We start from the raw sequence: 109911 nt of genomic DNA, 5'->3' as shown, positions 1-109911 counted from the left end.
TATATATATATATATATATACATACATATATATATACTGTGAGGGTGTTCACCACGCAGTAAATAGGGACAGCAAGCAACGATTTTCCAAGTGAAAACACACGTGCAGTTTATTTACACTATTTACAAACAAAATCAGCAAAATAAAAGAAAAACATGACAATAAATCCTTGCCTCTTGGCAATTTCCCTAACTATCCTTGTGATGCTTCAGCACCTAACTCCCTACTTAACAAGCTGCCACACAGGCTGCATCTCACCACACTAATTGGGTTTTTCACCACACAGGCAGGTTCAAAGCTCCCTGGTCCACTCCGGCACAGAAACTGGTTCCTGGGTGGAGAATGTCACTAAGCCGGCTAGGAGCTCTTATAGAGGCCCTAATGAGCCAGCTTACTTCAGCTGGGCTCATTACCTCTAAACTCCAGCACTCCCAGCACCTTCCTCTAGTGGAAGAAATCCGTATACAGCCTGAACCTGGGACACACATATTTGCCATCCTGGATACACCCAGACAATTTTACCTCTCTGCTGTCACAATATATATATATATATATATATTGTAAGAAGGACACTGGATTGTAGTCAGGAAATGCAAGTAAAATGCAGTTAATGCATTAAGGACAAATACAAGAAGTCTCTTTCCACCAACGGGGTACACTTCCCCTTTTAAACAAGACAGCTTACTTGAGCAACAGAAAGGACAGTCCTTTGTTCACAAAAAGGCCAATAATCCATGCACTTTACATGATAATTTACTTTTTTTAAGCATAACAAAATAAAACAGTTCATTTGACTTTTATCAGAACATCGAGATTCTGTTGCACCGACATCTGACTATCTCATACACTCCCAGTGTGTGTCTCAGGGCATTACTGTATTTCTCCACAAATACAGTCCTCAGTATGGCTCTGTAGCTTTCCTTAGTTCTAAGCCTCTCAGCACACACCTGTGTGATACTTCACACTGCTCACCCCTCGTGTGCCACTAACTCTCTCTCAGCAGTCTGTCCAACAGGTCCCTTGGGCCACCGACCCTCTCAACCTCTCCCAGCCTTCCCCGACTGTTCCACATGTGCCTTGAGCATGCAACGAGTCTGCCTGTGGTCATGTGCCACCTACACAATCACAACTACCTTGAGCTCTGGTCTACACTCCTAATAAGGCTGATCTCAGCCACTTGATCCTCCTAGACTGATCATTGGCAGTGAATACCTTTGTTACTTTGGCGGTTCAGTGTGCATACCTTTGTTACATTGCTGGTCAGTGTGAATACCTTTGTTACTTTGGGGGTCAGTGTGAATACCTTTTTTACATTGGAGGTCAGTGTGAATACTTTTGTTACATCGGCGGTCAGTGTGCATACCTTTGTTACATTGGTGGTCAGTGTGAATACCTTTGTTACATTGGCGGTCAGTGTGAATACCTTTGTTACATTGGAGGTCAGTGTGAATACCTTTTGTTACATTGGTGGTCAGTGTGAATACCTTTGTTACATTGGCGGTCATTGTAAACACTTTAGTTACATTGGTGCTGTGCTGTTAGTTATGCTATCTTTAGTGAAGATCTATGGGGGGTTGTCCTTGTATTAGGGTGCTCCATGGTAATATACATGGGGTGTCAATGCCTGTGGCTTTACATATAGGGCTTCAGAATATGATGGTCATTCTTTTCCGAAATTCTGGATATGTTTAGTGTGAGCTGCTTCATTATGCTTTCTGGACTGGTACACATTGGGGTGCTCCACAGTAAACTATTTGGCGTGTCATTGCTTGCGGGTTCACATATACAGCACTAGTAGCTGATGGTCTTCCTTTTTCTAAATGCTTCTGAGATAATTGGTTTGACATGTAACACAGATCTTCTATTAGTTTTGGAGTGCTGCTTTATGGGATGTCTTTGCAGGGCTAGCACTACCATAAGACTGCCTGAGGGTGCCGGGGGGGATGGATGCACCTTCACCTGTGTAGGCAAAAATCCTTGCATCGGCCCTGGTTGCATTTGAATGAGTGGTAATATGCAATAAGATTTTGCTGTTGTGGTCAACATGGTTATTCTTCGAAGTAGATCTCTAAAGAGTGTCCTTGGGCCCTAAGGGTATTGGTTAGTACAAGTGGTCTGTGATTGTGGTCTGTCCTTTAGTCTTCTGTACTGGCAAGGTATTGTCTTAACATGGGGTGTAGTAAATTTTATCCCTTTGCAGCTTTTTACATTTTTTGTGATAGTTGTCTTTCTCAGACTTGTGAAGTCTATTTGAAACGTGATGATCAAGGTCCTTAAGGACTGTGGTATGTGTACATGTTAACAGTTTCTCTTGATAGTGATGATCTTAAGTTCCAACTTATCTAAAATACTGCTTCTCTAGAAAATAATATCCATGACTTGTTCCAGTTGTTGGCATATTCAGAATCTTCTAATTGGAGCTCTCAGACCACTGGGGATGATTCTTTCAGACAGATACCAATTCAGAAGTTTAAAATCTAGTGTGTGTTTAATATCCGCCTCAATATTCTGTTCTGAGGTTCTGAGAAGCTGTATTATCTAATTTATTATGCTTTGAGTTTTTGGAGTAAAATACAGTATTTGCTCCTTGTTATCGAGCCATATGTAAGAGGTCAGTAAAGCTAACATGAATCATCTGTATATATTGATAATTGTTCTGCACTTTCATTTTATTTATTCACATGCTGTTTTTTTTTTAAATATGGCGGGATTTGACGTCATTATGACATCATGGGGTGGTTCTGGGTGTATCCTGTGTGTTCTCACCATATGAAAGTTGAATGTTTGTGGTTGTCACTAAGTCGCCTTGAAGAAGGGTCACTGTGTGGCCCCGAAATGTTGGCTGTATGATGCATGTGACAATTCAATAAAAAAGTGCTTTACTTCTCGCACGTATCATCGAGTGCTGGTGACTTCTATTATGGATTGTTATCGAGTCGTGACACACTAAAGCTCTGTAAGGGGGATTTATCAAAACTGGGGCAGACAAAATCTGGAGCAGATTTCCACTGCAACCATTCTGTAACCTCAGCTCTCTTTCACCACTGTCCTCCCTGCAGTAAGATTCTAATACATCTTGATCCTGCTTGCAGCTCTGATGCTATCATTTCTCCCAATAATTGGATTCTAGAGTGCTCACTGCTCTTGGCCCTGTTTGTGAGTCTAGTGTAGACTTGCTACCTTTATCAATTCTCATATTGCTGGACTACGCTTTCGAAAAACCTACTATTCATTCATCAAATGCAATTAATTCTTAATCCTCTACTCAAGTTTTAGTCTTATTATTATATTATTTACTTCTTTTTCCACCAAGGTCTGTTTTTTCTTCACAAGTAGGGTCCAGTATACTGTATTTGTGAGTTTTTTTATCAACATAATATATACAGAGCACTGTTACACATTTCTATTATACATTTAGTCATCCTGACATTGCTACTAGAAGAGATGAGTGTGCTGTACATGCACCTTTTTTGGAATAGTTTTGGATACCTCTGCTAGTGCCCTGAAGAGTATATGACAATTGCCCCATTGCACTGCCAAATCGGAATCTCATAATTAATATAATGGAGGGTGCTGAATGACATGCAGATGGTGCTGTATAAATCCAAATGTAGAAGAAGTAGTCACCTGCAAACCTAGGTCCAGTCATCAATCCACCCTTTTAATGAAATCAGATACACATGGCATCACAAGTACAAAGCAATGTTTTGGAACATAGCATGGTTCCTTCATCAGGCAAGAGGCACAGTGACAAAGGTCAGTCACTGTGTGTTACGTACCTTCTGGGAGACCGGATGTGAGAGGAGGCTTCCCTTGCACCTTGTGTCCTGGGAGACTCTGAGGATGGGAACAGAGCCCAGCGGGACAACAAGTGGCAGGAGTGCCAGTGGTGTTGAGCACCGTGCAAGCCGTAATCCCAATGAGATGAGCCAAGGTCAGGATCCAAGCGGGCAATTCCAGTACAAAAGGGGTCAGGCAGAAGAATGGTCAAATAACAGTTCCGTGGTCTAGGCAGGCAGAATTCAAGGTTTGTCGAGGAAGTCCGGGTCACAAGGATCAAGCAAGATATCACAAAAACTGAAACAAGGATTAGCTGACGATAAACCAGCAACATGGTGGTACTGCTGCTGGGTTTATATAGGGCCAGTGATGTCATTTCCTGTGCGCCGCTATGGCGCATTTTCGTGCTCGTAAGTTACTGCTTCTGCGCATGCGCGGGATGGCGCATTCCTGAGCAGTGCGGGAACGTGCAGGTTGCACATGCGCAGATGGCGGAGATCCGTTACACTGTGCTTCTTGGCTGATGAAGGGACCATGCTAGGTTCCGAAATGTTGCTATGTATTTGTGATGCCATGTGTATCTGATGTCAATAAAAGGACGGATTGATGCATTCAACCTAGGTGTGCGGGTGTCTACTTCTTGTACATCTGAACAGAATATATGAACACTTGTCACTATCAATATGTATCCTGGAATGTTAACACCAGTGATGTTACACCATGGTCCGCTTATCTGTACAATCCTTACAATATTTCTGCAGCAGAAAATTGAGACATTCTAGTAATAGTTGCAGTGGTGGGGTGGTGTCATTAAAGTGCGAAGTGGAGATGAGCATGCCACAGTCCCAACATGTTAAAAGAAGCGAGTGCAATTAACTGCCAAGTGCCACAGTAATTTGTGGCACAGTGACCCCCCTAACTGAACATAAAGATCTTCAAGCATGCTTGGAAATATCTTAAAATAACTTAACAGACTCCAGTTGTATCTGTATCATCACTTGTGTATAATCATTATCATTAGTCATCATTCTCAAACTTAGTCACAGTGCCAGTGAAGCTCAGGAAATGTTGGACCTGTTTACTTTGAAAAAAGTAAAAGAAGCCTTCCAGTCTCTCTATGTCTGTTCCTCTGTTCTCACATTTTACAGTTATTGTAGTTGCAAAACTTCTATAGTAATAAATGAGAAAACAGATGGAACAAAATGTGTTAATACCTAATAGATGTTCAGTTCAAGTCTTCTCCCGATGGTGGTGAAGTTTGCCTTCCATCCTGCTGATCTCTTGTGCCTCTTTAAATCACTTTTAGTGTCTGTTCATGTTTCAGCTCTTTCATTCTTAAATTCTCTTTAGATTGTTGAGCCAATGTGGAACAACAGAGTAAAGAATATGTGACCCTGCTGCTCTGTTTAGGAAAGAAAGAAGTCTTGTCTTTTATGAAAGCATGCTACACAAAGTCATTTATAAAACATTCATTAGATAAATGTTCAGCAGAGCTCCTGAGAGCAGAAATGAAAGTGACAATGGAAGGGACTTATTAAAAGAAAGTTAAAAGGGAAAAATAGAGGCACAACAGGAGAAAGAAATGACATGAATCCAAAGATGGAATTCCATATTAACAACAGCATTTTTGGAAAAGGGAAAGCGTATTTTAATAAACTGTATCATACAGTATGGTTTTTAAAAATAATTATGTATTTTTGTCTCTTAAGGATATTTATATGAGGTTAAAAAATACATAGAAATCAGTGATGTTGTGTCTGGAGACCCATTGGCTTTACACTGTCGTTTTCACACCCCTTGGCTTTTGGCTGCCCTATGCTCATCTCTATGAGAGAAAAAAGCAAGCGTAAGAGCTGTTACTTCATGGGCGGATATTACTCCCATGTATCCCTGTCCTGTAGTGTCCAAACAAAAACATTTCAGTCATTTCCCTATGAGCACTCAAAGGTAAAAGCACTCAGAGAGGTTCTCTCATACTGTAAGATAGCTCCTAATGGTTCAGAACTCCCTAAGAGATAAGCATAAATTGAGATAGATGGTGTGGGAAGGTAGTAGAACATGTAACTACGTGGCTGTAAAAGGCAGAGTAAAAGTAGGCTGAAGCCTGTAATTCTGGAGCAGTCGAAGGTTGCAAAACACAAGATTATAGTAAAAAATATATATATATATATAAGCAGTTGCCTGTAATTCTGGAGCAGTCGAAGGTTGCAAAACACAAGATTATAATAAAAAATATATATATATATATAAGCAGTGACTGGCAGGATTGTGGACAGTGTCACATAAGGTTTTCTCTAACACATGGTAAAGGGCTCCAGGGACTATTCTGGGGCTTTGTCAAGCTTTGGTTGGGAATAACCCTAAATTCCTGGGTCTATTTCATACCTGGTTGCCAGATCTCATTCGCTAAGTAATCTCCTAGCCTAAAATGTGCATTGAAACCGCTAGGGAACCAAGAAATCAGACAGAAACTTAAAGTGCAGGTTAAAAATAAAAGTTTATTGAAAATAACAATACACACAAATGGCAAAAAACAATGGAGAAAGTCCTGGACGTCGTCGGTACCAAGCCAGAGGTCAGATACCAAAGAGGGTAGGCAGCTGAACCAGGTCAGGGGACACTGAGATCAGAATGAATAGAAACAATAGCTGGAGTCAGGAAGCAGGAGGTCAATCAGCCAGAGACAGGGTCACACACGGAGAACCGGAACCACAACAGAGCACTTGGTAGAGCTGAACACACACAAGGGCGGAGAATAAATTAACAGGCTGATGATTAAATAGTGCACTGGTGTTGCACCATCACTCTGAGACAGGTAGTTGTCAGAAGTTTGTTAGTAGTTGCAGAATGATAATGTCTACGGGTTTAATCATAGGAGGGGGAAGAGGAACAAACAGCGAAAGACACACTGCAACAGAAGACAGGCTGCAGCTCAACTGGATAAGGAAGGGTAAAAAACGCTGACATAAACATGTGCAAAAAAATGCCGAAAATGGCTTTGGCAGCAAAGAAGTTAAATGCCATCAATGTTCCAGCCACCAGGCATGCATAGCCTGATGGTTTAGCTAGTTAGATCAGTGCTGTGTTGAGAATATGGGTAAACAGGATTTGTTTTTAGTCTGTGGGGTGAATAACTGATTTTTTTCTGTTGTGTGGGCATATCCTACAGCCATTGCTGGATACTAGAACATACAGGCAATACCTGCCAGGCAGTGACTAGAACTGTATAGCAGTGTTGCAAACCATTCTTACTGCTCATCACTTTGTGCTGTGGGGCTTATTCTTCTACAACTGTAATTTCAACATAATAGACCAAGCATTGAGCACCAGTGTTGCTTGTCTTAAAAGTATTGCCTTAATCTACCATAAACTGTTCATTGTTATTGCTTTGTGTTGTGAGCCTTATTCCACTTCATTTACAATTGCAGCTTTTAAACCTGGAATTAGGCACCAATGTTGCTTGTCTGAACAGTACAGGTGACACTCGAATAATTAGAATATTGTGCAAATGAGGCTAGTAAGGGATAGGGTATGGGGTAAGGTTAGAAGAAATGAGAGAGAGGGGGAAGGGGAGGGGATCGGTCGAGCATCCAGAACGGGGTGCTAGCTTGGCAAGTCACGGTTCAGAGCTTTGACGCAGGGCCTCATATTCCGGGGAGAGGATAAACTCATTCCAATAAAACCAGGTCTTCCTGAATTAATCGGGGGCATTACGGAGGGAACTGGTAAGATCCTGCATAGGGTAAATGTCGTGAATCCTATCAAGCCATTGGGATACGGTGGGGGGTTCAGGAGTTTTCCACAGGGCTGGGATACATGCTCGGGCCGCGTTAACCAGGTGTCGCACTACAGAGCGTTTGTAGGTTTTGGTCGAGAAGTCATTATGATGCAGGAGGAAGAAGGCCGGGTCCCGAGGTACTGAGTGGTCAGTGAACGTTTGGGTGCTGGCGTGGACCTGGTCCTAAAATGCACTGAGTGAAGGGCATGACCAGAAAATATGGATGATATCTGCTGATGGGGCTCCACAACGCCAGCATATGTCAGGCGTCTGAGGGTACATGGAGTGTAGAATTTGCGGTGTCCTGTACCACCTGGTGACCAGTTTGTATCCGGACTCCTGGTATTTATTGCTAATAGAGGATTGGTAGGACAATGAGAGCAACTTTGTGCGTTCTTCGGGGGTGAACCAGACTCCGAGGTCCTCCTTCCACCTCGAGAGGAACCATGGAGCGTCTGGCGCGCAGGCGTTCAACAGGAGCTTATAGCAGAAAGATAAGACATGGCGCGCTGGACACTCCCGGGTGCACTCAGATTCAAATGGGGTCAAGGTCCTGGAAAGCTGAGTCAGGGAGGGGAGAGATCTCAGAAAATGGAGCAATTGCATAGTACGCCAAGGGTCCAGGGGTGGAGCGTCTGTGCTAGCGGTAGAGGCGAACGTTGTGGGCACGGATGCACCGCTCAGGAAGTGTAGCGCTCTCGATTTCCCAGGGGCGCCAGGTCTATGAAACCTATTGTCGTCAATGCTCGGGGGAAAGGCCGGGTTGCCTAGGATTGGGACCAGCGGAGAAGGGTAAGGCGAGATGGAATAGTGTGAGAAGGCAGATCGGGCCACTGTCAATGTAGGCATTATGGTGGGGTGAGAACGAATGGCAGGGATTAGGGGAGAAGAGCACCACGGCAATCCCGACAGTGTCGTCGTAGAGAGGGCTTGCTCAAGACCGGGCCAGACCTTTGAGGTGGGATGGCGACACCAATCCAGTACCCGGGTCAGGTGGGTGGCAATGTAATAGAGGTGTACATCAGGCAGGCTCATCCCACCGGAGTGTTTCGGTAGTCGGAGTATGTTGTATTTGAGTCAGGGGGCTTTCCCGCCCAAACAAATTTTGTGAATAGAGTTCTAAGCGTTCGGAAGAATGACGAGGGTATCCGTATCGGGAGAGCCTGGAGGGGATAAAGGAGCCGGGGAAGGATAGTTTGCTTTAAGATGTTGCAGCGGACCATCCACGAAAAGGTGCCCTTGGACCATTGCTTGAGGTCCAAGCTGATGGCAGTCAATAGGGGGGGAAAGTTAAGGGAGAAGGTCAGGGACGGGTTTTTGGGGAGTTGAATGCCCAGGTATTTCAGGGACGAGGGGGACCACTTAAAGGGGAAGTTGGCTAGTACCCTCCGCAGGCGTGGGCCTGTAACGAATCCTACCTGGTCTAGGTGAATCAGGTCACCCAAATGTGGGGCTAAGCGGTGGGCAAGGATCTTGGCAAATAGTTTTGTGTCAACATTGAGGAGGGAAATGGGTCTATTACTGGGGCATAGGGAGGGGTCCTTGCCCTCCTTTGGTATAACCAAAATATGGGCTAGAAGTGATTCAGGAGGCAAGTTAGCACCGGTACGCAGTGAGTTGAGAGCTAACAGGAAGTGAGGGGAGAGATGAGGGAGAAAGTGTTTGTAGTAGGCTAGGGTATATCCATCTGGTCCCGGGGCTTGCCTGAGTGGGAGGTTTTGATGGCAAATTCTAATTCTGCAGAGGTGATCGGTGACTCTAGGAGGGAACAAATGGAGGGGTCAAGGGAGGGCATGGCGGAGTCGGCGATATAAGCGGTTATGCGCGTCGAACGAGTCTGGGAGGAGGCGGTAGCGGATTGAGGAGAAAGATTATAGAGGGACAAGTAATAGTCACTGAACGCGGTGGCTTTGTCTGACGGCGCCGTGTATTTGGTGCCATGGGCGTTGACTATGTGTGGTATATAGGTCCGAGCGTGTCGTGTACGCAGGGCACACGCCCGGTATTTGCCACATTGGTTGCCATACTCGTAAAATAACCGCCTGCATTTAATTAGGGAGGACTTGACTTTGGTGAGGCAGAGCGCCCAAAGTTGTTCCCTAACGGAGCACAGCTGTGACCCCACTGTGTGGTCTACTGAGGTGTTATGGCCGGATTCAAGAAGGCGTATCTGCGTCAGGAGGTCGGTAATACTAGCGAGGCGTTGCTTCTTGAGTCTGGCACCATGAGCAATAAGGGAACCCCGTATGGTCGCCTTGTGTGCTTCCCACACGGTGTAGGGGGATACGTCAGGGGTATTGTTTTCCTGGAAGAAGAATCGTAGCTCCTGACCTATGTTCTCTGAGATGGTAGGGTCATGAAGTAGGGATTCGTTCAATCTCCACTGCCAAGGGCCAGGAGGGGGGCCGTCCAGGAAGAGGTCAAGTAGGACGGGAGCGTGGTCAGAGAAAGTGATGTTACCAATGTTAGATGAAGTGACTCGGGGGAGCTGACTGTGGTGAACGAAAAATAAATTGATGCGGGTATAACGGCGGTGGAGGTGTGAAAAAAAGGTGTAATCCCTCGTGGAGGGGTGTTGGATGTGCCAGACATCTGCCAACTGGTGGTCAAAGAGACACTTCTTTATGCGGTTCAACTTAGCGAATGAGAGGTGGGAGGAGGACGTGGAAGAGTCTAAACTCGGGTCCAGCACAAAGTTAAAGTCGCCCCCTAACACCAGCAGACCTTCCCGAAAGTCCGCCAGAAGGTCCAGGACACGTATCAAGAAGGAGATTTGGTCATGGTTAGGCAGGTATAGATTCGCGAAGGTGACCATCTGGGTCCCAACGGTCCCCTTCACGAATAGCACCCGGCCCTCTTCCCTAGCATATTGGTCAGTCATGGTCCAATGAAGTGAGCGGGACAGTACGTTACTACCCCCTCTAGAGCGTTTGTCAGGCGAGCCACTGTGGTAGACCGTAGGATAACGGTGGTCGCTCAAGCGGGGGATTTGTTCAATTCGGAAGTGAGTTTCTTGAAGGAGCGCTGCGTCAATGCCCTGACGATGAAGATCACGAAGGATCATGGTACGTTTTTCCGGGGTATTGAGGCCCTTAGAGTTCAAGGACAGGATCCAAAGGCGGGACATCACCGCAGTGCGAGAGTGATACCAAACAAGGAGGGAGGGGTAGGGCAGGTGGGATAAAGTGGGTGGTAGGGGAGAAGGGTGTGGAGGCGTAGGGGAAAAAGGATGGGAATGAGAGTGGGTTGGGTGTCCACAGAGAGCTGGGGAAGGGGAGGGGGAGGGTAAAAGCGAAGTAGTGGGAGGGGAAGGTGGGCAATGCCCAAAGTAGGCAAGAGATGTAGGGGTAAGTGGAAGGGACACAGGTGGGGGGGACAAAACAGCTAGTGAGCTGGATCACCAGCTAATTGGTCCTCCACAAACCCCAGGGGAGATATCAGGATCTCCGGGGGTCTGGGCAGAGCCAAGTGCCTATGTGGGGGAAAGTGGTGGGCAACGGCTAGCAAGTGGGGGAACACTGCGGGCGAAGGGTCTTCAAGTGGGTGAGATGCTATCTCTCGGGGGTTAATAACTGTATAAGGGGGGCACTTAAACTGGGCCACTCCCTTATCTAAAGGGACATCCTTAGTGTGCAATCACAACAACAGAGCAGGTGGATCAATAAAAAAAAAGGGGGGGAACAAAAAATATATATATCAACATTAGCAACAACAGATTACCATGCAGCAGTGTCGAAGAGGCCCGGAATACTACAGAGTCGTCCAGGAGGGCCTGAGGCAGGGGACCACTCGGACAGGACGCGACCCGGCAATACGTCAGGCTCGAGGGGGAGGGGGTTACCTCATACATCCTGGAGAGTGGCCCACTGCACCATTGATGGCCATCCCGGAGAACCTCCGCGAAGCCGGGGCTCCTCCACACCGCCCACCGGCACTACTGTATAAAAGAGAAACATAAACATCACAGTCATGGCAGTTAAAAAAAAGAAGAAAACCACAAAGCACATGGCGGCAAACTCCGTAGACATCAATATGGGGTACACCGCAGTACAGAACCCATACCCGTCCAGAGGGGTCCCGGACTGTAGACCCGTGCTGCCTGGTGGCAAGGGGCAAAGGATAGGGGGGAATGGGGGCAGGAAAGGTCGAGACGCCCACCGAGTCTGGAGGGGTGTTGTCATCCGAGTAGGGGGGCCACCCCCATGGACGGGGCATGGAGAATGGGGGTGTCGTGAGGCCCGGTCATGGCAGTCCCAGGTTAGCCGGGCATACAGAGCATGAGGTGAAGACGCAGTTCAGCGGCACAAGCTTCCCCTGGGGCATCTCAGGAAGGGGGGAATACAGCACCAGGGACAGTCTATGCCGGGAGCGATGGGTTGGGTACGGTGGGGTATCAGGGGAATGGTTTCCTCACCAGTGTCTCAGAAGCAAGGAGGTGGTCCATGGTAGCGTAGGCTTTGTGTCGTGGTGGTGCCAGATACCGGAGTCTCCCTCAGCGGCCGGTGGGGTAGGTAGCAATGGGTATTCCAGTGTATGAGCCATCTGGTCCTGGCTCAGCAGGGGAGTTCACCTCCAGGCTCCATAAAGTCAGGGTTCACTAGATGTGGGTGCAGGGCGGGATGCCCTGGGCCTGTTCCAAGATGAGCTACGGCGACGTCTGCGCTGGGGAAGAGGACGGTGTTCAGCGTCTATGTCTGAGCCAGTCGGGGATCTCCACAGGCGCCACTTCCAGGAAGGAGAAGAGATCTTTCAGCTGGGCCGGGTGACGAAGGATGAAGGACAGGCCGTTCCGGCGCACATTCAAGCTGAAGGGGTAACCCCATGTGTATAGGCCTCCAGCCCGTCGGATTTCGGCAAGCAGGGGTTGTAGGAGTCGGCGCATGTGGAGCGTACGGCGAGACAAGTCCAGGAGGATAGCTATGTCAACCCCTTCAAATGGGACAGGGCCCCTCTGCCACGCTTTGCGCATCACGGTTTCTTTCACAGCGAAAAAATGGATGCGGCATAGTACGTCCCTAGGCCGAGAATCTCCATCTGGTCTGGGTCCTCCCACGTGGTGCACCCGGTCTATCTCCAGGGGGGAGTCCGGGGCCTTGTCTAATATGGAGTTGAGGATGGCTGACACAGTGGGGCGGAGGTCTGCAGCACCCGTGGCTTCCGGGAGCCCCCGGAGCTTCACGTTGTTCCTCCGGGACCTGTTCTCCAGGTCGTCTTGGGCCAGGAACAGGGTGGTGAGGTGGCGATCATGGGTCGCCCTGTCCGACTCCAGGCGATTCAGCCGGCGAGACAAGTTCGTCTGTTCGTCAGACAGGGTGGAAACTTTCGTTTCCAGATGGGAGACCGTCTTGTGGATGCCCGCTATGTCTCTCTTCATCGCGGCCTCCATTTTAGTGACCAGGGCGGCCATATCCTGCCGCGTGGGTAGGGATAGGAGAATGGCGGAGACCTCGTTGGTGGAGAGGGAGGTCAACACCTCTGGTGTTTGTTTCAGTGCTGGGGTGAGGCGGATAACCGGGTCCTCTATAAGGCTGGGGCCGGGTGGCGAGTCGGCTGTCTGCTGCGGAGTGAGTGCTCCTGGAACTGGAGAAGATGGTGAGGTCGGGGTGCCACGAGTCGGGCGCGGGGGTGTAGGCCCCTGGGTCTTACCCTGCGTCTCAGGAGCCATGGCCGTCCTAGGCGTGTTGCGGGTCGACGGCGCCTGGGTGGAGAGGTAGCGCTGGAGCGATGTCAGGGAGCGTTTGCTGTTGTTAGACCTGGATTTCCTCTTCTGAGACATCAAGAACCAGGTCGTAGGATGCTGTGGTCACCTGAACTATCCCCGGAGATAGCAGAGCTCAGGCAATGTTCTTCCTCACGCCGCCATAGCCAAGCCACGCCCCATAATCATCACAATTATGACAAATCACGGCTTGAACTATCTTGCTTTGCATGTATGAGTCTATCTCATATATTAGTTTCACCCTTTAAGTTGCATTAGTGAAATAACTGCACAATATTCTAATTATTCTAATTATTATTCATTTCACCTGTATAGCCATAAAATACCTACCAACTATGTTAATCATTGTTTTGTGCTGTGGGTCTATTTTACTACATTTGCAGCATATAAGACCATGCATTTAGTGCTGCATGGTCAGCATAGTATAGCCATGTTGTAAGCTGCTGCCTCTGTTTATCGCTGTGTGTTCTTGGACTTATCTTTCAGCAGTTATACCATATTAGAACAGGCAGGCAGTTGGACTGCTAAATTGTAAAGAGTTAGCTTTTGCCTGCTATTACAAATTTGTGTTACCATTGTTAAAAGAATATAAATTAGCTTAGTGTGCACTCATTTGTAGTCACACAATCTGTCCAGTTATAAAGGGAGTTGGTCATATTTTTAGTGTCTGTCTTGTAATAGCAAATTAGTGATAACATTGTAAATAAAAACAAATGAGAACACAACCTAATGTTTGTATATTTGTAGTTGCCCACTCTATCCATGTTAACATAGAGAAACTTCACAGCTCCATCCAGTCTCCATCATCCGGGTGCAGGCAGATGCTGGCTAGTAGCTGTCCACGCTCCATGACAATACTATTTAAAGAAAAGCTGCACACCACCTGTTCACCATCCACATAGTGTCCAACTTTAAACTTACAACATTGTGAAAATCCTTGTCCTTGTGAAATCCTTGTGAAAAGCCACCCACCTCTACTGTGTTTTACCCTTACGGGCTTAGTCATACAGCTAAAAAGAAAGTTAAAGCACACAACTTGGTGTGTTTACACTATAAATCACACACTTCATCCAGTTATGAGATAGGTCTGTCATCTCTTTTGTGTCTGACTTTGTGTCTCACAACAATTTAGCATCATGGCTGTAAAAAAAATTAAAGCACACAACTTAGTGTTCATCCAGTTATATAAGGGGTCAATCATATCTGTTGTTGATATATCCATATACAGTAAACTCAAGGGCTGACACTCTTGTTTTTTGTTACCAAGACAGCTATTTGTGCTTTGCAAAGCCATGTCATTCAAATGGGGTGTCATGTGGTATTTTTTTATTAATATTATTATTATTATTATTTAACCTTCAAACTCAGAGGGCTGAAGCTTTTTGCCCACTGACAATATGGCAATAAGGATAATATGGGGAGCAGACCAATGTATGGCTAATACATTTACCAAACTGACACCAGGTTCATAACACAAGAGAAAAGCCTTTTAATACCTTTAAAATGTTTAGGTGTACGTTTAATAAACTGTGAAAGAGTGTGATAAGCAGTGAGAAGGCTTTTCTCACCTTAGCAAAGTGAAAAGTCTAGAAAATGCTGTTTAATAACCCGTGATAAGTCAGGTAGGAACTGAAATATCTCCCCTCTTCTCATCCTGGTGATAAGTACACAGAAAGTAATGGGAATGTACCTGTTTAATAAAGGTAGAGAAGTAGAGAACAGCTTTATCACTGGATAAGTATTGTGCAAAGTACCCTTGATTTAGCACCCTGTCAGACCTGGTGATAAAGGCCTTTTTCTCGAGAAGCACTGAGCAAAGATACAAGAACCTCCTCCTCTGTCACTCAGTTCTTCTCTGTTTCCAGTCCTGAGGAGAGGTTTGAGTGGTATGTTCTATTCAAAGCCTAGTGCTATTCTATCCAGCTGTTACCGGTATCTGACTTTTTAAAGAAATAAATACATATACTATAATATATATATATTATATATAATATATGCATAATATATGTGTGTACATAAATAATATTTAATGAAATATTAATTATTTCAATATTGAAATAATAATAATTAATTTAAAATAATAGAACTAGATTTCATAATCAACAAAGAATATTTATGAATTAAATAATTAACCACCTGCTGTCCGGCCGTTGTAATTAAGCGGACGGAATGCAGGTGGGCGTTTTTAAATGCGCTAACCCACCCCGCTCGTGGCCGCCGCTAGGCCGCACACACGGGAAATCAGCTTTGAATGTAAACAGCCAGCGATGGCTGTTCACATACAAGCGTTCAGACGTCTGTAGAGACGCCCGATCGCTTGTAATATGCGTGCGTTTGTGCGGCCCCCCCTCCATTGCCGCCGCTGCTGGCGATCCCGAGCTCCGCTGTGCCCGGACAAACTACAGTGTAGACAAGCTGCGGTGCGAAGTGGAAGGTTCTTTTTTTTCCGCATCGCTTCGCCTGCAGTGTGTCACAGCCTTGAGAGGGAAAAGGAGGGAAGTCTGTCTTAATGCCACCCTTCCCTCATGAGAGTGACAGTGGCAGTTTCAAGTCCCCTCACTGTATCTGTGTAGTGTGAGGTAAAGTTCAGTAAGGTCATGTGACCTTAGGGCTTGTTGTTGAAGGCTCAGTCTCCCTCAGAAACAGGCCCACCAAATTAAGCTTGAAGGATGTCTGGGGAGCATGTTTTACAGGCAGATGCAGTGAACATTGCACTCCACACATAACAGTCTGTAAGACCATTTCGCCACCATGGTCCGCCGTTTATAATGCATTAATACCTGCTGCTAGTGTGTTTGCACACACACAGTGCTGATGCACCTATCTCGGGACAGCAGGCTTTTTTCAGGGACACCAAACATTCTAATTTCCAACATGTGTCAGAGTGCCCACTTACATTGCTTGGCTCCATCAGAGTGCCCCTTTAGAATGTTTAACCCCATCACTGCCTCGCATTGTGGCCGCCTCTGGTAGTTTGATTCATGTTTTTGTACTAGTACATGCTGAACAAATCGGAACATGTAAATCCTGCTTTTTAGCAATTTTCATCATTTTAACAGAGAAATAACTGTTGCACTTTGCTATAGAGGTGCTTTTTAATATTGTTATTGGGTGGTTTGGCAGAGTAAACTATGATCCTGTCAGGAGGATTGTAGATTATCACAAAGGATGTCATTGTGCAGCTCAGAATACATTCCCCACATTGCTTTCTCTACTGATCACCTTGACGACTTATCTCAGCCTTTCACAGCTGTTACGTGTGATAAGTTTTCTTTTCGCAGGTTATTAAACAGCCTCTGTGCAGCCGAGAAAAACAAAGAGATCTGCTGAGTGAAGTTAACTCGTGATAAAGCTAGTTTTATCATGGTTTATTAAACGTACACCTTAGTATGCTGCTGATGGTGTATACAATAATATATATTTAAAAAAAGGTTGACAGCACAGTATACAACAAAAAAATGCAGTTTAAATATTTCACTGTAAAAAAAGGAAGCAATACTGTACAGACTGCATTGATAGTATTTTAACAATCTCTTGTAGAAGGCATTTACAAAATCATACATATCACACAGCTTTTGAAGACAAAAAAAAAACATAAAATATATATTTTCAATGCAAAAACCTGTAAAAAAGAAACTGCAGTCGCATTTGAAAAATCACATACTTCATGCAGCTTTTGAGGACAAAAGTGCACTATAAAGTGTATATTTTTCTCAGTGAAAAGATGAAATATTGTACAGCTACCATCCAGTGTATATATTTCACTGTAAAAATTAAGGACATTTCAACAATTTGACAGTATTTTAGCAATCGGCTGTAGGCAGCTTTCACAAAATCAGATACCTTTTTTAGGCCAACAAAATATAAATGGTATACCTTTCACTGTAAAAAATTAAGAAATATTGTAGAGACTCCATAAACAATATTTAAACAATATGTTTTAGGCAGCATTTTGGTAGGGTGCAATTACACACTGCATGCAAAAGATCCACATTTAAGTGTAAATATTTATCAGAGAAAAGAAGACATATTGTACTGATTCCATAGACAGTATTTCAAGTATATTTCCTCTTTTGCAGTCAAATTTAGGGAAAGTACTACATGTGTTCATTATGTGTTCCTATTCACACAGTATACTAAAATAACTTTTTTTTAAATGTTAACTTTTAGATGTTTTGTTAAATCAGGCAAGATGGCTGATTCCAGTTTTTCTTGGCCCTTTCACAGTTGTCTAATGGTAAGTCTTGGGACAAAAATGTAAAGATTGTGTTTATCTGATAAGCTTAATTAATGCACAATCAGCCTCCTCTAAATGGACATGCCCCCTTCACAATTCACAACCCCTCATAACATTTAAAAGAAATAGAAGCTAGAAGAAAGTTTAACCCTTAAAACCCTAACCTAAGTAAAAGCTATTTAGACTACAAGAAGCATTTTCTTTAGCTTATGCTATGTGAAAGGGAACATGTAACAAATATAAAATAGGTGTTATCCCAATTTGGCTGTGAAAGTGGAAATACACTTTAAGTACTTTTTTTAAGCTGCAATTTGAACAGGAGAGACAACATCAAACAACAAAATAGTGTTCTTACTCCAGACACAGTATGTATGCGCTTTTACTAAGCTGTACTTTAACAGGGAGAAACCATACAGGTTTTAATTAAACAATCCCAATTAGCTACAATATTTGAGATAGAAAATAGTAAAAAACATTCTTGATTGTTGGAGCAGTGGAGCATTAACATTAGACTGTATTTATTTCACAGAATAAGAACACAGAATAGTATTTAAGCACTGGTAGTAGGCAGCATTTTGAACAAAAACAACAGCAACATTTTAAACCCAAAATTATCATTAGAGTGTATAAATGCAAAGAATGACTTCATAAGGTGTATTAAATTCTGTGTCCTGTGCACTCTGAAGTGTTATCTCAAGCAGTCTTATCACACTTACACTTGCAAACTAGAGACCACCCCTCCTTATGGTATGTAGAAGAGGAAAGGGAGAGGGGTTCTGTCATTTTAACACAATTCCTGGCCTGGGGGAAATATTGCTTTGCCATAAATAGAATAAAGTGAGTGAGCAACATCACCACAGGAAAGGAAGCATGTTACTGGCAGGATCACAGGTGGAAAAGAAAAAAAATGAAAAAAATAAAACTAATGCGACCACCACATTTAGGAACTGCTAATCTGATTTGTTTTGGGGTTTAGATAGTACACATCAAGTAGAATGCACACTTTAGGGCTCTGTGACTATTATTGTTATAAATACTTAGGCAAATGGCCTGATTTATTGTAAGAAAATGCACAAGAGCAATGTAACGCACTATGAAAATAAGAGGCATGATACTATTGCTAGACTTGTAAATTTTTTGGGGTCTGTAAAGGGTTGCATTACAGGCACGGTAATGTGACTTTCTGTTGTGGATCCTTCTATCCGCTGAACGGTATATTTATTTATTGCTTGACAGATGTTTCTCATGGCTTCCCATGCCTTTTTTTAAATAGCATGCCAATATGCCATAAAAATGAACAAACAGGTTTCCCCCACCACCATAGACTTTAATGGGATTTTCCACTAAAATTGGCTCAATCCCTGTTTGGCTGATTTTTTGTCCAGCTGATTCCTTTGAATTTTTTCTTTTCGATTTCATTTTTAAGCAAAAACCCTGTATGGCCAGCTTGAATTTGGGCTCACCAAATTGCTGACAGGATTAGCTAGATTTACGCATCCTGAAATGTTAAAGGAGAACTATGGGGTCAGTGTTTTTCACTGTAACTTCATTTTTAAGCAAAAACCCTGTATGGCCAGCTTGAATTTGGGCTCACCAAATTGCTGACAGGATTAGCTAGATTTACGCATCCTGAAATGTTAAAGGAGAACTATGGGGTCAGTGTTTTTCACTGTAACGAACACAAACTAGCGTCCTCCCGTTACCCTAAGCTCAGTATACCGCAAGCTACAGCTCGCGGTATACTGAGGCGCCGCAGCCGGAGCGGATCCCGACGTAGATGACGGGATCCGCCCAGCTCCGTGAGTGACATCTGGCTCTGCCTATCTAGAGGCAGAGCCAGCTGTACCCGCCCCCTCCCGTTCCGCCAGTCAGCGCTGGCAGATCGGAGAGGGGAATCCAGCCCTCCCCCTGTCACGGCAGAGAGCCGTGACAGGATCGAGAGGTGAGCAAACCTGGTATGTGTTCGCTCACCTCCCGATCTACTGAGCCGACCTGTGACAGCCTCATTGTCACAGGTTGGCTAGAACTATGAGGTGAGTGGAAATCACTCATCTCATAGTTCTCCTTTAAAAATACATGTTACATAGTTACATAGTATTTGAGGTTGAAAAAAGACAAGGGTCCATCAAGTCCAACCTATAGCATGCATGCATGTGAATCTACATGTGTATGAGTCCATGTGTCATCTTCTTCCTAAGTGTACCTGTACCCCTGTATGTTGCGGTCTCTGAGGAAATCGTACAAATGCTTTTTGAATATTTCAACACACAGCTGAGATCACTGCTTGTGGCAACGAGTTTCATACCCTGACCGCTCTTACTGAAGAAGCCCTTACGCCCCTTGTGATAAAAGATGGTTGCCTCTAGTCTTTGTTATGGAGGTTGCTGTAAAGAGTTTATTGTTGATGTTGCTATTTCCATTGAACATCTCCCACCAAATTAAGCTTGAAGGATGTCTGGGGAGCATGTTTTAGAGGCAGATGCAGTGAACATTGCACTCCACACATAACAGTCTGTAACACCATTTCGCCACCATGGTCCGCCGTTTATGATGCATTAATACCTGCTGCTAGTGTGTTTGCACACACACAGTGCTGATGCACCTATCTCGGGACAGCAGGCTTTTTTCAGGGACACCAAACATTCTAATTTCCAACATGTGTCAGAGTGCCCACTTACATTGCTTGGCTCCATCAGAGTGCCCCTTTAGAATGTTTAACCCCATCACTGCCTCGCATTGTGGCCGCCTCTGGTAGTTTGATTCATGTTTTTGTACTAGTACATGCTGAACAAATCGGAACATGTAAATCCTGCTTTTTAGCAATTTTCATCATTTTAACAGAGAAATAACTGTTGCACTTTGCTATAGAGGTGCTTTTTAATATTGTTATTGGGTGGTTTGGCAGAGTAAACTATGATCCTGTCAGGAGGATTGTAGATTATCACAAAGGATGTCATTGTGCAGCTCAGAATACATTCCCCACATTGCTTTCTCTACTGATCACCTTGACGACTTATCTCAGCCTTTCACAGCTGTTACGTGTGATAAGTTTTCTTTTCGCAGGTTATTAAACAGCCTCTGTGCAGCCGAGAAAAACAAAGAGATCTGCTGAGTGAAGTTAACTCGTGATAAAGCTAGTTTTATCATGGTTTATTAAACGTACACCTTAGTATGCTGCTGATGGTGTATACAATAATATATATTTAAAAAAAGGTTGACAGCACAGTATACAACAAAAAAATGCAGTTTAAATATTTCACTGTAAAAAAAGGAAGCAATACTGTACAGACTGCATTGATAGTATTTTAACAATCTCTTGTAGAAGGCATTTACAAAATCATACATATCACACAGCTTTTGAAGACAAAAAAAAAACATAAAATATATATTTTCAATGCAAAAACCTGTAAAAAAGAAACTGCAGTCGCATTTGAAAAATCACATACTTCATGCAGCTTTTGAGGACAAAAGTGCACTATAAAGTGTATATTTTTCTCAGTGAAAAGATGAAATATTGTACAGCTACCATCCAGTGTATATATTTCACTGTAAAAATTAAGGACATTTCAACAATTTGACAGTATTTTAGCAATCGGCTGTAGGCAGCTTTCACAAAATCAGATACCTTTTTTAGGCCAACAAAATATAAATGGTATACCTTTCACTGTAAAAAATTAAGAAATATTGTAGAGACTCCATAAACAATATTTAAACAATATGTTTTAGGCAGCATTTTGGTAGGGTGCAATTACACACTGCATGCAAAAGATCCACATTTAAGTGTAAATATTTATCAGAGAAAAGAAGACATATTGTACTGATTCCATAGACAGTATTTCAAGTATATTTCCTCTTTTGCAGTCAAATTTAGGGAAAGTACTACATGTGTTCATTATGTGTTCCTATTCACACAGTATACTAAAATAACTTTTTTTTAAATGTTAACTTTTAGATGTTTTGTTAAATCAGGCAAGATGGCTGATTCCAGTTTTTCTTGGCCCTTTCACAGTTGTCTAATGGTAAGTCTTGGGACAAAAATGTAAAGATTGTGTTTATCTGATAAGCTTAATTAATGCACAATCAGCCTCCTCTAAATGGACATGCCCCCTTCACAATTCACAACCCCTCATAACATTTAAAAGAAATAGAAGCTAGAAGAAAGTTTAACCCTTAAAACCCTAACCTAAGTAAAAGCTATTTAGACTACAAGAAGCATTTTCTTTAGCTTATGCTATGTGAAAGGGAACATGTAACAAATATAAAATAGGTGTTATCCCAATTTGGCTGTGAAAGTGGAAATACACTTTAAGTACTTTTTTTAAGCTGCAATTTGAACAGGAGAGACAACATCAAACAACAAAATAGTGTTCTTACTCCAGACACAGTATGTATGCGCTTTTACTAAGCTGTACTTTAACAGGGAGAAACCATACAGGTTTTAATTAAACAATCCCAATTAGCTACAATATTTGAGATAGAAAATAGTAAAAAACATTCTTGATTGTTGGAGCAGTGGAGCATTAACATTAGACTGTATTTATTTCACAGAATAAGAACACAGAATAGTATTTAAGCACTGGTAGTAGGCAGCATTTTGAACAAAAACAACAGCAACATTTTAAACCCAAAATTATCATTAGAGTGTATAAATGCAAAGAATGACTTCATAAGGTGTATTAAATTCTGTGTCCTGTGCACTCTGAAGTGTTATCTCAAGCAGTCTTATCACACTTACACTTGCAAACTAGAGACCACCCCTCCTTATGGTATGTAGAAGAGGAAAGGGAGAGGGGTTCTGTCATTTTAACACAATTCCTGGCCTGGGGGAAATATTGCTTTGCCATAAATAGAATAAAGTGAGTGAGCAACATCACCACAGGAAAGGAAGCATGTTACTGGCAGGATCACAGGTGGAAAAGAAAAAAAATGAAAAAAATAAAACTAATGCGACCACCACATTTAGGAACTGCTAATCTGATTTGTTTTGGGGTTTAGATAGTACACATCAAGTAGAATGCACACTTTAGGGCTCTGTGACTATTATTGTTATAAATACTTAGGCAAATGGCCTGATTTATTGTAAGAAAATGCACAAGAGCAATGTAACGCACTATGAAAATAAGAGGCATGATACTATTGCTAGACTTGTAAATTTTTTGGGGTCTGTAAAGGGTTGCATTACAGGCACGGTAATGTGACTTTCTGTTGTGGATCCTTCTATCCGCTGAACGGTATATTTATTTATTGCTTGACAGATGTTTCTCATGGCTTCCCATGCCTTTTTTTAAATAGCATGCCAATATGCCATAAAAATGAACAAACAGGTTTCCCCCACCACCATAGACTTTAATGGGATTTTCCACTAAAATTGGCTCAATCCCTGTTTGGCTGATTTTTTGTCCAGCTGATTCCTTTGAATTTTTTCTTTTCGATTTCATTTTTAAGCAAAAACCCTGTATGGCCAGCTTGAATTTGGGCTCACCAAATTGCTGACAGGATTAGCTAGATTTACGCATCCTGAAATGTTAAAGGAGAACTATGGGGTCAGTGTTTTTCACTGTAACGAACACAAACTAGCGTCCTCCCGTTACCCTAAGCTCAGTATACCGCAAGCTACAGCTCGCGGTATACTGAGGCGCCGCAGCCGGAGCGGATCCCGACGTAGATGACGGGATCCGCCCAGCTCCGTGAGTGACATCTGGCTCTGCCTATCTAGAGGCAGAGCCAGCTGTACCCGCCCCCTCCCGTTCCGCCAGTCAGCGCTGGCAGATCGGAGAGGGGAATCCAGCCCTCCCCCTGTCACGGCAGAGAGCCGTGACAGGATCGAGAGGTGAGCAAACCTGGTATGTGTTCGCTCACCTCCCGATCTACTGAGCCGACCTGTGACAGCCTCATTGTCACAGGTTGGCTAGAACTATGAGGTGAGTGGAAATCACTCATCTCATAGTTCTCCTTTAAAAATACATGTTACATAGTTACATAGTATTTGAGGTTGAAAAAAGACAAGGGTCCATCAAGTCCAACCTATAGCATGCATGCATGTGAATCTACATGTGTATGAGTCCATGTGTCATCTTCTTCCTAAGTGTACCTGTACCCCTGTATGTTGCGGTCTCTGAGGAAATCGTACAAATGCTTTTTGAATATTTCAACACACAGCTGAGATCACTGCTTGTGGCAACGAGTTTCATACCCTGACCGCTCTTACTGAAGAAGCCCTTACGCCCCTTGTGATAAAAGATGGTTGCCTCTAGTCTTTGTTATGGAGGTTGCTGTAAAGAGTTTATTGTTGATGTTGCTATTTCCATTGAACATCTTGTACAAGAAAATCATATCCCCCTTAATCTCCTCATTTCAAGCTTTTAAATTTAGTAACCTTGTCTCATAGCTTTGGTCCTCTATCCCCTTAATTAGTTTGGTTGCCCTTCTCTGGACTCTCTCCAGTTCAAGGACATCCTTTCTGTGCATTGGTGACCAAGACTGGACCGCATATTCCAGATGAGTTCAAACCAGCGATCTATAAAATGGCAAAATTATAGCCTTGTCTCTGCAGTACATTCCCTTTTTAATACAAGATAGTAGTCTGCTCGCTTTGTTTACGGCGGCCTGGCATTGCAAGCTATTATTCAACCTGTGGTCTACAACGACCCCCAGATCTTTTTCCATTTGTGACTTCCCTAGTGGAGTTTCCATTTATGTGTAATCCGCTTGCCTATTTTTAACTCCAAAGTGCATAGCTTTACATTTATCAACATTGAACCTCATCTGCCATATATTTTCCCACTCCCCAACTTTATCCGTGTCTATTACCCTCCCGATTTTGGTGTCATTAGCAAACACGGAAACATGACTATTTACTCCCTCCCTGATATCATTAATAAACAGGTTAGCATACAAAAATAGCATACAACAATAGCATGGGGCCCAGCACTAATCCCTGGGGCACGCTGCTCATGACCCTAGACCAATCTGAAAAGGAGCCATTTGTCGATACTCTCTGGACACGTTCCTGTAGCCAGTTCTCTATCCATATACACACCATTTCATCTATGCCCATCAATCTCAGCTTGTGTAGTAAGCGTTTATGTGGTACCGTGTCAACTGCTTTAGAAAAATCCAGATATACTACATCCACCAGCCTCTCTCTATCCAGATCTCTACTCAACTCTTCGTAGAATGTAAGTACGTTGGTCTGGCAGGAACAGTCTTTCCTAAATCCGTGCTGATTATCATTTACTATGCCATTATCCTGAACAAAGTCTACTAAGTAGTCCTTAATCATTCCCTCCAACAGTTTGCATACTATGGATGTAAGACTGACTGGCCTGTAGTTCCCAGGTTGGCATTTTGACCCCTTTTTGAATATCGGTACTACCGTAGCCCTCCGCCAGTCACACGGTACTCCACCAGTCATTATGGAGTCCTTAAAAATGAGGAATAACGGTTTTGCTATAACCTGGCTGAGTTCCTTAAGTACCTTGGGGTGCAGGTTATCTTGTCCTAATGCTTTATTTGCATTAAGTTTTTCAAGTCTATGTTGAACCCCGGCTTCCGTCAACCACTGTGGTGTATTTTACGATGGGCTAAGTGGATTCTTATCTATATTAAACCCTTCTTTTTCCTGAGTGTATACTGAGGAGATAAAAATAATTCAACACCTCGGCCCTCTCCCTGTCGTTTGTGATTAGATTCCCATTAACGTCCTTTATAGGGCCTATCTGCTCCTTTCTTACCTTTTTACTGTTTATGTATTGGTAGAATTTTGGGGGTTCCTCTTACTGGCTGTGGCGATATGTTTTTCGCACTCTATTTTAGCTCTCCAAATTACATGTTTACATTTTTTATTACATTCTTTGTATTTCTGGAAAGCTAATGCCGTCCCCTCCGTCTTATATTTTCTAAATGCCCCTCTCTTGCCCTTGATGTGTTGCTTTTCAGTTGTATCTAGCCATGCAGGCTTATAGCATTATGTAGCCATGCTGGTAATAGCATTATGTAATGTAGTCTTGAAACACTCCCACTTCTGGTCAGTGTTCAGAGTGTGGAATAAATTGCCCCATTCGATGTTGCGTACTATCTGGCGCAGCTTATCGAAGTTTGCCTTTCTGAAGTTTAGAGTTCTTGTCCGACCAGACCACTTTTCTTTCCTGTACCCAACATTGAAAGTAATCACATTGTGATCACTATTACCGAGTGTCTCCCCAATTGCAATATCTTCAACTAACTCCGCATTATTGGAAATTATTAAATCTAAGATGGCATTTTACCTAGTTGGAACCTCAACCATGATCCATGAAGTTGTCCCACCATAGGTTCAGAAAATGTCCCGCCTTTGCCGAATTGGAGGTTCCATTAGCCCAATTGATGCCCGCATAATTGAAGTTGCCCATCACGACAACATTACCCTGCTTCCCAGCTATTTCTAATTGGGAGTGTAGGTGACCCTCTTCCTCCTCCCCTGTATTCGGAGGTCTGTAGCAAATACCCACAATTAATTTACGACAATCATCCGTCCTATCTATCACAAGGATTCCACTTCATCGCCACCCACTGCAGTGATATCGTCCCGGATATGCATATTTAGATTATTTTTAACATACATGCAAACCCCCCTTCTCCCAAGCCTGTCCCTCCTGAACAGGTTGTACCCTTCTATATTGGTAGCCCAGTCATGCGTGCTGTCTAACCAAGTTTCAGCTATTCCCACTATGTCGAAGTCCTCTTCGAGTAGCATAACTTCAAGCTCCAATACTTTATTTGCTAGACTTCTAGCATTGGTGTACATACATCTGATTTTTGTACTACTATGGGTATTTTGTTTACCCCTTTCTAGCGCCCCACTACTTTTTTTGCTCATACAGCTACCTTTAGCGCTTTGTTTCTTTTGATCATACTTTTTTATATGACCTTGGTATCGGTGGATCCTTATGAATTTGATTAACTTGTGCAATTGGATTCACTATATTGACTTTGTTGACTGGAGTGAGCCCTCTGCATCCCCTTGTGTTACTGCCCTCTGTATTAATTGTATCTGTGTTTACTTGTTCTAGCTTGGTTTTATTTTTATTTATTTTTATTCCCTCCCCCCATTATCTAGTTTAAAAGCTCCTCCAGTCTTCTAATCATTTTTCCCCCCAAAAGTGCTGCACCTTCCCCATTAAGATGCAGCCCGTCTCAGCTGAAGAGCCGGTAACCGACTGAGAAGTCAGCCCAGTTCTCCAGGAAACCACATGTATTATCCACTACATACTCTGTGTGTGTGTGTGTGTGTGTGTGTGTGTGTGTGTGTGTATATATATATATAAATATTTTTCATGATAGTGTCCCTTCACCCTCAAAGTGTAAAATATTTCAGGTATGCGTAAAAGACAAAAAGTTCTCTACATTTATCAAGAAGAAAATCACCATAAAACACAAAAGGAAATTGTTCACATAGAAACAAAACTTAGCAATGACATTTTAAATTACAGGGCAGAGACTTTATGGTAAAGTAATGGTAATTTAAGAACCTGTTTGAGAATACAGAATTCAGCACATTTCTAAAACGTGCTTGAATTTTCAGCAGGAACATTTTCAAAAGAGCTGAAATGCTTTTTACTCAAACTATCACACATTTATTGACTGGAACTAGATTTCAAGTAGAAGGACATACTAACATACGAGAATCATTTGTCAATGCTCTTTTAGATTGTTTTTTAAAACACATAAGGAAATTAAATAAGGATAATTAACAGCTGTGTTGCAGTAAGCATTTATTTATAAACACATGATAATCATTAACATTTACAAGTAAAAAAAGTAAGAAAAAAAGTTGCAAAAACTATGGTTATTGTGAAAAAATAACAAGCTGGAGGCAACAAAGGGCAGCTGGTAATTGGTGCATAACTAAAGCAGTTCATCTTAATAACACTTACAAGCTTTGTATCAAATATGATACAGGGGAGCGTCACTCATAAGTGACCTTGATAAAAGAGGATTCTTTTCTGATGTGCTGAATGCATTCAATTCAAAACATGTATAAAGGTTACACAGAGTTCTTCAATAAGCTATTATTTTTAAGTTTGAAACCTTTGTAAATACAATAGATCTCTGATTAAGGGAATATATGCTTTAGAATAAGAAGCTGTTGTTTGGATTGAATGTCTTATCACTATGTTATTAGTTAAATTATTTTGTCAATATACATTTTTTTAAAAGCAAAACACACCACAAAGGCAATGACTTTCATTAAACAAAGAAAAATATCCAATGTACAGGTTATGTTTTACTTTTCCTTATAAAACAATCATCTGCTTTTCTTTAGTGTTCAATGTTTAGTAAAGTGCATTTGTGCCCAGGCTATGGACAATCAACTATTTACATATTCTTAACAAACAGTAAAGAGCTTTAAAATAAACCCTTACTCACCTCTATAGTTGTTATAAAAATAATAAAAAACAAATTTCTTCAGTCTGGTAACTACTTACAGTTCATGCTAATTAACATCTGTTTAAAGTAAAAAAAGTTTTCACAAACCACTTTGGTCATGTTATGGAGGAATTTACTTTGACTGTCAAAGAACAGGATCAGAGTTTTGGCTATAAGTAGAACTAATTCCTGTATCAGAATCTGTATCACTAGTAAGCTCTTCACTGTTGCCAGTACTTACAGACTGGTTGTATGATTGTGGAGATTCATAAGTCACTAAATGATTTGATTCATTTAATAATTTTAGCTCTTGTTTTAAAACATCATATTCTCTTTTCTGTCTAAGTAGAACAGAATCATGATAGCAGATTTCCTTTTGCATGCAGCAAAGGAGAGAATGTAATTTCACTTCCACTTGAAGGCTTTCTTCAACCGCTTGTCTAAGAGTTTGCAACATACACATGTCCCAAGTTTGGTTTAAGTTTTCCTCACCAGCACACAAGTCTTCCCATTGATATTTTGGCATTGTATCGGTCTCTTCTTTAATTTCATTGGATAATATCTCAGTATGCATGAAAGGGCTATTTGTTTCATCTTTAATATATAATAGTTCTCCAAGACTATCTTTGTCTAGTAAAAATTTGCATCTCTGCTGTTTAAATGTACCTTCTTTCAAGTGGCACTGCCTGCAGTGAGCTGAATGTTCATCCTCGTCTTCTTTGTCCAGATGTAGGTATGGCATGTACTTCTCAATCTGTTCATCCAACTCTAGAATTCTGTGAATTTGTTTTTTAATTGTGAGATTCTGAGAAGTGATTACTGGAGCAAATTTTTTTATGCTGTGTTTTTCTTGAAGATCCATGCCCTTTTTTATTTCTTCTAATTTTCTAAATGCCCTCCTTACAATGTTTTTCTGTTTATGCAATGGAAAAGATTTAATAACAGATGCTGTACTCTGATGGGGACAGTTTGTGTGCGTGTGATATTCAGCAGTATTCCACATTAAGCAAGGCTGCTTAAGCTCTGATTTCTCTAGAAAAAAGCTTACGTTAACTTGTTCTGCACCCCATGCCTTCCAAAGCTTTAACATTTTTGTGGTAGGTGGCAATGTACATTGGAATCCTCTCCATTTTCCAGTGATATAATACTGTTTAGGATTACCCAGTTGCACATGCTTGTTACCCATTACAGTTTGTTGTTCCTCAAGAACAGCTTGCACAACATCTGCACTGATTGTATGCTTTGTTAATCCACAAACAATTTTTTCTTCTTGGCCAACCCATACTACAATGTAGCCAGCTCTAGGTTCCATGTTTTCATTTGATTATCTAGAAAAGGAAAAAAAGAGTTAGGTCTGCTCAAATATTTACAAAAATGTAAACTATGTTATGTTGTCTCAGCTTTCTAAGCTCCAAAAGATCCAGCAACACAGGTTAAAAATAATTTCTTAGTCACACTGTACAATGGACCCCTAAAGACAAGTGGGCTGTTCATTTTGCAAGAGAACTTGCACATTGCAGAGGAGGTTTACCTTAGCTTGGTAAATCTGGTAAAATTTCTCTTTGCATGGAATACCCAAAAGTGCAAATAAAAAAAACAGTATTTTTGCTTGCACATGATTGGGTGATGGAAGTCAGAAGAGCTTCACCTCATTCATTAAACGAAAGAAAAATGTCCCCTTCAAAGTGCAAATTTCCTTGCAAAGTGAACAGCCTATTTGCCATTAGTAAAATCAACCACCATGTAGGAGTGCCCACTGGTCTAATCACATTTTGAAATGATGATAAAAATACCATGAACAGAATATGTAAATGCACTATTATCTATAGTTTACAGAAATAGCGCTGTGTCAATTCAAATGGTGAGTACAACCAAGTCTTAAGGGGGTTATTCACTACGTTTGGCTAATCCTTTGGTTCGCTTCAGCTGCAGGAACCCTTTGGTTCAGCCAAAGTGAAGTGTAGCTATACCTGCTATTCACAATCTGAGGTACCGAAGAGAATGACTGAGTCGAATGCTGAGCCTACAGTTCAACTATTCACTCTCTGCTGTTCAGTCTCTATAAGAATAAGAGTGAACAGCAGGGAATAAACTGCCAAACTGCTGAATGTTCGCCACAGCCCATCCAGATGTTGCATCGGCTGAGGCGAACAGATTCTTCCCTTTGGTTCAGCCAAACGTGCTGAGGCTGTACAGGTGAACCAAAGGGAAGTGAAGTGAGCCAAATGCAGCCTACGTATAGCTAAAAATAGATGTATAGAGGTACTGTGAATGGCCAAACAGGCTTTGCCTCAGTTATTAGTTTGGTTGCCTTCAGCAGCTTAGTGAATAACCCCCATGTAAGCAACAATTGTCAATCAATATGGCAGTCTAAGAATATGCACCTTAGTTAGCAACTGAAACTCCTGCATGTTTCTCCTCATGGATGTCATAGTGAGAACTAAGAAGTACATATTTTGAAAACATATTTTTGGTTCTGTATCTTCTCACTTTTTCTTTCTGTCTCTCAGCCTTTGAAGTACATATTTGTTTGCACTACAATTTGTAGTTAGTTTTTTTTTTCAAATTCTCTATTTATAAAGGCAAAGCAGGATAGACCATTATACATATAAGGCAAAAGAAGCAAATTACAAAAGTTATACAAACAAAGTTGGTTATGTAGAACCCCCAGTCCTCACAGAATATTTATCACAAACAAGCTGCATAACTGAGCTACTGTAATAGAAGGGAGAGGCAACTCCCGCTTCGTGCCATGAATTTTTAAGGTTATCTTTTCAATAACCAGCAGAAATAGATTGAATTCAAAAAAGTGTGTAAAAACCAAAGAACACTTTTAACTAGGCTAGATAACAAAATGAATAAATGAAGTAAATATAGATGAAGGGCAGAAAGGAGAGACAGGTAATGTGAAAGGGATAGAAAAAAGCAGAAAAGCCAGAGCAAGTACATTTCTGAGCTGGATAGAGCAGAAGGATCCCAGTCATAAGCAATAAACTACAAACAAACATCATTAAGCCCCTAAAAGGTACATCATTTTGGGAGCTACTCTCTTATGGCATTAGCTAACAACTTGCCTGGCTTGTTGCCATACTCATCCTATCCAAAAGGAGAGAGTTCAGGGCACTTCTTACTCTGGTCAGTTCAGCCCAGGTCTCTCTGTCCAAAGTCGTCTTGTGACCCACCTCCAGAGATCACAGTTCCACATACAGCTCTTCCACCCATCTGGGATGTTCACGTTTACAAAGCACTCCTATTTTGGTGCACACTCCCCAAATCACACATTTATGAGCCTCCAATAAGGTAAGGAGGTTTTGGCCCTGGTAGTCATTCGCATTTCAGGGGCATACCACCTTCCTCAGAAACACAATTTGGTGATTCTGAGGAAGGGGGTATGCCCCTTAAACGCGTAAATCCAGCCTAAGAGCATTGTATGGTGATGTGACCAGAGGCAGCTTTTTATACGCAGTCGGAGTGGAACATTCCTTAGACACTTATCTTGTGGTCTTTTATTGACAAGCGTGACTGAAATTTTATAATTGTGAGTATTTATAACCATTTTTATTATTCAAATAAAACAAGATTTCACACAAGGAGATGGTGCTTTGTTGCTTTTGTCTTCTAGGTAAAAGTAATGTTTACAAGCACAAATACATCACAAACATGCAAGAATTGTTTTGTTTTGTGTATGGTATTTATTTTGTATTTTTATGAATAGTGATGGATTCAATTACATAAACAGCAAAATAAATAGATTGCAAAATATTAGATTGCTAAAACTGTACAAACATGGTATTACACTACATTAATGTATGCTTTGAAACACATAGGGGAGTGAAAGCCAAAAGGATACTCCTTTATTGATGCATGCTCAGTATCACATAACACAATGTTTTTGCAGCTATGCAGTTTGCCTGATGAAGGGGACCCTGTGTGGTCCCGAAACTTCATGTTATGTGATACTGAGCATGTGTCAAGGCATATCGATCAGCATACTGGAGTGCCAGTGACCCCTTATTTTTTATATTGAGTGGCGCCATCCACTTGTCACTACAGCACTCAACTATTTCAAAAGGGACTTACCAGTCAGGAGTGCGATGGGACTTGGACATTAATCTACTCTATCATCTGCCCCCCTCAACACTCACAGTCAGTGCAGTGTAATTCAGTGAAACTCCTGTTTTCTTCCAGATGGTGATGGAGGTGGCAATATTAAGGAATGTGGCAGCGGCATGACATCACAGGAGGAGTTGAGTAAGTTCAGCATCTGTTATGTGATACATGGCTACTGGAAAGCTTTTGAAGCCCACTACCTGGAAAATAAATTTTTATGAGTAATATTTCATTTTTACCAACTTCAAATAGTCAAGAAAAAAATACTATGCATTCTTTTTAAGATGGAAGAAGGTGGGGATGAGGGTAGGTTCTATGTGTAAAGCTTACATACTACTAGAGGTAGGGTTTGATATCAACACTTCCCAAATACACTAAGGGGTCTATTCATGAAGCTGCCGATCCTTTGGCCGATCCTTTTGGCTTCGGCCGATCCTTTGGCTAGCTTCGGCCCCAGGACCCCTTCGGTTCAGTAGAACCGAAGGGGTGCTGTACGGGCTATTCACAATAGCCCGTACAGCTCCTGAACGTGGCCGAGCGGCTCAGTCGAGTCGAATGCATATGCATTGGCTCGGCTGAGGCGCACTGAAAGCCGAAGCTGGCCGAGCGGCCGGCCATTGGCCGAGCGGCCGGCCATTTCAGCTCGCTGCTGTTCGGCATCTATAAGAATAGGCCGAACAGCAGTGAGTAGCCTGCCGGAGGTTCGGCTCAGCCGATCCAGATGTTGGATCGGCTGAGTCGAACTCCTTCTGCACTTCGGGTCGACCCGAAGCCATGTGAAGCAAGCCGATGTATGGCTGAAATCAGCCGTACCAGCCTGAAGTGAATAGCCGAACAGTGTTCACTTCACTTGGGGTCGGTTGTTCACTCGGCTGCCCTCGGCAGCTTAGTGAATAGACCCGTAAGACCTTCAGAACTGGAAAAGCAATTATGGCAACATTCCTTGCTACTATTCTTTCCTTTTTGCAGGATACTGGTTTCTTGAAAACGACAGATTCATTTTAACTTTCTAGGAAACTTAGAGAAATATGTAGGCTGCCTTTACTGATCTCTCTCTGACAATGCCATCTTCAATGGCTGCCATGCTGATGGATGCCCATCTGTTCCAATGACTACAGTACATTCCAGATCTGATCCATATTTTCTCACTATGGAATTCCTTTAGCTAGATGTATATATTCTTCAAATATAAAATTACATAAGTGGCCATTTTATTTTGTAACATGCACCATACTGTAAGTGTTGCATAAAATCCAGGAGTATTTCATTTAAAGATCAACTCCAGCCAAAACATTTTATTTAATTATGGATGGATTAGGGGAGGTTTAGAGATGGTTTCAAATTTTCTTGCCCTCTTTGCCCCCTTGACCATGCAGAGGGTGGTAATATTGTCTGCCTAAACACAAGTCTGCTATTTGTCAGCACCCAAATGTCTTGCTCTGTGATTGGCTTAAGTACTGAAAGGAAACCACAACTGCTGACAGGTAAGTGTGGCACAACAGTATAGATTATAGACAGAAGTATAAAATAGTTTAGGTTTATAACACTATAGAGGTGTCCTTTAAGATATATTTGACCTGTACATATTTTCACTTTACATTTGTAAACACTTAAAGTGTTTTTTATGCTCCATTTTCCTTGTTCTACAAATGTATTAGTGTATTATTGATATATCCATGCCCTACAAAAGCACAGAGTGCAAAGTATATATTTAAATCTGACAACTACGGACATGTTTTGGGTGTGAGAAAAAATATTCAACTGAAATGCTGAATGAGCTACTAGTGCCAATGTTTGTCTTGTATTCAACTCTAACAGAACTTTTACTAATGAATGTGCTGGATATAGCAATCTGATAACAATACATTTTTCTAGTTTTTGAGCCGCTGATTATTCAATTAAATCAGTCAGTTATTTGTTTCAAATACAGTTAAAAGTAAAGCAATGACATGGCAAATAGGAGTATGAAGTCTTTAAACATTGCAACCATCAAATTTGACAAACACTTACTCCATGTTAGTTATGTGTTCCCATTTGCATTGCACACCAAAAAATAATTGAACAAATATGTTTTGCCTTTCTAGTTGTTTTTTGAAGCAGGATAATATGCAGAACTTTACAGACAGTCTGAACTTGTCAGAATAACTGTCTGAATAATACACTATTGGAACACATATGGAAATTTTTTTTATTGTTTACCACCCAGGCCTTGAAATCTTTAACCTTTTGTTAGGCCAGACAGTGTGTACATCTCTGTGAATAAAATCCGCCAGCACAGTACAGACAGGGTTAATTATGCTTAATATGACTCCCCAGCCCCCACCTATAAAAAAGGATAGCTGAGTAAAAATGTTATAGGATTTGTCAGCAAATAAAAGAGGTAAGCTGCAGTTTTTAAACAATTATGTTTAACATTTAGTTTATGCTACGTTAATGGGAACACCTAACAAATCAAAGTATGTGTTACTCTAAGTCTGGATGAAAAAGTAGAAATACAGTTTAAGGTTTCTATATACATGAAAGGGCATGCACAATGCAGGTATAGCCAGACTTCTTTTTACTGCATATAGGCGAATAATATAGGCCATCGAGGAGATGATAATTAGGTGTTATGGGTTACTGTTTTTGATAATTACAGTTTGGCTTACAAGCATAGTAGTAAAAGTTAAGTAGCACGTTTACATTTGCCATATTTTGCCTATGTCTGCTATGCAATAGATCTAGTAATATATTTTTGTAAATTACAACAACAATAAATATAAGAACTGCTAAATGAGCATCAACAACATCAGTACAAACACACCTGACATTTGCAATGGGTCAGTCTTGAGAGTAATACATTGTTAAAAAGTCACTAAAATACCAAATTTATCTATAACACTGTCCCATAGAGCTGCCATTTTTCTTTCAGACCTGAATGGACATTCTTTTACAGAATGGAATAGGCAATTCCATTTCCAGAGGGCTGGTTAGCTAATATTACAGATAACCTGCCAGCTTAGAGGTTATCTGTAAAGTACACAGATCTGTTCTTGGAATGATACCTCTTAGTGCCTATATCTATGGAATGGCAATGTAGTCACTGTTGGACAGTAGAATTGTCAATTTGTTGGTGAGAGAAGTGTTAGAATGACCACCAGATTTAGGTGAACTTTACATAAATGACAACATTAAACATTAAACATCAAAGCCTTACTCAGCTAACACTTTTAAGTAGTTTCAGAAATAGTATTTTTCCTTTTGGGATAAAGGTTTCAATTAAATGTATAAAAGCTGACCATTGTGAGCACCCCTGGTGCTTAGTACTGGTAGGATCAACAGGTAATAAAACTATGTCATGGGAGGGGTGGGCTCAGTAAAACAAAGACAGTTTTATTTTGCTTATAGTCCTACTTCAACTTGAACTATGTATAAAATTCTGGACTTTTTAAATTATGATAATGCATTGTGACTCTTTTAATACCATTAGACACTTTGCTTTTTCATTAAATCGATTTACTGCATAGAAAAATATTCGATCCACAGAAGAAAAGAAACTGAATAAATTTGCTTAAGGCAGAAACCAATTTTTCAAACTGCATGGTGATGCCTTATCTATGAAAACTATGAATAAATCATTTTTATTTTGTGTATTTTAAGTTTAGAGGAAAGTCTGCAAAGGAATTGAAGTTTATTTACTGTCTTCATTTATTTTTGTACTTCCTCATACTTTCATAATGCCTATCCCTTTGTTGCCAGGATCACTAAGCATGTTCAGCTCTGTATGAAAGGCATATAATTTTCTTACTAGCTATCACTTTAGTAGTGTTACATTTTAAACAGGCATCACAAACTCCTGATGTCTTTTTCCGTAACACCATGATAAGAAAAATCAGTTATTCTCTTTTTTACCCAGAAATTGTTTCTTGAGAAGGTGTCGTTATTTAAAGAACGTGAAGTTCACAGGCCAGCTGTAACATTTGGAAAAGAAACTGATTCTACAGTACTTGAATGTATATTGCTAGTCTTAGAAAATATAATCCTAGATGTTTATTTTGAATTAAATTTAGATAGGTCAAAGAGAAAAATACCTGATCTATTTTCAAGAAGAACTCCACTATAATGCAAAAGAAGAATATTGTTTAAAAGTGAGAAGCTATAGAAATCCCTAAATATAACCAGTTATAAATTTGATCTATTTTACTATGGGGGTTATTCACAAAGCTTCCGAAGGCAGCTGTGTAAATAACTGACCTGAAGTGAAGTGAGCCGAACGCTGATCGGCTATTCACTTCAGGCTTGTACGGTTGATTTCAGCTGTACACCGACTGAAATCAGCCGTACATCGGCTTGCTGCGGCTGGGTTTGGGTCGGTTGAACATGTTCAGCACGTTAGGCCAACCCGAGGTGCAGAAGGAGTTTGACTCAGCCGATCCAACATCTGGATCAGCTGAGCCGAACCTCCGGCAGACTACTCACTGCTGTTCGGCCTCTTCTCATAGGGGCCAAACAGCAGTGAGTGAATAGCCAAATGACGCTTGGCTATTCTGCTCGGTACCTCTGTGGTACCAAGCAGAATAGAAAACCAGTTCAAAAAGTAGCAAAAAAAATAGAAAACGATTGGGCGAAGCTAGCAGTGACTAGCTCTGCCCAACTGTTTTTTATTGGCGGGGACCAGCTGTCATTACAATGAGAGCTGAGCAGACCGGGCGGTGATATCCAAGCCGGCTCCACTAAGCTCTCATTATAATGACCAGTGACGTGCAGTACTTCTTGATCGGGTGAGGCATTCCCCAGCCCCGCCAGCCGAAGCCACACCCCCTCGACGAAGACGAAGCTCCACTGCCGCTGGGAGAAGCCCCGAACCAAACATGTCCTCGAGCTAGTGTAAAGGACGGGTTGCCTCCCCTGACCGCATGTCCCTGGTAATGACAGTTCAACATCCCCTAGTTACCTGGTAACCAGGGGATGCTGAACTGTTATAACACACTGAGAACTGGGCGGAGCCACCTGCTGATTCCCTGCTATGTTTTTTTCTCTATTAATCTGACAGCTGCCGCAGGCTGCCGTCAGAGTAAAGAAATAAAAAAACAACAAATAGCATAGGAATGAATAGATAGGATGCTATTGGCCATTTCAAATTGGAATAGCCAATAGTAGGCTGGCTACTGCACCCGCCTACTGCTGCTGTCAATCAGCAGAGGAGGACCTGAAGTTCTCCATCAGATCCACCTCTGCTGATTGACAGGCACAATAGCCAGCCTACAAATTGGCTATTCCAATTTGAAATGGCCAACAGCAGCCTAGCTATTATGCTATTTGTTGTGTTTTTATTTCTTTACTCTGACGGCACCATGCGGCAGCTGTCAAAATAATAGAGAAAAAAACATAGCAGGGGAATCAGCAGATAACAGGGAGCTAATGCTTCCCCTGTTATCTAATACTTTTTTTTCCCTTTGTATTCAGACAGCAGCCACAAAAAAAAAAACCGAGAATCAGCCGATATCAGGGGGGAGACTAGGCTAGGATTAGTCAGGACATTTGTTTTATTTTTAAATGGGGGCCCCTCTTAACATTTCTAACGTTTGGGAGGAGGACCCCACACTGTGTTTATTTATTTGTTTACACATTGCAGAGAGAACAGTCTGCTTCAGGCTGTGTGTTAAACTCAGTCGAGCCGAGGGCATATGCCTTTGGCTGGACTGAGCCACTCGGCCAACTTCGGGAGCTGTACGGTCTATTCACTATACTCTACTGAAACGAAGGGGTCCTAGGGCCGAAGCTAGCCAAAGAATCAGCCGAAGCTATGGCTAGATCCTTCGGCAGTTTTGTGAATAACCCTTTATATGTTTAACCTATAGAAGCCAATATATAGTCCAAAACCCAACAACCAGCAAAAAGCTGTATGCATCCATGCTCCCAGTTAATTATGTTGATTTACAGCACAGCTATAAAGGATACTTGTATCCAGGGATGTTCCCTACACTATTCAACGCCTGAGACTGGGGAAGGCATGGATGTTGGTGGATGCTTGTTACTGGCAGGAGGGTATAAGTTGCTGACAGTGGATGGTCGTTTCTGAGGGTGGGGGTTTCTGGTGGTGACTGCTTGTTTTCAGGGAGAAGGGCTGGTGATACTTCTGGGTCCGGGCAACCAGTGATATCAGCGAGCTGAGCAGTATGCCGACCAGATCATCACAGGTAGCTAAGAGCTCTTAGCAACCTTAGATTATCAGGTTGGCTCGGGAGCAGCAGGAACACATGCCGCCCCCCACATGGCCAAATAAGATGCCGCCTAAGACAACCGTCTCAGGCTAACTCATTGTAGAGATGGCCCCACTTCATGATAGCCTAGATATGTTTTATTGGTTGAAACCTGTTAATTTATGATATGCAGAGGAATAGATGTGATCACAAACAGGTCCTCATATATACTTAGCAAACAAAGGTACCTTATATTTTACACAGATAGGGCTGGTCTTTTTTTTTTTAATTTGCTTTGACATTATGGTAAATGACCAGTACAGATGGAAACAGAGTTCAATAGCTTGTTTAGAGGGGAACTGTATACTTTTAAAAAAGGTGTTTTTAGATGTATATGTTAAATTAACAAGTTTAAAGCATAAGTCAAGTAAAAAAATCGTATGCAGTACATCTCTGCAATACAAGCACATTTCTAGGGATAAGCTCATATTTGGACTGAATGGTGTCTCAAACTGTGCTCCTCTGAAAAGAGAATGACGCTCCTTCCATATTGTCCAATAAGTTGACGTTAGCTGCTTGAAATAAGCAAAGAGGTCAGATGCAGTGATGTCATTGACCTTATAGGGCTACATGTCTATATTTGGTAAATGACATCAGCACAAGCATCCCACACCTTTTTTTACATGCAGCTGCGGTGTGGGGAATGCCCGGCCTGCAGCTAATTGGTTGGAGGTCCCTATAGCACTTTCTTGTTTAGAGAAGCTCAGGTTCAGACCAGGTCGGTCTGAACATCAGCTAATTCATACACAGTTCCCCATGTTTTGTCCATTTAAAGACCCTGCAAATATAAAAAAATCCTGTTAATCTGCCAGAATTGCACTTAGCTTTTAATTTTCTTTTGTAGAATGACCAAAATGGAAAGATTGTTTGCAAGTTGTCTATTTTTAAGCTACTGAATCCTGCCCATTCTCATAATCTCCACAGCATGGAAGATAATTGGCCTGTAGCACAAGATAAGAACTGGGAGAACTCGGCATGATTATACACCAAGTCTTGTTTTTTTTTTCCTTATTAAACAGATTTAACAAAACACTTTTAATGGTATATTTAACAGATCAACAAAGAGCAAATAAGAGAAGTTCATTGTTATGGTTTACATACACTAAAAGGTCATCTCCAGACAAAAACTTGCTTTGTTTATTTTTGGAAACAGTCAGGTAAAGATAGACTCTCTGTCAAGATTTTATTTGCAATCTGTGTCCTTATTGGGGAAATTTCCCCTTCTTGTTGGACCAGGAAATTACAGAAAATCTCCCCTTTTGGATTGCAGACTGCAAAAAAACAATGTATTTTATAAAATAGAGAAGAATTAGAACTTCTTATATGTTATTATTATTGTTGGTGTCTTCCTGTCTTATTGTCAACCACTCCTTTTATTTCTTGTCTTGAGTGGAAATATGAACAATGGGACCACAAAACACAAAAAACTTGGCAGAATTTTTTGCTCTATCCGAGTCTTAAAAAAAGCTTTGCCTGAGGTTGAGCTTTTTAGTAATGAATCTTATTTTTGAAAATGATTGTCTTAAAATATTTGATTCTAAGTATTAGACATGTGCACCAGCAAAAAAATTTGTTTAGTTTAGTTTCGTTTTGAAAAAAAAACAAAAAATTTGTTTAGTTTCGTTTCGTTTTGAAACAAAAAAATATTTTAGTTTAGTTTTGTTTTTCGGGTCTGAAATCAAATTAGTTTCGGACGAAATTCGTTAGCGGTAGTCCTGCCGAAATTCGTTTATGGAAAAAAACAAAAAACTTTACTCTCCCATGCCATGATTTGAACCATAAAAAAAAATGGCATTTAGTCATTTAGGTCAATAGGAGAATGCCAATTCAAAAGCAAAGAAAAAAAAATCTTTATCCATTACTCCCCCATGCCTGGATTTGAACCAGCGACCTTGACAATGGCAATCCTGTGCTCTAACCTCTACATTATTGCTTCTGTACTTTAACCATAGAAATGTTGTAGAAGGTAAATGTTGTAATTTTTTTTTTCCTAATGTCGTTTTGCTGAAAGGAAATCCGTACAATAACGAATTTCGGGAAATCGGGAATTTGGGATTCCTTTGCATTCATCTTAGCTTTAATTCGGATGCATCCGAATCTCCGAATTTCTGAAAATTCGTCCAAAGCGAATTTCGGAACGAACCGAATCGCACATGTCTACTAAGTATACAGTAGTTTGTGTGTAATCTGTATATTGACATGGGAGCCATGAGTTTTGTTCATTACACAGCTTTGCTTTCTGCTTAGTACTGCTGCATTATTTTGCTTAAATGCACCTTTATGTGTCTCTCTCTCTTACTACACCAGTTTTACATAAAGAAATAAAGAAAGTGTTAGTTTAAGTCTTAAAAAAGAGGCAAAAATAAAGACACATTTCTTATAATTATAAAGTAATGTGAATACAAGTGTTCTTAAAATGCAGACTTTGGTTTTTAATAGCTATCCATTAAAGTAGTTTTTGTATGATTCTAATTTTATAAACTTATGCTTTCATATTTTATTTTGATGAAATATAAAGATCTCTACATTAACCAACATAGGGAGGTTCCAATGTCAGGATTTACCACAATCATTCTGTCTTTCTCAAGCAACTTCTGAGATAAAATATTGGTCACACAAGGAGTGCATTGTTTTTAATGCCTTGGCCCTGCTGTATTGTGAGAAGGACCAGTAAAGCAGAACCATTGTATAGAAGTGCTAAGCAGAAAGCAGGACTCGTGTAATGGGCACATATGGCTACCATCATATTGTTGCACATTGTTGCATTGAATAACAGAGGACTCATATTAATGTAAATTGATGAACAGCAATAATAGCACACTGCATGGTTTAACTGTTGCCCAGAATTTCTCTCTTTGTGTAAATCTGTATTCTTTTGGTTCTGTTTTCTCTTTGTTTATTTTGTATTACATTTTCACTTCTTATGTTCACACATTCAGTACTTGTTTTCCCATTTGTCAATAGTCAGTCGGTATATGTAACTTTTTAAAGAGTTTTGTGTGCAATTGAAGTGCTTGTTTTTGTGAAAAGCACGTTTATTTGATTTAGGTGATCCCATTCGTATACACTCTTTATTTTGTACAATAGTGTTTTCTTTCTTTCCTTTAGAAAATGCTGTCCTTACTGGTTGGACAAGTTTGAGCAACAGTGATATTTATCACGTTGCAAGTCTAAATGCCTCAACAGACTTTAAAAACTGACAGGCAGTACAGTTAAGTTCTTAAATTAATATTTAACAAAACAACACTTAACAAAGTATGTGTTTGATATATTTAGGAAAACCGCCATCTTAGCTCTAGTTAGAGATATATTCAACACCTTAGTAAAATCTCCTGCTTTAGCTCAACCTTTCTAGCATAGTATATATAATCCATTCATAAGACAAGGCAGATATCTGTTGCCAGGGACATGAATGTCCATATAGACTTCGATGGGTGTAAGCAACGTATGATTTTACTGAAGCCTGAAAATCTGCCAAAAAAAGTGCGTACCAACACCATACAACAGCACCATGTTCCTGTCACTGCTGTCTCTCATTACTTCTTATTCATAGATACCATCCACTGCTCAACAACACCATGTCCCTGTTACTGTTGTCTCTCATTAATTTCTATATATATGTAGCATTTACTGTTTCCATGCACTGTGTCTCTTTCAATACTGTACTATGTCCTGTTGCTTCTGTCTCTTATTACTTCCTAATCATATGTACCACCCACTGCTCAAAAGCACTATGTCTCTTTCAGTGCTCACTATATTTTTACCCCTGCTGTTTCTCATAATTTCCAATTTAGATGCACAACTCACTGTTCAGCAGCACCATGTCCCTGTCACAGCTGCCTCTTATTACTTTCTGTTTATATGACTCAACCACTATTTAGCAGTACCTTTCTCTTTTACTGCTGTCTCTCATCACTTATTTATATGTACTATCCAATGCTGAACAGTACCATTTCACTTTCATTGCTGTCTCTCATCGCTTTTTATTCATACGAACCACTCACTGCTCAGTAGTACTGTTTATGATTGCTTCTTGTCTATATTTCTACCATGCATTGATTTGTCCCTATTACTGCTGGCTCTCATCCCTTCCAATGGATATATAACGTGCACTGCTGTCTTCATTTCTATATATTTACTCTCGTAGCAGATCTTAAAGTGGACCTGTGCCCAAACTATGGACATTAAAGTATTTATACATTCTTTACAAGCAGTGAAAAGCTAAATCTTTGAAATAAGCCAAACCTGCCCTCCCTAGCTGTTTGTAACGTAAAGCAATTCAGTCTCAAAGATCCTCAAAGATCATAACAAAGACTCTAAAATATGTTCCATTCAGTTTACAACTGCTTAGACACATTTGATTTTTGTTTACATAAGAGGGGTATTAGCCTGATAGGATTCTGGTGCAATAGAAAGCAATAGGAAAAAACTAACAGGGTTATTCACAAAAGGGTGAAGGGTTTAGAGAAGGCAGGAGAAGTGAACAATCTAGGTTAAAATAGCTGATTTGGAAAAATTCTCCAATTCAGCTCACTTTCCAGTTCAGCTATGTTGTCCTAGATTGTTCACTTCTCCTGCCTTCTCCAAACTCTTCACCCTTTTTTGAATAACCCTGTTAGATTTGAGTGCCTCTTTTGGGAATTTTTTTTCACAATGCATATAAAGTAGCTGCCAGAGTAATTTAGCGCTTGTTTTAAGTTCCTTTTACTGATTGCTCAGACTATGTAAATACTTTATTGTGTATTGTCTGGGTACAGGTTCACTTTAATTTAAATAATGCATAAGGCATTAATAAAAATAGCAGTTAGACTTACTTAATACTTATTTATCTCCTGTAGCAAGATCCATCCAGGCCTGACAAGCTGCTGCCTCATTGACACGTTCCCTTCTTGGAGTTCAAGATGTTAATGCCAACAGCAACGATGAGCAATGGACCTAAAGGTCATCTTTTTTACTTTAGGTCCATTTTAACCTGAATAATAATAATACGGTCCTTTGTGGCTGATATGAAAGTGTTGTGGCTGATATGAAAGTGTTGTGGCTGATATGCAGTGCTCTCTATATAGCACTGCACACTACTTAAATGTATCTTAAAGATAACAATAATTTAGCAATAACAATGTGGAATGTGGGAATGTTACATAAATCTTTATTCCCAGAGCATCTACTGCAAATTCAACCAAAAACCCCAGCTGTACAGTTAACCAACCACTAAGCCAGCACGCTATCTATTTTGGACAAGGGAAGAAAGCACTATTAGTACAGTTCATTAGACTAGGTTGGGCAACATTGTAAATGAACCCTCTCAGGAGTGCAAGCCAGCTCAAACATTTCTGCCGTTCAGCAAGCGGGCACACTTATGCTAATATACATAAGCTATATTAAAACAGCTATGCGGTAGGGGGCTCCTTACTATGTACATAATCAATGTTATACCATTTCATTTTTTGGAAAGTAATGTCCTTATAAATTCACTGCACAGAGCAATAACTATGTGTATCTATTATGAGTTTTCTAGTGCAATGTATGTTTTCAATTTATGCACTGTGTACAATGAAAATAAATTTTGCATATATATTGCTACTAGTGACACAGGTTGTTCTAACAATTGTAATAATCTTTCATATTTGTTTAACTGATGTATAACGCTTACCTTTCCTTCAATGCATGAGCAGAGAGTTGGTTACTGTGAAGCAGAACAGTCACTGATTACTTTTCTACTGTGACAAAGATCTAATAAAACGTTTCACTCATTAAAAGAAGCGTGAATTTCATTACATAGTAGTAGGTCTTGTCCATCCATGTCAAAAGTTGCTTGTTACCAAGATCCATAATGAGCTGAACAGAATTAGAGCACAATGCCGTAACTTGCTGAGTGAAGTTAAGGTAATCACTGTCCCTGTTACAAAGTTAACTAAGCAGAATAGGAGGAAGTTAAGCAACTTCAGCTGCTTTGAACTAGTGTTCCTGTTACACCTTTGGAAATCTGCCCAGCTTCAGAGTCAAGGAGTCATTAGCCTGTGAATCTGCACAGTGGCTGTACTTTCTCTTCAATGTTCTCATCTGCGATTTATAAGTACCAAGTAGTCATTTTGTATTCAGCTCTTCTGGTACTACCAACTAGAAAGCTGAACAATATCATGGAATGCAAAATAAGGTAATAGCTACAGTAGTATGCAATTTATATATGCATATATATATATATATATATATATATATATATATATATATATATATATATATATATATATATATATATATATATATATATATATATATATATATATATATATATATATATATATATATATATATATATATATATATATATATATATATATATATATATATATATATATATATATATATATATATATATATATATATATATATATATATATATATATATATATATATATATATATATATATATATATATATATATATATATATATATATATATATATATATATATATATATATATATATATATATATATATATATATATATATATATATATATATATATATATATATATATATATATATATATATATATATATATATATATATATATATATATATGAATATGATAGTCAAAGATAAACTCTAGGCAGATATAAAAGATACATATTAATGCAGATCTGTATTAATCAATGCAATCTTGAATGTACTTTTTAAACAAAAGCTTTACAGCAGAGCTCAAACTGGGGAAGGCAAAAGCAGCACAAGGAGTCAGTCAATTGCACTGCAGTGCAAGACTCATGCTCATAGAAGAAGAGGGCAGAGTGACTTAAATATGAGCTCATCAGTCTGCTGCTTGTCATTTTACAGTCTAGTCAAAAGCTGAAGGAAGGACCTAACTGCAGCAAAATTAGGCATCCTCTGATGTCAAACAAAGCTGTGTGGTAGACATGCAAACATTTCGGCTCGAATGGAAATTTGGATGAATTTTATTAAATGTGGAAATTCGGATGCATCTGAATTTCCGAATTCGAACACATCCACGTTTCAATGAATTCACATTTTTATTCCGAATTTCATCCAAATGTAAAAAAGTCAGAATCTACATAACATAACGATTGATGCAAAGATCTTTTGTTGTGTTATTTTAGGTTATGTAATGTTTATCTCCAATGGTTCTGAAACGAATATGTTTAACACTCAAAGAAATGAATAAAGAAAAATATGAATCAAAATGAAATGAAACAATTTCTTTTGTCATCATGTCTAATGACCACTATGGGCTAAAATGACCAGTGCAGACTGAAATGACAAGTATGGACCAAGATGACCAGTGTGGAGTAAAATGACCAGTACAGGCTAAGAAGACCAGTACGGAGTAAGAGACTAGTACAGACTAAGATGACTAGTACAGAACTAAAATGATAAAAAAAAGCCCCAAATAATGAATGAAGTTCATTTTTAATTAAAGGAGACCTATGAGATGAGTGATTTCCACTCACCTCATAGTTCTAGCCAACCTGTGACAATGAGACTGTCACAGGTCGGCTCAGTAGATCGGGAGGTGAGCGAACACATACCGGGTTCCATCACCTCTCGATCCTGTCACGGCTCTCTGCCGTGACAGGGGGAGGGGCTGGATTCCCTTCTCCCCGCTCTGATCTGCCAGTGCTGACTGGCGGAACGGACGGGGGAGGGGGCGGGTACAGCTGGCTCTGCCTCTAGATAGGCAGAGCCAGCTGTCACTCACGCAGCTGGGCGGATCCCGTCATCTACGTCGGGATCCGCTCCAGGTGCGCCGTCTCAGTATACCGCGAGCTGTGGCTCGCGGTATACTGAGCTTAGGGTAACGGGAGGACGCTAGTTTGTGTCCTCCCGTTACCCTAAGGAGAACTATGGGGAAAAACACTGACCCCATAGTTCTCCTTTAAAGAACCCCATCTGAATAGATACAAATAGTTGTGATGCCTTATAAAACTATCCCCGTATTTGGCTGTTGCTTGCAAAAGCTATATCATTTTGGGTGGAGTAAATAAAAATTAAAATCTATATCCATGATCCTGTTTTTTAATGCAGCACAGCAAAATTCCCAGCATGTGGGTGTCTTGCCTACTTTTGTAATACTGCATTGGGGTGCTGCAATACACCACACTGATGTATGCGGGTTTTTGCATCTGTAAAGAATGGTAAACTGTGCATTGTTCTGCGAGTTACTGCAAAGTATAGATGTAAATGTGTCCAAAGCTAAAATGCGCGCTTGTTTTAAGTACATCAGTTTTTGCTATGTTCAGAGGGGAAAATCTTACAGCAACACGAGATATAGAAATAGTAGAAAAATGCATATGTTGTATTTTTTATGCTGCTAACCCGCTGGAAGGTAGTTGACCTCTTGAGTTTGTTAAGAATAACTGGAAGCAGACCCTTCTAAAGGTCAGGATTATACATTTTCTTCTTACTAAGCGCTTGAGCTAGTTTACATTATTATGTTATTTTCTTTTGTTTTATTTTTTTCATGTCCTGTTCTACATTTTAGCCATAACACAGAAACATTCTCATAGAAACATTACTGAATGTCAGTAAAGCATAATTACATTTTTATTAAAATATTCACAATCAGCAAATTTGTCCTGTTCAGACTTAAAGTGTATTTCCACTTTTGCAGTCAAATTTGAAAAAAACCTCTATATGTTCATTACATGATCCTATTCACACAGCGTAAAGAAAAAAAATGTAAAAATATATATATTTCTTACCTGTTAGATGCTTTGTTAAAAGCAGGCAAGATTGCTGATTCCAGATTTTTCTCAGCACCTTCATGGTAATCTGTCGTAATAAAAAGGCTTATGACTGAAATGTGAGGATTTTTGTTTCTCTCATTCACTCAATTAATATACAATGGACATAACACCTCAGACCCCTCACCTCTCACAGCCTCTCCTAACAGTGTAAAGAAAGATAAGTAAGTAGAAATGTTAACCCTTAAAACACTAACCCAAGTAAAAGCAGTTGAAACTGCATGGTCTTTTTTTTAAATTATTTTTAAAATTATTTAAAATTATTTTTATTATTTATAGGTAAATTATATCTTATATATTTGTTTTATTGTTTAGCAAAGTCTATGGGAATGGGAACATGTAACAAATATAAAATAGGTGTTATCCCAATCTGGCTGCAAAAGTTGAAATATACTTTCAATAGAATTTACAGTGGTTTGTATTTTGTTTATAAAATATATGTCAAGAATATAATTTAAAACATTTGTTTTTGTTAAATACAAAGTATTGCATATACATATTTAATATTTACTATTTTGCAGCAAGTGTCAGTCTGGTATTCTAGGGTTTCAGGTAACTGATTTGTTTCCAAAATGTGATTACAGACAAAATAGCACTATGTCAGGTTTTTACACACACACACACACACACACACAGCCAACTGAGTCCACTAAATAACACAGATGAGGCACATGCAGGCCCGTCTTTAATATTGATCGGACCCTGGGCAAACATTTTCCCCCGGGCCCACCACCAAGAAAAAAAAATGTAAAAAATGACATCATAATTGTATATCTCCCTGAAAATCTCACTCCATTTCTGTTCTGTCCTTCAATATATGTGAATAACATGATTGATAGAATTACAATGCATGATAGTAGAAAGCCATGATTAGACATAATTAACAGATAGTAGAAAGCCATGATTAGACATGATTGTTGGTAATTTGACATGATACAGCGTTATTGAAGGTTTAACAGAGGAGGAGCCTAGTTTTCTCTCAACGTTTCGCGCTTAGGGGCGCTTCTTCAGGAGAGGGAGGTTGTCATTCAAATGTGCAGCCCGGAGCGACTGTGCAACATGCTGGGGGCTCCACAGTGTGAGGAGGATGGACACCCCTTGGTTCTATGCAATTTTCTGCGGGCAGCGGGCTCAAGGGGCAGATGCTTCGGGCCCCACAACCTTTATTGAGCCCGGGGCAAGTGCCCTCTTTGCCCTGCGTTAAAGACGGCCCTGGGCACACGGTCCCCTCCTCCTCTCCAAGTAAATACAGACTGACTAGATCTTCATTCTATTGGAGTATTGAAGTGCAGAGCTACTGCTGGGCTTTCTTATTAGACAGCCCAGGATGCATATACACACAGAAGCATGATAGGACCCTGGGGAAATATTATTTGTAATAATACAGATGTTATATATATAGTTCATCAGTGCCATGATGCTGGGAAGACGTAACCCTTCATGTAGGTGCATTTTTAAAGCAAATAATAATAGAAACTCTTCTATTTTGCTCTAGACAAGCTCTGTATCACAATATTATGTAGTTGCGCACACAAATACAACCAGGATCAAGGAAACCAATTTACCTAAATCCAAATACACAGTGAATCAAGGTGACCCACAGTAAATAGATGTCCTGCAATAATCACTAATTTTCCCCACTGAATGAACAAATGTACCCTGTGGACTGGTAAAGAAGGTGGAAGTGCTGAGTTTAATGTGTGTTTCATGATGCATAAATAATAAAGTTTTAACATTCTTCTGATGGAAAAGGTATTGCAGTTTATGCTCTCTTAATTCCTGATAGCCAATAGAACATAGTGTGGTGCCATTTCTTGCATTTGGGTTTTTGCAGTACTGTACTTCATTTTTAGGGCAATACATAAGGCATTCCATCCATATATGGTAAGTTACATAATGGTGGGGAATGATGTAGCATACTATATATTGCTATTTACTGCTATGATAGATAGATAGATAGTCTACGGTAGTAAGAGGCTTGATGGGCAAATGTACTAATTCACTGCTTGCTGAGTTTGATTGTGAATATCCATCTGGTGCATCCCACCAAAGAAATCAAAAGATAAATGGTTGTACTTTGTGATGGCATCTACTTCTCTTCTTTAATGTGAACTTCTGTAATCGTAAAACAAAGTGAAACAAAGGTACCTACATGCAGGTATGACTTCACAATTCCCACCACACTAAGGGGTCTATTCACGAAGCAGCCGAAGGATCTATCTGAAGCTTCGGCTAGCTTCAGCCCCAGGACTCCTTCGGTTCAGTAGAACCAAAGGGCTGCTGTACGGCTATTCACTATAGCCCGTACAGCTCCCGAACAGCCGAGAGGCTCAGTCGAGCCGAACGCATATGCCTCGGCTTGGCTGAGCCGCGCTGAAAGCCGAAGCTGGCCGAGCGGCCCGCAGCCTGCTTCTGACAGCTGGGCGGAGGGAGCCGTGATCTTACGGCTGGCTCCGGCCACTTGCAGAGAGATCAGCGTCCCTGGTTACCAGCTAACCAGGGACACTGATCTCCAGACAGCAAACTCTCCCGGGGCACTCTGGGAGTCTCCCGCTCCCGGCCGCCAAGGAGAGAAACACTGCTTTTTCTTTATTCTGACACGGTGTCAGAATAGAAAAAAAAAAATTGGCCATATGAATGCATTGCTAGATTCCTATTGGTTATTTCAATTTGCAATAGTCAATAGCAAACTAGCATTGCACCCGCCCTCTGCTGCAGTTCTCCATCAGGTCCACCACTGTAAGGGACGTGCCCTGGTGGGATCCGGTGCCGCTGTCCGTCGCGGGCCTGCGCGGGCATGCCGAGTCCCTCCTTCCTCTGGTCGTCGACGTAAGGTGGTGACCTCTGGTGGCAGTGTCCGTCGTCGCCCTGCTCAGGCGCGTTGCGGATCGCCGTCACCTCTCTCTCTGGCGGGTTCTACATCCTGCGCAGGCACGCCCCATAGCTCCGCCCCTCCAGAGCGAGCGCTCGTTAGTTGATCGGCGTCCCACTATTGATGTAGCAGGACGCTGATCAACTCAGCCTCCCACTTGCTCTTCTGGCCCCCGGCAAATCGGTTTCCAAAAGCATCTCAGGATTGACAGCACCAGCAACACGCAAGTACCCTGGGCTATAGAAGGCTATAGCACCAGGTCTCCACACTGGCTATATAGGGAAGCTAGTGGGCGCTCCTCAGTTGGGCATGGTGGCCTAAGCAACAACCTCACTGAAAGTGTATAGAAGGCTATAGTTATCCTCATTTGCTGTGCTTAACCCTCATTTCTGTGATTAATCCTCATTGCTGCGCATAATCCTCATTGCTGTGCTTAATCCTAATTGCTGTGCATAATCCTCTTTGCTGTGATTAATCCACATTGCTGTGCCTAATCCTCATAGCTGTGCTTAATCCTCATTGCTGTGCACAATCCTCATTGCTGTGCTTGAGATCGTTACACACCTGGTTCAAATTAACACTACTACCAGAGATCAGTTGTATGGCAGGGAAGTAAACGATACTTACCAACTTTCCCATACGTTACCCACCTACTCGGTATTAACTGAGCATTCTTCCACTCTTGCGGGGAATGATGTGAAGCAGCTCCCTCTTAGCCTTTTCCAAACACGGGGCAAGTGAGGTATAGCTGCTACTCTGATACCAATACCCCTAAACCGCAGTTGAGATCCATAGAGCATTATAACCGAGTCCTGGGGCGAATCTTACAACCACTACTGATTGACAGCAGCAGAGGGCGGGTACAATAGCTAGTTTGCTATTGGCTATTGCAAATTGAAATAGTCAATAGGAATCTAGTAATGCATTCCTATGGCCAAAATTTTTTTTTTCTATTCTGACACGGCTCCGTGTCTGCATAAAGAAAAAAAAGAAAAAGCAGTGTTTCTCTCCTGGGCGTCCCGGGTGCGGGAGACTGCCGGAGCGCCCGGGGGAGTTTTTTTTTTTTTTTTTTTTACGGCAGCAGAACTGCTGGCCGATAGAAAACAGTTGGGTGGAGCTAGCTGTCACTGCTAGCTCCACACAATCATTTTCTATTTGTTTTTTTTCTACTTTTTAAACTATTTTTCTGTTCTGCTCGGTCCCACAGAGGGACCGAGCAGAACAGCTGAGCCAAATGCCGCTCACTGCTATTCACTCACAGTTATTCACTCACTGCTGTTCGGCATCTATAAGAATAGACCGAACAGCAGCGAGTAGCCTGCCGGAGGTTCGGCTTAGCCGATCCAGATGTTGGATCAGCTGAGTCGAACTCCTTCTGCACTTCGGGTCGGCCTGAGCATGTTCGGCCGACCCGAAGCCACACGAAGCAAGCCGATGTATGGCTGATTTCAGCCGATGCCGAACAGTGTTCGACTCACTTCGCTTTAGGTCGGTCATTCATTTGGCTGCCTACGGCAGCTTAGTGAATAGACCCCTAAGTCCCCATTCACACCTAGGCATTTTGTAGCTCAAATCTTGGAGCAACAAAATGCTCAACACGAGCAACTCCATTGTTTTATATGGCCCTTGTTCACAACTGAGAGTTTTGTTGCCTGCAAAAAAAGTCTGTCACTGGAAAACAAAATTACAATTTCTGCAGATTTCTATGTTTTTGGCCCCATAGTCTTGCATGGAAATGCCTGGAAATGTGCGACACAAGTGCTTTTGTCGTTTTACATTAATGTGTCACAATCTGCCAGCTTAAAAGCGCAACTTAACATACACATGTCAGACACATGCAAAAACATGCAAAAAACATGCAAAAATGCTAGACTAAAACAAGGGATAATATGCATGAAAACGCAGTTGTCTAGGTGTGACTTAGGACTTAGACCTAATTCACACAGCATGCAGATTTGTTTGGCCTACACGCCCATGCAGAGACCTGCTCCTAGCAGAAATAGGTGCAGCCTGTAATTGCGTGTGGTCACCTGTACATTCCTGTGACAGGACATGGCTGCAAGTGGCTACACGCCGGCCTGAAGCTGCACATGCAATTTCAGGTGTGTGCAGTTGGATGCAGACAGTCTGTGCACAAGTACATGCACCAGGACCTATACAAATGTGCAGGTTCGGGTCAGCGTGTAGCTACATGCAGCCGCGTCCTGTCATAGGAATGTATAGGTGGCTGAAAGCAATTACAGCCTGCACCCGTCCCTCCCGGAAGCAAGCCTATGCATAGACATGCACACCTTACGGGTTTGCCCATCCATGTGAATAAGGCCTTATAAATAAAGACTTCCTTTCTTGGAAATTCACAAAATTATATATATATATATATATACAGTACATATACAAATATCAGTGTAATATGATATATAGCTCTTCCCAATCAACTCCGTATCTGCACAAAGGTCAAGTGATTTCTGCATGCAGAGAGCACCAGAGCAGAGTCTGTGTAGTAAAATGCACCACCAGTGTGGTGGCAGGGGAAAACGGAGGTGCCCGCTGCAGTACTTCACTCCATGAGAGCCACAGTCTGTTATTTAGGATAATTTCCAGGTGAAATTACTGGGTAGACATTAACTGAAAAACTGCAAGGGCTGAATTGACTCGAGGTTTGCTATAAACTTCAACACTTTTTACTACATAAATAATCTTGATGGAAATCAATCTGCTAGCATTTGTTTACTTAGAGCATCTGGAACGATGTCAGTAATTATCCAAAGCTATATTCATTTACTATACAAATTCAACATGCCTTGAAAATTGCCTAGCCTATTTAGTCATGTCTCTAGATACATATTTTATCAGAAGAAAGTAAACAGCTTTATAAACATGTTTTACTTGCTAATCACTCTTATGCCTTGTTATTTAATTGATGCTTCATTCCAGAATAATACTAGAACTTTAAGGTAATTAATTTAGCTGTGAAAAGGGAAGAATAATCTTTAAGTATTCTGTGTTGGTCTTATTCATTTGCTTTTGTATAGGCTCACCAAAACAATTCATTTAAGAGGCAGAGTGGGGGCTATTAACCATTTCAGATTGTTAATCATATTTCATAAATACATAATGATAGCTGCTATGTTTCCCTTTCTCAAGGGACAGTCACAGCAATTACATAACTGTGATACACAGTATTAGCTTACTATGACATTCATGGTTACAATTATGTTTAACCTATATATTTTAGGCAAATCACATAGCTGTCTGGTTTAGAAAGACAACCAGATCTGTAGTTATATTGTGTATTACAGCATTGTTGGTTCAGAGAATGGTAAATCACAGAGGGTGGATATATAAGCAAAAGTAACGTAAACTGAAGCGTAGCTTGCTTCAAACATCCCGTAATGTGCAGGACAATTTACAGTTTTTTTAATTGCCCACATTCCTATTTCCAGAGGCAAACACTGTATGTCAAGAATCCATCAAAGACATAAAAAGAACACCAATTCTCAGAATATCAATGAGAAGACTAAGCGGTCTATTCACTAAGCTGCCGTAGGCAGCCGAGTGAAAGACCGACCTGAAGTGAAGTGAGCCGAACAGAAAAATAGTTTAAAACGTTTTTTTTTTTTAAATGGAAAACGATTGTGCGGAGCTAGCAATGACAGCTAGCTCCGCCCAGTAGTTTTCTATTGGCTGATTCTGCTGCCGTAAAAAAAAAACGAAAAAAAAAACTCTCCCGTGCGCTCTGGGAGTCTCCCGCTCCCGGCTGCCAAGGAGAGAAACACTGCTTTTTCTTTTTTTTCTTTATTCTGACATGGAGCCGGTTCTATTGAACTGAAGGGGTCCTGGGGCCGAAGCTAGCCGATGGATCGGCCGAAGCTACGGCTAGATCCTTCGGCTGCTTCGTGACAAGCACCTGAGTCATAAAAGGATAACTGAATGTTTGATTCAAAAAGGAAGGATACACTAGGCAAACCATGGGCTGTCATGCTAACAAGAAATCACTACCTCGCAATGCTAGCAATTTATCCTGTACACTCCTCAGCCAGCTTGCTGCAAAGCAGTGTTCATTGCCTCCAATACCACTGTTCCTATAACAAGTGATACACAGCATCCCCAAGACAGGGTCTGTCTCACACTACCGATTTTTTTTTTTATGAGCAAGCCTGAGGCACATCCTGCCCACTCAGCTCCAGGCTGCAAACTCTGGCCAAAAGCACTTTATGGCACTGATATAAACAGGCCAGGCAGTGTACTGAGGGAATTGCAAGGATGGCTGGTTTTCTAGCATGCTCCTTAGACAAAAGACGTGCGACCGTACAGTAGAAACGGCCGCACGTCTTCGTTCACACTGCTCGAGTCTCATACGATCGCGGGATTTCCCGCGATTCTCATACGAGAATTGGGCAGTGTATGGGCACCTTTAGTCTCATCAAGGATCCAGGTGACTTTGTAGAGGGAGATGTTGATGGGAGGCAAGGTGCCACTGTACATCCATACAGAGGTGATGGGTAGCTTTATTGGAACCTGGCTCACTACCAGGCTAAAGAGAAATTCTGGCAGATAAAATACAAAACAAGCTATTACAGCTGTGAGTTTGTTTTAAGTCTTTCATTACCCTATGTAGTAGTTTTCACAATGAAAGGATATGAAAGGGTCATTTAATTAAAGCCATAAACAGTGTAAAGTTAACTTTTAGATTTAGGGATGGCAGCGATGGTTGGGCTTTGTACAGCCTTTTTTTCTTCAATATTTAAAATATTTAAGATTTTGTGGATTTAATAGCTCATGAGGCTGTTTTGAAATCCACACAATCGATATTCTGCAAAGCAATGTGCTTTCTATGTGTTTAGCATTGCTATCAGCCTATTTGCATGGCATTATTGGAAATCCCCTCTTAAAAATGTATAAGCATAGAAACCACCTGCAAATAGAAGAACGTGATTCTGTGACCCCAAGTTTGTGTGATAGGTTAAAAACATTCCCTATTAATGAAAGGATAATACTGTAGAGTGTTGCTCATTATGTGGCACATAAAATATATTGTCCTATTTAGGACTGCACTCATTATCCACAAGGCCCAATTAGGAGAAGGCAGTGGTGTTTAATAGATATATTGTTCTGTTATCGAAAAAAAGTGGAGGCTCTGCTCAATCACATCACAACAAAAAAGAGTTTTACTGAGCTAGCTGTCATTGCTAGCTCCGCACAATTGTTTTCTATTTTTATTTTTCTACTTTTTTAACTGTTTTTCTGTTCTGCTCGATCCCACAGAGAGAACGAGCAGAACAGCCGTGCCGGCTATTCACTCACTGCTGTTCGGCATCTATGAGAATAGACCGAACAGCAGCGAGTAGCCTGCCGGAGGTTCGGCTCAGCCGATCCAGATGTTGGATCGGCTGAGTCGAACTCCTTCTGCACTTCAGGTTGGCCGAACATGCTGAGCATGTTCGGCCGACTCGAAGCCACCTGATGTACGGCTGATTTCAGTCGATATACGGCTGAAATCAGCCGTACCAGCCTGAAGTGAATAGCCGAACAGCGTTCGGCTCACTTCGCTTTAGGTCGGTCATTCACTCAGCTGCCTATGGCAGCTGAGTGAATAGACCCCATAGAGATAAACAATCGTATCTTAATTGGTAGATAGAAGTCGTCTTGTGATTGTAATGTAGCTGCTAAGTTAATTGTTCTGGATGGAACCAACAGATAAAATATGGGTATAATCGTAAGCAACCATAGCTAGCACGTGGTAAAACCCATATAATTAATAAATCACTCAATTTTTATTAGAGACAAAGTACAGACATTAAACTTTGGAAGAGAAGTTACATTTTTTTTTATTTGCTGTCACCCTAACCAAGAATTAGGATGCAAATTAATAAGTATTAGTAATTCCCAACCTATCTAAATGCATGACTGCCTGACAAGAGATAATAAAAAGGTGGAGTTAGTAAGACTGCAGCATTGGTACACTCCTCGAAAGAAATCTAAATAGCATATTGTACTGATGTTTTCTCGGTCCTGCAATTTTTTGATGACAAGACTTTTGTTTTTAATTAGAATTGTATTCAGTGTTTTCTCTTTATGTACAATTAGATTAATTGCGTGGTGTAGAAAGGAGATTCAAGAAAAGACAACTTGAAAAAAACTGCTTTTAAACGAGAAACATGACATGCAGATGTAATTAAGCAACAGCAATCAGCTATTTGCAGTAAATGCCCTTTAAAAAGATTTTGAAACAATGCTAAAAGTTTATTTAGTATCTCAGCATGGGGTACAGTCAAAGGAAAAAAATAATTGCTATCTCTTGTTATTTATTATTCATTTCATGTATTTTAGCTGCAAATACATAATGCTGCTAGGCACACAGTTATCCTTGGGAAAATTGGGGTAATATAAAGAACTGATAATGTCCTTAATATATAAAGTTCAGCATTTTAAAATGTTTTAGTACTGGTATTAGGTGTTTAAAGGAAGGCGACCATTAAAGGTGTTGTTTAATATATTATACACAATTACACTTTATCACCTTTATTTTCATATTAAACAAATTGCCAAAATTGCACTATTTGCTTATTTTTTGCTCTGCTAGAGTTACAAGAGACTGACAGCAGTAGAGAATTTTGGCCATACTATAAAAAGGGTGTAATAAACGGATTAACTTCAGGCTATGCCAAAAACCGCTGATATGTGATTTATGCACATTCAGTTTAAAACATTTTGACATGTTTGTAGTAATACAAGAGAGAGTCGTGGGAATAGTTCTTTAGTCTTCCACTGCTGCTTTACTGTCCAAGAGGGGGACTGGAATGTGTATTTTCATGTGCAGTAGAGAAAAGTCAGGTCTCCACCCTGGCTGTGCTGTCTGGCACGACTAACTAGACAGAAATACAAATCTTATGGCAGATAAAATTTCTCCTATATAGGTATTTCAACTGTGTACATAGCTGAGTGCCTGGAGTTCAGCTTCATTGCAAACTATTTTATATGAATTACTGTTTGGAATATTGATGCAGAAGATTTAAAGTGAACCTTTACCCCCTTTCACTAAAAATCACCTCTGCATGCTGATATGAGTTCATCTTACATTAGTTAAACAAACATATTTTTCTTGTACTTACCATTATTGTTTTTCCATTACCTGGTCCTCTTTGGCATTTGTGATGTAATGTGCCCAAACATTGCATTCTGGGAAGGTAACATGAGCAGTGCATTGCTGGGAATTCTCATTTGTAATCTCACAAGATCTCAGGGAAAGGCATTTTCCTTGCCTGAAATTATGTGTGTGGTCCAGGAAGTAAAAGAAGATATTTTAATTTGTCCTTAGGTAAAATTGTCACTGTGAGAAGAATGGGGAGAAAAAGAAAAATAAGGTATGCAAAGAAAAAAAAGCCGGAAATTATCTAGAAGTATGTGTTTGTAGGCTTTTACTAAACATTCATAAAAGTGCCTTTGCTACCATTTTAAAGATATAGGTAAAGTGCCTCTTTAATATGAATTAGTGTTTTGAAACACTGTGTGATAAAGTGATGATAGTAAGGTTTAACAAACCCCAAACTGTGTGGAGAAAATGGGGAAGTTGCTCGAAACACAGTGCCACCCCCGTTTCAACATTTTCCAAGTGGGTAACAAAAAATGGTCAGATTTAAAACGCATGTCTGTTGTTGACAGTATGGATTAATTCAGGTCCGGTCCCAACTTGAAGTTTTCCGAACCTGGAAAGGGATTCCCCAATCCACAGCTACACGTAAACAAAGGGTTTTGATTCTGGTGATAACATTCACCTTATATGGTCCCATTCCCAGATAGCAAGGATAACTTGCTACAAACTTGTGGCAGGGTGAAATTGTAATTTTGTTAACTTGCTGCACACATTCCTGGCAAGTTGTAGACTTGCAGAACACCTGCAGCACAAGTTCTAGTTGACACTTTTTGAATTTGTAGCAAATTTGCTCGGCAAGTCTACAGCAAGAGTCCTGCGGGTCTTAGAAAGAGCTCTGCAAGCTCGCTGGTCTGGAGACTTGCAATGCAGATTTGCTGTAATTGTGCAACAAAATTGTGAAGCTTGGCAAGTCTGCAATAGTTTAACAAGTCATTTTCAAACTTCCAGCTCAATTGCTTGCTATCTGGGTTGCCATATTTGGACAATGGAATTTACTAAGATGGCCATGTGCCTATATAAGTTCTAAAATGTCAACAGCTTCCCACCTCTTTGTTTATATGCAGCTGTGGGTCAGGAAATGTCCTGACCACAGCTGAATGGGTTGGCACTGACAGCAAGGGCCGGCACAAGTGTAAAGCAGCCCAATCAGCCACCTGAGGGCCCCAGGGTGGTGGGGAGATAAAATTATGTCACTGGCCTTGCAGATAAACAGCCTGTCATAGATGTATACAGCGGATTGATGCTGCTGCTGCTATAGTGTGATCTAAGCCCCGCCCCTGCTCCCTGCTCTCTTCTGCGTGCGCTGGCTGTACCTGTCACCTGTGGCATGTGCCGCACAGTAAGTTGCCCCAGCCAGTGTGTGGAGTCTAGGAGGAGCATTTGTAAGCTGTCCCCACCCCTGTTGTCTGCTGTGTGCTGGACATACATGTCAGCCGTCACATGCCATGTGCCTCACAGTAAGTCCTCTTGGCCAGTGTGTGGACTGCAAGAGGAGTATTTGTGAAGTGGCCCGACCCCTGTTCTCTGTAGTGTGTGCTGGCCATACCTGTCAGCCGTTATGTGCCGTTTGTGTGCGTTTGTGTGTCTCTCAGTCATCTGCTCATCAGATAAAGCAACCAGGATGAACACTGATCACACACACATAATGAAGCCTATCACTAATAAATATGCTGCGCAACAAGCCCCTGACACCGCCTTCACAAATGCTCCCCACCCAACACCACTTCCTTCACCCCTTACACACTGCCTGCCTCCTCCACCCCCACACACTGAGCCTGGCCACAAGATGTCAGTGGCAGCAGCACCTGTAGCTCAGTGTGAGCACTAACAGCCTGCAAAGTTTTCCCGGACAGCAGTGAGCTGCAGGTCCCTTGTGCAGAGTGTGTGGGCACTCACATCTGCAGTGCTCATCTTCCAATGGCCAATCTACCTGCCTCTGGTGCAGCCCTTAAATACTTCATATAACAGAGCAAAAAGGAACCCTCCTTAGACCCCCGACAGCCCTCCTGATACCCTCCATTGCCCACCTGAGAACTTGTACAGCTCTCTTGAGACCCCACACAGCCCTACTGACACCCTGCACAGCCCTCCTGAGATCCTCTACAGTTCTCCTCCTGTGCATGCATGACATGGCTGTGTGGGGGCCACACACAGCCACGCAACGATACAAAAAAAAAGAACCAGCAGCCTACAGGAGAAGGACCCCACGATTAAGGTAAGTGGGGGGTTGCAATCTGGCCATGTGTCATGTTATACCCTGAACATGGGTGTAACATGAAACATGGTCAGAAAGGTGAATTTAGCTTTTGAAGTGTGATCTGCTTCTAGCTGTGAATTTTGATCTGCTCCTCCTTACTTTATATATCTGAAATTGACACGACTGTGCATGTGAACCCCACACAGCCTCATCATCTATTCCCAGATCCTATGGCAAGATCTGTGAATGGTGAGACTACTGTGGCAGAGGGACTGAGTTCTGAATGGAGTACAAGCGTGGTGACATTACTGCAATTGTGATGCATCGACAGACCCTCCCGTCCCTATAACTGAAAGTCCGTACCTTAGTATGGACAGGGGCTGTAGGAATAGTCTGCTGAGTCAGAGCATTGCACCCATTCACTGACCACAGGTTCAATGATTTGTAGTCTCCAAAGCAAAAAAAAATCAATACATTTACATTTTTCTCTTTTATTAATGTGCGTGCATTTATAATTTTTTTTGTAAAAGGTGGGCTTTGCCTTTAATGTTTTTGGTTAGACACTAAAATGTATCACTGTGACAATACGTTTTGTTTCTCTATCTTTGCTGCTAATTTAAAACAAAGGGAGATTATAGCAAATCAACCACCATGGTCACCTAACCAAAGCAGAACTGTAAAGCGTGTATTTTATCCAGGCAAGATGAACCAAGTCATGTCCTTCATGGATTCTTGCACCGGGGCCGTAAAGGTTCTAGTTACGCCACTGTCCACACTATTACCTTGTAAAATAATAGTTAACACTTTACTGTCACCAATAAAAGTAATACTATTTACAATAGATAACAGCGCACATTTACTGACAGATGTTCTTTATCATTGCCTTGAATGTTCCAGACTGATTAACTGCAACACTGGCAATCATAAATCATTAGCAAACTTGTAGACATAAATATAGAATAGGGGAATATGAAAATAATTTTGTGAAATTTTGATGGTCCATTGCTTTTAACAGAAATGAGGATCTCTCCCTTTTGGTCTAGCTCATAGTGTATGTCATGAAAATTATTCAGTGGCAATAACACCATAAATATTACAATGTACAATGACATATCAACAGCAACCTCCCAAGCTGACACTTTTTCACACTCAATAATTTATAAGGGTGCATGCACAACGGCATACTGAATTTACAATGTACAAGACAGAATCCTGCTGGTAGCAAGATTCAGCATTGTTGTCCAAATGCCATTGGCATCTAACGTTTGTGTAACATTTTATGCATACAATCGCAATGGCCGCCTGCATCCTAGCAATGAAGGATGTCAGGCAGCAATAGCCACCTATGTCCTAGCAAGGAAGGATGCTAGGTGTCAATACCCCTCTGCATTCTAGCAACAGAAGAACAAGAGGCAGTAATGGCCTGAAAGAAGACATGTCTGATAGAAAAAGTGTCTGTGCACCCATAAAAAACGATATACGGCTGAAATCAGCCGTACCAGCCTGAAGTGAATAGCCGAACTCACTTCACTTTGGGTCGGTCATTCACTTGGCTACCTATGACCCTTTTGTGTTAGTTCTGCATGAACATCTGCAAATGGCAAAGTTAGCACCCAATTCTCCATTGCTGGCTCTGTTTAATAAAAGCTGGACATATTCCATGTATTGTAAAGGTTTTTAGTGGATTGCTAAAGACATGACCAAAGGCCCTTCCTCTTCCTCTGTTCTACCTGACCTGTTGCAGAGTCTAGCTGATATAGAGGAGATCACATATGCATGAGGTAACATAGAACACTTCATTCTTGACAGCAGTGTTGGTGATGCCCTGATTAAATTGTCAAGGCACTTTCATGCATAATGGACATAGCAAAAACACCAAAAATGTGACATGACCTATAGATTAATTGTGACAGACTCTCTTATGTTACTCTATAATTTCAAACTAAAGAAAATACATTGATTTCCTTCACTTTATGGAATAACTAAAAGACAGTTTGTGCTTTTTGAATGTTTGAAATATTTTTTGCTGAGGATGGAAATTAACTGCAGGTCTGAGTTGTAATAGACATCAGTGTACACGGAGGGGCTCTAATTGGCTGAATAGGCAACCAGTGAAGCTAATTTACTAAAGTATTTAAGAATTCTGGCACAATAAAATGTGTAAAGATTCATATTTGGTAAATCAGTCACAGTGCCTCTACATCTGCACACAGATATTGACTTTAGGTGTAGATCAGACCTATAGTAGTGATATACTGGTAAGTGTAAATAGTATGGATGTTCAGATACCAGTTCAGATACCAGTGCAGATACTTGGCATTTTCATGAGAACTACCAGAGTTACAGTGGTTGCAGCTGGGACCTGGCTCTGGTGCTCCACCACTGTCCTGAAATCATTAGTCTGTATTGTTTTAGAAAAACTGTCACATGACAACAAACAAAAATGTATCAGTACTAGTATCTGTGAGTACTTGGACAAGTATCAGTACTAAAAAAGTAGTAAAAAATGGTATCGGTGCATCCCTTATATATATTTATAGAAAAAAAATCATACATTAATACAGGGATGCACAAATCCAAGGAGCTCCGTATGCTCCTTATAAATAACAGCTGCCTCCTAACGTTTGAATTTTTCTCCAGCCTAGTCTTGCAGCTGGAAAAGTATCTGTACATATACTTGTACCGAGTACGGTACTTGGTATCTGAACATCCCCAGTAAATAGATTGAAACCCCTGAAAAGTAAATATTTCTGCTAGCTTGGGATAGGTTTTAGCAGGTCTTAAAACACGACTTTCTCATCTCATGTCCAGTGTTTTTCTGTGACACCAAACTACTCCAAGGAATGGCTGAACAGGTAAAGAAATTCTTTAGAAAAGAGTAGAGATCAGTGTGGGTCAGTTTCAGTCAGTTTCTGACCCAATGATTTTTATTTAGTAAGGCTAGGTTCACACCTAGGCGTTTGCAGCTTTTTTTTTTGGTGTGAATATGTGTGTTTTTTATTTTAAAAATTGTAAACAGTTAATGTGCATTTCTCCTTGCATAGAGATGTACAGATGGCCAATGAGAAGCAGAAACAGCCATGACCTAAGTTCCTGTTTTTGAGCAGAGCATTTCTTACAAGATCGTGTTGCATTGTTGAGTATGAATCCCTCTATTCAGTATGCCGTGGCAACCGTAGTCACAACTATGCAGATTCTCAGAAACAAGAAACATGAAACAAGAATTGACAAGCACACATTACCTTTGGCATCTTTAACCCCTTCGTGACTGATTGCACGCAATTTGTAAACTGGGCATGTTGGATATCGTTTTACTCGTTGTAACCTCATCTTTTATATTTTATTTAAAAAATTGGTATTTTGTTGTGTTTTGGTTAATAAGAGTAATATTGCGCAACATAAAAATTTGCAACTACCACCATTATATTGTATAGGGTCTTGGCATTCAGAAAATATATAATGTGTGGGGGTTTTAAGTAATTTTCAGGCCTAAAATGTGGAATATAACATGGGTGCAAAAAAAAATGAAAAAAAGGCCTCAGTCATGAAGGGGTTAATTGATGGGGAAAAAATGTCCCAGCCGCTCCATATTTGTGCACCAATGCTCCACCAGGCACTCCTGTGACTACCCTTGCTCTTTTAGTTTGCAGCATGCCTCTGATCATAGAGACAGACCTGGACTAGTCTGAAGTTCTCAGTAGACATGGGGTTCAGTGTTGAGTCCTCCATCTTGATCCCAGTGTCCTGTGTGACAGGGAATGGTTCTCTCTCCATGCTGCATAAATCACACGGTTATCGTTAATAAAAACACGTAAAAACACGCATGCACATGTACACATGCAGTTTCAATACAATTCTATGGGACCAAAACCGCACGGGATCCGCCTCAAAATAGTTCCTGCATCTTTTTGCATTTTTCTATGCACTGTGGAATGCTAAGGTGTGAACAGTTGCCATTAACTTGAATGGAAATTTGTGTATTATGCGTTTTCGCACTCATAGATCCGCACGTAAAAACACTCAGGTGTAAACCAGGCCTAAAAGGTAGAAAGTTCACAAAGCCCAGTGAAAATGTGTTCACTTCAATCATCGAGTCATGGTCAAAGAAAAATTCCTGCTTTTTAACCAACTCCTTCCCAGCACATGAGTGGACATTTGAAGTATTATATATGAAACATGCTCTAAACTGAGAACATGTTTGAGAACTACCAGCGGTTGCAGCTGGGACCTGGCTCTGGCACTACACAACTGTCCTGAAATCATTAGTCTGCATTGTTTTAGAAAAACTGTTACATGACAATAAATAAAAAGGTATCAGTAATTGGCATCTGTGAGGACAAGTATCTATACTTGTACTTGGTCTGGAAAAAATTATATCAGTGCATTCCTTATATGTGTGTATATATATATATATATCCTTTGTAATGCCGCAAAAAAAAACTAAATAAAACTGTTAATTGAATTCTGCTCTCAGCTGTCCCACCAAGTAATTTATTTCCAAACATGTTTAGGATATTATTTGCTAAAGCATTACTGTGACTAAACAATATTAAAAACAGGCTGTCTCATTAATACAAGCCTGGATAAAAAATGATTTAAGAAGACATGTATGTGTTTGATTCCCTGACTAACATAACACATGAATGTATCACTGCACATATCACCTCATATCAGTTCTAATGAAATAACAAAATGTTTCTAATAATTTCAAATTATTATTATTATTTCTGCCCACTGTATCTATTTATGTAATAATTATTATACAAGGTTTATCCAAAATCTATACATTTTATAGATATTGCAATTTCCATTCCACCAATGAATTTCCACAATATTCCCCACTACGGTCTGTGTATTTCCATAACAACCTATTTTTACCCTAAATAGAATTGAGGGAAAGGGTCCAGTTTAATTTCTAATACTGAGCATATTAATTGCTAACTCTAAAACCCTCTACTTTGGTCTAATCAACACAAAACCATAGGAATGATTCTATAAAGCTTTTAAGCATTCAATTTACAATACTTTTTTTAGTGTTATACATATTTCTTTGCTCTCTTCTTTTCATTTTGCTGTAGCACCAGGCAGACAATTCATTACAGTCATGGATTAGACCTAAAAAGAAGCCATGGCATATACAGAGAACCAGCAATGTTTGATATTTGACCAACGTTTACTAAGTTCAGTAGAGCAATCTCTGCTAACTGCAGACCCAGCAACATATGTCTAACATATAATATCTACAGACTAGAATTAATTAACTTTGAATCAAAGTAGGACTGAAACCGGCTCCACTGACAGCCAGCAAATCATTCACACTTACCAATGAGCTGGTTCAAGTGAGATGCATTTCATCTTATATGTGTTACATTCTTCAGTTTCAGCAATCAGCACAAAAAAATGACAAATTTAATACATAGATGTTTTCTCTGTTTACATTAAATTTATTTTCTTCCAGTAAAAGATACCATTAGCACTCTGCTATATTTTATTTATTCTCCCCCCCACCTTGTTAATGTGAACGCATCTCTAGTCACAAATGTAATAAACCAGGTAGAATGAATGTTACATTATTGTGTTCTATTTCTTTATTCAGTTTTGGAATTTATAAGACCTCAATGTAGTTTTTTTTTCCTTTACTGTTATTCATCATTCACAAAATGTAAGGCATTTAAAATAAATGCATTTTCTTTGATTCATTGATTGCAATTGTAACATGTAGTAAACAGAAAAGTTTTATATCTACAACTGCATTGTTACTAAATTCTATTTTACTGTTGTGGTCAAACAGTCTCACATTTAAATGAATCCATGAACACATTTTTTACTATTGCCCTCTAGTGGATTTACACAATTTAACATCTTTAAATAACAACGTTCATTGTTCAGTTCCACATTATAACTGTTAATCCTTCCATTAAAAATATTAAATCTGGATACTCTCTACTGGAAATATTATACTTAAAGCTTTTAGAATGTACTCATCATTTTTTTGTATCAATTGAGACAGACTACTATGATGCAATACACTTAAGGTTTAGTTTACCTTTGTAGCAAACATTATTGTACATCACATGTACCAAAGTAGTTTCTGAATCATTGTGCTATTTAGAATTTTTTTTAGCATTCAAACCACCTTCCTGTAGGCAAGCAATGCCTTTCCCTAAAAGTTGTTGTCACCTGCGCCATGTAATTAATTCAGGATGGGCCGAACGTTGAGAAGTTAAACAAATGAACTAATCTGGTGACACATCTAGGCCATCAACTTCCAGCATGCAATGCACTGCCTCTCCTTTTCCCATGTGAGGATGCACTATGATATTTTAGCCCACCCACTGGAACACGTGAATGATCACAGGAGGGAGGAGCAATTAATGCCTCTTATTTTGCTTACAGAGTGAGAGAAGCTCATTGCAGGACTCTGAGGGTAGATCATGTCAGCCTAATCTGGTTGAATTTTTTGACTATGTCACACATATTTTAGATTAGTTTGCTACTGTGGACATAGCCTATCTTGACTTCAGCAAAGTATTTGACATAGAGGGTTACTCACTAAGCTGACGAAGGCAGCCGAGTGAATAACTGAGCCGAAGTGAACTGAGCCAAGTGACGTTCGGCTATTCACTTCAGCTCAGTCAATATGGCTGATTTCAACCATACATCGGCTAAAATCAGCCACATATCATCTGGCTTTGGCTGCCTTTAGGCAGCTGAACATGCTCAGCATGTGGCTCGGGTATTCTGCTTGCTACCTCCAAGGTAGCGAGCAGAATAGAGAAAATGTAAACAAATTAAAAAAAGTTTAAAACTTATTTAAATAAATGTAAAAAAATAAAAATAAAAAAGTTAAGAAAATAATAAAAAAATGTAAGGAAAAGGAAAAAAACCCAACGTGGGGTCCCCCTCATAAACATAAAAAATGTGTGAAGTCCCCCCCCCCCCAAAAGTCATACCAGGCCCTTCAGGTCTGGTAGGAATTTTAGGAGGGACCCCAAGTTAAAACTAAAAAAAAAAAAGTGTGTGGGGGTTCCCCCTCAAAGTCATACCAGGCCCTTAAGGTCTGGTAGGAATTTTAAGGAGGAACCCCACCCCCAAAAATGTGGGGGGGGAAATGTGGAGTCCCCCCTTAAATTCCCCACCAGATCCTTGATCTTAACATACAAGGCCACATGCCCTCAGCACTGGGAGGGTGCTTGTCCAGGGTCGTGGTTGTGGGGATGCGAGCAGGGGGGCTTATTTACATCAAGGTACCCCTTAATAAAGGGGCACCCAGATGTGCTCCCCCTTGTGAATGAGTAAGGGGTACTTGTACCCCTACCCATTCACTAAATGGTTAAAGTAAAAGTTAAATAAAAAGTCCAGACTTTTGAAAAAATCATTTAATTAAAAAAACAGCAACAAAGGATTTTTGACAAGTCCTTTATTGTAAAAAAAAATCCCAAAAATTGATCCACTGACGTAATCCAGGGTAAATCACGACATCCAGCGTTGCTCATGACGACAATGGCTCGGCAAAATAAAAAATAATGAAAAGAACCCGATGCCCTCCGTGGTACCAAGCAGAATAGGAAATAAGTGCAAAGAATGTAAAAAAAAATGCAAAATGATTTACAAAATGATAAAAAAAATAGGAAGATTAAAAATATATATATATTAAAGAAAAGAAAAAGAAATAAAAAAAAGAAAAAAACCCCAATCACTGCTAGCTCTGCCCAACTGTTTCATATTGGCAGTCACCTGCCAGAGTCTTCTAGCAGGTCCCGGCCAATGAATAAGAACTGGGCGGAGCTGGCCGAGACATCACGGCTGGCTCTGGGGCTCTGCCCAGTTGTTATTGTTTAATGACAGATCAGTGTATCCACGTCATTTGGGAACACTGACCTGTCATTACAACTGGGCGGAGTGAGCTGTGAGATCATGGCTGGCTCTGCCCAGCTGTCATTTGTGGGGCAAACGGGCGGCCTTTCACAGGCCACCCCGCTTCGGCTGTCACTTTGGCTCAGTCAAGCCAAAGTATATGCGTTTGGCTCAGCTGAGCTATAGTGAATAGCCCATACAGCGGTCCTTCGGTTTGACTGAACAGAATGGCTCCGGCGGCCAAACCAAGCCGAAGGATAAACTGAAGCTATGGCTAGATCCTTCAGCAGGTAAGTGAATAACCCTCATAGTTCCACACAGTGAGCTCATCCATGATAAAAAAAGTTGCACAAGCTAGGACTTAACTCTTGGGTTCCTCAGTGGATACACAGTTAGCTTAAAGTGATTTTCAACTTTCAACGCCAAATTGGGATAACACCTATTTTATATTTGTAAGATGCTCCCATTCACATAGCATAAGCTAAAAAAAAATCATAAAATGCATCTTGCAGTTTAAATTGCTTTTACTTTGGTTAGGATTTCTTGGCTGCTTAAGGGTTAAACATTCTACTTGCTTCTCCTTCTTTGTAATGTTAGGAGGGGTTGAGGGGTTTGTTCATTATAATTTGTAAATTAGATCTGAACACTGCTTGTCCTAACAAAGCGTTAAATGATTACAACCCTGGCTTGTGCATTGTATGTTAATGAAGTTAAAGAGAGAAACACAATCCTCAAATCTCAGTCCTAAATCTTTCTATATGGACAGATCACTGTGAAGGTGTGCAGAAAAAAAACCTGGATTCAGTAATCCAAATACAATTCATTGTCTTTTTCAGAGAGTTGGATTTTATAAACATTTCAAGAATGGGGTAGCATGAACATACTTGATTGGGGGTCCTAAGAACCAGCATGGTCACAATTTGCTTGTTGAAAGGCATTACCTTAATGTTGCCACTGTCCACCACACCTCCCAGCAGCAAATTAGCAAGTATGCAGCAAAGGAAGAAGGTAAAACTCCTGCATGCTGTCTACAAAGTAATACTTGTTTGACATTAACAATAAAATGCAAAATAATATTATTAACAGCAAAACATAAATTGCCACAGCATAAAACCCCAAACAATAAGCTGGAGATGCAATATGAAGAAACATGCTTTTTAAGACCATATTGCTATGTCTAACATGTATTTTTTACTGTAGCTGTTGGTCATGTTGACATATTCTACTGTCTTGCAAAAACTGACATTAAGGGGAGGATTTTTTCAAACAATTCCACCTAGCTATACACTGGCCAAATGCCATTCCCATGGCATTCTCACCACTGTTATGGGGCCAAGCAGCATAGTAAATACTATGGGGTCTATTCACAAAGCTGCCGAAGGATCTGGCCGTAGCTTCGGCCGATCCTTCGGCTGGCTTCGGCCCCAGGACCCCTTCGGTTCAGGAGAACCGAGGGGGTGCTGTACGGGCTATTCACATAGTTACATAGTTACATAGTATTTGAGGTTGAATAAAGACATTAGTCCATCAAGTCCAACCTATTAGGATCTCATTCTACTCTTTTTCTGTTCTGCTCGGTGCCTCTGAGGGACCGAGCAGAACAGCCGAGCCAAATGCCGCTCGGCGGCATTCGGCTATTCTCTCACTGCTGTTCGGGATCTTTCAGAATAGCCCGAACAGCAGTGAGAAGCCTGCCGGAGGTTCGGCTCAGCCGATCCAGATGTTGGATCGGCTGAGTCGAACTCCTTCTGCACTTTGGGTCAGCCGAACATGCTGAGCATGTTCGGCTGATCCGAATCCACACGAAGCAAGCCGATGTACGGCTGATTTCAGCCGATATACGGCTGAAATCAGCCGTACCAGCCTGAAGTGAATAGCCGAACAGTGTTCGGCTCACTTCACTTCAGATCGGTCATTCACTCGGCTGCCCTCGGCAGCTTTGTGAATAGACCCCTATGTTTCTCAGCTCCATCTAGTGGTGAGAACGTTGTGCAAGGTGGATTATTTATAAAGCATCCCTTAAGGCACAGTGTAACTGTTTAATATATATCCACTTCTGTGGAACTTATGTCCCGGTGTACATGTTGGGACTTGAAGTTCCATAGAGTTGGTGGACAAAGGTTTGCATATTGGTGGTTCAGTGGTACTCTGAAAAGTCTAATATCCTCTTTCAGACCTCATAACATTGGTGGTTAAGTGGTACTTTACAAAGCATAGCCCAATGTCCTCTTTCAGTCTTCATAACATTGGGGGTTAAGTGGTGTAATAAATTGTGTAGAATATCCTCCCACTCAGACCACTGATTTTGCAGCAGCCAGCCAGGACTAGAGAAGTGCTCCAAAACAATTACTGTCAAAGTGGTAGCTACTGCTACTCCTGCACTGTGGAGCACTTCCCCTCTAGCTCCAACAGGGTGCTTTACCATTAGGGTTTGTGTGTGTGTGTTTGGGGATTTATAAAGCTAATACCACTATCCCCACTGCCCTGTCAGGAGATGCCATCTGCAGAAGAAATATGACAAAATATGAGTACCATATACAATCAATAGTAACGCACAATTAAACCTCATCTCTGCTCTATTTCTTCACTGGGATGGCAATGTAGATATATAACACCATTGAATGACTATTAATCAAACACTAATAGTCTGAAAATGTCAAATTTGGCATGATATAGCACCTACTGGCAATCAACAAACATATGAAAATCTAAGAAATGCAACTGTAGATACCATCGGAATAGTAAAGAAGTTAAAATAAGCAAGTTTTGGATTCCCTATGCATTGTATAAGAATAGTTTATTTTAATCTGCCAGATCACAAAACAGTGTTGTGCCAGTGTTATCAGTGTTAGCAGCACTAGTTAACTGTTCACAAAGGTCACTACTATTGAGTCAGATACAAACTAATAGTAAAAATACTTAGCAAATTTGCCAACTCTGCAACATGACTAATAAAAAATGACAGGAGATCCATTTTAACTACTTTTGTCCTAGATTAGAATCCCAGGACGTCATTGTGTTTACGTCCACAGACAGAAATCACCATTACCAATGTGCGTCATATTGTTCGCAATCAGGGGATGCTATATGAAGCAGCAAGGGCTGACAGAGATGGGCTGGGGTATATTCAAAATGCTCTCCTGTAGACTTGTGACATCATCTCACTGCTTAAATACTTAGGGAGGATCCAGCACTCTCATTATGGTACGGAGCACTGAGAAAGAGAAGATCTGTCAGTCTCAACTGCATTTTTCTTTTTGAATGGACTAAAGTTCCCTCAGTAATCCATGATGACTGGACTTAGAATTCAGATGGTGTGTCTGATGCTCCTTGCTTTCAGCTGCTGCGGGATGTGCACAGGTAGTGTATAGGATTACTATCCTCAACTGTTACTATGTTTGTGTGAAGCTATTGCTTGCTACATGATATATAGATGTGCAGCAAAATAGTGCAAGCTGGTATATTTGTTAGTTTTGGTTTTACCGGTTTCTGTCCTTTGTTATACAAATGTCAAATCATGAATGAGTGCTTTTATGCTGGGTGTCAGTAACTTGTCTTGTAAGAGCTTGAGTATTCTTACATACTAAAACATTCCTAATTTTCAGCTAGCTGCTTGTCATGAGAGAAATGAGAAATGTGTATCTCGCAACAGCTTGCATGAAAGCATCATGGAATTACAGCTGGTTAGGAACAGAAATAGATAAGAAAGAAGTGCTGTGAGTTATTGTGAGCTTGCATTAGAACTTTTACCCCCTTGCTATACATAGAGGAATGAAATATATTGTACAGGAAAGTAAAGATAATCCAAAAAACCACCTATTTTCTCTTTTGTTAAGCATACGAAAATCACTTCTGACATGCCTGCAGCCCATGGTAATTTAGAACAAGGGCTGAATATAATTGGCAACCATGGACAGTTCTGTTCAGTTATTTCAACCTGTTTTGTCATGGGTTCATAGATCCAAAGTGACAGAAGGTGAAATTTGTACAATGTACAGGAAAACGTTATTCTCATCTACTTGATTTATCCAGGAGATCCATAATTCAATTCTACCTATATACATACATCCTTTATACATTCTATTTCATTTATACCATGGACAATGCAACAGGAGGAGTGAGACTTCAAATCAGGGAAAGCAGTGCTGGGACATACACTGTAAAGATTTCATCACCTCAATAACCAAAGGAATAAAGAGCTAGTAGGTGACTTAACATTCCACTATCTACTAAAAATATGAGTTTTGGACTGAAGTACTAAACCTTTAACAATTATAATAAATTGACTGACTGATTGATGTATATATATGCCAGCAGCAGTAGTCATGATTGGATGATTTTAATTGTCTGCAGTCTAACATGTTAAGGTAAAGTAACATCATGTTGCTCTCATCAGCATATTTTGGAGGCTGTGTCTAGTGAAAATGTGTCATTTAACATACATTTGTTAATGAAATAAAGAATGTGCACTGTTATGGTAATTAAATACATAAAATAATGTTTATTATTATTATTAATAATAATAATGTGAACTAGGTACTGTGTTAATGTTTTAAAGATATGTGGGAATGTTTCTTCATCAATAATTTCAAGAAAAGCATGTACTTTGATCTCAGTGTTGCCTTAGCCTGATTGCTGCCGGTACAAGAGCAATACTGTATAGTGCTGTATCTGTTGGCTCAGGAGGAGAATATCACTCATTAGTATCTGGTCCTTTGTCCGTTAATTGTGCTGCAATAGAGCAGATTAAAATGCCATAGGAGAAAAAGAATCATTATCTCCTTGCAATTAATTATCTCTTTCTATATGGCTACTGGCTAGGAACTATTTCAAAAACAGCAGTTTGAAAAGAAAAAAAAGAGCAGTCAAAGCAAACTTGAATTTCTGTTTAAAAAGTTAGATTTCACATGCAACAGTTGAATTAATGGATGATATATACATTGAGGCCAAGTTACTAAAGAAATTGAGAAGGTTTATAAAAAAAAAGAAGATTCCCTTCAATTATCCAGATATAAATTCGCTTTTCGAATGATTGACCAGTTGAATTGAAACTTCACACTTTTTGTGTGAACAAGCTCAAATCTTTTAGTAAATCAGCATTATTCCATACTGTATTTTTTTTAAAAAAAAGTAGCATACCATTACAGGACATAATGGTCAAAGTGAAATGTAATGCACTTTTTGTGGCAAATTTCACACTGGCAATCACCCTGTTAAAAATGTACCAAATCGCTAAAGTCACCTACACCCCATAAAAGATATAGGGGGGGATTTATCAAAACTGGAGCAGACAAAAACAGGAGCAGCTGTGCATGACAACCAATCAGCTTCTCTTTTCAGTTTGCTCAGTTAAGATTTGAAAATGAAAAAGAGAAGCTGATTGGTTGCCATGCAAAGCTTCTCCAGTTTTGATAAATTCCCCTCATAGTGTATGTAAAGTTTTGTGAATGTATAGCGACTATGCCCAGATCTCATGGGACAAGTATGTCTCTGAATGTTACATTTTTTCTTTGTAAGAGGTTGTCAATAAACTGTTTTCATCTATCTCCATCTTTATCTGTCTATCATCAATTTGTATTGTAACCCTATAATAGGAGATATCGGTCCTTAGTATGTTGTCAGGCTAAATTAGCAGGGCAGCAAACAGCAGAAACACATACCGTCATTCAGATTTCATTTTATTGCATTCATATTGATAAATATTGAATTCCTATTGGTTGCTATCGGATACTGCAATTTGAACATTTGCCTGTTCTTTATTAAAAAAGCCAGATAACATAAAAATGTTATTCTTAAACTGCAATGCGGTACAAATAATCCATGCACAGGAAATTTGTCCTTTATATGACCGTTGGCTGAATTACTGTTCCACCAATAAGCATATCATAAAAATAACTCCATTTAGCACTTCTATACATGTGTTATATTTATGAAATATTCACCTAGTGTGAGCAGTAAAGTTCAACATATGTTATAGGGCAGTGCATATGCAAATACCTTGTCATACCGCACTTGCTGAAATATCAATTTACATACAAGTGACATAGCTCACTATCTGAGCTGTATATAATTACATAACATGTGCTTACTGGGAAAAACCTGAGCACCCATGTTAATAAACATGATTTTTCACTAGTATGACAAATGTGCAGATTTTTTTCGGTATAATATATAGAGTGATAACCAGTATTTCCATCTATTAATCAAGATGTTATTTTTAAAAACTGTTGTTTGTTTGCTAGTTTTTAGCACCAGTTTGCAATCAAATATAGTCCTGTAGATATAATTTTGGAATGTTTCATGTTTTCTTTTATAGATTCAGAAGAAGAAATGAAAACATTAGACGCAGATGTACTTAGCAATATGTATTCATCAAAGGTATGTCTTTTTTTATGCATTTGTAACTATTTTTAGTTTTGTGCTTAGTTAAATAAAACAATGAAAACAAACGATTTAAAACTGCAAGCAGAAGAAAATAAAGAAATGATTCTATTAGGCTGAAAGTGAAAATATTACAGGCATTCTCAGCACTTCTGTATGTCATAAAAACAGCATTCATTTAAATTCACATGTCATACTTTGACCCATTTAATATTGTCTAAAAATAGTTGGAGTGGCATTATTGGGTAATCATCCTTATTGTCAAAAGTGCAATCTGCTGTCTTTGTGCATTAAGAGCACTGTGGGAGTTCTGATCTTACATATGTCCAGTACTCTCTGGGAGTTATTTACTAAAGGAGTATATTTTCCACTAAGCTAAGTAAACCTGTGTTCACTTTGAGCACCCAAGCATGTATAGATTCAATTTAAAACATTGGAATTTCCTTTGCACATGATTGGGTAATTGAAGTTAACATACCTAGCTTAAGTGAGCTAGGGGAACATTATTTTAATAAATCATGGTAACAGGTTTCAGTCATATGGGCAATCATTTATTGACAGGTGATTTGTCAGTCATAGTTACTAATGTAAAGAAATGATACACCACCTTCAAACTATTGTTACATTTCTTCTAAGGTGTAAGTAGAAATGATCATCTGTAAATGCCTAAATTATCATGAATTTTACTTTACAAAAGATGGTTACACCATTATGTGCTCCATATAGTAATCATCCCTCATGGATCTCCTTTCTTAATTTTGAAGAAGTGGAATATGAATGATGTTAAAGCAAATTAGCTTTAGTTTTCTTCTTTCTTCTGGTTATATGAGATCATTTAAGACTACTTGATGGTACTTCTGGATATCCTCTCAAGTTCCTTAACATCAAACCTTTATAAGGAAAGGGGACATTTTTATAATAGTTACTATAATAGAATTGATTAAAACATTAGAAATGCATGATTGGTACTTTAGTAAAATACATTTTCAGTGAAATGTGAGCTGCATAATTTAAAAGAGAGTACTGGGCGAATCAAACCATAGGTTGCTAACATAAGTGGCCCATAATCTCCACAAAGGACTAAACTACATATAACGAGAGGTAGCACAAACTAAGAATCAAAGATCTAACTGCAATCCAAGCAAAGTTTCAACAACTAGATACTATGGTCAAGTTAAAGGGAAATTATATTTTTTGGGGGGTCAATTTTACTTTAGATTTCTTTTTAAGTTCATATATCTTTACAGTGTTGTTAATCGTTTTATTAAATGTACAAGCTTTGTTGTACATATAACCATTTATTGTATGAAAAAAAAGATCTCCATTGCTTTGTGGCTTAGTTCAACAGAAAACAAACAATTTGTAAAAAAATTTCCATGCAAATATTTGGGTATTCAAAGTGAATAACAGCTTCAGCTTCTTAATGAACATTTTCTACTCCTTAAATTAATTAACCCAATTGAGTCTTTTAAATCATGGGCCTCTTTCAGCCTAGTTAGAATGATACAATGCTTTACATGTGAAAAGGGGACTAGAGCGCCACCTACTGGCTGGATTAAGCCTGCATTCTTTTAATATGAACCTTTTCCTATTCACATAGAATATTTTTTATGGTATTATTTAAGTGCAAACCATAATAAATAAGGAAAATAGGTTCACTACCACTATATATGAACCAGGTTGTTTGTTTTAGATATGCACCCATAATATTAGTGGCTTGGTTATGCTCAGATTTGCTGTAATCCATGCATGTGTGAACACAATTGTGAACCTATGCACAAGGAGTCTCAGTACAGCAGAACCACAAATCTTTACAGGTTACCATGTAATTGCATAAAATTCACAAAGTCATAGCAGTAAATAGTAATTATACCTAAAATGTTCACATATATCTCATGCAATTTTTTTATTGCTTATTTTTATACTTAATATAAAATATAAAAAAAGTAACTTAAACATAAAAAAGCTGCATGCACAGGTGTTCCTATAATTGCATACAAAAGGAATACCTTTAATAAAAATTAATCTCATCTCACTTGATGTGAGCATTTTAGTACATCTGTTGATGACAACACCTGCACAGACCAGTCATTTTGATAGGACATTCAAGACTAGGCAATTGAGGGCGCAGGTGGTAAACTAAGTCAGCTATGGCTGCTGGAATGCACAACTAGTAACCCATGGAGTCTACTGGAGTCAAAAGTGTTTCATAGACAATATGACCATCTTTTCAAGATGCTTCTTTTGGTTTTTACTCAGTGCTTGTGCCTCAGTGCCTAGAAAAAATTCCCTCATGCCCATGAGCTAGTGATAACTAATGTTGTGCATCACGTTGCTCTATTTGCCAGTGTTGTTGCAGGATGAGGCAGCAGAGGTGGTAGAGCAATGAGGCAGCAGGGAAAGCAAAGGGATATCATTCTTGTTGAGCATATCTTGTTCATGTCTCAGTTAAGCTTATTGTTCAGGAGCCTTTCAACATTCTCTGTTCTGCTTTAATAGCAAGGTTCTATTAACTTTGCTGGCTACTAGCTTACAGCTAAGTCTGTCATTAAACAAATAAGCAGGAATACACCTTGCTGTGTTTCACAATGTAGCCATAAAAGTAGCTTTCCTCTCCTTCCTTTTTGAATTCTTCATGTTCATCATCTTTCTTGGCCACCGCTGGCACATCTGCTAAACAAGAGTTAAGTCTCATTCAAGACACAAAGGAACAGACATAATCTCCTGCTTCTCAACATCCACAAAATTACCTTTATCATTCTCCTGTGTCTTATCTGGGGTCACAATTGTGTATTTTCTGCAAAACTGGAATTCCTTAGTGTCATCATGATCACCATTGATCCTACTGTGCACAGACTGCAGTATTGTCTAGTCCACTTTAAAACGAAGAGCCAATGGAAAGACTCTTCTCATTCTATTTTGCTACCTCATATACGGGCTGGAGCAGAAACATATAATGAAATTGGCAAGAGCTGTACTTTGTAGCCTACATTAAGGCTGGATGAGAGATGATTGTCAGCAAAACCTGTTTGCAGTGAGGAATGGATCTGATCTTCAAGCCCTGAAGAAGGAGGAATTCAAGTCCCCTGAAATGTGTTGGCTCTATCTGACTTTTTTCATTCAAATAAACAACCTAAACAAACCTTCAAGCGAGTTGACTATTTTTTTAACATGCACTCCCAACCACACCCCCAGGATTTGATCCTCAGATGAGCTAAATGCTTTGGATGTATCTGACTTTTCATTTTCAAAAATACAACCTAAAAAAACATTCAAGCGAGATAACTATCTTTGAATAGGTGTGCCAAACGACCAGTATGGGAAGACAAAAATTCTGAGGTGAACAAATAATTATGTACATAAGTCCTTAAAACAACAGTATCAGCTTGGCTTCCTCTGTCAAGACTTAGAACATTTTTGTGTTACCAAAAGGAGCTTGAATTGATCTTCTGATTCTGCAGTGGCTTTATCACTAGTATCTTGGCCAGGTGAATATTTACATGGCAGACTATAGACTTACTAAAAGGCATAATTTTCTTTCCTTTTCAGACACTCCATCATAGATGACTGGTGCTTTTAAGGTTGAAGGGGAGGGAGGAGGGTGAGTCTTTGGTGTTTTTGAGGCTGGCTATGACTGCTATAGACTATTGAGAATACTTTGCAAGAAAAGGATTGGACATCATGGGCAATAGCAGAAACAGCAGTAAATGAGTCTGAGTTTCTAAATAGGAGCTGAAGTATGACAAGCAGTAATGGCATTGCCGCTGTGCTCTTCTGCATTGATAGTGTGAAGGCATCACCTAGGCAAATTACTGAAATAAATAGATACGCCTCTAATTGCACACACTGATATGACAATATATATGTACCTTGGTAATGTGGAGAAAACATTTCATTATTAATATTCCCCCATAAAAACACTGTTACTTCCCAGGTTCCCACAGCTGTTTTGGTTCCTATATGCTGGAGGCAAGCGTAGCATGATAAGTGCTATAGCTATCCACTTTCAAAGCAGATCTGCTTCTGTATTCTCAGTGCAATTGTTGATTTTGTGTAGCAGCTTATCTTCTGCATAACCACAGTTTTCCTCTGATGTTTCCACCTTGTAATCTCTAACATAGTTTTTTCTTATCCACCACTACATCCTCTCCATCATCAGATCAGGAGTCAGATGTGTCTTAACCAGATATGTGTATTACTGGAAAACGGAGCTGTAGCATTTAGCATACATGGATACTTATTATGACTACTACCACGAATGACAATTTTATATTTTTAAATGTTTTTCTCTCCCTGAACACTTTTTGCTTTTAGGATCATTTTTACCTCTTTATCACATTCACAACATGGAGGACATTTGCTTACAACACATATAACAAAGATAAGATAAACATGTAATCGAAGAAAGAGTGGGATGAGTGCATTAAATTACTTTTTTTTTTCATTGACATATATAAAAACTGCATGACCTAACACTTTATGAGATATAGTTTAGGTACGTCTAAAATATATATCAAATAGGATGCTTTACTGTTATGTTTTATATAAATAAGAAAGAAAGAAAACACAAAACAAACTTGATATTTTTCCAAAATGTTGTTCCCCATAATGAACAAGCAAAAATTTACATTGTAAGCGAGACCTTCTATTACTTTTATTATTTAGTTGCCTGAAGCTGGCCATATATGGCTCGTATTTTGAGCTGTTGGTGGCCCTGCCAACAGCACCAGTCTTGACAAACATCAATTGAAAAACCAAAGAAGCCAGGGGAAAACAGTCAGCCAAACAATGAAGGAATCCAATCAGGTGCAATCACTCTTCAAGTATTCTGACACACAGCTGTCAAAATACAATAGCCAGCAGGGAGGATTTGTCCATCCACTCTGTTTAGCATGGATATGGAAAGCAAGTGGTTGAAAGTCTTTGGTCAGTTTAAATTTGAACCATCTTCAAATTTTTTTTTTAAATGTGGCACTAAAAAACGTACCCCATTCTCAGAATGTAGCCTTACAGAAAATTAAAAGGCCTTAACTCTTTACTTGCATCAACCATTTTTATCTCGTTTTGTAAATCCTAAGGTCCTTATTGGCTTTTGTAGTCGCTGGGTGGTATTAGGTGTTGCTTACATTATACATTAGCTAACTAGTATTGCCACTTGCTTATCCAGCTGTATTCCATTTTATATTTAGAGGTTTAAAGATTATCAGCCTGATTCACTAAAGAAAATGTGCAAACCTATGCATGTGAAATAAAAAAAAAACAATTGCTAAACTTCACATGCACATTCATGCCAAATTCACAAAGTTTTCTTGCACACCAATAAGTAAACATGTAAGCTGGCAAAAAATGTGGATAGTTTTGGATTTTTCTTTCTTTCGGGTTTGAATGTTGTTTTGTTATTTGAATTCGGATCTTTCAGAATTGCATTTTAGTTGTGGATGAGGTTTTCTGATTGACCAGAAAACAGTTAAGTGTCCAATTTAGTTTAATTTTGAAAGGAATTCAGATGATCCAACATTTTGTTAAAAGTACATTCAGATCCGTTTGCAGTCGGCAACATTGGAATTCGAACATTCAGATGCTTTGATCACAGACCCAGTCAATGCCACACTGTTTTTTAAGCATTGATAGAATTAATTTTCTCATAAACATGTTGTTACCCTGCCCTAAATTTAGAAGTTGTCAGGCTGTAGCCAGTCTGATTCTTAGTGATTTTTCGGCTTTCTGATGCCTCTACTAAGCCCTGGTGACAGTTTGCTTCTGCCCGGTGCTTGGGGAGTATCCCTGGCAATAGTTTGGAAGGCTGAACAAATCCGAGTTAAGAATGTGTGCACTTCCTCAGCCAACCATTAGGATAATTAATACCAGTGCATGTTTGGAGAAGGTATAAACATGTGAGAGTGACCTAGGGAAGTCAGTCTTCCCCCTGGTCTCCTGTCTGGGGGAGAGATGATGTAGATTGTCTGATCTTTCCAGGCCTACTGCCTGAGGAGTGTGAACATGAGCGTGGACCTTGTAATGTAATCTCAAAAGAGAACAGAAAAGCAGAATATTAAGTGCTAGAAAATCCAGGTGTCTGTCTGTTCATTGTACTTAGTAGAGAGTTATGGAGTGTATTATCACATACATACAGCTAACATAAATGTAATCTTAAAACTGAAATGGAATACCAGTGTCTACTAATAGTCAAGTTAATAAAATAATTATAAACGTACATCATATTTTTAAAACAGCTAGGAGTTAGCAAAAGTATTTTCCATTCTCCAAGCTAAAATGCATTGCCTAGTTTGTAGCCTTAGCTTTTTTTTGTTGCTACTTTTTCTTATACCTAATCTGTAATTTGTTCCATGTTAAAGGAATTTTCTACAGTGCTCCCTGGATAGATGATGTTGGCCTTATAACAGTAGCTTCTTGTATCCTAATACAATAAAAAATTGTAGAAAACAGATTAAAAGTTATAACTGAACTCCTGGTAAACAGCTAAATACACAGATGAAATTCATATAAATTAGCTTTTCGTACCTTCTGAAGGATTTTTCATCCAGTCCTGAGATTTACACAGCCATGTTACAAAGCACAACACTGTCTAATGGGGCAAAAGACTAGATTTTTGCACTACTGTCCTGCACCACTACCTTGGTTTTCTTTGTGATAGGGAGCCAGCTATCTCTTCCAGGTTATTGCAGCTGGCTCCCTGATGATGTGGCACCAGATGAATGAAGTCCAAGAACGTCACCAGCACTCCAATATAAACGTGAAGAAGGGATAGATTTATTGACACATATTTGTCATAAATGCATATATGATAATTATGTGTCAATAAATCTATCCCTTCTTTACGTTTATATTGGAAAGCTAGTGACGTTCTTGGACTTCATGTTATTACACGGTGCCATCTGTGGTCATTGCGAGCACCCACCTGGATCAGACAGGTTTTCATTTCTATCCGGTAAGGAGTGCAGCAAGATACATTGCAATATACGTTACCAGATGAATGAAGATTCATCTGGCACTGTGGGGAAGCTGATGTGTGACATTGGTATCACTGGAAGATGAAGGAGGAGGCTTCACATCATTCTCGTCTAGGTAAAGCTGGTCATATACCTTACAACCATCACAAGACTTTTGTCTTATGATGGTTGTAAGGTCATTAAAAAAACGTACGATCTGCCCATCTTGGACAGTCAGATCGTACTTGCGATCATCGGGGCGGGCTTTTGATGACTGCAATGCTGAACGGGCAGTGTGCGCTTGCGCACACCGGCCCATGCAGCATTTGTCTTACGAGCAGGCCACAAACCCATCGAAAATCGTACTATTCTCGGTGGGTTTTCGAGCCTGCTCATAAGACAAAAGACGTGTGACCGTACAGTAGAAACAGTCGCACGCCTTCCATACACCTGCCCATTATCGTACGATCACGTGATTTCCCGCGATTATCATACGATAATCGGCAGGTGTATGGGCACCTTTAGAATGGAGGAAGGTCAAACATGAGAGGGAAAAAGGCGAATAAAATCCCATTTCTTTTTAGATTGTGGAGGGGGGAGGGTTACACTTTTGCAAAGTTATCTTTTGTGAAAAGGTCCGCTTTAAGTAACACTTACAGATTTTGTAATTCCCAGCATGTAACTGGACAGTAAAAGAAGCAGCACACTGATGAGTATTGCAACCCAGCTGGGTGGCTCCTTGTACTGAAGTTAAATTCAGATACTAACACTGCTTGCTTTTACAAAAAGAAATGTAATGATGTATTAATGAATACAGAGCTGCGTTAATTAGCATCCTTTATATTTGTTGGTGTTCACCTTTAAATTGTTGTCCGTAGCAGCCAATCAGATGTCTTATTTTATTTTCCCAGGCAATAAAAGATTGAATATGATTGGTCACTCACAATGGGCACAATTACATTTATTTTCATAAACAGTCCCATATGAGTTAAGATCTCATACTTCACCTGAAGCATTGAGGATTTGACATTAAGGTTAATCCCTTCTGCCTGTGAATGCCATTTTTCTTTTCCAAGACACTTATATCCACATAAACAATAATTGGACAAGAAACTAGCTTTTGTTTTTAAGGGAGCTGAGGGAGCTGTGTTACTGCAAAGTACAAATCATCATGATAAAAGTTGTAATATTGGGAAGTCACAAGCATAGCACATATTTTGTTGATGTCTGTCTCGTGTAAAATATAGGGCACGTTTTTTTTTATCACGGCTCGTTTGAGTTCTGCTGAGAAGACATATTTCACAACCATCTCCATCACACAGATTGTTTGTGTCATTTTCTGATCTTCCAAAGTATAGTTATATCTTAATAAATTATAATATAAACTGCATATGGTAATCTATCATTAGCATTTCAATTAAACATTGCATTTTGTCCTGCTATTTATCTGGATCCCCTAATGGCAGCAAAGTATATTGTTTGTGATATTTCTCGGTAAGGGAGACAGGCATTATCCAACATAACATGCCAGTTAATTGAATATGACAGACTCAGGAGGTAGGGATAGGGTCATTCTTACACAAAACACTTCCCCGATGATCTTTATCCTTAAAGACACACTATTTATTTTCAAAAATAACTTTCAACAATATTTGTGTTAAGATTTAGACCAGTCTTAGAGACAGCATGTAAAATATTTTTTAAAGGCAGCAATGCCACAGTCACTAGATTGCAAGGAAATATAGAAATAGTTAGATTACTGATCTACCAGCAGCTAGCTAAAAAGCCAGTCACACAAAATTAATATTTTCATTATGAAAAGAAGTGAGCAGATTTTGGAGGAGTTTGAATAAAGTATTAATTTCTAACAGTGATGAGCTGGGACTTGGTGTAAACCCATTTCTCTGGCGTTTGTCGAAGCTAGTGCAGACAGCTGCAGCAGGACCAACCCATTTGTGATGTGTAGCCTATAGGGCGAGGAATCCATCGGCTGCAACTGGTTGGGCAAGGAGGGGGTGTGTTGGTCACAGTTTTGAGTGGACTTGGGCAAACTCAGGTGAACTAGGTTCGCACCAAGCCCTAGCGCATCACTCATTTCTACATAGGTTAGATTGTTTGTTAAGATGTATGTACACCCAAACAATGTGCTTCTATGTTTGGTCCCATTTGGATTGGTAAATATACTATTGAAAGGGTTTTGTTATGTGTCCAAAAAACAACTGTTGATCTGGCAGGAATCTCAGCTGATCACTTCGTGTGTTGTCTGCCTATGCTGACTATTAGCAGTTTTGTTGTTCCCAGCTATCTTTGAGGACCCCTCCCCTCTATGTTATATAGGAAAAAATGTGGAGTGTTTGCTGTAAAAATCAGGAAAACAACCTAGAGTGTTTAGATACAGTAGGGTGAGTGGGCATTGTCACCCTAGAACAGGATTTGTGATATTGGAACGATCACCAGGTGAAAATAGAGGGAAGAAAGCCAAAAAAGAGAAAATTCATGCAGCCACCACATCAAAGGACTGGTAGGCTGCAATATAATATTTTTTTGTTCTTGGGTTTAGATATGACATAAACCTGGTGGATCTCCAATATAATATGCAGCTTGCCAACTTCTAGTGTATATGATAGCTGAATCACCCTGTACATATTGGACACACTGGCTTCAAGTATATCTCTGGGACAGTGGTGGAACTACCACTTGTCAGGGTTCCACCCTGACTTTATTGGTTTGCAGCATGCTGGCTTGGCTGCCATTTCACTCACCTGTTCCTTCCTTGCTCAAGCAGACTATGGAACGTTGCTCATTACTCCCAGGCTCCCTCTTATGGTCATATAGGAGAGCATCATCTGAGTGAGTCAGATGGGAGTTTCCTGTCTCTGAGTGATGAAGTCACCCTACTCACCATTACGGGGAGGGGGTCGTTGAGGGGAGGGTACTGTCAGGGTTCCACCCTGACTTTACTGGTTTGCAGCATGCTGGCTTGGCTGCCATTTCACTCAGCTGTTCCTTCCTTGCTCAATCAGACTCTGGAACATTGCTCACTACTCCCGTGGCTCCCTCTTATGGTCAGATAGGAGAGCATCATCTGAGTGAGTCAGATGGGAGTTTCCGGTCACCCCACTCACCATATATATATATATACCACTCAGTCCAGTCTGACCTTGTCCTTGCGTGGTCTTCCTGCTTGTGCTTGCCTGCTGCTCTGAGTATCCTGATTCCGTGTATGACCCGATCCTGGCTGACTATCCCCTCTGGCTTTTGCTCCTGGCATGTTCCTGACAACGCTGATTTCCTGGCTCCTGCTCCTGGCTTGTTCCTGACAATGCTGATTTCCTGGCTCCTGCTCCTGGCTTGTTCCTGACAACGCTGAACTCTGTGTTCCTGACCTGGCTTGGACGACTACCCATTCTGGCTCCTGACTCTGGCTTGTTCCGGTTTAAGACCCTGCTTACTCCTGTGGATACTGTTCTAAATACATTTTTTTTTTAAACAATTAATTTTTATTAAGGAACAGGTCATCCATGTACGACATAAGCAGTTCAAGTGAGATCATATACTTTCTTTTGTTTTTTACATGACATTGAAAAAGTACCATATAGGTAATTACAGTATACAGGTAGATTAAGCACTCCTCCAACAACATGCCAATAGTGATACATTAAGCAACTACAGATCATACATGTAGACCTATTAAATTAACTTTATAATCACAACCTAGAGAAATAGAAACAAGGAAGAAAAAGTAGGGTCGACCGACACGATCCCGTGCGGCCGGCAGAAGAGAGAAGATCAGGATGAAACATACATAGCACATACATTGTGAAGTGATCAGATCATCAAGACTACCAGCTTACGGTTTAGGCAGATAACATTGTAACCAGGATTCCCAGAGGTATTGGAACCTCCCATGGCTCTGGGTTCTATAAGAGATTGCCCTCTCATACTCACACTGGGAATGCACTTTCGATAAAGTTTCAGACAGAGCAGGTATCTCACTTGATTTCCAGTATCCTGCAATCAATAGTCCATAGTGGAGAGGCGTCCGGGGACATCTTGGAAAGCCTATAGGGGGTTAGATGATGGCATTTTTGTGAGACTTCCCAGTGGTTGATACATTTAGAGTGGGATGAATTAGCCTTGATTGCTGGTCTCCACTGGTCAGTATTGAAGTCAGATTGCAGTTCTGCTTCCCATTTGAGCATAGAGGGTGTTTTACTACCCTGGGATTGAGCCTGTATAAGGTTATAAAAGGTATATATGCGGCCAGGGGAAAAGGTTCAGTCCTTTAGTGCTCTCCATATCGCCCCAGGGCAGCATATCGTATGAGGGTTGAGGGAGTCCAGCAGGTGCCTAATCTGAAAATATTTGTACTGGTCACTCAATGTGATCAAATTATGGGCTTGAGGTAGATCAGAATAGCCTCTGGTTCACCACGATTCAAGATTCAAATGTGGAATCAGTAGTTCGTAGGCAACCAGCAGGATATCTAGGGTAACATTAGGTTCTCTGGCCTGCGCGGTTCTCATCAGTGTAGACCACACCAGTCGCATGGCTTGGATAGTGGGGTATAAAGATGGCCGTGCCCCTTCCTCAGGAAGGCCGCCAGCAGCCATCCGTAAGGTCCCTCCTGGAACTAAGCTGCTTTCCATGACAAACCAACATTTAGAAGAGTCTGCCACAAACCAAGTTTTAAGCTGGGTTAGTAGGGTCGCTCTATAGTAATCCCTAATGGAGGGCAGGCCCATCCCTCCACGTGATCTATGTCGGGTCATTGTGCTAGATCGAATCCTGGATTTTCTCCCATTCCAAACATATGATGTCATCAAAGCTTCGATGATCGAAAAGAATTTAGCCGGGAGGGGGATAGGCAGGGTCCGAAAGTAGTACACAATTTTAGGTAGGATCGACATTTTAAACGCTGCTTTTCTGCCTAAGACAATTCAAATTTCCCCATATCATTCAGCATATTTTTGAGGGCAACCAGTAAGGGTTCGTAGTTGTGTTTATAAAGAAAGGCTAGGGGCGAGGTTCATTATATACCAAGGTACGTAATGAAGTCCGGGGACCATTTAAATGGGAACAGCGCCTGCAACCTATTTTGGATTTTCGGTTTCACCCCTACATTCAAGATATAAGATTCATCCACATTAACTTTATAATAAGAGATATCTCCAAAGTGAGTGAGGATTCTAGACACCGCAGTCAGAGATTGTTCTGGGTTGGTCAATGCCAGTATAATGTCATTGGCAAATAACCCTATGGTATGGGTTGCGTTACCTATAGAGATACCCGAAATCAAAGGGTTGTCCCTGATCTTGGCGGCCAAGGGCTCCATCATCATAGCAAATATGGACGGGGATAACGGGCACCCCTGCCTCGTCCCGTTTGAGATGGTGAAAGGAGCCGATAGCATACCAGATACTTACACTCGAGCGGATGGTTTTTGATATAGTGCCATAATTGCAGCTACAGACCTCCCTCCTATGCCAAATCTCTGCAAGGTCAGCTCCATATAGGCCCTGTGGATCCGGTCGAGTGCCTTTTCCGCATCCAAGGCTAGGAATAGGGAAGGCGTCCGACCGGTCTCTGCATGTCTAATAAGGTTCAGCATCCGTCTGGTGGCGTCCGGGGCTTGCCTACACTTCATAAAACCCGTTTGATCCGAGTGGATAACAGAAGGCAGTAGGTGTAGTAGCCTGTTAGCAAGGATCTTGGCATACATCTTAATGTCAGTATTAATTAAAGATATCGGTCTAAAATTTTGCGAGGATGTCAACACCTTTCCTGGTTTTGGTATAGCAACTAACACTGCGCTCAACATGTCCGGAGGGAAGGAACCAGAGACTGCAGCAGACTCAAAGATATAAAGAAGATGGGGAGTTAAAATAGCTTGAAATGTTTTGTAATATTCCACCGAAAAACCATCCTCTCCCGTGGACTTTCCCGAGGGTAAAGCCCTCATCACTTTCTGTATTTCAATGGCTGTAAAGGGGGTGTCTAACCGCGCTTGATCTTCAGGGTTCAGTCTAGGTAATTTAACTGAGTTCAAAAATTCTGCTATAGAAGACGAGGATGGTTGAGTCAAGAGGGAATTGCCATTTAAATTATAAAGGGTAGTATAATATAAGCCAAACGGAACCTTGGTGACTGGGTGATATAACATAAGGATTTTCATCTGTTGCTGTTTCTGTTTAAGTTGGGCTGCCAATAGTTTACTAGCTCTGTTCCCTTGATGATAGTAGGTGGCCTTCATGCGTGACATATGGAACTCGTGATTAGCAATAAGAAGGAGCTTAAGGTCCTGTCGGGACTTAATGAGGTCGTGGAGGGTGGCAGGGGAAGGAGTAGTTTTGTGGAGCCTTTCCAAATCTGTAATGGTTTGCAGGAGGGTCAGGTATCTCTGCAGTCTCTGTTTCCTATCCCTAGAGGCAAGCTGTATCAGCAAACCCCGCACAAAGGCCTTATGGGCGCACCATAACGTAAACGGTTGCAAGTCAGGGGATGCGTTGCGTTCAAAATAATCCTTCAAATGAGAGGCCACTTGCTTCGAGTGAGCGGGATTGGAGAGTAAGGATATGTTATTTCGCCACAGAGGTCTAGGCAGAAGGGCAGGGGTGGAACCCACCGTCAAAGTAATCGGTGCGTGGTCCGACCACGTAATATTGTGGATAGTGACCTCTGTAGCTTGTTGTAAGAGCCACTGATCTGCAAGAAAGAAATCAATTCTCGAATATGATTTGTAAGGGGGAGAGAAAAAGGTATAATCCCGGTCTGTCGGGTGATTGCAGCGCCAAACATCATACAGCTCCTCCTTCAGAAGTAGCTTCTTGATAGATGGCCTGCGCAGGTGGGTCCTATTGGATACATCTAAAGCTGGGTCTGAAATCAAATTGAAATCCCCACATAGAAGCAAGCGACCTCTCTGTACAGAGCGGATTTTAGTCAATCTAGAGGGAGAAGTACCTGGGGTGTAGAAGATTTCAGAGTCTCTCTCCTCCGATGAGATTCCTGCGGCCTGTCGGCTGTAGATGAGGAGCTGCTGGGCAGTGTAGTGCCCCTGGTACCACCGTCCCTTCGTGCAGTAGTCGTAGCTTGTCCCTTATGCTGCAGGACAGGGCCGCGTGGGGGGCCTTGTGTAGCTCCGGCGCCATCTTGCCTGGCCGGAGCTCCGGCTACAGTGAAGAAGTCGGTCAGTTTGCGGGGACCGCGCTTCTTTGTTTTTCTCCCCATATAGGCGGGTGCCTATCGTGGGTCTTCTGCTGCCTACTGGGGTCAGATGAGAGAGTCTAGTTGCTGGAGATGTCGCTGGCTAGCTCTAAGGGCTGCAGAGCCTCTCTACAGTGCGGTCATCTTCTCCGGCGTCAGGCCACGCCCCCCTCAATAAATATTTTAACTAGCACCTTTTGCTTGTCTGGTTTTCATTGTGCTCTGACACCAACATAGCAGTCCACGTGGCCACTATGGCACCTGGGCAGGAGGGAGGGCTGGTCAAGGCCCTAGGGATAAAGCGCAGACTGGGCCAGGCAGCAGATGTGGCCGGCTTGCCTGTCACAAAGAGTCACAAAGAAAGTCTATAACGGAATTTGTGGTGCCCCAGGCAGAGGTCTGTCATTGTGGATGAAATAAGGAGAAAGAGGGACTGTTCTGAGGTCTGGAGAGGTTAAAGAGAAGGGATTGACCTGAGGTCTGAAGGGGTTTAAAGAGGAGGGTGATCTGAGATCTGAAGGGATTAAAGAGGAAAGAGGGAAGTGATTTGAGGCCTAAAGGAGTTAAAGGAGGGTGGCTGATCTGAGGTCAGAAGGGGAAAAGAGGCAAGGGGGAAGTGATCTGAGGTCTGATGGGGTTAAAAGAGGAGGACTAATCTGAGGTCTGAAGCTGTAAAGAGGAAAGGGGGAAGTGATATGAGCTCTGTAGGGAGAAGGAGGCTGATCTGAGTTGGGAACGGGGGAGGATTATCTGAGGTCTGTTGCTACTCACACACCACCACCTCTTACCCTCCTCGCAGCTCCTTCCTTGGCTTTCATACCTGAGCGCAGTCACAGGAGAAGACATGGTCTTTCATACCTGAGCGCTGTCAGGTATGAATTGGCTTTCATACCTGAGCGCTGGGATTGGCTTTCATACCTGAGCGCTGTCACAGGAGAAGACATGGTCCCCCATATCTGTAAGTGCTGGGTAGTAGCAGCTGTGGAGGTTGGAATAGCAGGAAGCACTGGCAAGTGTAGTATACCTGGGTCAATAGGGTCCAATTGCAGAGACACTGTCAATGTGTACCTCTTTGGCAAGGTGTCAGTGGCTCTTTAAATTAGTGATAGTGTCACTTTAAAGAATAAGTGTACTTTTAAACAATGTACACATTTAATTTTACCGCCCTCCCCCACCTGCCCCCAACACACATCCATACTTACCTCAATATCATCACCACAACCGCTTAGTCTTGCATGTCAACCTCATGCCATGGCAACTAAGTGTTGTACAATAGGGGGCCTTTTTTTTTGAGGGGGAGCTATTTGAAATTGTGCTATAGTGTCTTGCGATTTCTAGTTATGTCCTTGCTCTGGCGCTCCCTGGTCTTATCACCAGAGTCTTACCTCAACCATAGTGGATTGATGAGAGGTGGGGGATAAATGATAAATCTGGGAGCAGTGGCTGAACAAGAGTTTCCAAGGCCTAAATTGTACAGTTAAGACATTTTAAATGGTTTTCAGGTACATTACACTAATCTGTTAAAGTGTGATACTGATAAGATGTATTCAGTGACCTTGCTCAAAGTGCATAAAAGCAAGTGTTTATCTGCCATAGTAGGAGTCCAGCAGCATTACTCACGATTCAAAATATAGTATGTTAGTTTATTTTTAATGTGTTTGCACTTCAACAGAAACAAAGTGTATGTATTTCAAATAAGATTGAAAAAAGTACTGTTTGCAGAGTAAGTTCACATTGTATTTACTACACTGGGATGATACAGTATGTAAATATAATGAACTGTGACATGATGCAGCAGAACGTTTGCTAAACGTATGGTTAACTTTTAAGACATTGCCAGTAGAATTGGTAAAATATGTAATTGAGTTTCTGAATAAAAAAGAACTTTCTTGGGAAACATATCAATCTTCCCATTATGCTCTGTGCAGAAATGATGATTGATGGATATAGTATCTGCCTGTAAAGTGATGGGCTTGAAATAAGAACTCTGAGCACAAAAACCTTCATTTAAATATTTTGCTCAATAGCCAGAAAGCATATAAATCCACCTTGTGCACATGGAATGCATTTAGAGTCCACATGGCCCGTGGCCCAGCGAGATTCGGTCCGGCGCCAGCAATGACTGCGTCCCCCCCCATTGCAGGTGGACTCGGCCACCGGAAGCTCGTCTCCAAACAGCGTCGAGCTAAGGCAGAGGCAGATGTACCGCCGGTGCGGGACCGAGCCAGAGTGCAAGGAGAGGAGGAGGGGGGCCCGCTAGTACCAGTGGCAGGACGGGGGAACGAATGTTGGGGGCGCAGGGGCGCCATCCGCTTGGTGGGGGGCCAGTGTGATCCGCTCCCGCCCCCCCATCTTGGGAGGGGGGCCCAAGATAAAATCTTGCACCAGAGCCCTTTGGTTATTAGTTCCGCCACTGCGCCAGGCAGCACATTCTTCTGTGTGAGGACCCTCTCCTCTTAGCCCCGCCACCTGGCCGGCGAGTCACAAAAGAGAGTCCTGCATGAATGTCAGATAAGTCTGGACCGGGAAGGGGGGGAGGGGGATGCTGGTGGTATTCAGCATCCCCCTGATTTTTATGCATTGCAGCAGTGCAGAATGGCATCAGCTATAGAGGACTACAAGTCCCAGCAATTCATTCTAGTGGGGCATAGCAGACTTTTATTATAATGCATTGCTGGGACTTGTAGTCCTGCATAGCTGGTGATATTCTGCATTGCTGTATGATGATTATACAGCAATGCTGAATAGCTCCAACTGTGTAGGACTACAAGTCCCAGCCATGCATAATATTTTTAAGTAGGGATACACCACTGCCAATACTGGGCATTTTCAGGAGTACTCATACTTGTGAAAATGCCCCGATACTAAACGCAGATACCGGTGTTCTGTCGAGAACGCCGAAGTAATCTAATTTGCCGACCTCAGCATCTGCGCTTGTGCATAGACCAGTATTATCGATGAAACCGGCATTTATTCACAAAGTATTTCATTAAAATCGTTAATTGTGACCATTAATACTATTCCATCCTTCATTTACTGCCATGGACGGTATATTATTAATGGTCACAATTAACCATTACAGACGAATACTTTGTAAATAAATGCCGGTTTCCTCGTTAATCCCGTCTGTGTCGTAAGCGCAGATACTGGGTCAGCGTTCTCGACAGAACACCTCACTAACATTTTAAACAAGCGACTGCCTGAGGTCCTGCCTTCCTGTTAACCATGTGGTGCCATTGTGGTTGGGGGGGGGGGCCCTTCATGGTTTCTTGCACCGGGGCCGTAAAGGTTCTAGTTACGCCACTGTCCACACTATTACCTTGTAAAATAATAGTTATATCAGCACTGAGCTGCACATAGTCTATACAGAAATCAAAACTGTGGATGGGACTCCGCAAATCCATCCACTACAGGCTGCCTGCAGAAAACTACAGGGGGCCAAATACAGGAATACAGGACCAGTCACCATGCATAAGGAGAGGGGGCAGTAGTGACCAGCCTTTATTACAGGAAGCTCATTCAGAGAGGCAAAATGTACTGCAAATATCTGAGAGAATGACACCAAGATTCAAGTAAGAATACACATGTCTCTTGTATTTAGACAATATTTGCTGATACCAGAGTTTATCTCTCTGTTACTCCGCTCTCAAATCAGCATGTTCATTGCTATCACGTGAGCACTGCAGCACAACTGATTGGCTCCTTATGCTTCTTTTCCCTATCCCAATCTGAGCTCTGCTGTACAGAGGACAGCAAGAGGCTGATACCAAGTCAAATTAAGGTACTTACACTAGTTTCAGTGAAAAAAGTACATTTAATGATTGATTGATTGATTGACTGAGTGATTGATTAATTAATACAGAGCTGCATGGGTGTTTTTATATGAGTTTGGATTCCAATTTAAAACTCTCAGTTTTAAAACATGAGTATAAGATTGTCTTTATCCTTTGTAGCACATTTAGTACTTGCAGGGAGAAGCTGGTACTGTAATTAGTACATTTGTGTTGTCTTCTGTTGCTATAACTATGAACACATTTATTTTAATATATGTAGCTTGTCACATTGTTTACTTAAAAAAGTATCACATAAGACTATGTCAATGTACCGATTTTCTCATATACCCTGCACTCTGTCTAAACATATCATGGATTTTTTAAAAGTGTTCCTATTAGTAAGTTTTCTTGCATACAATGTGTATTCTCTGAGCTAGATTAGGTATTAGAGCTTAAATTAATGGGTCTGGGATGTAAAAATGGCTGTAGATTTTTTAAATCTGTCATATGCGGCCACAATGGGACTCTGCAGTCAATACTAACTCGAGTGTACATATTCATCAAAAAGGGTTATATTAATTTGTCTTTCAGCACATGAGAAAAAGGGCAAGATGTCAACAAATGTAGCAATATAATTATACGGGCAGTAAAAAGATCATAAAGACAATATGACTCAATTATAATTTATATAAATATCACTGCACTAAGGACAAAGCAAGAATGGAGTCGATAAATAGAAAATAAGAATGTAGCGATAAATAAATGTCATTGCATAAAGTATTCTAATTATGTTTTCTTGCATGTCATCATAGGTGAATAAAGCAAGACTTCCATACTGGAAAATGACTCTTCTAAATGTATGCAATCTTATAAACAATCTTAATACCCAAGCTGAAGAAACAGGGGACACCGGAGAAGATGATCTCTTGATGAGAAAACAGTATCCTACAGCTATGGATGGATTTAATTTGGAAGCAATGCTGACCACATTCCAGCTTCAGAAAATTTGCCAAAGCAGAGTCTTTCAACACTGGGAGGTATTGTAAAATTGGTTCATTCAACATGGTTATAAACTATTGACTGTAGAATCTCTAATTCATGTATATGAAAGGGCTGAAAGGGTGGCGGGAAAGGTATCCCGGGTTTATAATCAGATATTCCACGCCACTCCCTACTAGGGATAAGGTTCGGGTTTGCTGCTACCATTTGTTCGAGGCGAACTCTATGTGCTCGAGATTCACAGAAAATGTATGTGCAGATTCACCCGGTAGAAATTTTACAACCATAATGCACTGCATGGTCTTTATACTATGGCCAGCAGGCTTAGAAGGACAATTAGGGGGGGGTTTTGATAATCCAGCTCCCTCTCTGATAGAAAGGGTACAGAGCAGCCATAGTGTCAGTGTATTGGAAGCTGCTATAAGGAAATCTGACAAACTGCAAAGGGAGAGATTAGATAACCTGTACTCTATTTCTGATTCTTTTTGGGAAATCAACCCCTTTGATGCCTTTTCTTTTTTTCTTATTATTGGGAGATATTTGTCTTTAAACGGTTAGATTACCTTTACAGGACATTTTACACAAAAGCCCCCAAGCATTACAGCATGCCCAGCACATTGGAAGCCACTGCTCAGCTGCTCTTTTAGCAGTCCATACTTGTAAGATGTGTGCACCCTGCCTTCAAAAATTCCTAGGAAGGTGACCCTCCCTCTATCCATTACAAGTATTCCCCTAGTGAAGCGCATCCTGACATTTAGGAAACGGAGAAAGGCTGCCTTCCTAGGGATTTTTCTAAAGCTATAAAGGGGAACTATTCATGGCCTGTACATGGTAAACTTTTTTTGCTGCAAGACTTCCTTTTTAAAAAAGTGACATTGTTTTCATGGGTACAATATGTTATTGTTTTATTTACTGTGAGGATATATAGCTCCTATTCTCCTGCTCCTAAACATCTGTTCTTGGAGTTGCCTGTTCTTTTTTTGCAACACTCTTCTGCATTATTTGGAAAAAAAACCTAAATAAATGAACATATCACATATTTTTCACTCACATTCAACACACCCCTAACCCCATAGATAAAATAAAAGCTGGACAATGTTAAATTGCTGTATGTTCTGCTACTTTGATGAAAATGCAACCTAGTCTCTTTGTCTCCGGTAAGTTTGTTAGGCCTAAAATTACAATCTAAAGTTGTCTGCTTCTGGCCTAATTTTTACTGCTGTATCCTCTGTGGTCTCTTAATTCTTGTATTAAAACTCATGTGCTGTGCTCCTGTGCTCTTTGTCTCTAGTAACTTTGAACCTAAAATTTATATTTCAAAATTATCTCCTGCTGGCCAATATCCACTGCTGCATCATTTAGGGTCTCCCACATTGTTAATGAAAGCTTGATAGAAACTCCCTGGACCACTCTAGTAATGTATGTACGTTGTAAATAGTGTGACAGAAATACTGTACAGCAGGCAAAGGGCAACAATGAAAATATACAAATCTTGAAATAACATGTATGGGAAAGGCTTAAAGCTTCCCATGGCTTTACAGAACAGAACAATGTAATCCTTTAAATGTAAAAAGTTAAAAAACCATGTGGGATAACCCTTAAAATTTTATCTAGGCTGTCACATAGCTAGGTAGAAATCAAACTAATGCGGGGGCATCTCCTGCACTTCTTGTCTAACAGCCCTAGAAGTGGAAATGTGAGGACACAGGGTGGCATAATGGCCAAAGTGGCACACAGACCTGGTTGTCAGGTGTGTAGACCAGGATGACTGTAGATCACTGAGCCGTAACCAGATGCAGGAACACTTTAGCACCTGAGGAGGCAGGAGCATAATCAGGAGCCAAGCCAAGGTCAGTAACAGCTGGACAGCGAGGCACAAAATCCATAGGCAGAAACAGCGTCAGGATGCAAACCTGAGATTAGCAACAGCCAGTCAGCAAGGTACTGAATCATCAGACAGACGGAGTGTCAGAATGCAAGCCATGGGTCAGTAACAGCTAGGCAGTGAATCAGCAGGCAGAAAGCAGAGTCCAATATAGAGGCTGGGGTCAAAATGTGTAGACAAGATTCAGAAGCAGGTGAAAAGGGCAAGCTGGGCCAAAACATAGGAAATCAGAACAGCAGGTTGGGTTGCAGGTATCATGAATTAGCTGAGGACCATTCAGCAATCTGTCGAAGTCACACTCCAGTTTATATAGGCTATTTGGCACTGAGTATGCATGCATGCCCACTTGGCTTAGCATGCATGATAACAAATGGTTTGCAATGAATGCCTGGCTGAGATCCTATGCACAAGGCCATGAACCGCAGTATGTGTATGTGCTCGAGCCTGCACTGGTCTTCTGTAGATTGAATGAACTGAATTTTCATTACACTGCAACCATAGGCAGCCATGAAAGGCAGGGCAGTGAGTGTGTGCTCCCCCACTGCCTTCCTGTACAAGAACAGGCCACATGACTTTCAACATTGGGGGAGTAACTTGCATGAAAGGGCGGACAAAGCCACCCTCCTTGCAAGGCACCTATCACAATGTTGTGGGACAAGGGCCTCTTCCCCTTATTTGGTCCTCCAAACAGAATGTGTGGGATACTTGGGCAGTTGGGCCATTATGGTTGGACACCATAATTGACAATTAATTTACATTGCTGTTCACTGTGATTAACAATGGATTTACATTGGGGGACATTAGTGAAATGTTTCTGTTGCATCTTTTTAATTGTTGTCTACTTTTTCTTAGTAACAGAGAACCTGGCTTCAATACTTTTTTTTTCTCTATCAGTTGAACATGATAAACTTGTGTATTTTTCAACCTGATTAACTGTATAACTATGTATAGTTTTTCATGATGAGAGAGCAATATAAATTAAATATGAAAGAGAAAGTACATAAAAATTGGAAAGCCACGTCAAACAGTACTTTAAATTTGAACTCCAGGCAAACAGCTAAATACTAACATGAAATACATTCAGTATATAGGGGCTATTTTATCAGCAACTGGATTCATAATTCTGCCCATCTAGTCTTAAGATTTACACATTTCTGCTCCACAGCTCAGTATACAGAAGAAGACGCTGATGAGCTCATCTCTCTGTCACTCTACTTTCTCCTTCTATCAGAATGCCCCAATGTTAGCACAAGAGAATTGCAGCACAACTGATTGGCTCCTTGTTTTCCTTTTCCTTCCCCAGTCTGAGCTCAGCTCTATAGGGAAGTACAAGAGGCTGTTGCTAGATCAAATTCAAGTACTTACACTATTAACATTTTAAAAAAATTGAATGTTGTATTAATAAATACAGAGCTGCATTAATTTATGTATTTTCCATTTGCCAGGAGCTCAGATTTAGGGCAAACACTGCAATATTAATTTAAAATATATGCTCACCTAAAATATACTATACCACCCCTTTAAAATAAGCACATCAACACAGAGTAATAGGAATACAGTATGGATTCTGCTTTGACAAAATTAACTTTATGATAAAAATATATGTATTTATGGTTTGATAAAAAATCTGAGAGGAACTCAGAAGCCTCTGTACTACTGACTAATGATTTTCAATGTTTTGCGGACAGCTAATCTTTAAATTCAACAAGCTAACACCAACTAACACCAGGTTTGTTTTCTCTTATAGTTAATCCAGCAAGATTACCTGGATTCCACCAGCTCGAACAGTGAAAATGAAGATGTTGTAAAGAGGAAAAGTCCCTATATTTTTAAGCGACAGGCACATATAAGCAAAGCAAGAAGACCCTACATATTGAAAAGGGCCACTTATTACTAATCAATATAATTCATTAATATGTGTTCAATTTATAAGTAAATGTGATTTATGGTTATTTTCCTTACAATTAAAGCTATATTTGTGTCATAAATATATTGAAAAATGATTGTCCTTAATATACAGTAAATGTGTTTTTATTCATGTTATTCTTAAATGTGATTTTTTAATATGCATTAAGAATTATTTGGACTTTTACATTTAAAATAAATACCACTTATCTGCATGATAGTGATAGTGATACCAAGCAAGAGTAAACTGGATGTGGTAACTAGCGTTAAACAAGCTGTTTTTTTCCAACTAGTGCAGCCAAGCCACTTCCTATATGCACACCTGGGGGGTGCATCATCACAGTCTGTGTTCATAATACTCCTGGGCTGAGCAGCCCTCACACATAATTATATAGTGCAACTCAGGAGAAAGGACAACTCATTACTGCCACAAAGAAGAAGAGGATCAACCCATGATGTCACTGAACTGACCTAAAAACTGCAGGTAAAAAGTATATATAGGGTTTTTTGAGAAAAATTCCATAGGGGCTCAGGAAGGAAGAGGAACTTCAGGAAGGTGTGTTATGAGGAAGCTGGATATGGACATAAAATCAGATATATTGCAAGTATATGCTTTTCTCTTCTGGAAGTCAGTGCAGTATTTGTTCAAGAATTATCCAAAGTCAATATCTACTTCCTAGACTTAGATGCTGACTCAGAAATTACAATTATATAAATCCTGGGGGCTGGTTCTGGGTGTGTTCACAAATATATGACACAAACATCTGACCATGCTGTAGCCCCCCCCACGTTACAACTTTCTACAAAGTTACAATGTTGCAGTCTGATTAATTGTAGCTACTTTTCAGCTTGGGAAACCTCTTTATGGCATTCGTAGCAAGAAGACTCCTTCTCAAGGTTCCAGTTGGTTTTCCATTGCCAAAGCTGCATGATATGTAACTCAACTTTATGTCAAGAGATGTTGTTAAGCTAACACAGGCTGGAGTCTCTAAATATTCCTGTGGTTACTTTGCTTTGGCCAGACTCCAACAGGTGAAATTGTTTACTAGCATGGCAATGCTCCTGCAGAACCAGACGGAAGCTGTCCTACATGCATACTTTTCCTGCACTTAACCCAGACCTCCCCATGCCATGGCTATCACACAAACATAAAGAAGATGGTGCAAACAATCTGGGTACAGTAAAATATATATGAACTTGAATTAATAATAGTAAACTGCACTCAAAACAGGAAAAAGTCAAATGGGTTATTATGAGCCTATGGGAAAGACCTAGTCAGTGGAAAGGCTATGTGAGGAGAGAAGTCTATCCTGGATTCTCACTGGGTGGTACAGAATCAGACCCACAGACTCCCTGGATGCTGGAAGACAGCAGTGTCCTTTACATCCTCACAGCTCTGAGTGAGCTTATTCTTCCAGTGTGTGGGGTAGTAGTGGCATTGCTATGGCTATGCAAATTGTAAACTGATTCACTCATTACAAGTTAGCAAGCTTCACTTTTTTAACTTTGTCAATAAGTAGATTATACTGCAGATCATTTAGATGTGGAAGTATATACACACATTAGATAAAATACAGTAGTTTGCTGTAATATAAAATAGATTGTAAAATGGGCATGTAACTATAAGTAGCTCAGCTTTAAAATCAATCTCTTGCTCTATTACAATAACATAGGATATCTCCTGGCTGAGGTCTGGAAAATGGGCAAACCTTGGTGGTGATGAATTAAGCCCTGCTCAGACCCACCAAAACAGGAAAAATCCTTATGGTTAAAATGTCAATGTAATGAGTTTCAAAGTGTATATATTCATCAATCTAGAACATTTTAATAATAGGTACTAGCCTTGTATCTTCATGTATTTTCTGTTTTAAAAGTATTATTATCTGGAAATAACAAACATGGACAATGATTTAGACAAACAATTTTATTAACAAAGGAAGTGTAACAAATACATCAAAACAACACACAATTCATGCAATAACATAAATAATGATATTACTAGTTTGAATAAATGAGAATACTTGATTTATCCTGTGCAAAAACATTAAGAGGGTTATTCACAAAGCTAGCTGAAGGATCAGCCGTAGCTCCGGCTGATCCTTTGGCTAGCTTTGGCCGCCGGGGCCCTTCGGTTCAGTCAAACCAAAGGGCTGCTGTACGGGCTATTCACTATAGCCTGTACAGCTCCCCAAGGCGGCCGAGTGGCTCAGCCATGCCGAAGGCATATGCTTCAAACGGGGCAAACGCCTCGCAAATGACAGCTGGGCGGATCCAGCTGTGATCTCACAGCTGACTCCGCCCAGTTGTAACGACAGATTAGCGTCCCCAAATGACCTGGGGATGCTGAACTGTCATTAACCAATGACAACTGGGCGGAGCCTGCTAGCAGGTGGCGGCCAATAGGAAACATTTTTTTTTAAAATCTTTATTTTTTTACATTTATTATTTATTTACATTTTTAAAACATGTTTCTACTTTTTTCATTGAGTTTCTATCCTACTCGGTACCACGGGGGTACCGAGCAGAATAGCCGAGAACGGCAATATGAGAATAGGCTGAACGGAAGCGAGGTTTAGCTAAGCCAATCCAGATGTTGGATCGGCTGAGTTGAACGTATTGTTCACTTTGGCTTAGGTGAACATGCTGAGCATCTTCAGCTGAACCGAAGTAAGGCAAAGCAAGCCGATGTACGCCTAATTTCAGCCGATGTACGGTGTAAGTGATTAGCCCGACAGGGTTCAGCTCTATTCACTTCGGCTCGGTTATTCACTTGCCTGCCTTCGGCAGATTTTTGAATACCCCTCTAAATGATCACCCGAAACAGTTGTTTTCTATTTATTAGTGGACGAACAATAATCGACTGAACAACTCATTGACTTATGTCTTATAGTGACTCTTTCTTTTTTTTCTGACTTTGTCCTGACACTTTTGTTAAGTTTCAGTCTTCCTCCAATGGTTGGCCAATAAATTCTTCATACTATAAAATAAATGCAAAATTCAGCAGGAAGGCCCTTGGAACCGCCCACAGAAGATTTGTGGACTCAAATTTAGAGCTCTTATCATTGGAGTCACATGAGTTAGAGGTTGTAGGTGTCTAAAACCACAGGCATCTACCCAGCACCAATTACTTTAAGGTAGACTGACTAGCCAATTAGACACCATTGTGTGTGCATGCCAGAAGCAAACAACTTTTTTCCCCCCCGATTTGCACATATATAAAATGCACAAACATTAGTCCAACCACACAATTTTTCAGAGGAGCTGTGTGTGAGGATCAAATATAACTGAAATCTTTCAAATCTGCACCTATAATAGTTAGGTCTCGTTCACACCTAGGCGTATTGCATATGCGCGACCGTCGCGCGTTTCCGAAGGCTACTTGGCTGTATCCCAATGGAAACGCGCAACAAAACGGCCCAAAGTAGTACCTGTACCTTTTCAGGCGTGGGCCGTTTTGTAGCGCGTTAGGGAAGGGCGGAAATACACCAAGGTGGGAACGAGACCATTGAATACAATGGGATTTATATTTTTGAGCGTTTTGTAGAGCGTTCGTCGAGCGTAGACCGCGCTACAAAACGTTCAGGAGTGAACGAGGGCTTAATGTTTTACCTCCACACGGGCTGGTTACTATTGTAGCAGATTGGGTGATCTGTTATACAGGACAAAAGACAGCGTGCACTGGCCTTGTGAACTACATTTGAAGGTTTAATGAAAATGAAGGATAAACAACTACTCACAGACATTAGCAGTGAAATATTAATCAACACCTATTAACACAATATAAAGCAGATCTTCAGATCTCCTTCCAGCATAACAGTATCATGCACCACCCCTCCAACTGTATCTGTTGGTGGCTGATGCTTTTTTGGGTCTGGTCTGCTTCCTCAGAAACTGGAAGTTTGATTACAAATTTCTCCAGTTGTCAAATAGCACTGAGCATCTCTCTTTAGTTTCTTAAAAAAGAAGTAAGGAACATTATGCATAAAAGTACCAAAGGTTTATATCTGTCCATTTGTCAGCTTTTAATACAAAATATGAAGGATATTTATTGACATTTATTTAATATATTGAAATTCATTGAAGTTAACCAATGCTTTCTGAAGCTTCTAAATTTCTAAGTCTGGGCATCTAGACTTCAATAACCTCTGGTCATGAGGGTGTTAATGTTGCATACCGGCTTCACTAAGCTTGGAATTGGAGTTCAATTTCCTGCCATTCCTTCAATTAATGGTTGTAATGCTTATGCAATTTTTCCAAAAGATAATGTACATATCTGGTACTCCTTTTTTATATTATAGGTAGGTATGTCGTATGGACATAAATTGAGCTAGATCACCAGCACTCTGTCAATCTGAATTTATTGCACATATACTGTATGTTCCTTTTGCTCAGTTGAAATATATGCATGTGGGCCTCTTTAGTTCACACATCATCAAAAGCCATAATTGGATCCATAATGTTTGATTTCTGATATACAGTTATCCACATGAGTTCCAGAAAAGATACAATCTTCAATAAAACATATTTGTTGAAAATGCCAAATAATACATATTAAAGAACTAAAGAAAAATGTTTTTAAAAAAACAAACTACTTAACATTTAGCTGATGTTATTTTATTTTTTTCTTGCCTGTCTAGTCCAAAAAAACCACACCCCTTAATATCAAAGTGTACTCATCATTAATATGTTGGCTCTGAGATTAGTGTGGAATTAAAAGACACATGATCTTTAAATATCACAAACAGAAGAAAATATATATTTATTATAAACACATTCACTATCCAAATCTTGCCGCCTTCACCTTCGCAACATCTCCAACATTCGCCCCTTCCTCACCAATGAAACCACTAAATTACTCATCCACTCACTTGTTATCTCTTGTCTTGACTATTACAACTCCCTCCTCATTGGCCTTCCACTACACAGGCTATCACCCCTTCAGTCTATCATGAATGCAGCTGCCAGACTCATTGACCTAACCAACCGCTCAGTGTCTGCAACCCCCCACTGTCAATCCCTGCACTGGCTTCCACTCGCCCAAAGGATAAAATTCAGAATATTAACAATCGCTTACAATGCCATCCACAACTCCGCACCCGACTATATGGCAAACGTGGTCTCAAAGTATCACCCTAACCGTCGGCTCCACTCATTCCAAGACCGCCTGCTTTCCAGCTCCCTTGTCAACTCCTCCCATGCTCACCTCCAGCACTTCTCTACAGTCTCTCCCATCCTCTGGAACTCTTTACCCCAACCTGGCTGTCTATCTCCCACCTTGACTGCCTTTAGGTGATCCCTTAAGACTCATCTCTTCAGGGAAGCCTATCCCACCTCAACCTAACCACTGAACCATCGTGTTCTCAAGCAATTCATCCCCACACACCTACCTCCTCATGTATCACTTCTCCCTCCCTTTTAGATTTAGATTTAGATTGCCAGCCCTCAGGGGCAGGGCCCTCCTTACCATCTTGTCTTGAATTGTATTGTGTTTGTAATGTCTTCCTTATATTATAAAGCGCTGCGCAAACTGTTGGCGCTATATAAATCCTATATAATAATAATAATATAAATAATATTTATGGGAATAATAATACAAAACATAGATTCATGTTGGATTGTTATGGCATAATCTCATATGCCAGCTAGCGTGTGAACTTCTGCGCATGTGCACCAAGAAATATACCAAGGTATGGTAAACTAAGGCTTTTAACAAATTCATTTTTTTTGGATAATTTCCTTTAATGATAGCTATAGGTTTGTGCATTTATAAATGTTACATTCATTCATCTAAAGACATTAGAGAAAATCACATTTTTATTTTAGGCACTCCACAGCCAGTATACATTTGTATTCTGCTGGGTACATTGCAAACCACACTTGTTAGTAAAGTCAACATATGTACACCATAGCCAGTGCACGTGTATGCAGAGACACCACAGGCTCATAGTAAAAACTTTGAGGAAATGATTTGCTAAAGGTGCCCATACACCATATAATTATCTGAAGATTTTTGTCTACGATTGCGTTTTCATCAGAAAATCTGCCAGTTGATGTGGAGTGTACAACCTTAATTAGATTTTTGTCTTTCAAGCAGGCTAGAAAACATTTGTCTAATTGGATGAAAATTGACAGGTTAGTGGCGTTGTTGTAAAACAAAAATCTCAAGATGAAAACTGCACATGCTCAAATGAAAATGTATCCTTTCGATCGATGAAAATCAGTCAGGTGGTGGTGGTGGTGCTGACGAGCGTTAACTGCGAACTACATTGGTCTGTGCATGATGGGCTAGTTGTAAGAAAATTGAACGAGGGTGAGATGTCTGCCCAAAAAAAGTTGTACAATGGTTGTAAGGTGTATGGTCACCTTAAATGTCCATTAGTTAATCAGGGCCAATATGTGACAAAAAATAAATAGAAGATATTGGGCATCCTTCATTTGAAATGTATTAACCAAACCCAGCTTTTAAAATGAGAAATTATATTTTACCTAGACCAAAGAAGTGCACTTTATTCTATTTTTTATATATTGTTTATCATTGCTGTTCCTTGTACATTTATATTTAAGTAGCACATTTATAAATGGTTATATGCTACCATCTAGTGGTGATGGTGTATAATACAACTTTTCAATATCAACACCTTTGCACAGTATTACAGTATATGGTATGCTTTTATTTAGCATAATTGCAGCTAAAAAAATAAAACAAATAAACAAAAAACATAAAAAATGCTAAGTATTGATAACAGTAAGGATGCTCATAAATTGATTTTTTCATTGTATAAATATTTTTATGTGTATCATAACTTACACTTACAAACACTTACAAACTGCTATCTCTAACCACTTTATACCCTCCTGCATATAAACAGAGCATGTTTCTCCTTGTAGATCAGTGTAACCTTATATGATTTAGTGCCAGTGGGTAGAAGCGAGTGAACTGATTTATATTAATGAGCAATTAAAGCAAATTGCTCTAATTTTTTTAATACAGATTTCTTGAAACTTTTAGGGCACTTGTACCATAATGTTTGCACAGTGTTTAGTAATGTTAACCTTTGCCAAGTTCCTACATCCTGACTTAACCAACTCCCACCCCCATTGTCCACCCTTATGCCCCAGCGCCTTCTATCTTTACTCTTTAAATGAGCTTTAAATGAGCTTTATCATCAGACACAACACCACATGAAGATCAAAGCAGGCAGAGCAGTTTCCATTTTCTATGTGCTTATGTTTTCGAAACTTACTCTCAGTGAGGTGTATCAGAGGGTGTTCCTATTCAGTGCCATTATATCATCATACATATTGATTACTAGAGATGAGGTTTGGATGTGTCGTGATGATGGGTTTGCCGCAAATCCTGCAAATTTGCAGTTCATTGACAATGATGTTGGAATTTTCCATAGTAGCCATAATGCATTGCCTGACCTTTGTTATAAAAAGTTGGGTTCCCAGCAACCTTATTGGAAATATTGAGAAAGTGCATAGGGAGAGATTAGTGTAGGGCTTGTAGGCACTGGTGGATCTCTTAAATTAGATGCAACCTCTTTTTATCCTTTGTTACATCTTAATGTTCCTGATGCCCTACAACCTCTTTCAAGCCTTCCATGTCCACAGGCACTATAGTGATAACAAAACCTGCCTCGTCTCTTTCTAAGTGCTGCCTATTCAGTGTTTGTGTACTGTCCTGATGCTACCCAATTTTGGGAGAAATTGGAGCTATGGGGATATAAGGGAATGTGGGGCTATGGCTCTGAAGTGTTTTTGTTAACTCTGGTTTCATTATTTAAAACTTTAAAGACAATGCAGTGTGGTTATGCGAAAAAAGCTCACAAACCATACTATGAAACTGTTGTGCCATTGGAATGTTCAAACGAAGTTGATGACTTTAGCTTCTCTATAGGATTTGTTGTCGCTGCCAGGGTCAGACCTACTACCGGTGCAGCCAATCCGCCCCGGGTCCACTTTAAATGTTTAAATTGGAACGGCTGCCATAAGGTCCTACTATGGTTCCCATAGCTTGCACCTCTAAGTGCACCCTAATGAATATCAACATTGTCTGGTGCATCCCTTTTTAACCCCATGAAGAAGTTGGTGGAGGAATGGTCCAAGGAAGCCTCTTGTGCCTGTGCCAGAGGGCAGTCGTGCTGTTGCCAGGGGGGTAAGTATGGTGCTCACTGGGTCTTGTAGGGGTGCCTGTTATTTGCTACCTGCCAGTCCAATCAATGTAAGGTATGTCAGTGCTGAGTGAGGTTGCAGTAGCTTTGGAGGGTTGGCAAAGGGGCATCTTCTGCAGGAGTTTCTTGCCCCCAGTATTGGATGGTAAGGTGGGCAGTTGAGTTGCTGGTAGCCATGGCTGTGCATGCTGGAGTGTCCCCAGAGGATGAGATTGTAGCAGAGAAGGGTGCAGGACAGGCAAAGGGTACATAGGAAGAGGTATCTCCATGCCCTTTGGGGCTCACTCTGGGTGCCATGGCTCCATGCACAGAGGCCACATCATAGAGTTGACCCCAGATATGTACACTGCCTGGTATGTCATATAAAGCAGACCCCAGATTGCTGAGATTGGTGATCATCTATAGCTAGTGCCATTCTGCAATTGCTATATAATGTATTGCTCGGGTTTGTAGTCTTCTATAGCTGGTGCCATTCTACATTGCTGTATAATGTATTGCTGAGATTTGTAGTTCCTCTACAGCTTGGAGTCAGTGGCAGAACTACCAGGGTCACAGCGGTCTTATCTTCAACCAGGCCCTGGCCCTCCACCACTAAAATCATTAGTTTGTGTTGTTTTAGACACACAAAAAAGGGGACTGGTAATTGCAAGTACTTCAGGAAAAGTATCAGTACTCGTACTCAGGCTGAAAAAAAAGATATTGGTGCATCCTTAATAATAATAGTATGTGACTGTGGGGGGATATTAGATTGTAATCTCCTCTGGCTCAGAGACTGTTATGACTAGTTCATCGTTTTCTGTACTGCACTGTGGTATATGTCAGAGCTATAGCAATGTATGATAATAACAATAGTGGGTGACTGTGGGGGAGCATTCGAGTATAAGCTCCTCTGGTGCAGAGACTGGTGTGACTGGTTCAGTGTTCTCTGTACAACACTACAGTATATGTCACAGCAATATGAATGTATAAAATAATACTGTTTGACTATGGGGGAACATTAGGGTGTAAACTCCTCTGTTGCAGAGACCAAGGGTAGACCGAGGCTGTGGGGATCCCAGTTTGTAACATGGGCCGACGGACTTCTGAGCGAGGGCAGGGGGGACAACAAAAAACCTTGCATCAGGGCCCTTTGTTCCTTAGGTCACTGGTGGCTGCTTCTGAATTCTGGCCAACTGCCACAGGTTAATTGGCTCTTGTCTAAATTGTCACTAATGATAAATAAGTGCACTGTAGAGTAACCAATAGCAGTGAGCAGATGCTGTGCTTAATGTGGTAGAAGAGGCCAAATGTAAAGTCCTGTTGCTGCCAGTGGAGGAAAAGAATCTGGTGTACAATGGTGTTCAGCAGCTGGAATACCCTACAATGAAAGTTAAAATTCAGTAGAGCAAGAGAGTCAGAACTTCTTTATCAGTGAACAGAAGTCTCTTTTTGGTATGTCCCGACCCTAATGGAACTGCTAGGCGAGCTAATAAACAAAACTGGGATAGGTTTGGTAGCTTGCTGGACTATAACAGCATGTAAAGCAACAATGTAATATCAGTTCTTCGTAACCCTTTACTGACCTGAGAGCTCAAAAGATACCAAAAGTAAAAGAATGTTTGACCTTTTCAGAACTATAGAAGAAACCTATACCATCAGAATATTAACAGATCTGAATTTCTCAAAAATAAACAGAGAACAGACCTTCCTGTGAGTGCTGAATTTGATGAATATACAGTATGTTTGTAATTGAAAGCACTGCTTTTGGAGGACTGTTACTGTGACCATAGACGTGCTGACTGTTTACCTTTTAGCCTAGCACCTTTTAGCCTAAAGTATGTAGAGAAAGGATACTTTTCTAACACATTCCTAGATAGACAGATCTTAAAGAATTAATGCTAAGTTAAACCCGCAAATGCTTTTTTTATCAACACTTTTCCTTCATAATGGCATTTCTAAATGACAGAACAATTATTTATGAAAGGTTTAGTGTAGTACAACACTTATGGTTGATTAAATACTCCATCTTTTATAGAGATCTATACAACTGTCTAAAAAGAGGTACAACCGAGAAGGAAAAAGGGGAAGAGGAATTTTGTTCCAAAATAGGAACAGTCTCTCCAAATAAGAGGCAGTAAATTAGAGACATTGAGAACTATATATGTTCATGTTTTGTAGACATGTGTGATTCATTTCGGAAAGATTCGTTATTCGGATGAATTTTCGCTATTCGGAGATTCGGATGTATCCGAATCTCCGAATGACAGAAATGATGAATGAAAACGAATCAGAATTTCCGAAAATGAAAATTTTGGACGAAATTCATTAGCAGTAGTCTGTATGAATTTTCGTTTGTGGACACATGTTCATTGCAGCAAAGTGACATTAGACATTTTTTTTTTTAACAGTCTGCAGAAGAGAAAAAAAAAGCGTGAGGTTCTCCCCCCTGAATGTAAACAGGTGGGTGGGGCGAGCCGTAACGTCACGGGGCGAGCTCCGCCCATTTGACATTCTAAGCTGTCAAATACCACACAGCATTCGGGAGCTCCCAAATGCTATTTGTGAGCTCCCGAATGCTATTCGGCTCTGTGAGCCGAGGTGTCATAATACTATTCATATTCATAATACTTCTTTTGTTTTGCCGGGTCGGCGGGCATCGTGCATCGTGATTGATGCTGGATTACATCGATGGAGCCATTAAACATTTTTTAAAATAAAGGAATAGTCAAAAATGTACTCTTTGTTTTTTTCAATTAAAGGATTTTTTTCTAAAAGTGTGTTTTTTTTAATTTACATTGAATTTTAGCCCTTTAGTGAATGAGTACAAGGGGTACAAGTAGCCCTTACTCATTCACAAGGGGGGGCGGCATCTGGGTGCCCCTTAATTAAATGGGTACCCCAATGCAAATAAGTCCCCCTGCCCACAGACCCCCACAACCACTGGGTCAGGGTTGTGGGGAAGAGGCCCTTGTTCCCATCGACATGGGGACACCCTCCCAATGCCGAGGGCACGTGGCCTGGCAAGGCACCGGGAGGGGGGGTGCTTGATCTCCCCCCCCCCCTTTCCTGCCCTGCCAGGCCTGTGCTCGGATTAAGGGTCTGGTAGGAATTTTTGGGAATTTTAAAATTCCTACCAGATCTGAAGGGCCTCTTCTGCAGACTGTAAAAAAAAGACTCCTGCTAACGAATTTCGTCCGAATCTGAATCCCGAACCGAATTGACTTTCGGACCCGAATCCCGAGAAACAAAAACATGGAAAATCTGAATGAAAACTAAATGAAACTAAACACATTTTTTGCCGGTGCACATGTCTTTGTTTTGTCTCAAATTTAGACAATTTTACAAAGAAGACCCCCAGCACACTTTCAAGCTAGCCAGCAACAAAAACAAGCTAACACAAACAAAAGTTTTAGTTACATACATCTGCAGATATATGGGGAAGCCAAAATACCCCGTCAGGGCACCTCTAATAAGAGCGGTCCCTAACTCTACACTATCTGAGTTTCCAAACTGTGCAACATATATAGTAATAAACAAATAGAGAGCAGACCTACCTGGAGGTCCCAGGCAGTCCCATCCTCCAAAAAGGCAAAGCTACAGCCCAGACATACCTTAACAAGGCAGCTGAAGACTTCCAGTGTATGTCTGTACCAAATACAATATGAAAACCACTCAGATTTGTTTAAAACTAACAAAAAGGAAATCCTTGTGATATGAACAATGCAGATTATCACTCACTAGTCCATTAGCAAAAAAAGAAATGGTTTACATGGGTAGGGCAGAATACAAAACAGTACAAAAAAGGTACAGTACAAATATGAACAAAAAGCGCCAAATGGGACCGCTCCACCAGAGAAAAAATAAAGGTGCAAATAAGATCAAAGTCTGTTTTAAAAATGAAAGATGTAATAGAAATTCTGCAGCATGCTGCCCCAAACCAGCCAGCGGGACTGCAATATCTGGGGAAAAAACACAAACAAGGGGCGCCTTTCCTGGTGCAGACAAATTTATTGTAATAAAACCAATAATAGATGAGAATCATACTCACAAAGGTCGACATGAATGGAGCATTGTATGTGAATACATGGACCAAAAAGTAAGCCAGTGACAGCTGCACAGCCGTGCCTGTGTGCCAGCAAGGTAGGCTGTGATAACACGTTTCCGGGGTCACCATGACCAGTTGCTATATAGTGTCCCATATACACTATATAGCAACTGGTGGCCAATCGGCTAGTGCGCCTGGACCTCATCGGCTCAAGCTGCAACAGCTGAGGATGTGTCCGGTAGGACGGCCGTGACGGCAGAAAGGGTTCCCCGTCCTGTAGCTGACGGGGCAACCCTCTGGGCGGCTCGCCCAATCACTATCTACAAGGAGTTCTCCATGTGCCTGTGTGGATTTTGCTTCGGGTACTACAGTTTCCTCCTACACTCCAAAGACATGCTGGTAGGTTAATTGGCTCCTCTCTAAGTTGGCCCTCTATGTATGCATGTAAGATAAGGCCCTTAGATTGTAAGCTCCTAGAGGGTAGGGACTGATGTGAATGTGCAACTATGTAAAGTGCTGCGTAAAAGTGCTGCGCTATATAAAAACCTGTAATAATATTTTTTTTAAAACAGCTCACCACAAATAAAACTCTTGTTGCAGGTGATGTCGGAAATTAGTATTTCAGTGCAGACTTTTCAGAGACGCAATGAACCAATCACACAAAAGGCACTTTGTACACCAATTGTGTACAGAGCATCTTCAGGTTGCAATATTTTAAAGGAAGCAACATTAAAATGGTTGACACAGTAAGAGAAGTTCAGTATCTGCACACTGATATTAAACTTATAAAATAACTGGTGTAGCAAGGAATAATGTTAAAATAGTACACCTATTATCTGCGCTCCTACCTAAAATCCTAAAAAATGTGATAGCAGCAGTGTAAAAAAAAAGTGTTTGAATTACTTCTATTATATATAAAAACAAATCACACAGCTCTTATTAAAGTGCAAAAAATTATTGTTATAAACTAAACGTGGTGGACATTATATTTAGTTTATAACATTTAATAAGCCCAGTGTGATTTGTTTTTAAGGATAAATGTTAGTTCAGTTGATAAACACTTATGACCAAAATGGAAAGTGTCAATTGGCCCTTAAAATTAAACTCAAGCTTTAAAAACCTAAACTAAACTGAAAGCATTTTTAATGGTCCTAGCATTTTTAAAGGACAGAGTGTTGAAGTCTTATTCATTTTAAACGGTACCCCAATGCATCTTGGCAGTGCAGTACTACACACAAATGTGAAGCATCTGCACTAAAATATTACATGTCTGATTTTCAGTGCAGTGCTGCCTGTTAGCAATCTATTTAATTTTTTTTTAATGGGTTGTCTTATTGTAACATACAGTAACATGCAAACAATAAAATATAAATAGTTCACCTTGAAGGGATTTTCTTTCATCTTACACTTTAATTAACACTACTATTCTGAAGCTGTTCATATAAAATACCAGTAGGTGGTAGCAATCATCTGCAAATTGAATTTTATATATATATATATATA

The 109911-nt window shown here is 40.5% G+C and overlaps 2 protein-coding genes across 2 annotated transcripts; one reads left to right on the top strand and one right to left on the bottom strand.

Annotated features, from left to right (window-relative positions):
* Positions 1 to 28066: 28066 nt before the first annotated feature.
* On the bottom strand, positions 28067 to 44216 carry RASSF9 (Ras association domain family member 9). The gene is made up of 2 exons (XM_018563200.1): positions 44052 to 44216; positions 28067 to 29249 (listed from the first exon to the last, which is right to left on the bottom strand). Exon 2 carries the CDS (start codon positions 29231 to 29233, stop codon positions 28067 to 28069), a length of 1167 nt encoding a protein of 388 aa, XP_018418702.1. The 5' UTR covers positions 29234 to 29249; positions 44052 to 44216.
* Positions 44217 to 70277: 26061 nt separating this feature from the next.
* Positions 70278 to 96436, top strand: NTS (neurotensin). The gene is made up of 4 exons (XM_018563204.1): positions 70278 to 70471; positions 73428 to 73489; positions 92234 to 92458; positions 96053 to 96436. The coding sequence occupies exons 1-4, from the start codon at positions 70399 to 70401 to the stop codon at positions 96200 to 96202; spliced, it is 510 nt and encodes a 169-aa protein (XP_018418706.1). The 5' UTR covers positions 70278 to 70398; the 3' UTR covers positions 96203 to 96436.
* The last annotated feature ends 13475 nt before the right edge of the window (positions 96437 to 109911 follow it).

The sequence above is a fragment of the Nanorana parkeri genome, unplaced genomic scaffold (assembly GCF_000935625.1).
Source record: "Nanorana parkeri isolate BGI_ZX_2015 unplaced genomic scaffold, ASM93562v1 scaffold640, whole genome shotgun sequence".
NCBI lineage: Eukaryota > Metazoa > Chordata > Amphibia > Anura > Dicroglossidae > Nanorana > Nanorana parkeri.
Note: the sequence above shows the minus strand (reverse complement) of the source record. Positions and strands in the feature narration are given on the sequence as shown.

Excerpts from the sequence above, each read along its gene's own strand:
- RASSF9 (XM_018563200.1), bottom strand. The coding sequence starts at position 29,233 with ATGGAACCTAGAGCTGGCTACATTGTAGTATGGGTTGGCCAAGAAGAA.
- NTS (XM_018563204.1), top strand. The coding sequence starts at position 70,399 with ATGATGACTGGACTTAGAATTCAGATGGTGTGTCTGATGCTCCTTGCT. Across the intron at positions 73,490-92,233 it reads GCAATATGTATTCATCAAAG|GTGAATAAAGCAAGACTTCC; the intron begins GTATGTCTTTTT and ends ATGTCATCATAG. Across the intron at positions 92,459-96,052 it reads GAGTCTTTCAACACTGGGAG|TTAATCCAGCAAGATTACCT; the intron begins GTATTGTAAAAT and ends TTTCTCTTATAG.